This window comes from Myxocyprinus asiaticus, chromosome 29 (assembly GCF_019703515.2).
Source record: "Myxocyprinus asiaticus isolate MX2 ecotype Aquarium Trade chromosome 29, UBuf_Myxa_2, whole genome shotgun sequence".
Classification (NCBI taxonomy): Eukaryota; Metazoa; Chordata; class Actinopteri; order Cypriniformes; family Catostomidae; genus Myxocyprinus; species Myxocyprinus asiaticus.
In genome coordinates, this window is record NC_059372.1 from 42,648,366 (window position 1) to 42,769,708 (window position 121,343).

The 121,343-nt window shown below is 38.8% G+C and overlaps 1 protein-coding gene across 3 annotated transcripts; it reads right to left on the reverse strand.

Moving 5' to 3' along the window:
- Positions 1 to 20,445: 20,445 nt before the first annotated feature.
- On the reverse strand, positions 20,446 to 110,770 carry LOC127419788 (protein kinase C and casein kinase substrate in neurons protein 1-like). Of its 3 annotated transcripts, none has more exons than XM_051661519.1 (10): positions 110,390 to 110,770; positions 64,384 to 64,504; positions 42,804 to 42,960; positions 42,030 to 42,265; positions 41,497 to 41,640; positions 31,623 to 31,798; positions 30,959 to 31,079; positions 29,694 to 29,809; positions 25,269 to 25,465; positions 20,446 to 22,158 (listed from the first exon to the last, which is right to left on the reverse strand). In XM_051661519.1, exons 2-10 carry the CDS (start codon positions 64,441 to 64,443, stop codon positions 22,049 to 22,051), a joined length of 1,317 nt encoding a protein of 438 aa, XP_051517479.1. In that variant the 5' UTR covers positions 64,444 to 64,504; positions 110,390 to 110,770; the 3' UTR covers positions 20,446 to 22,048. The 3 variants fall into 3 exon arrangements, with proteins under 3 accessions (XP_051517479.1, XP_051517480.1, XP_051517481.1); XM_051661520.1 differs by lacking the exon at positions 110,390 to 110,770 and adding an exon at positions 85,149 to 85,304; XM_051661521.1 differs by lacking the exon at positions 64,384 to 64,504.
- Positions 110,771 to 121,343: the final 10,573 nt, after the last annotated feature.

Genomic DNA, 121,343 nt, shown 5'->3' on the forward strand with positions numbered 1-121,343 from the left:
TATTAAATACTATTATTAAATACTGTTTCAATTTTCAATGAGCTGTTGTTTAATCATTTATGTGTCTTCTTTGCCAACCCAAGCATATAAAATGAAATAAATTACAATATAGAGGTGTGTTTTTCATGAAAACTTTGCACAACATGACTCTCAAAATATATGTTGGTAACAGCCATTTACCAACCTCAGGTGACGTCTGTGTAAAATGCAAACATTCAAACAGCACTTTGAATGCTATTTGAAAGGGAAAAGTGGTTGTGGTAAAAAAATATAATTATAGATAGATAGATAGATAGATAGATATACTGTATATACATATATATAGATATATACTGTGCAATATAAGAGTCCTCTTCTGCCTGATAAAGGTATAAAAATATGCCTTTTTCTCAAACATGCTTAATTAAACTAAACATTACTGACCCCATACCATATTACTGACAGTCATTTTTTTTATTTTTTATTTTTTTTATATATATATATCAACATGGTAGAAATGTTTGGTTGGTAAGAGTACAAACAACAGCAACTGACCCGGTCCCACTACTGTATAAGTATAAATAAGCTGACACTTGACAATTTCAAAGGTAGGTTATTTTTTTTATTTGATCAGGCGTGGACAGAGTCAATGTAAATAAATAAAGATACAGACTGAATTTCTTTCTTACCCCATCTTATGGTTTCCGTAGTAGACAAAGTATACACTGTTAAAGATTACCACAACAGTAAGAAGTCTGAAGATCTGTTGAAGGAACCTCGTGTCCATCTGAAACATTGACTTTACAGTAAGGTTGAATACGGGTGATAACAGGTTTTTTATTTCTGCATGGACAACAGGATGAGGATGTTTGAATAAGTCTGAAACAGTGGCAAAGGTAAAATGACAGATGGTGGATACCTGCGTGTTACACCTTAAATAGTGTTTGCAGCACTTTGACTTCATATTGAGTCAGTGGCGTAACTAGGATCTTAAGGGTACCAGTGCTAAAACACATGACGGGCCCCCAGTCTATATGAATAACTTAAAATACATGAAAATATAACATTTACATTTTTGGTTTACAAAATGTTGCTATTAATTGCTTCAGTGAAGTCGATCCTCTCGAAGAATCTTTTCTATATATTTTTAAAAACCATGAAAAGTTAAATGTGTGTGTTGTCTCACCTTAGATTATGAAAATAAAATGAAATTTCACAAAATATCAGGGCTCCAGACTAAAAAAATGACTTAGGAGCCATTGGCTCCTAAACTGAAACATTAAGGAGCCAAATGGCTGTTTTTAGTTGCCAAATCACAGATTTTCTCGATCTAGTTTGCTGTTCAGAAACAAGATAGAAAGCAGAAGAAAAGGAAGACAGCTGATAACCCATTAATCAGAGGTTTAATAAATAATAGTATACAGTATGAAGTTCAGAAGATAAGTTTGCATTCCCTTTTTACTCAAATGTTCACATCCCTTTCATAATTTATACAAATATAATTTATTTAGTACTGCTCTTCAGAATGTACATTTCAGATAATTAAATAAAGTATGCATATAGTAGTTTGTTGTCTTCTTGAACATCAATGAATGTTTGCACCTTGTGTAATAGTTGTGTCAAAAAATAAAAAGTTTCAAAAGCTTGATCTCATATATATATATATATATATATATATATATATATATATATATATATATATATATATATATTGACACAACTATTACACAAGGTGCAGACATTCATATATATATATATATTGACCACTTCTTTCATCTGGTAATTATTGATTGGGATTGGAGCAGCACAATAAACTGCAACTGGGATTTCATTCAATTTGCACTCTTGTAGTCTCTGTGGCTGACCCATCCTTTAACAGTAATGAAAGACTAATTTTGCCTAAGTCTAAGTGCAAATTGAATGAAATCGCAGATGCAGTTTATTGTGCTGCTCCAATCCCAATCAGTAATTACCAGATGAAAAAAGTGGTCCACAATACGGGACTTTTAATTATAAAGAAGCCTGAAATACACATGGGACTCTTATTTTGAAATGTCTGCGCTCCCAGTTGTGAGCTCACTGACGGCTGATTTGCTGAGAAAGTGAATCTGATTCAAACTGCTAACCTGAGCTCCTGAGTTCAAACTGCTCCTCAGTTCTTTTCGGGTGATTCACGAAAAAGATCCGGTTCAAAAGAATCATTTGGTCACGACTCTCTTGCGGTGGGTTTGTTGTTGCGTGCTCGTCCTAAATAGAACGGGTGAAAAGTGACACACTAATGTGCACTCTAAGGATGTATTCATTAACTCACAACATGATATCTGATGAAACCGCATACGAACGCACACAACCCGACTGTCGCCATTGGCGACTAGATTTTAAATCATTGTCGCAATCAATTATTTTTGGTCGCATTTGCAACCATTTTAGTCACAGTCTGGAGCCCTGAGTAGTGTTCATTCTATTTGTTCATTCTGAAAGGCTGCATTTTACTTAATACAGCTTAATGTAAAATAAACAATTTGATTATACCTTTAAATCACACATTAATTTACTATAAGTCTCTTTATATCACTATTATCAGCTTTCTATTTCTCTTAAGTTTATCTAACAAAATGACAGCAAACCATACATTTACCACAAACATGACTGATTTAGCTGAACTGTCATGCTGGAGGTGCCCAATGCGTGAAATAGTTAGGCCCTGTCCCAATACCCACACTAGCAATCTGTGTATTTTCTCCATGAAGACGTCAAGCGAAGCTTTTCAACATAAGTTATTTATTATAATCAGATAGTGAAACCTAAGTGAAGCGTATATTTTAGTATAAATTAAAATATTCAACATTAAATAACGTATTTGGGATGACCTAATAGCAGCATCATAATTACAAAATATTATTTATGTGTATATTTATATACCTCCTTGTTATCCTTCTCGCCCAATAATAATTTTATTTTGTTTATTCTTGCCTAATACTGCTGGTGATTTTGGTCATTTATCAGCCAGTGTGGCATACAATATGCGGTCTAGTAAATGTTGTTTTAAAATTAAAAATGTATCAACTACTACCACTGGTTCTTTCTCATCTTTATGTATATAAAATATACGTTTTAATGCTTTTTATTTGTTGTATGAAACCACATACTGATAAGTTGTGTAAAGCAGTCTTTGGTTGTCTTATATAAATGACAAGCCAAAGCATATCATTTAAATGGTTTGTATAAGTATCTATTAATGAATCACACAGGTTTATAGAATAATGTTTTTTTTTTTTTTTTTTTTTTTTTTTTTTTTTAAATCAAGTTTTATGCAGTGTATTGAGAAACAAAGTAGAAAGAAATCTACGAGTGTCCAACATGCATTCAAAAGTCAAACACGCACTTGCAGTCTTCACGTCTACTTGCATACTAGTGGCCAAACACCGGAAATATGTAAGACAAGTGGGTAAGTAGGCAAGACCAAAACTGCAAGTGGGGGTATTGGGACAGGGCAATAGTGTTGCTGTTGCTTCATGCTCTTTCTCAGCACAATTCTCCGCTTTCAGTTGTAATGTTGTCAGAAACTGGTTCGGGGCTGCATGCTGCAGTTGTACAGGGTTGACACCCTGTCTGAACTGAATATTTATGCCAGATGCATGACACTGGCTCAGTTAGATTTCTAGTGAGTTATAGAGTGTAAGATTTTTAATAATATACTATCATTTAGAAGTTTTTATAATTTAAGGAAGGGTCACCATGAATGAGATGCATGGTGTATGGTAGAGCAGTGTTGGGTGCTATCTAATAACAAAGTCATTAAATACTGTAATCTAATTACTTCTTTAGTGCAAAAAATTGTGTAGTGCATTACCTTTCAAATTTTTGTAATCAAATTATAGTTACTGACTTTCAAATAAGTTTATGAACTTTTAATTATTTTACTTGGGTTACAAATATTTCTAAAATAATATTATAAATGTAGAATATTTAAAACATGAATTACATTATTATGTCTGTCTGTTTGCATTTCTGTGACAGCTTAAGTAATCTATAATCTGATTACAATTTTTAGAGAATTAATCATTTGTATTGAATTACTTTTTTGATGAACTTACCCAACACTGATGGTAGAACTATAAATATGAAGTAGCTCTATTAAAGCAACATATAGTCAATGGCAATCATTATATCTTTTAAAACTGATATCATAGTGTGACTTTTTAGTTTTGATTTTGTAATTGGACAGCTCTAGTTTGTTCACAAGTTAGGAACATGAGCAGTTTACATGCCCCATGCAACCCACAAACTTCAAAAGAAGCAGACATGAAGTGTGTCTGAAGGTGCTGAACCCCCTATAGAAAATAAGGGTACGGTGAACTTGATGGGTGAAAGGCACAGAATTTGTACAGTATATTATAAAGATACACTTCAATGAACATATATATTTCTTTAGAAAAGACCTGCGCTGTTGTGAACATCTTTGCACTATACGTACTGTATGTTTATTTCTATTTATTTCTATTATATTAACACTTGTGCGATCTTCTGGACATTTTTGTCTTTTTCATTTTTGTTTTTTCGATCATTTTGGCTGTGTTAATGCCAACGGCAAATTTTGGTATTTCAACCTCAGTTCCTATAATATATCTATAATTCACAGTGTACACAAAATAGTTACACTCAGGACCTTAAGGACAAAAATGTCCCAACTGAAACCCATTAAAACTGTAATATTTGACCCCAGTGCCATTAAAGCATAAAATCATGAATTCTATGATATTATGATTTCATTCCGGAGCCCTGGCTTCAAAATTGTATTTTTTTATATTTTCCATCAGATGGGTTCATTTTTCTCACGTTTAGTCTATGGAGCAAATACATGCTTTTTTCCTATTTTCTGTTTACTGTATTATAGAGTGCTGGAGGCCAGTTGAATAAATGATGCAGCTAAAATTGTGTGGGTGTGTTGGTATAGATGTCAGAGTGTGTTTTGTATATGTGTATAGGAAATTTGTGTGTGTGTGTGTGTGTGTCCAGGTATTCCCTACGTTGTGGGGACCAAATGTATACATATATATATACACACACACACACAAATATAAATCTGTTATATGCAGATGCAAGGGAATGTATTGCAGAAGAGGTAGGATATGTTGGATGAATATAAATAGATTAAACTGTGTATTGCACATAATTATTGCTCAATGGGGCAGTTTGAAATGTTCGTGAGATGGATAGTCTGAGGGAAAAAACTGTTCCTGTGCCTGATGGTTCTGGTGCTTAGTGCTCTGTAGTGCCATCCAGAAGGCAACAGTTCAAAAAGGAAGTGGGCTGGGTGAGTGGGGTCCAGAGTGATTTTTCCAGCCCTTTTCCTCACTCTGGAATTGTACAGTCATATTTAATTAATGAAAACATGAATATTATGTATGTATATATTATCTTGTACAGTATATAAGAATATCTGTACAAGATATCAAATACAGATAGAATAGCATACGTATACAAACACAAAACTATTTGGATTGGTACTTGGTATCAGCCGATACTTAAAACTAGGTAATTGGTATCGATGCATCTCTACTTCTATGGTCTGCTATATTATATTGCTATTGATTTTCACTAAACTTTGACATTTCTTAAATAGCAGTTTTTACAATGTAAATAAAGCACTTTTAAAGTATATAGCCTTTTAAATTAAAACAACATCATTGTAAAGTTAACAGCAGTCAGAATGTTAGAATCTTACAATGAATAAGGAGACTCTGGGGAATCTAAAAGGGAGAGACTTATTTTACTGTTTAAATTACAATAAAGCAATAAGCCATGAGAGACCGTGGGTTACAGTGAATTTACCAAATGCATACCTTGTGTCTTTAGTGACTCGGACCTCATTTCACCCCCTGTTCCTCATCCATTTTTTGGAGTTATGCCCTGTAACACAAGTTAAAGGTTCAGGTATTGAAGGAGGAGATGGGGGAGCAGTGGCACGCTTCAGGTTGGCTTTTATTTTCTGCCTTTAGTACATTTGAGTGCAGCCTTCCTAGTGCTTTTCTTATTTCAGTCAAATTAATGTAACAAAAACTCTCAGTTAACACACTTTTCGAAATCTTCAGCTTCAGAATAAAACACACAATAAGCTGCACTCTTGTGTCGTTCTCTCTCCACTCTCTGGCGTGTTTTGGGTGCTTTTGAGATCTCTCCCCGCTATCACTGTAACAAGAAACAGCTGTTAGAAATCATATCAACTAGTTCAACAAGCCACACCACTCCCTCTCTCCCGCAAACAGACACACGACCACTCCCCCATCACCACATTCCCACACCTCTTTAGTATTCCTCAAACTTTTCTTCCGAATAGTGTAACAGAACAAATACTTTTTAACTGCTTTATTACCAAAAGTGTATAGGTTCATTAAAGACCCAAGATCTGCAATAGTGTCTTATACTTCCATAAATCATATTAGTATGATTATTTCTCATCTATATAAGTTTACTATCGCATTACATATATTTCTTTGTTTATAACAATACAAATTAGTTCTATATTCATACAAATGACTACTATATCACATTGATTTTCTGTGTGACAATGGTGAATTATCAGTATTTCATATACATGTAAACATACATATTATACATGCTATTTCTTACTCAAGGAGGTGCTGATGTTTCAGTGACTGAATTGATTTATATTTGACATTGCTATTTGATGAAGGAGCAACATGGAAGTAAATTATAGCAAGAGTAACACATGAAAAGTATGAATTGGCTATTGTCATTTAGGTGAACTACTGAAATTATGTAGGTTGTGCGCCTATTTACACTCATAAAGTGGCGGAGATCATGTGCTGTCTAAACCTGCTGGGCACTTTGGCCTGCCGCACCTCCATCAGTGCCTTCTGTCCAACTATGGTGTCATTAGCCGGGAGCTACCCATCAGAGATGTTTCACCCCATTAATCCCAGAACATCTCCTGGTGGTGGGGCAGCGGCTGGACACTGGATCTTTTGGATTGCCTCTCATTCTTGCCTTCCCATAAAGACATTCCACCTTCACAGGTCATAACATGTAGCCAAGGTTCAATGTCCCAATCCATTAGCAGACCTACCCTACATCCAAGGCTTCTGCAATGCAGACATCTGCTGTCCACACCATCTCATACCCATAGTATGACATATTACCTCCCATTCGACCATACACACCAACCCGGTGGCTAGGGCTGTGCTAGCCCCACTGGCACATTAATGTGTACTCAGTTCCCCCGGTTTTGTATGGCATAACCTCACATCCGACTAATGGTGCCAACCTGGTGGCTAAGGCTGTGCTAGCCCCACTTGCACATTAATGCTTACTCAGTGTTCCGGTTCCGTATGGCAGAGCCTGTTATCCGACCATATGCACCAACTCTGTGTCTAAGGCTGTAAAATTCCCAATCCATTTTTCTCACTTCTGTACACCCCACTTTTTGTCTTTCCTTCTTAACAATAGCCAGAAGCTCCCATTCTCAGCTTCCTCTGCCATTTCCTTCAGATACTTTTTCAACACTGATTCACTGATACCAATGTCTTTCAAAAGGTGCTGCATTGATGTTCCCATAAATCCTCGACACCGGACCTCCATAGGGTAAGTGGCAGTAAGTGGCCATCATTTTTTTCCATGCACTTGGCAACCAAATCAGCATATTTTAGCTTCTTCCTCTCATAGGCTTCCTCCAGTCCATCTTCCCATAAGACAGTAAGCTTAATTATTATGATTTTTCTAACTGATGCTGACCATAACACTACATCTGGCCTTAAGGAGGTAATGGTGACCTCAGGCATCAGGATTTATTTGGCTTCCCACCATGCAGTGCTTTGTGCGGCACCTCCCTTTTTAACAAAATTAATGAACTGCCTAAAAGGAGCATGGTGGCCTTTGTTTGCCTTTACACATCTCTAAGGTCTCCTCCAGAATGCGCAGGAGCTGATCATGCCACCACCTGTACTGTCCTTATGCCAAGGTAGTCTTGCACCCAGTCAACATACAGTATGCTGCAGACTTGTTGTTGGGGCCTCACAGAGGAGAAAACTCTCCTCTTTGTCATACCACAGAGACAAATTTCCAGGGCTTGAAGGGTGTCATCAGTGTATCTTAATAGAAAACTTAATATGGCCTGGGGTACCTTCCATAGGTCCACCCACCAAAAAAGCTCTGTAAATTGTAACTTCCACACTGTCCAGCACCATAGGTGCTGACTGCCCTAATCTTATACCCTTCCTCTTCCATCCTAGATACTTCTGTAACTACCATCACTTTTCCTCTGCTGGAGGCTGCTGACCACTGTTTGGGAGCCACCCTGCATCCAAGGCCTGCTCTTTCTGACTGGGTTCTTCCAACAATCTCTTGATGCTTGAAACCGCCCTTTTTACAACCTCCTTTGCCTTCCAAACGTGGCCTTTTTGGATCTGGGCTTGAGCGGCCCTCACAGCCTGGTCTTTTGATTCCCTTAGCTCTAAGACCAGCCTGGTTTTCTCATGCTTGTAACCCAGGGTGGACTTTATTGGCAGGTATAATACATTTATTCCAAAAAAACGCTACATCTGAAAGACAATGCGACAAGCCCAGCCACATCCTGATGTAAATGTTGGCCTTGGTGTCCATCCTTGTCACTGCTGCTTCAGTGATCTTACACATTTTTAGTAGGCACATAAGGTGATGGTACAATGTAAATTGAATTTGCCTGTGAGATCAGAAAATACATATGTCTAGCTTATGTTTAAATTATGTGTAGATTATGTGTTATATGTAGCTGTCACAGTTAGTCACCTTTCTGTTCATAAGGACTCTTATTTTGATATGGTTATGGTCTTCTGTTATTAGTTTGCCCCAAACTACATTTCCCACGTTGCACTGCCCTCATCAAAGCCATCTCTTCCCCATCTTCCTCACCTGTTCCCTATTCCCTCATCAAGCATCAGTATGTATTTATACCCTCTAGTTTCTCACACTCATTGTCAGTTCTTATGTTTCCTAGTATGTTCCAGTTATTGTTGTTAATGTGTTAATGATATTGTTTGGTTCTTTGTGTAACTCCACGTTGTTTTGTATCACCTTCATTAAAAGCCTGTGTGTAGATCCATTGTCTCCCATCTCATCTCTGCTAGATCGTTACAGAAGAACTGACCTCAAATGGATCTAGCAGCTGTTAAGATTCTTCTCTGCACACAAGGGGACCGTCCAGTGGAAGATCATGTCCGTGAGATTCTTGAACTGGCTATGAACTGATTTTCTTCAGAGCCAGTCTAAATAGTGCACTATAGACACAGATGCCTCCGCCGGATCCTCACTGGACAATGTGTGAATATGTGAATGCGGCTCTTGAACATTGTGGCTCACCTTTTACTATGGGGAAAGAGGATGAGGACATTGATTCACCCCCCACAGAGAACGCCCCTTGCTCCAAGACTTCCACGGCCCATGAGCCAATGGCCAAGCCTGCCATGGCCAACGAGCCAGCATTGCAAGCCTCGTCTATCCCAGAGCCAGCACTGCAAGCCACGTCTGTCCCTGAGCTAGCATTGCAAGCCTCGTCCGTCCCAGAGCCAGCTCTCACTGAGCTATTAGATCTGGAGTTGTTTCCTGCCCTTGTACCCACCCCGAGTACCCTTCCTCTTTGGCTGGTTGGCTGGTTCCGTGGGTTCCGTCCAGCATCATGGACTCCCTGGTTCCTTCCAGTACCCTAGCCCTTCCTCCTCTGCTGGTTCCATCCAGCACAATGGCCCTTCCTCCTCCGCTAATTCCGTCCAGCACGATGGCCCTTCCTCCTCCGCTGGTTCCATCCAGCACGATGGCCCTTCCTCCTCCACTGGCTCCACCCAGGACATTAGCTCCTTCTCCTCCTCCTGATCAGCTGGTTCCCCCCAAGTCACCGGCTCGACCATCACCCCCTGTTACATCTCTGACAAGGGAAACTTTTGACCCTCTGATTCCGCCTAGGACCTCCGAGCCCTGGACTCCGCCTTGGCCCTCCAATCCCTCAACATCACCTCAGCTCTACATCCCCTCAGCTCCACCGTGGTCCTCCAGCCTATCGCCTTCACCGGGGTTCCTCGTCCCTCTGGCTCCGCCTTGGTCTGTCGGTCACCTGGCTCCGCCTTGGCTCTCCGATCCTCCGGCTACGCCTTGGCTGTCCGATCCTTCGGCTCCACCAGGGACCTGCATCCCTACAGCTCCACCTTGGTCCTCAGTCTCACTGGCTCCACCTCAGTCTTCCGATCCTCCAGCTCTGCCTTGGTCCTCCGAGCCTCCAGCGCTGCCTTGGTCCTCTGAGCCTCCGGCTCCACCCTGGTCCTTCGAGCCTTCGGCTACTCTCCGGGCTCCAAGTTCTCCAGTTCTGCCCCTCGAGTCTCTCACGACTCCACCTTCCATGGCACCACCCCTCGAGCCTCTCATGGATCCGCCTTCCATGGCTCCACCTCTTGAGGCTCTCATGGCTCCACCCCTAAGTCTCCACCTCCTGTGACCAAATCACCTCCCAGGCCTCCTGACCCTGTACCTGCCCTGTGGCTGCCTCCCAGGCCTCCTGACCCTGTCCCTGCCCTGTGGCCACCTCCCAGGCCTCCTGACCCTGTCCCTGCCCTGTGGCCGCCTCCCAGGCCTCCTGACCCTGTCCCTGCTCTGTGGCCACCTCCCAGGCCTCCTGACCCTGTCCCTGCCCTGTGGCCACCTCCCAGGCCTCCTGACCCTGTCCCTGCCCTGTGGCCACCTCCCAGGCCTCCTGACCCAGTCCCTGCCCTGTGGTATCCTCCCTGGCCTTCTGATTGTCCATAGACTCCTCCCTGGCCACCTGATCGTCCGCCTATTCCTCCTTGGCCTCAATATTGACCCTTGGACCCTTCCTCATCATCTGCCTCATCCTGCCCTCCTCATCCATCTTTGGGTGCCAGGAGTCGCCCTTTGGGGGTGGGGGGTTCTGTCACAGTTAGTCACCTTTCTGTTCATAAGGACTCTTATTTAGATATGGTTATGGTCTTCTGTTATTAGTTTGCCCCAAACTACATTTCCCATGTTGCACTGCCCTCATCACAGCCATCTGTTCCCCATCTTCCTCACCTGTTCCCTATTCCCTCATCAAGCATCAGTATGTATTTATACCCTCTAGTTTCTCACACTCATTGTCAGTTCTTATGTTTCCTAGTATGTTCCAGTTATTGTTGTTAATGTGTTAATTATATTGTTTGGTTCTTTGTGTAACTCCACATTGTTTTGTGTCACCTTCATTAAAAGCCTGCGTGTAGATCCATCATCTCCCATCTCATCTCTGCTAGATCGTTACAGTAACTCAATATGTGTTTGACAGTCAGTTGTGTCTCATGTGTGGAAGTAATGAGTCCTGTTCTATATTTGTTGCATAATCTCTTTGATATATGAAAAATTAAAATATATCAGAATATATTCTATATATTGTCTTGAAAAAAACTTGAAAATCTGACACTATCTGGGCATTTTGTAGATCTATGTGTTCTAGATATATGTGCTGTGTCACTAAAGACCCGAGGTATGTTGATAAGGAAAGCACAGGGCCCAGATGGCATTTCACCTGCATGTCTTAGATCCTGTGCTAACCAGCTGGCCCCCATCTTAACATAGATCTTCAATAGATCACTGGAGCAGTGTGAAGTCCCATGCTGCTTCAAACGTTCCACTATCATCCCCATCCCAAAGAAACCAAAAATCACAGGACTTAATGACTATAGACCTGTCGCCCTGACGTATGTGGTCATGAAGTCATTTGAGAGACTGGTGTTGCCCACCTGAAGGACATCACTGGACCCTTTCTAGATCACCTTCAATTTGCTTATTAAGCAAACAGGTCTGTGGATGATGCAGTCAACATGGGATTGCATCATATCCTGCAACATCTGGAGAGACCAGGGACATATGCAAGGATCCTTTTTGTGGACTTCAGTTCGGCTTTCAACACATCATCCCAGCTATTCTCCGCACTAAATTACACCAACTCTCTGTTCCCACGTCTATCTGTCAGTGGATTACCAGCTTTCTGACAGACAGGCAGCAGCTAGTGAGACAGGGGAAATTCACTTCCAGCACCTGTACAATCAGCACTGGTGCCCCCCAGGGATGTGTGCTCTCCCCACTACTCTTCTCCCTCTACACCAATGGCTGCATCACCATGGACCCCTCTGTCAAGCTCCTGAAGTTTGCAGACGACACCACTGTCATCGGCCTCATCCGAGATGACGATGAGTCTGCATACAGAAGGGAGGTTAAACAGCTGGCTGTCTGGTGCAGTCAAAACAACCTTGAGCTGAACATGCTCAGAATGGTGGAGATGATTGTGGACTTTAGGAGGAACCCCCCAACACTTTCCCCCCTCACCATTCTAAACAGCACTGTGGCAGCAGTGGAGTCATTCAGGTTCCTGGGCACTACCATCTCACAGGACCTGAAGTGGGAGACCCACATTGACTCCATTGTAAAAAAGGCCCAGCAGAGGTTGTACTTCCTTCACCAGTTGAGGAAGTTCAACCTGCCACAGGCGCTGCTGATACAGTTCTACTCAGCAGTCATTGAGTCTGTCCTCTGCACTTCTATAACTGTCTGGTTTGGTTCAGCTACGAAATCGGATATCAGAAGACTACAAAGGACAGTTCGGAATGCTGAGAGGATTATTGGTTGCCCCCTGCCCTCCCTTCAAGAACTATACACTTCCAGAGTGAGGAAAAAGGCTGGACCCCCACTCACCCTGCCCATTACCTTTTTGAACTGTTGCCTTCTGGCTGACGCTTTAGAGCTCTGAGCACCGGAACTGTCAGGCACAGGAACAGTTTTTTTCCCCAGGCTATCCTTCTCATGAACAGTTAAAACTGCCCCTTTGAGCAATAATTAATGTGCAATACACAGCTTAGTCTTTTTCTATCATCCAACACATCCTACCTCTTCTGCCATTACATTCCCTTGCACTGTATATAACCGATTTGTATTTAGATTTGCACTACATATGTGTATGTGTGTGTGTATGTATGTATATGTATGTAAATATATTCATATATATGTTTATGTGTATATATATATATATATATATATATATATATATATATATATATATATATACACACACACACACACACACATACACATACACACATACATATATATGTGTATGTGTATATGTGTGTGTGTGTGTGTGTGTGTGTGTATATATATATATATATATATATATATATATATATATATATATATATATACATATATATATATGTATATATATATATATATTGTCTATTGTGTATTCTATTGTAAGGGGGTTCAGTGGAAAGGAGGAGGCGAGAACCGGCTTAATAATATAAATAATAATTTAATAAACAACTTAAACAAACACACAGTACAGCTGCCTGCAATTCTCTCTCTCTCGAACTGTCGTCCCCAGCCGCCTTTATCCCTCGCGCACCCCATCAGGCTGATTGGGGACCGGGTGTGTTTCATTCCAGCCTGGCCCCGCCCTCCTCGGCTCTACACTCCTCCCGGCGTTGCCTCAGGCCGGGGAGCCCCCGGCATGACGTATATCCCCCACCCTTCCTCTCCGGGGGGGGGGGGGGGCGTGCCTTACGCCCCGACTGCCGGCGGGTCATCCCCGCCTTCCTCGACCTGGGAGGAGACAGGAGGGGAAAAACAACAAAACAAAATGGCTAGGGAAAGGCCAACACGGAGCGACAGAGAGAGAGATAGAGAGGAGAGAGAGAAAAAGAAACTCACCGGTTCTCTGATGCGCCGTCTCGTGGTCCTCAATCACTACTCCACCCTCTCAGGCGGACTGCAGCCACTCCTCCCCGGGCGGACCGGAGTCAGACCTCCAACCCCCAGCGGACAGAACGCCCCTCCATGTTCCCGGCGTCCCATGAGGACACTCCTCCGCCCCTGGCAGCGGCCCTACCACTCCGCGGTCACTCGAGATCTCGACCCCTCTGCGTTCCCGGGGAATGGCAGGGCACTCCTCTGCCCCCGGCAGCGGCTCCCTCGCTCCAGGTGGTCGGGGAGTCCCGTCCCCACTCGCCTCGTGGACGGCGGCCGTTCCCCGCGTCCGGGTGGTCAGGCTACTCCGTCCCCAGTTGGACGGCAGCGGCGCTCCCCTGGGTGGACAGCAGTGTCGAGGACTCTGCGACGGGAATCCCTCCTCCTTTCCGGGTTTCGGCACCAATGTAAGGGGGTTCAGTGGAAAGGAGGAGGCGAGAACCGGCTTAATAATATAAATAATAATTTAATAAACAACTTAAACAAACACACAGTACAGCTGCCTGCAATTCTCTCTCTCTCGAACTGTTGTCCCCGGCCGCCTTTATCCCTCGCACGCCCCATTAGGCTGATTGGGGACCGGGTGTGTCTCATTCCAGCCCAGCCCCGCCCTCCTCGGCTCTACATCTATATATGCTTTTTTCTTTTCCATATTTATCTATTATTTTTTTGTATTCAATTTTAATTATTTTTTAAAAGTCTTGTTGCTGTTTTTGTATTGTTGTGTACTGGAAGCTCCTGTCACCAAGACAAATTCCTTGTATGTGTAAGCATACTTGGTAATAAAGCTCATTCTGATTCTGATTCTGATGTAATAATGTTTGGAGAAAAACACATGCATTTAAAGGGATAGTTCCAGGGATAACACTTTTAGGTTACATCAGTCTACAAATGACTTACCCATAAGATTTTGTCCTGTTTGCTTACACTGTCATATTACAGTAAAGGCAGTGTTTGCATTAATATCATGTCAAAAGGGACAATTTTACCAAGAAGCGCATTTGAATGTTCACATGCACAGCTGCATTCACAGTGAAACACGAGTGCTCTATACAGCACATGCAGAAATAAAGTACGCATGTGAGCATTTGAAAGCAGCATTGTTGTACTTTTTTTTTTATCCTCTTTTCTCCCCAATTTGGAATGCCCAATTCCCACTACTTAGTAGGTCCTTGTTGTGGCGCAGTTACTCACCTCAATCCAGGTGGTGGAGGACAAGTCCCAGTTGCCTCTGCGTCTAAGACCGTCAATCCGCGCATCTTATCACGTGGCTCGTTGTGCATGACATCGCAGAGACTCCCAGCATGTGGAGGCTCATGCTACTCTCCGCGATCCACCCACAACTTACCACGCACCCCATAGAGAGCGAGAACCACTAATCGCGACCACAAGGAGGTTACTCCATGTGACTCTACCCTCCCTAGCAACCAGGCCAATTTGGTTGCTTAGGAGACCTGGCTGGAGTCACTCAGCACACCCTGGATTCAAACTTGTGACTCCAGGGGTGGTAGTCAGTGTCAATACTCGTGAGCTACCCAGGCCCACTATTATCAGTACTTTTAACATCGGTGGATATCAAAATATTGAACTTAACCACCTCTGGAGTCATGACTTCAAATCCAGGATGTGCTGAGTGACTCCAGCCAGGTCTCCTAAGTCAGATGGGGTAACCTCCTTGTGGTTGCTATAATGTGTGGTTCTCGTTCTCGTGGGGTGCATAGCGAGTTGTGCGTGGATGCCGCGGAGAACAGCGTGAAGTCTCCACATGCACTACGACTCTGCGGTAACGTGCTCAACAAGCCACGTGATAAGATGCATGGATTGACATCTCAGACATGGAGGCAACTGAGATTCGTCCTCCGCCACCCGGATTGAGTCACTATGCCACCACGAGGACTTAAGAGCGCATTGGGAATTGGGCATTCCAAACTGCGGAGAAAAGGGGAGAGAGAAAAAAAAAATGAACTTAGCAGATACCGCGTCACCCCTAGCCAGTCGTGGCGACACCCCGGTGTGCTGCGGTACCCACTTTGGGAACCACTGCAATAGTGTTACCTTTGAAAGTCTGAACTTTCTATTAAACTATTAAACTGAATGTGTTATTATTCAGGTAAGTGCTATAAATATATTGACAGCAGTTGACTTACAAGAGATAACTCACTGTATAAGTGAACAGTTCACAATTATGTCCGCTGTAGCGCCCCTTGTGGCAACGTTAAGAATGCAACACGTACTTTTGTTATGAGTTGCGGTCACAGTTTGCAACGCAGCTATGCATGAAATCGAGCTTGCATTGCTAGAAGCTGTGTTCACGTACTTGCGTAGCGTATAATTCGCCTTTATAAGAACGGTGCTTATTAGGAATGTCATAAAATATCGATATATCGATTATTGATCTGCACGTTATTTTATCAGCACATTTTTGAGGGAACAATATATTAACATCAGACAGCATTTAAATGAGATGCCTATTTTGTGTGCCTTCAATTCACTGCCAGTTGCATCCCATTCAATCTAGTCTGATGTAATAGCTTTGGGAGACCACAAGGGAGCGACATAACATTTACTGAAGCTAGTTGCGGCAAGGACAAGAGACAGATCACACACACACTTTACGAGCTAATGGCAGACGGTTTTTGCACTTCTTCAAGAATGAACAAAGTGACATTGATGAGTTTGCAGGTTAGTGTATGAAACTGGTGTAACTGTGCAAACTGAACTATTAGAAATGGCAACGTTTATTATGCAAATTCCCTGTATGTGGCATTGAACAGCTCTTTCATTCAAACTGTCAAACCACAAAAAGACAATCCTTTAACTCAAAATACAGTGTGTAGGCTCTATGAAAGATACTTATACACAATATATAATATAGTAATGACTAGTAAATAATCTGTCCTTTGATAATGATTTTTTGACAAATTTAATGGAAAACTGCGATTTGAGCTCTGTGGCACTGCAGAATTTTTAACATCAAAAGACAGACTATTGTGCAAGGAGTAGCCCTATTTATATCTGGGTAAAAAAATCCAGATAAATATTGATAACATCAAGAAAATCTTTCGATTATCAATACATGAAAACGGCATCGATCCCAAGCCTAGAGTTTATGCGTTTACATGGACACATAAACCCCATTCTCTAGCATAGACCTATGTGTGTTAAACTGCTTTCTCCCTTTTATTACATTAAACGTTATGAGGAAAACAGCGTGCATGTTTACATGACATTTAAAAATAAAAATAAACAGAATAAGCCATTTTCTTAAGTGCATATAAACAGGGTCAAAAGTCTTGATAGAATTAAAGATATATTTGAAATGAAAGATATAGAAGCCATGGCAAAGTCAAAAGACATTGGCACCATAAACTAACAAGAAACTATGCTCCTAACCACAGATAGAGAGCTGTAGTTCCAACCTCACAACATTGTGACAGTGTTTTAATTATGTTGTTAACCATGGAATTTGCGACCATAGTTGTCTAATGATGCTTTTGGGAAACATTTCCCAGAACATTGAGTTTATACTGTATATGTACAAACTTTGGGAGTTTTAAGTAAGACCCTTTGAAGTACAGGGTAAAATTGTGTAAATCGTATCCCCTTTTTTAAAGGAATGTGTATTTGTTGCACATATTTTGCGGTTCTTTCCACATATTTTCAGGTTCTTTGTATCTTGAGAAGTATTAACAGCAGGTTTTGTGGAAGTGTGAAATGTGAACCTTTCCAGATTAAATAGATTTAAGAAAATTCTTCCAATCCTCCATTGGTTGGACAAACAAATAATTCTGTCGCAAACTCACACCATTTGTTGAGTCAATGTTGCTGTGTCGGGATGGACGGGCCACTCAAAAAAACAAAAACTAAAAATAAAAAGAATAGCACTTTTTGTTACACTTTTAGGTTAAATCAATCTACAAATAACTTACAGTTACTTATAGATGAATCTGCATGTTAAGCTTATACATTAAAAATGATACATACAACCTTTAAGCTAAAATCATAGAACAGGTAAGACATTATGGTGAAAGCTGAAACATAAAGTTGAAAAAATAACTGAGCACACATTTTGCAAGTTTTCTCAACGAACATGTTTTTTCCTAATATTGCAACACTGACATCAGCACAAAAATTTAAAATCAGGTTTTCAACATTATTTTGTTCATTGTCATGTTCATTATCATTAACTTAATGCATATATAAATGAACATCATGTCATGGATGAGTAGGCATTACACCAGCAAGGAGGTCAATTTACATCAACAAACTATGAACATACACACATGTCCTCGACACCATAAGAGAAACGTTCACAACAGAGACCTTCATCCCTTCATTTGCATAAAGAACAAATCAATATTAAAAATAGCATTTACATTACATGTTTTTTTACTGTCTCAATGTAGGTGTTTGTCTCTACTCAACACAGTTGTACAGTTACAGTAGAATATAATCTTAATAAATTAAACCATCATATACAAATATGATGGCGTGGACCCACACGCATTTATACAGGTATGGTACATAAGTGGTTTCATTGCAGTCAAAATCAAATGAATACAATATGGTACCTATAGAGCATTACATTATGTAATTTTTTCAAAGCATTTTTCTTTTGTTACCCAACATTTACAATTATAACACTATAGTTTTATTTTCCATACATAAAGACAACTCGTACACACTAAATATATAAAGAGGATAATCCTCAATACGATTAACCCAACATATTATGTGTTTACCCTTCTGCACTTCTTTTTGTGTACATTTTACACAATAATTTAACAATGCAAGTCATTATTCCTAGGCTGGACAATTTTTACTAGACAAATCACAAAGCTGGGCGGTCTTTCCTCTGAAAATATTATCGCACATCCTGTTCACTACATTTTCACTGCCATACTGAAACTCCATGAATGATGCACATTTCCATGTGTACACAGTGTCATATGTTTTCAGTACAGCATGCATTGTCAAATAATGGATGTACCATCATCAGCAGGTCAGTAGTTGGAGGAATAACAATATATTGCCTGCAAATCATATGTTGGCACCAACGTCTGTATAAACTTTTATCTTGGATATTATTTCAAAATTGATCAGCGATTTTTATAAGATATTATGCATTTAAAACCACAGTCTTGCAACAGATGCAGAGCGTGTCTGTAAACAGGCCATGTAACAACAAGAATCTGTTCAACTGCGCTGCAAAAAATCATTTTCTTAATCAGTATTTTTTTGTCATTTTCAGTTAAAATATATAAACATTGTTAATACACAATACATTTAAATAAGACTTATAAGCAGACTTGTTTTCAGAGAAAATATTTTAAATTCAGTTTATCTCAAAAATGTTCTCACCCCAACAGCAATATTTCCTCCTTGATTTTATTTATTTATTTTATTTACGCTTAAAACAAGCAGAAGAAAAAACTATTTGCCAATAGGGTAAGATAATAAATGTAAGATAAACTTAAATCATGATCCATTCTCTGAAACAAGTCTTAATTTCTTGTTTTAAAGTTGTCTAGATAATAAAGGACAAGACAAGAATACTGATTAAGAAAGTAATTTTTTGCCATATAACATCCAAGTGGATCAGTTGTTATTAATCAACTGTTATCAGTAACTTCAGGTGTGATATATACAGCTTTGACTTGCTGTGCATTATTAAAGGGATAGTTCACCCAAAAATGAAAGTTCAGTCATTGTTTACTCACCCCCGTATTGCAATAACCCTATATTACTTTTTCTTTCTTAACACAAATGGAGAAATTGTGAAAAATGTTGTGCTCAGTGATGTCATACAATGGCAGTTTATGGTGACCACCTCTTCACACTTCAAAAGAACACAAAATTATCATTCAGAAGTCTAATAAATTATTCTATTAGACTCATGATTGTTATGAAAACATACGATAAGGTTTGTTGAGAAACAAACTGAAATCGAATGTATTATTTAGTAAAATTTTTCACTGACCGTTGATCTCCTTTGCGCATTCATGATAGGGCATGAGAGCAACAGTTTTGAAGCACCCTCGCGACATTGGGGCGTTCAAGCGAAAACTCTGACAGCAAACTACACATGATAAAAGGTATATTTTCTATCCGTCCACTGTGAACTGGCACTGGTCAAAAATCTTTCCAAAAAAATAAGGCTGGGTTGGTTAGGACAAAAACATAGAAAATATACCTTTATCGCATGTCGTTTTCCGTCAGGTTAGGACATGCTGTGACTGTGGCTGCCTGTAGCCTCCTCTATATTTCTGTTTGATTTCCAAGTACTCCGTTCAAAAAAATAAGTCTGGGCATAGAAATGCATAAATTCTTCGACTACAAACTCTTCAGACATGTTTAGTAAGTTCTGTTCTCTGTTTTGTGTGCAGCTGTGTTGTGTTCTGTTGTCGCTATCACTGTGGAGGACCTGTTTTTAGATAAACAAAACAGGTTTTCGCTTGAACGCCCCAATGCTGCGAGGGTGCTTTGTGAACTGTTGCTCGCGTGCCCTATCATGAACGAGCACAGGATATCAGTGAACATTTTCACTAAAAAAATACATTCGATTTTGGTTTGTTTTCTCACCAAACCTTCTGAATTATACTTTTGTGTCCTTTTGAAGCTTGAAGAGGTAGTCACAATAAACTGCCATTATATGACATCACTGAGCACAACATTTTTCACAATTTCTCCATTTGTGTTAAGAAAAAGAAAGAAAGTCATATACGGTTATAACAACATAGGGGTGAGTAAACAATGACTGAATTTTGATTTTTGGGTAAACTAATACTTTAACTGAACTAGTGTTGTGGACTATTCTCTTTATGATTTATTATGCTCATGGACTTTGTCTTTTGAAATGTGCTGTGCGTTAGTAGCCCAAACTGTGCTCAGAAAACATTCACGTCCATGAAAAGATGCCGAATAAAGATATGATGTTTATTCAAGACCTTCTCTACCTGAAAGACTCCATGAGACAGCACAATAGTATAGTACGATTTACTCATGGAGTAACTTAAAACAGCACAAGACTTCAACAAACATGAGATGACACTACAGTTGTAGTGGAGAGACTGAGAGACTGGGAACAACTGGGGCCATGTTCGGAATAGCATACTAAATTACTACTCTTTCTTTCTTACCATTATAGTATATAATATGTATACTGAGCACAGTATGTTAATTTTCTGTATGCATGGAATACTACTACATTTACCAAAATGTGAACATAATGCGTTGATACTGTATGACATTCCATTTCCAGTCTGATGAATGAACCGGAAGTAACTGCAGCCAAGATTTAATATCATCTTATTGACTCTTAATTGAGTTAAGGCAATTTTACACAAAATTGAATCCGTTTTAAACATGGCACCTGAACACCACTCACATGCAACATGATGAGGTCATGGAACAACAATGTAGCATGCTACTGTTTTGAAATTTTTGTCTACAGTTTCACATGTTATTAGAACAAGACAGTAGGTAGTAAACAGTGTATACTCTGCAATATTCAGTAAGTAGTATTCCATTCTGAACATAGCCTGAGAGTTTCTAGTTTCTCCACTTCCTGGTTTGAGGTTAATGTAATTCTGTTGCCCTCTGAGGTCACTATGGGGATTGCATACAGTACAGATGGCCTGAGGAATCAAGGGCTACATGCTCCATAGCACATGCTTGCTATGCATAAAGACACAGACATCTAGAGGACAATACCTAATATAATAAACAGCGCAACAGGGCCTGAACAGATGTTGAGAGAAATAGCCCGAAAAGCCCCGTTGAGTGTTATTTTCTGTTTAAACACGACGTTGCAAGACATTGGACAAATACCCGGTAATGCACACACTGACTCTTCTACATGAACTTGTCCTAAAATACACATAGTGGCCACATGAAGGTCTGTTCAGTTGGATATTGTGTTAATTACAGTATTCTATACTCATGTCTGTAATATAATATCAAATAACATGTAAGCCGCACAAATAATCCTTTGTATGCATAACTGACAGGTAATTTATTGGTTTATGTGTTTGTTTGTTTGTTTGCGTGTATGTGTGTATATCATTTGTAAATATTTGCAAATATATACTGGTTGCGAGCAAGCTTGTACCCACCTCCCAGACAAGATCAATATATACAGTGTGGTTATCAGTTACTAAGATTTTTTCGATTTTAAACAAGACTGCATTGCACATCTTTAGGGAAAGTCATTCATTTGAAGTCTCTGGCATTTTTGCCATGTTAGGTCAGACAATCAGAGCTGCCTCCAATGGAGCTGTCTCCTCTGGTCAGATAATTAGATTTCCTCAACGTAATTGGCTGGGTATAATCCTGTCTGGCCGTTGTCCAGGCGACCTCTGCACCAGCCCTGGTCATCTTCCTCCTCAGTCTTAGTTAATTCATCACCTGTGTGTCATACATAATATAACTGACATAGTTGTCATGTAATTAACCAGAAATCAAGTGGTATAGAGAAAACATATTTTCAAAAATGTAAAAAAAAAAAAAAAAGAAAAGAAAAAAACATCATACGTGTTTCACCACTCACAGGCTGCAGCACCTAACACATTCCTTATTCTCCCAAAAATTACCTACCCCAATGGGAAATGGGAAAGGGCCTATTGTTACAGATTCCAGGACAACATTCAATAAGCATGCATTTTTGGATAATATTTGTTAAATTCTCTTTAAAATCTACAAACACATAGGACGTCCAAGGGCTCACATTAGAAAAGAGCAAATGCTTGTCTAATACTATGGCAGATGGCAACAGTTTCTAAGATTGGTTAGTAACATTTTTAAAGAAGGGTTTAGCAAAGGGTCCAGCCAGATGTCATAAAAATGTTGTGACTTTGGCAACATTTTTGATAAATAAAAGCGAGTTAAAGAGCACCTATTATGGTTTTTAAACGTGCCTAATTTTGTTTTAAAGGTCTCATACAATAGATTTACATGCATCCAAGGTCAAAAAACACTTTAATTTGCTCATAATTTAAATTGCAGCATTACCTTTTTTTCCCAGTGTCAAAAACGACTCGTTCAATGATCCATTCTAAAGAATTCATTCTAAACTCCTCCTATCAGAGAGCCTACTCTGCTCTGATTGGTCAGATGTCCCAGTCTGTTGTGATTGGTCTACCACTTAGTGTAGTGTTTGAGGGCGGGTCAAAGCTGTTTGCGAGGAGCCAATGAAGACCAGAGGCGGGTTTTTTGTTACCAGATTATGTAGGTTAGTACAGGAAGTAAGTCTGGAATTACTAAAGACTCATTTCAGGTGTTCAGGATCGGTTCTTTCTTTTGAGAGTCAATAACTCCATTTGTCATGCACTTTGATTTTTGAAACTTTGCAGATTTTTTACATTCACAAACAGCTACAGGTGCATCTCAATAAATTAGAATGTCGTGGAAAAGTTCATTTATTTCAGTAATTCAACTCAAATTGTGAAACTCGTGTATTAAATAAATTCAATGCACACAGACTGAAGTAGTTGAAGTCTTTGGTTCTTTTAATTGTGATGATTTTGGCTCACATTTAACAAAAACCCACCAATTCACTATCTCAAAAAATTAGAATATGGTGACATGCCAATCAGCTAATCAACTCAAAACACCTGCAAAGGTTTCCTGAGCCTTCAAAATGGTCTCTCAGTTTGGTTCACTAGGCTACACAATCATGGGGAAGACTGCTGATCTGACAGTTGTCCAGAAGACAATCATTGACACCCTTCACAAGGAGGGTAAGCCACAAACATTCATTACCAAAGAAGCTGGCTGTTCACAGAGTGCTGTATCCAAGCATGTTAACAGAAAGTTGAGTGGAAGGAAAAAGTGTGGAAGAAAAAGATGCACAACCAACCGAGAGAACCGCAGCCTTATGAGGATTGTCAAGCAAAATCGATTCAAGAATTTGGGTGAACTTCACAAGGAATGGACTGAGGCTGGGGTCAAGGCATCAAGAGCCACCACACACAGACATGTCAAGGAATTTGGCTGCAGTTGTTGTATTCCTCTTGTTAAGCCACTCCTGAACCACAGACAACGTCAGAGGCATCTTACCTGGGCTAAGGAGAAGAAGAACTGGACTGTTGCCCAGTGTTCCAAAGTCCTCTTTTCAGATGAGAGCAAGTTTTGTATTTCATTTGGAAACCATGGTCCTAGAGTCTGGAGGAAGGGTGGAGAAGCTCATAGCCCAAGTTGCTTGAAGTCCAGTATTAAGTTTCCACAGTCTGTGATGATTTGGGGTGCAATGTCATCTGCTGGTGTTGGTCCATTGTGTTTTTTGAAAACCAAGTCACTGCACCCGTTTACCAACAAATTTTGGAGCACTTCATGCTTCCTTCTGCTGACCAGCTTTTTAAAGATGCTGATTTCATTTTCCAGCAGGATTTGGCACCTGCCCACACTGCCAAAAGCACCAAAAGTTGGTTAAATGACCATGGTGTTGGTGTGCTTGACTGGCCGGCAAACTCACCAGACCTGAACCCCTTAGAGAATCTATGGGGTATTGTCAAGAGGAAAATGAGAAACAAGAGACCAAAAAATGCAGATGAGCTGAAGGCCACTGTCAAAGAAACCTGGGCTTCCATACCACCTCAGCAGTGCCACAAACTGATCACCTCCATGCCACGCCGAATTGAGGCAGTAATTAAAGCAAAAGGAGCCCCTACCAAGTATTGAGTACATATACAGTAAATGAACATACTTTCCAGAAGGCCAACAATTCACTAAAAATGTTTTTTTTATTGGTCTTATGATGTATTCTAATTTTTTGAGATAGTGAATTGGTGGGTTTTTGTTAAATGTGAGCCAAAATCATCACAATTGAAAGAACCAAAGACTTAAACTACTTCAGTCTGTGCGCATTGAATTTATTTAATACACGAGTTTCACAATTTGAGTTGAATTACTGAAATAAATGAACTTTTCCACGACATTCTAATTTATTGAGATGCACCTGTATATCACACACAGGTAATATTTGAAAAACCATAATAGGTGCTTTTTAAAGGTTCTCCCATACAGATGCGAGTTTTAAGGTCCATCGAGTTTTAAATCAACAAAATCGACCTATCCAACCTAAACCTTCAACTTGAACCTAACCGATAATGTCAGAAAAGCAAATGTAAGATTAAAAACACAATTGCTGAAGCAACCATGTCATTCCGTGGTGCTTCTATGACACTTTCAGCTCACGTGTTGACTCGTGTGCTCTTCAGGTCTTGTACCCTGGTCCTTTGCATTGCATGTGCACGCTCTATCAGTTAAGCTGCCGCGCTGCCACGATACGTACAAATAGCACGTAAGACATTTTGCAAAAATGTAAGTATAGAAACGTGTTTCAATAAGACCAGGTTGAAAAGGTCAGTTGATCTATAATGATTTAGATAAAGTTTTAAGGGTTGACAACCTCTTTGACAGTCACTGTGGTAATTTATTGCAAAACATTAATGCTAGTAAAAAGTAATTTTTGTTCCAGTTTTTCTTAATAATATCGATGATGACATTGTGATTTTTACCTGCTTTGAAGGTGAGCTCATCCTGCTCTTGCCCTTCATAGTCATACAGCGCTCGCACTCGCACGCCTCCTTTGCAGCTTGAGTCATCCTCGAAAGAGTTCCCACCCCCATTGGTCTCGTTCCCCGAACATCCAGTGGGCTGCTCATCATCAGACCATTCTGTGGAGTACACCTGGTTCTTGTCATAGCTGCTCACACTACACAAACACACAGGACACATAGTGTTAGCATGAACATGAAACAACAACCAGTTCCTCCGTCTATTGTAGATTCTTAAAAATAAAGGCTCAAGTTAGATTCAGTTAAATTTCAGTTCAAGTTCAGTTTACAGCCATAGGAGAACCTTTCCTTTAGAAAACCATCGCTTCGCTTTTTTAAAAATTCAATATTTTGTTTTTCAAGCTGTAATGTTTCACTTTTACAAGAGTAGTCAGTTCACAACGATCTTCATGCTAGGTGTGGAAAAAGATTGTGTGTTCCACCAGATTGCGGCATCCGCGCCACGTGGGTAAGCAAAGTTCAGGTTTGCATGCCGATTATATTCCTGCATCGGGCACTTAGATTCAGTATTCATGCACATTGATTTAACCTTAAGTACTTTCAGTGTACATGGTCTGGTTATAATCTCTCAGTTATGTCAATACATTATTTTTGAGGCTTGTGTTTCATTAGTTTTATAAGTTCATATGGCTGTTTTCCTTATGTAGTGTTATCACTGCTGTTTCTCTGCATCTTTGGGATTTAACCAGCTGATCCTTCTTGTTTTCTGATATTCATGCAGATTGCATATTTAAATCACGGACTCTTGCACTGATTGCTTCAGATGTGAACAATCGCTTTTCTCCCTTTCTTAAAGGAGAAGTATCATTTTGTTGCTGTATGTCCACTGATATCTAGAGGTTATTAACAAATAACCGCACAGAATGCAGTATTGCTGCTCAAATATTAAAACAGGGGTGTCTTTTTCTATGTTCCACACTTGAAAATATGTTTTCTATTTATCAACATGTCAGTGTAAGAGTCTGTATCACAGGTTAAAATCTGAACTATTAATACTTGTAATTATATGATTGATTTGTATTTTGTTGTATTCGTCATCTTTTACATACTCACTTCTTTTACATACTTCTTTTGGTGGTATAAGTTTTAAACTAGGTTCTAATTTCCTTTTTGACGTAAGCTTCTCTCCCCTGCCATCTTTGTTTTCTGGAAGGATCTGACGGTTTGAGTGAGAATCTGAGCACTGAACAGTAGGACGAGGCTTACACCAAAGGAAATGATCCTATCACTTTATTCATACTATTTCCATTTATTCCAAGTATTTCTGGTAGAAATGGAAGCTAAACCCTTCTGTTATGTTTAAAAATAATGACACCTGAGATGTTGGGGTAAAAAATGACACATATATGAATGAAAATTGGCATAGGTTTACCTACATGTTTTCACACTGAATAAAGGCTTCTATAGTAGCATTTTAACTGGAAAGAGCGCCACCTATTTGTGGGTTGTGGTACTACACATGTACAATAGATATACAGTAAATCTTTAGCTTTACCGTAAGGATTTACAGTACTTAAAATAAGCTGATACTCATATTATTTACAAATTAAATTAGTCTGAAAGAAAAACAATCATGGTTTATATTCTGCAATATTACAACTAAAGGAATATTGCAAAAAAAGAACATATATTATTGTACAGCAAATACATTGTCAGCACTGTAAAATCAACATTGTGCAGTTGAACAACTACATATAACTAAGTGTGTGTGTGTGTGTGTGTGTGTGTGTGTGTGTGTGTGCGTGCGTGAGAGTGTGTGTGTGTGTGTGCTACACAGTTTTGGCAGTATGTGCAGGTCTGTGTTCAAAATCTGCAAATATTAACCCTATAAAGCTGTGCGTATCATATTTCATACACAATTTTCTAAAGCCTCTACATCATCAACATGATAAATATTTTGCTGAAACCCTGTTGTATGCAATGTATTAGATGTCTGCTGCCTCCCAGTGAAAGTTTCTGTACTTCTGGAAGTAAAAGACCTTGAAAAATGGTCACTTAAAATTATCGCCTTCATATTTTTATTCAAATTTTTTTTTTGGGTGAAATCTTTGCTGATTTTGATAAAGTAAAAGTAAACATAATGTTTATTATCTCTTTAGGAGAGAGAGAGAGAGAGAGAGAGAGATCTTGTGACACTCTTGACTCAAGAGAAACTTCACAGCTGCATTGAAAACCAGCAGTATTTACCTCCGGGTCAGATTTGACCTGAACATAATAGGTGTAGGCAAAAACGTTGACATTCGATAAATATAAACAAATATTATAAAAACCTAAAAACTTTTTTTTAAACATATTCATTTTGTCAATGTTGGGGATAACCCAAAAGCATTTTGACCAAACTTAAGATTAAGTCTAGTTTTTCAATGTTTTGAACTCTTAAACTGGTCAGAAATGACCCGAACATAACAGGAGGGTTACGCGATAATTCTATCATGAAGATTCATAGTAAGCTTATGTCATTCATTCAACTCAGGCATCTTATCAAATCATAATTTAGCTTCAGCTTTGTAAGCTCCACACAGCTGTCTTTCATCACTTTGTTAAACCTCTGTTTTCTCCCCCCTCCACCCCATCACCAAAGGTTTAGGTCCCGTCCTGCTGTAGGGGGTAAGCTTCTCTTCCCTGCAGTCATCATCTTCCGGTAGTATCGGACGGTTCGAGCTAGAATTTGAGCGCTGAATTTTAGGACGGTTCTTATGCCTAAGGAAACTATTCTATCGCTGTATTTATGCTATTTCCATTTATTCTGAGTCTTTCTGGTGGAAAACTCAGGATATAATTACAATGAATTTTGAATCTAAAGCAGGGTTTTGTTGTTGTTGTTGTTGTTGTTTACTTTTCGCTGAGGGACACCTTCCTAAAATATACAGGCAACTTTCATGTTTAAAAACCCAATTTTACTATGTGAGAAAAATTATAAGTGTACTATTATAAAGATAACATGTTAGCAAAATGAACTGCCTTTTATATTGTCATTGTTCCAAGAAAAAAAAAAGCCAAAAGAAATTATGAAAATATTTTCTGAAAAATATTATCCCAAAAAATATTTGTTATATTTATAAATTGTAAAATATATATATTTATGACCTTATAATCTTATTTTTGCTAATGTTTGTAAAAAAACCTGAAGAGAAACATTTTCAATTAAATTCAACTGTATTTGTATTGCCCTTTCACAATAAATATCGTTCAAAAGCAGCTTTACTGAGAATATGGCCTTACAATCTCCGGTAAGCAAACTAAAGGTGACAGCTAAAGGTTCAAGAAATATCTTTTTTTACCACAAACCTACATGCAGATTTATTTTTATTTCTTGTGGTTAAAATGGACTAAGGCTGTCAATACACTAAAATAATTTTCATTATTTCCAACCAGTCTTTAGAAAGCAAAATGAAACATAAATTAAGTAATAAGGTCAAACATTTTATATTTTGAAATTTTCTGCCGTCCCCCTAGCACCCAATTTTGTGCCCCCATGGGGGTCCCCAGACCCCAGTTTGAAAATCCCTGTCCTTAGGAGAGTATCAGTAGACTAGTTCGCAATCCTTCTTTTTTTTTTTTTTTTTTTTTTTTTTTTATGACTTGAGTATGAGATTGTCAAGACAGAGATGTTTCAATAGCATCTCTGATTTAGAGCTGTTAGAGAGGCGTTAGCATTGTTAAGTTCAAATCCTTTCATTGATTCAGTTCCAAATTATAAGTTTCAATTAACACTGATTCTATGATTCATTTGCACTAAACAAATTCACTAAAAATGTTCATGGAAATTTGCGTTTTGTATTTTTTTTGTATTGAAATGTTTAGGTAAAAAATATATGTACTGGTAGGTAAATATTTCTTTTTATTACTATTATAATGGTGCATATAAATGAAAATGATTAAATATAATTGTTCCTTGTATCCACATATTAAATTGCACTGTATAACTACATGCCTTAATTTTTGTTCTTACATTAAACATTTAGATTCTACTTGCTATAATATTTGGTTAAAATGATGGTATGAAAAACTTAAACATAACACCCTTTTAAGCTATTTCAGAGCAAATAAATAAATATCAAGAGTTATATGTCCCAGTCCTAATGATACCTACAGTGGAACCAATATACTGTACACTGTCGCATAGATAACTTGTTTAATCTCCAAAGAACCTTGTAACAAATCAAGGACCCTATTCATCCAAGAAGGATGCTGTTTGCCTGAACTTAAGGTGCTTCAAAGAACCACTGAAAACAATTTAAAGAGTATAGAGAAGGCAGATAAGGACAGAAATCATTCTTCTGCATCTTATATTGAAAATCAATATAGCAGAAAGTACAATAGAGGACATCAGAAACCAGTGTGAAAGCAGAAATGATGTCTGACCTGCCGCGGTCACCCGGTTGACCTCCATGTTCTGTGCTGGGAGTCGCAGGAGCAACTCCATCTGGCTTCTTCTTCTCTCTCTTGGCTACAGCATTGGTGGCTTCTGGATTATATTCCTGACAGAGACACATTCACGAGAAAGAAAAGTGTGTTTTCTGCACCATAACAAATAAGCTTGACTTATAGCTGGTACATTTGAAATTGTCACAATAGGAACTTGATGTTTATTGCAACATGATCACACAGGAAATCGACATGCAGCTTCCAAATATTTATGTACCCAGAAATCTGCCCCATTCTGCTGAATTAATGACAAGTGGCATCCCCCATAAGAAATTCTTGCATTCGTTTAAATGTATTCACCTTTCCCTGTGGTGTTACTGATAACATGTTTCACAAGCAGCCTCAGAGACACTCAGAGGTTCTGGTCCCATGGAAACCAGGAAGTAATCATGTTCACATAAACAAAGATGGGCATGGTTTGGAGGTTGCATTTTCACTCTAAAATAGCATTTTATTCCACTGACAGTTAGGTTTAGGGTTGGGGTTTGGGATAGGGTGTATGGTTAATAACATATGCATTCCTGTTGACTGTACTACATAATTTAAACTAAAAATACAACTCGCTTTTGGCACCCCCATGTGGACATTTCACACAGATACTGTCAACAACACTTCCAGCTTCAGCCACTGGGTGCAGTGGTTCAAATTTCGGTAAGCACAGACTGATTTCAGCAGCAAACTTTCGACCTACTGTTGTCGAATTCACAGTGTGAACAGTCTGTTTTTTTTTTTTAAAGTAAAATCAAAAAGGCATTTTCCACTACATATTTGTATTTAAATTTTATATTTTCAGCAATAATTTTAACAGTAAAACAATTATGTAACACAGTATGTGAAACAACAAAAATTTACTAAATTATCAAACCATTATTTTGATCGACAGAAACTGTTATTCATAAATTATTTACCAAGCAACTATTACAAATGTCTGATAATATTTTAAAGGAGATTTTTCACAAATGTTATATTAAAGATAGGAATTTGAAGCCAAAATACAAAACCACTTAAAGAGAAACACCACTTGTTGTCTCTTTGTGATTCTAATTGAATGATTGTTTTGTGTAATTTCTATGATAGCAAGACTGTAATAAGTAATATGAGGAAAGAATTAGCCTTGATCATCTGAACTAAACCTGGCAACTTAAAGGGCATAAAACTGTTAGAAAATATCTAATGGTAACTGTTAATGAAATGGTGTGTACCTCAAACTGTGGCCAGTTCATGTGCATGTCTGGGCCGTGATTATTACTAAACCACTTCAGATCCTCTTGTGTGTTTGCAGCCAGAATGGTGCGTTCAAACTCACGGTACACTGCAGCATAGCTAGAACATAAAAAACACAAACACAGAAACACTATCAGTTACATACTGTCTACATCTGTACATCATAACCCAGATAAATGCACTGCTCAGAGGTTGCTGGTTCATAGCCCTGGAGACTTAATTGAGATCTCATTTAAGTATCAACTTTGTCTCAGATGTTTCTCCAAAAAGGAGAAATAAAATATAATCAAATGAGACAACTGTCGTGATTTACAGTAAGAATACAGAGATTTAATGTATCTAGTATAGATTTGGTTTTGGATGAATTTGAGTTCATATTGAAATCTCTGACTTTCAGTTGACATTTTCTTTGTATATCTGAGCACAGTTTGAGACATTGTTCTCAAAGATCTCATCTGTGTCTTTCCTATTGGTATGGGTTGGTTCTCAAGTTTAGTTCTAGACCCCCCAATTTTTGTTTTTAATGACCATTTTAATCAAGAATGACCATTTGAAGAACCAAAAACTGAAGTCTTCTTCATTTTATGTAAATGAGTAAGCGCTGAGCAGTAAAGGCAGACCGGCTGTTGTGTTTACACTGACTTTTGGTTCTCGGTAAGGTTGAGGTGTCTTTTGATGTCCAGAAGAACCTCTTTGAGGAACGTCAGACGCTTGACCTCGTGTTGCTGGCACTGATCAAACACCTGCTCCATACTCTCCATGTACTGCGGTGTGCACTTCGACAGCTCATCCAGAGATTTATCATACTTCTCTTTAGCCTATCGTGCACACACATCATGAGATAAAGTAGTATTGTGAACAAACACAACTGCAATATAAATTTTGCAATGCTAAGTTACAAAAAAAAAAAAAAAAAACACCTCTATCCAAATGTTATTGCTGCATTCAAAATGTCACGTTCAATTTGCAACATGTTTGTATATTCAGTATAACCACATTACTAAATCAAGAGCATTAGATCTCTCAGTTCAATCATCCAGGGTCAACATGTAGTAATTCAATTCTGTAATATATCATGAGAGAGAGATTTTATATTGATCTCTAGAAGTAAGAACACTTTACATAAAACATTGATTTCCCATTAGAATGACTCACAGTTGTAAGAGTGCTATAAGAAGGTCTCTACAAAGATATGGTCCAGACCAAGTTATTTTTCCAATTAGAATATCATGTCTTTACTCTGTGTAATGGGTATGATTGTTACATGGCTACTTCAGCTTTGTCTACTTTGTGGTGTAATGTGGTTTATCAATAATAATATAACATACATTGGTAACACTTTACATTAATGTTTCCATTGTTAAGGGTTTATAAAGGGTTTCAATAATAACTCAGATCATTTACAAATGCATTATAAATCACTTATATGCAGTTCAAACAACATGAATACATATTTTAACTTACATGTTATAAATGCTTTATAAATGCAGTTATTAGGGGTCCAAGCACCAAAGGTGCTGGAACCATATTGTATATGTATTTGTTTTCTTCTTCTTCTTTTTCTTCTTCTTCTTCTTTTTCTGCCCTATATGCGTATGGGCAGCAAAAACCGTAAGTCCTAGAGACACCAAACATGGCAGGATGGTCCCTACCCAATAGGGGGACTACAGCTAATACATTCCTTATAACTCCGCAACCGCTTGAGTGAAAAATTTGAAAATGAACATACATCATCTTTGGGACACGTGCTAACATATCCTTACAAAAATGATTCGACAAATCAACAAAAATGGTCGCCAGCAGCCAATCAAATTTCAGCAGCTAATTACTTCGTTGTGAATAGCCGATTGTTACGAAATTTACGGTGCACTTACAGGTTGCCAAAATTAGGCTGCATACCAAATTTGGGGGAAATCATCCACAAGTTGTCGCTATAATAAGATAATTCACATTTTTGCTAATAACTTCTTATCTATAAGGGCTAGAATCAAAATTCGTATTTCCTCTGATACCCTGAGTCAAGTCGAACAAAACATATATCTCCAATTTTATTTCCACCCCTAAAAATGTTTGATTTGCTAAACATTTTGCACGTATCATCTAGGGACCGTCCTGACAAAAGTTTTTTGGATTTTTGATTTGTCAAATTGCTTCGAAGATATAAGCCAATTAAATCTTTGGGTTTGAACTGTAACTACTACTATGCCTATATTTGTGTGCACAAGGTCAAAACTTATATAATATATAATATAGACACCAGGATAGTCTGAGCACATGTGCTAAATTTCATCAATTTCCTCTTGTCAACAGCAAATAAAAATATTATTTATTTCAACTGTAATTGACAGATGAAGGATGTACTACTGATTTTGTACACTAGATGGAGCAGCTAATTAAGAAATTAAATACATTCAATTAAATCAGAGTTCTTGCTCTTGTAACATAATATCAGTGCAGTAAAAATAGCAACAGCTATCCAACAAATGAAGAGCCTCAAGTTCAGTTTTTCCTGATTTAATTGTCCAACAATCCAAAATCTCATTTATGCACGGTAAATCAAGGATGTATAACCAATTTTGTCCACTAGATGGAGCGCCAAGACTAAAAATCCTTGAAAATCCTTTTTGAATTAGCTTTTTGCTCTTTTAATGTGCTGATGTCTAGCAATCCAAAATCTATTCTTCTTCTTTTTCCATCTTCATCATCTTCTTTTGTCATTCTAATAAAATTCTAATTTCGTAACTGTGATAAAAATCTTTTGGAAGACATTTTACACAAATCAGCGGTGTCCACAGCATCCACAGGATCTATTGTGTCCAATTTAGTTATTTTGGCCATGTCCTGGCCATATGTGCTTGGACCCCGATGATTGCCACTTGCGGCTATATTTCATACTAGTATTAGTTAGGTACATCAAATGCCTTAATTCATGATTTATGTCACAATGCAGCAAAAACATTCTATTATAGTGATCTTAAAGGAAGGGATTATGTAATTTTTTGTTTATATTCATTACTGTAATGTCTTGACTCACTTGACTTGTCACGCTGATGTCAAAAGAATGGTGCTACTCAGCGTTCTGTCCCAACTTAACTAGTTCTAGTTATCTAAAGTCCTCTGCAAAAACACTTTTCAGATCTTCATGCTCATTCACAGCATATATTATATAATAAAGCCTGATAACCATTAAACCATACTGAACTTTATGTACAAGTTTCTAATGTTGAAAACTCTTTAATAAATGCTTTATGTGTCCACTTTACATAAAGGTAAATTTTCCTTGGTTCCTAATGTTAAATAAGTGTTATTAAGCAATTATAACATGTGAGGAAAAATGGGACACTATTTGGCAAGTATTGCATGACAGTCTGTCTTTTTATTCATTATGTTATAACTGTATATCAATGATTTATAATGCATTTGTAAATTAATTATTAGTCATTAATGAATCCCTTAATAAACCCTTAAAATAGGGAACATTACTGTAATGTGTTACCCATACACAGGGTTGGGAGGGATACTTTAAAAATGTATCCCACTACAGATTACCTGCTGAAAACTATAATTTGGGTAACACTTTATAATAAGTACACGGTTATTAAGTATTTGTAAAGCATTAGTCAATAATCAATTGATCATTTATAAATTATTTTTCCTACATTATCAATACAGTAATAAGCTATGTACAAATAGTTTGTTATTCATTTATATTCACTTTAGCAAATTATTTATTATTCTTTAATTAGTTCATTTATGGGGCGTTTGATAATGTTTTTTTTTTTGTTGTTGTTTATTTGCTAATCATACCTAACTGATGTATTTTAGTTGACGCAAACCAGTGGTAAAGAAGTGTTTATGAGAACATGAAAAAGGCACAAATTCATAGTTAATAAAGAAATTATATATGTAATTAATTGGATATACATTTAAACATAATGTATTCGTTACTGTTTTAGGAACACTTACTATTAAAGCCATTATTACTTAATAAATGTCATAATAAAGCATTGACTAATTGCTAGCTAAGCATTTTCGTGACCTAATCTAAAGTGAGAACTATTTATGCCTAATTAAACATTTATTAATGATCCATTATCTGAAAACTTGGCCATGAAATAACCGTTTCCACAGCATCTCAATCACAAAGGCTCAAAACAGACACAACACAAAGATACAGGAATAATAGTGACAGAGGAAACATCCAGAGATCCTCAGATTGCTCAAACACAACTTTAGCATGTTCCATCCTATAACGCTTTATAAGCAGACTTGTTCTTATTATTACTCGGAAATTGAATTAAAAATTACTGTTTAATTCAGCTTCATAAGTGGACCTACTATAAATATTTCATTACATTTAATCAGATTTCAGAAAGAAAGTCAAAATTTCATCGCTACAGTCTGCTCGTGTACTCTGGAAACAGCCAGCATGTCACCAAAATCGCAAGACGGTCACATGACAGTGATGAAATAATAATAATAAAAGAACAGAAACAGGAAATAGCATGTAACATTATATTATTGAATTTAAACAATATTTTGCTAATTATGTGCCTATTAAACTTCATTAGTGTAAATTTCCTTAGTATTGTCATGCAGACTGCTGCTGAAGTGAACAAGCGCTGTTGTCACATGTTACTGTTCTCAGCACTGGGCCGCAGTCATTTGTGGTTACTGAATAGGGTATTTCATTTAATAATTTTCCAGATATTACAGGGGCAGATTTGTATCTCAAGTACCAATCCTTGAAGTAAAAAGATACAAGCACAGTATTTAGTATACAAATGTCTGCAGTATGACAAAAACGTCCTAAGATTTGAATACTGGTCAACAAAGAATTCAGCTTTCAGGATTCAGACCAGGAAGCACCCCCTTCAGGAAGACAACAAACACTTGATTATTGCATCATAACAGGCTGCAATTTAATTGAATAAATAGGCTTTAATGTGCTGTGCGCTTCACATTAAATGAGCGTGTTGCTTTCTGTAATCAAATACACAATGTGGTGTTTTTAGCGGGTCAGCCCCCGGGTCTGACCATAGTTACTGTTGAATCATGTTAATGAATGTTTAATTAGGCATATATAACTCTCACTTTAGATTAGGTCCCGCAGAATGCTTAGCTAGCAATTAGTCAGTGCTTTATTACAACCTTTATTAAGCGTTAATTGATTTAATAGTAAGTGTTCCTAAAACATTAATAAACACATTAATTAAGCAGAAATAATGATCTCATAAACACTTCATCACTGGTTTACATAAACTAAAATACATCAGTTAGGTATGATTAACAAGTTGTTTACTAAGGATAAAAAAACATTATCAAACTGCCTACACCAATCAGCCACAACATTAAAACCACCTGCCTAATATCGTGTAGGTCCCCATCATGCCGCCAAAACAGCTCTGACTCCACAAGACCTCTGAAGGTGTCCTGTGTTATCTGGCACTAAGTTGTTAGCAGCAGATCCTTTAAGTCCTGTAAGTTGTGAGGTGGGGCCTAAATGGGCCGGACTTGTTGGTCCAGCACATCCCATAGATGCTCATTCGGATTGAGATCTGGGGAATTTGGAGGTCAAGTCAACATCTTGAACTCTTTGTCATGTTCCTGAAAACAGTGTCTCATAATTTTCCTCACGAGCAAATTTTAATCCTTCGCTGTCATAAGTCATGAAGAGCTAACAAAACTTATCAAAACATCAAAAGCTACAACATGTATGTTAGATCCAATTCCAACTAAACTCTTAAAAGAGGTATTCCCTGTAATCTCAGAAACTCTTAATATTATTAACTCCTCGCTATCCTTAGCGTATGTCCCAAGAAACTTTAAAATTCTAGAAAATGTAGTATCCTCCCAAATATGTTCATTTCTACAGAGAAATAGTATATATGAACAATTTCAGTCAGGATTTAGGCCCCAACACAATACAGAGACTCCACTTATCAGAGTTACAAATGACTTGCTCTTATCATCTGATCGTGGCTGCATTTCTCTTCTAGTGCTTTTAGATCTTAGTACTGCCTTAGACACCTTAGATCATGGCATACTCTTGAATAGGTTGGAGAATTATGTTGGCATTTGTGGACTTGCTTTAGCATGGTTTAGGTCTTATTTAGCAGACTGCTACCAATTTGTCTGTGTAAACGAGGAATTGTCAAATCAAAGAAAATTTAAGTATAGAGTGCCACAGGGATTAGTTTTAGGGCACCTGCTTTTCTCCTTATATATGCTTCCCCTGGGAGATATTATCAGGAATCGTTGAATAAGTTTCCACTGTTATGCCGAAGATACCCAACTTCATATTTCTTTGAAACCCAATGAAATTTCACAGTTCTCCAAATTAGCAGAGTGAATCAGTGAAATCAAAGATTGGATGGCCAGAAATTTCCTTCTACTCAATTCTGACAAAACAGAGGTACTAATTATTGGACCAAAAACCTCTAAAAATAAGCAGCTAAAATATAATTTGACTCTCGATGGATGTACTGTTGCACCATCTTCTACAACAAAGAACATAGGTGTTATATTTGATACCAATCTGTCCTTTGAAAATCAAATTTCCAATGTTTGTAGAACAGCATTCTTTCACCTAAGAAATATTGCTATGTTACGACACATGCTCTCTGTTGCTGAAGCCGAAAAACTAATTAATGCATTCATGACCTCAAGACTAGATTATTGTAATGCATTACTGGGAGGATCTCCTGCAAGTTTAATAAATAAACTTCAATTGGCTCAAAATGCAGCAGCCAGATTGCTGACTAGAACCAAGAAATATGATCATATTAGCCCCATTTTATCATTGTTACATTGGCTACCTGTTAAATTTCGTATTAATTTTAAAATTCTGTTAACTTCGTACAAAGCTTTGAATAGTCTAGCGCCACATTACTTAATTGACCTTCTACCACACTATATTCCATCACATTCATTACAATTGCAAAATTCTGGCTTGTTAATAGTTCCTAGAATATCAAAGTCCACAAAAGGAGGAAGATCCTTTTCATATTTGGTTTCTAAACTATGGAATAGTCTCCCTAACCATGTTCGGGACACAGACACACTCAATTTAAGTCTAGACTAAAGACTCATCTATTTAGCCAGGCATACAAATAATTTATCCATCAACTCACAATTAGGCTGCTTTAGTTAGGTCTGAAGGGACCAGAAACATTTATCATAATCTATAACTCTATAACTGCAATAAATTGAATGGCATCTACGCTGATATTATTCTATTTGCTTCCCTGTCTCAACCTTGAGATTCATAACCTGAGGTTACCAGTGCCGGCCAGATCCAGCTCCATTCCTGCTTGGGGTTGGACTGCACTGCTATGTGTCGCTGAGTGATGATGACTAAATGGAGCCGGTGCCAGCCAGACATCACTTCAGTCTATTACAATTTACTTCAGAGGATGAACTTATGCCATATCCAACCATAAGACATGGGATACTTCATATGCCACTGCCTGAACCTTGGATTTAGGATAGACCTCACTGAAATTACCTACCGGTTGAACTGCGATGCACGACACTGATCTCTACCTGCATCACCTTGGTCTAATGATGGACTGCACTCTTAAAATGGAATACATAGACAATCAATTAATTGCCAACAAAAGCCTTCATCAGCCAACTAAGAAAGGACAAAGCATTTATGTGAACTTCTGCAGTTAATCCAGGATTGACTTCAAAGACATTAGTCATTAATCTTACAGTTCATACAAAATCTTTGTTTAAACACTGGCCCTTAACACTTACTTAGTTTACTAATTTTAAACATGACTTGCACTGCACATAAATAACTAATATTGGCATTATATTCATGCTGGTTAGCCAGAGGGGAACTGGCCCCCACAGTGAGCCTGGTTTCTCCCAAGGTTATTTTTCTCCATTAACCATCATCTTATGGAGTTTTGTGTTCCTTACCACAGACGCCTTCGGCTAACTAACTGGGGTTCTAAATACTATTATGTAGAGCCGAGGAGGGCGGGGCCAGGCTGGAATGAGACACACCCGGTCCCCAATCAGCCTGATGGGGCACGCGAGGGATAAAGGCGGCCGGGGACGACAGTTTGAGAGAGAGAGAGAATTGCAGGCAGCTGTACTGTGTGGTTTTTGGTTGTGTGTTTGTTTAAGTTGTTTATTAAATTATTATTTATATTATTAAGCCGGTTCTTGCCTCCTCCTTTCCACCGAACCCCCTTACATATTATTATTTAATTATTTAATTTTCTACACAATTTACAATCATATTTAATCAAACTACACAATGATGACTCTAAGACTTTATAGATATTACAGTTAAATTTTCTGTTAATGCATGATTTTCTGTAAAGCTGCTTTGAAACAATGTGTGTTGTGAAAAGCGCTATACAAATAAAAATGACTTGACTTTTTTTTGCAGTGTGGCAGGGCGCATTATCCTGATGAAAGAAGCCACTGCCATCAGCGAATACCATTGCCATGAAGGGGTGTGCATAGTCTGCAACAATCTTTAGGTAGGTGGTATGTGTAAAAGTAACATCCACATGAATTCCAGGATCCAAGGTTTCCCAGCAGAACATTACCCAGAGCATCACACTCTATCCACTGGCCTGCCTTCTTCCCATGGTGCATCCTGCTGCCATCTCTTTCCCAGGTAAATTAAGCAAACGCACCCGGCCGGCCACATGATCTAAAAGAACATGTGATTCATCAGACCAGGCCACCGATTGCTCCATTGTCCAGTTCTGACGCTCACAAGCCCATTGTATGTGCTTTCGGCGGTGGATATATGCAGCCCCATATGTAGCAAGCTGTGATGCACTGTGTGTTCTGACACCTTTATATCATGGCCAGCATTACGTTTTTCATCAGTTTGTGCTACAGTAGCTCTTCTGTGGGATCGGACCAGACGGGCTAGCTTTCACTCCCCACGCGCATCAGTGAGCCTTGGGCGCCCATGACCCTGTCGCCGGTTTACCGGTTGTCCTTCCTTGGACAACTTTTGTTAGGTACTAACCACTGCATACCAGAAACACCCCACAAGACCTGTCATTTTGGAGATGCTCTGACCCAGTTGTCTAGCCATCACAATTTGGCCAATTTGGTCAAAGTCACTCAGATCCTTATGCTTGCATATTTTTCCTGCTTCCAATACATGAAATTCAAGAACTGACTGTTCACTTGCTGCCTAATATATCCCACCCCTTGACAGGTGCCATTGTAATGAGATAATCAATGTTATTCTCTTCACCTGTCAGTGGTTTTAATGTTGTGGCTGATCAGTGTATATATGAACTTATTAAACAATAATAAATAATTTCTAAAGTGAATATAAATAAATAACATACTATTTATACGTAGCTGATTAATGTATTAATAATGTAGGAACACTAATTTACAAATGATCAATTAACTATAAACTTATGCTTTACTAATACTTTTTAACCATGTATTTATTATAAAGTGTTACCGTAATTTGTAACGTATTCTGTTACTCAAGGTCAGTAACGTAATCTAAATACTTTGGATTACTTCTTCAGCACTGGCAGATTTTTTTTACTTCTTTTGACTATAAGTAAATAACAAGTAAAAAAATCTGACAGTACAGTAAGAGAAAATACATCTATATTAAAAATATGTTTTTTGAAAAACAAAACGTAAATATCTTATGCAGTGTAGCGTCTAAAACAAGATAAAGAAAATTTGTCTTGTTTTAAGGATTTTCAGATATTTTTACACGAAAACAATACAAAAATTCTCATCAAGAAAAATATTTTTACAGTACATCTTTGCACTAATAACAAATGTCTTACTAGAGAAAATATGATTTAATGTGGATTTTCTTGATAGAAAAATATATAATTGTGCCTGGTAACAGGTGCATTTAAAAGGGCTAGAAATAGCATTTTAGCTTAGCATAAAGCTAAATGTTCACATGACAATTTACACAAGGTTAAACATTTCTGCTGATCCAAACTTATTTCAAAACCCCACAGAGTTTACACAACGACATATTTTTCTGATCACATCATTTATAGTAATACATTTTTTCTTACTAAATAGACTAAATACTACATGAAACAAATAACAATGAGTTGGAAAGTAATCTTCAGTAGTCAAAATCCTTTGTGAATGTAACTATTCTGATTACCAATGATTTAAATTGTAACTGTAGTGGAGTACAGTTACTAATATTTTGTATTTTAAATATGTATTCCCATATGTATTCCGTTACTTCCCAACATAATCCCGTATGTATTCCGTTACTTCCCAACCCTGCCTATAAATCACACTTTCACTCCTCACCTCTCAGTTTTACCAACCACAATTAGAACTAAGTAACTGATAATCTTGAATGGCCTTGAATAATACTTACATTTGTAAGATAGTACTTTTTTATTTACTCAAATGTGTGTGACAAATTAAACTTGATGAAAGGCAATTGTCTCGATAATCAGTAATGAATAAGATTATTACAATGTTTTTCTTTCTAATCATAATTTTTTAATGCTTCTATAGATTTTCTCACCTTCTGTACGTCTTGTTTGCATTTCTCTGTCTTCTCATGCAGTTTCTTCTGCTGGTCAGGGGTGACAGATGCATCTGCTTCTCGAGCTGCGGCCAGTTTCTCCTCCTTACAGGTCATGTGGTAGGTCTTCTTTGCCGAATCCATCTGTGGCAGGCAGACATGTGACATTTAACTAACTGCAATACAACAAACTCTTGCAACTGGATAGTTGAACTTCACTAAATAAGCTATTATATAGAGTAATACATATGTAATATGTCTACCCCACAAGTACATCTATTTAAAACTAAAACAGGACATGTTCATAAATGACTGGATATATATACATGTACGTTGTGGGCGGCAAACCGTTTAACAAACCAGTTAAAAGGTTTGAATCAAGAATTATCTGTGATCAGTCTGACTCCGTCACTGCTGCACTGCAATAAAGATTTCAAGAGCAAGAGCAAGACCTGTGCTGTCTGTGTTTATTTTTTAAAGTAAATCTTTAAGATAAGTATACGGTGAAATGAACCCTACGGGTACCACTGTACCTCTTTGAGTTTCTTAGCCCAGGGTTTCTGTGCTTTCTTGAAACCCTCCTCAGCCTCTTTGGTTTCCTTGAATCCACCAATTATCTGTCTGTGGTAAGAGTCCTTCTGCCAGTTCTTCACCTTCTCAATGTCCTCGTTCATGAGTCCGTTCTTCACCTCCTGATGAAGTTCACTCACCTTATCAGCCTCTGTCATCATGGCTAACCAGGCTCGTTCCACAGAACCGTACTGTGGCCCTGTCATTCACAAAACACACATATATCAATATAACATATACAGTACAGGACCCCGGAAGCTTTTGGACACTTAAGCCACACGTACAAATGTACACTACAAATCATATCGTTTTCAAGTGTTTTTGTGTAGGAACATTTATCATATTTTAAGGATGTTTCGATATTTTTACTGGAAAAAAGACAAGAATACTTGAAAATAATGTGACTATTTTGCAGTGTATGAATCCCATTGCATAATAATACTACTAATAATAATAAGTTTATTTTATTTTTTATTTTTTATTTTTTTTGCAGTTGTAACATTGTAGTAATGCAATAACATTCCCCAAATATTGGGGGCCCACTGTATCTACACACGTCTAACCATATATTATCTGTTATGGACAGAACAATATACAAATAATTTAGACTAAAGATAATTATTATAAAGATATTTTTTTATTTTAGACTCATTCTAAAAGAGTGTAAAATGTCTCTTTAATCATTCTCGAAGGGATGCAGCTTGCACAGAAACTACAGGACTTTCTCTGGACAGAACCTTTCTCAATAAGTTGTCTCCATCTCTTGGACCACTCGGTGAGCTGCTGACTGTAGGACTTCTCAATCTTGGCACGTTCCTGAAGGCAGTTCATGAGATCATTGCAAAGTCGATGCCCGTCGTCAATTCTCTTGACAGCACGCTTATAATTTCCCACCTAGGTGAAGAGGAAGAGATCATCCTACATAATACTCAATCCTTCTTAATCAAAATTATTACCTATTCGTTCAAAAGTGAGACATCATTTACTTAATGCTGTTTTGATGAATTATTCTGCTAACACTTTACATTGATTATAAAACAATTTGTTGAGGGTTTATAAAGGGGATCATAAATGACTAATAAGTAATTTATATATGCATTATAACAGTTATAACAACACAAATAGTGCCTTGTGCAATACTTGCCGAATAGTGATCATTTTAGCTAACATGTTATAAATGCTTAATAAATGCACTTATTCATATCTGTATCAATAAAAAAAAACATAAAATATCCTACTTAATTCTCACTTGTGTTGTCACTTTTCTTGTCACATTGATGTCTAAAGAATGTTGCTATTCCGAGTGCTGTCCAAAATAACCTAGTCCTAGTTACCTAAAGTTACCTAAAGTCCACTTTTCAGATCTTCATTCTCATTCACAGTATATATCATGTAATAAAGCCTGATGACCATTAAACCATACTGAACTTTATGTGCATAGGTTTCTAATGTTGGAAACTCTTAATAAATGTATTACAGTATATGTGTCTACTTTATATTAAGGTACATTTTCATTGGTTACTAATGTTGAATATGTGTTATTAAGTATTTATAACGTGAGGTAAACTGGCTCACTATTTGGCAGGTATTGCATGAAAGTGACCCTGTTGTTGCATGTTGTTATAAATGCATATCAATGATTTATAATGCAATTGTTAATCATTTTAGTCATTAATGAAGACCTTTTCAATTCAAAGGAAACATTAATGTAAAGTGATACTGTTATTCTTTAATAAATTAAATAAATTAAGACATTTTTATTAATAATGAGTGCCTTATTGCATTTAAATATGGTTACTGCTTAATAAAATGTTAAGGACACAAACTTTAATTAAAAGTCATTTTTCTAAAGCTGCACTACGGAAGTTTGTGCTCTATAGCGACATCTGTTTTTGAAACTTAAAACTGCAAGAATTTGCAGAGGAACATTTTACGTGAGTCGTGTTTCGGCACTGCGTGGATGAATCTCATGGTTTGAGGTTAAGCCCAAAGTACACTTCAGTCAGAACAGGACGTGTGATGCAAATCTCGTCATCAGCAGAGTGCTCGAACACTGAATGCGCAAACCCCAATTTTTCTAACAGCGCATCTTGAATGCACCACCTGCACATGCGCCTGGATTTATTTGCACGAATTAGTGGATACACAAGGTGGCAACACTCACATATGAGCCGTTGCTGTCACAAAGAAACACTAGAAGAAGACATAATTGGCAGTAAAAAACAGGAGACGAAGGTAAAACAGTAAATATGCACGTCAAGAGTGTGTGTGCGAGGAGGTCTGGAGATACCTACATTTGTATAACTCAAGTCTGACAAAATATAAAGACATCTTTATGGGTCTAAACTCCTGAAGAGAAATTGTCTGGCATCTCGTAGCGCATGCGCAAAATGCCTGTATATGCACGCACCATCAAATGGAGTATACTTTGACAGGCTCGCATTCGACTGTACGCAGATGCTGAGTGTTCGTGTTAAAATAGAAGTATACTTTGGGCTTTACCTGGACATCGCCTGTGATCATCACCCGCAGAACTGAAGTCATGAAGTGCTATTTTCTTGTTGATATTATGTTATTTGATTAAATATTTATAACTGATATATTAATTACTTTGAAGAAGATACTGTAAACAACACTCTTATTTACATTTTTATATGATTATTCAAAATTGTTATCCACTACACAATGTTTATATTGTACTACACATATCAATTTAAGAGGTGAATCTCGTGATATGACTGATATGAGTTCAATTGAAGATACTTATTTTAATATTACAATCTACAGCCTAAATGGACAATGCAAGTAAACCCTAATACTACAATAATAGGTCTATGCACTGCAAACAATAAGACTGTAATATAAAAATACAAAACAGGATTCAAGAATTATGGGGATGAAATACACTTGCAATATATATTAATGTATATAAATCAATTGCAATATATTTTAATATTATAATGTGCAATATAACAATTAAAATAATAAACAGTTTTTTCTTTATTGTTTCTTTGGAAGTAAAGTAAAAGAGAGATGGTTAGATGCTAAACAAATGAATATATACATTACTGTGCTTGAGATGAGTATACATTCATGAGAAACTGCCTTGTACCTATAGTGGCTTTTAGATGCAAATTTAAATTGTCCACTCTGTTTAAAAACACTATCTGCTAAAAGTGCAATGGACAGTGACAACAACTTGTGCATTTCTGTGACTGGGGTAAAAGAAGTAAGAAAACAGCAACACACACACACTTAGGGAATCTCGAATCTGCAGCAATGTTATAAAATACTTAGAAATCATGAGTATTAGTAAACATGTTACAGTAACTTCAACAGAAGACCGAGCCTATTAAACACATCTTGATCGGTAAACATATGAGTAATGTTCGATTCATTAAAGCATGACAACCAATATTAGCTTCAGCAACCCTACCAGAAAACATATCCAAGCATTATAGCAGGTTAACAACTTTGCCAAACAGTTAACAGTTAAACATCCATTAGGAGACTGATTCCTTGCCACTGCTGTCTTGTACTGCGACCGACTGAACTGCCATAGCTTTCCAAGCCGAAACTCATGCGGACATGACTTAAACACACAAGGACAAATGACGTATGCCTGCGATTTCGGTGTCAAATCAAACACGAAAGCTCCAAATAAAAATCATTATTGTAGGCTTACCAGAGTGAATCAGGGTAAGACAAGGACATGGTTTTGAATACTGATTTTTTTTATGTACTCACTCAATAATGAACTTTTGCTAATTGTAACCCCGAAAAAGTGCAGCTTTTAAGCAAAACTAGAGGTACTTTTTTTTACACAGAGATTGGTAGGTCTTTTACTAAAATAAGTAGACTTTAGCAACACTTGTTGCATAATATGCTTATGGAGTCCAAAAATTGACCAAGGAAAAAAAAACAAAAAACACCAACAGCGTGTTTTTGTGTTGTTTTTTCAAAGTTGGAGTGCTTATAACTGCAGAAGTATTAAAAATATCTAAATATCCTTTTAGATTAAATTTCATTTCTTGTCCAATAAGACGAAGGTCTAAAGAACAAATAATGTTGAAACTAGAAATGTACCTTTATTTAAACATAAAAAATAATGTCAAATTTTCATTTTCGTGAGTCCAAAAATACAATACGTATACACAAATTTTCATTGCAAACAAGCTTTGAATAGGAACAATGGATTCCTACGGCGCTATTCACACCTGGTCTGACAAATCGTCTACCGACAATCCAAAAGTGTTTTTTAAAGACAGCAGACAGCAGCAATTTTTTGACTGCATCTGCACAGTCCAGCACATTGGTGGCACTAATCAACTGGAAAACATCGACATTGGATGTGCAGCTGATACTCGTCTCAGGCACAAAAACACTGAATTCAATGCAAACATGCAGTAAATAATGTAGAATTTGTAAACACATTCTTCCTTTTTAGAATACTTATGTAATGTTCCGATACCTAATATTTTAATCACTGCTTGGCCAAAAAAATTTTGCATAATCTAATATTTAGTTGGACCGCCTTTAGCTTTGATTATGGCACGCATTTGTTGTGGCATTGTTTCGACAACATTATGCAACGTCACAACATTTATTTCCGTCCAGAGTTGCATTAATGTTTGGCCAATATCTTGTATTGATGACGGGAGAGTCTAACCACTCCGTAAAGTCTTTTCCAGCATATCCCAAAGACTTTCAATGGGGTTAAGGTCATGACTCTGTGGTGGCCAATTCATGTGTGAAAATGATTCCTCATGCTCCCTGAACCACTCTTCACAATTTGAGCCCGATGAATCTTGGCATTGTCATCATGGAATATGCCCGTGTCATCAGGGAAGAAAAAATCCATTGATGGGATAACCTGGTCATTCAGTACATTCTGGTAGTCAGTTGACTTCATTTTATTGCCACATAACATTGCTGAGCCTAGACTTGACCAATTGAAGCAACCCCAGATCATACAGTGGGCACTATGCATGACAGGTGCATCGCTTCACACACTTCCTTTCTTACACTGACGCGCCCATCACCTTGGAATAGGCTAAATCTGGACTCATCAGACCACATGACCTTTTTCCATTGCTCCACAGTCCAATCTTTATGCTCCCTAGCAAACTGAAGTTATTTTTTCCGATTAGCTTCACTAACAAGTGGATTTCTTGTGGCCACACAGCTGTCCAGTCCCAATCCTGTAAGTTCTTGTTGCATTGTGCATGTGGAAATGCTCTTACTTTCACTATTAAACATAGCTGTTATTTCTACTGTCGATTTTTTACGATGCGACTTTACCAAGCGTTTTAGTGATCTCCGATCACAATCATTCAAAATTTTTTTCTGACCAAATTTCTTCTGCGAATCTGACGGTTCACTACTATCCTCTCAGGTTTTAATAATGGGTTGGACAGTTCTTAACCCAATTCCAGTTATTTCAGCAATCTCAGATGTTTTCTTTGCTTGACGCAGGCCAGTAATTTGCCCCTTCTGAAACAAAGTAACATCTTTTCCATGATCACAGGATACGTCTTCCGACATGGTTGTTTAAGAAATGAGAAGCTTCACACTGCATCAGTTAGTGTTAAAAGAATTGTTGCCAGCTGAAACATATTAATCACTGCAATAATGAGCCAATCATAGGCTCTTAAGTATCTTCTTATTTAAATCCAAACAGCAACAGCAGTGTAATATACCTAGTGTTTTGTCTTAATGTACATTATTTTATATGTATATCACTGTGCCTGTTATATTCTCATTTGGGCTGCTAGCATCACCGTGACAACCGCCCCACTGCGGTGGTAGAGTGGCACCAGAGGTTATGTATGTGACGTAAATATATATACTTACATAAAAGACCTTGCGAAAACTTGAAATAAATTCCTGAAATAATGTAATATAATGAGTAAAGTATTAGACACTTAGTAATGGTTTTGTGGATTCTTCATTCTAGGGACATATTAATTTTCAATTTTTTAGACACTTCACAACATAAGAAGAAGAATGTGAAAGAAAGGGCTCGTGCCCCTTTATGCACTCTATCTAAAAGTCAAGCTCCGTTATGCATTCTCTCCATTGAATATACTGTTGACAGCGGCTTAATCTTTTATATACGTATGATGCATTTGAAAATAGGTGATTAAAAAGCACTGTCTTTTTACCGGGGATCAGCACTTCCATCCCATGACATACTGCTTAGACGGGAAAAATCCTCACAATACTATGACTGGATAATTTGAATAAACAATATTTTATTCAAAAAAGTTTTTCTTTTAAAAAATGTTTTTTAGTAGAACAAAGGGTTTAATTTGTATTGATGCACTTTTTAAAGTTTGATCCACAATAAACATGTAATTTGCACGCACAACCTCCCCCGCCCTCCAACCACCATTCAACGCCATTGATTGATCCTTTACCAGTGCAGTGGTAAACAATTGCCACCGCAGCAGCCCTTATTCTCATGGCATTCAAAATAGCAGTGAGGATCGTCAAATCGTTTGGACTAAGCTCTTAGTAAAATATCACATAAAAAGAATCTTTAGCCAAACAGATTGCCAAACCTTACTGCTATTTTAACATTTACATTTGGATTAAATGTATGCATTAGCAGACACTTTTAAACAAAGCGACTTACAGTGCATTCAGGGTATACATTTTTAACAGTTTGTGTGTTCCCTGTGAATCAAACCCTTAATCTTGGCATTGCTAAAGCCATGCTCTACCAGCTGAGCTACAGGAACCCTTTTTAATGCTACTAAACAGCAAAATAGTTTTTCATTTTATACATTTCGGTCTCAAATAGAATTCGTCTGCACTTTGTCTCACAAATTCATCTTGGATTTGGTCCGAACTGGCCATTAAAAATTGCCCATTGGAAAAAACGTTTACTGGTTTCCTTATATACCAAAAATGTGCTCTCCCTGGGGCTTGCAGGTGGCATGAGAGAACACTGAGAAATGAGTGCTGGTGGTAGAGAGATGAGATGAGAGGGGGATGGGACTCATTGTTGTGCATGTGGAGTTATGTAATGACCGCCACAGCTTTGTGTCCATTTTCTCCTAGCGCGCTAATCCTGTGCTTCAATGCGCTAACACTGACATCACAACAACAACACACACACATGCACTGGAAAGCTTGGAAAGGCTCTGAACCAGACATGTTTAAATGGATGAAAGACACAATATATCCACAAAGCCTTACTGCAGTTATACACACTTCAGTTCATGAACAAAACGGTCTTTGTATTAAATATTAGTATTTACATGACAACATATCCATGAATACTTTTTTTACACTCATACTCATTCTGTTTTGACTAGTGGATCGCACACATACTGGTCCTTACCATCATAGTGGGACATCGAAGGGCTCACCCTTTTTATAAATATCTAATAGGCTTTAGTTTATGTCACAGCAATAACCCATGATTTGCTACTTGCTATCGTTAGTCTGTACACATTCTGGAGAGCATTTTATTGGACAAATATTGGAATACGCCCCTGAGTGCAAGATGAGTCATCAATATTTTTGGTTTGTTTACGCTAAAAAGAAAGATTGTAAATTTGACATCTCTATATCTGCTTTTTGTCAACATTTAGGAATACACTAGCATAGAGATGGCTTCAAAGCTAAGAGACATGGACTAAAAAAACAAAAAACTCCAAAAAACTCCAATATTGATTTTAATAGGTATATTGTGTTTGTTATATTGTTTGTTTCGCTGTTTTTGTTTAAATATACAGTATTTTCACCTTTCTGTATGCTAAAGTGCCTTGAGTACTATGGCAAGCCAAACTGACTTTTAATCATGGACAGGATATGAATGATTGATATCCATAATTCGATTTTCCCTAGTGAAAAGTCTAATTCTTGATATCATCAATTAAATTAATACTAGTGAAAATGCTCATTTTTGATATCGTAATTATGTTTGCACTAGTAAAAATATTAACTCAGAAATAAAAAATGACGTCATTGCTTGCTGAATTACCCATTCTTGATATCAAAAATGAAATTTCAACTAGTAAAAAACATATTTATTAATATCTAGTAGAATTTCACAGTGTCACTCCCTCCTTTTCAAAACACAATTACAGATATCCTTAATTAATTTCTTACAAGTTACATTTTTTATTTATATCAATAATTACATTGGTACTAGTACAAATATCAGTCCCTGATATCAACAACAGAATTACAACTAGTAAAAATGGCAATAAATTTGAATTGTGTATGGCTGGGTTTCCCAATAACGTTGCAACTTTTAAGATCATCTTAACTAATGTAACGTCACTCATTATTTTACGATTGAGTAACACCTTTTTCCCAAACCAGCACGTCAATCACTTATTATAAAGTAGAACTTAAGTGCTTCTTTACGGGAGCTGTCCGGTTTAAAGTTGTTGAAAGCCAATATGTCCATGAGTTTGTCTTCTCAACAATATGAATAATGCAGAAATACTGACAAGCATGGACATTATATGCAACCTTATCAAGGCCCAAAATTAATGATGGCTTTTGTAAGACGGGGTTTCAGATGTATTGATACTCAACTTCATAGAGATTCATGAAAGTGACGCAAGAAAATCATGTAATGTGAGTGCACATAATGTGAATCATAATAAGGGGCTCTCACGTAGCCTAAGGGCCGAAACATCCCCTACGCAAGTACGTGAATGCAAACGCATCTTGCAATGCAAGCTCTTTTTCATTGTCGATTTCATTGACACATTGGAATGTCTCAGGCCACAATTCATAACACAATGTAGCTACAAATTCTCAACATTGCAGCAAGGGCACTATATTGAGATTAGTGTGAACTGTCTGCTTTTATGGTGAGTTTTCTCTTTCAACTGAACTACTGTCATGACAGAACAACAGTTTGAAGAGAATATTGTTGAGCAAGTCAGTTAAAGTCAATATATTTATACGACCATACCAGAATAATAATAATTACAGACATTTCAAAGTAACTCTATCGCCCCTTTGAGAGGGTTTGTTCCCGCCATGGTAATGCAAGAATGCATGTTAAGCATGTTCAACTGGACCGGTTGGCCAAGCGCTCGCATCTGCAGTCACGTAATTGTGTAGAGTATGTTTCTTGATTTCAAAGCCATTTTTTCAACACTTTTTTATCTTCTGAAATAGTGTACAATAGCTTTCCAATTATCAAAATATATTAATACAATTTATTAAATGTCCCTTTGTCTCTGACGAACTGAAAGATGCAAGAAAAAAACGTTTAAGCTGCACTTGATGGACTTACTTTTGATGGATTCTCGTTAATTTATGAGCGTTTTTAAGTACTACTTAGACTATGATGCTGTAACCATATAAAGGATGGGCAAGGAGGAGGCGGGACCCGGACGAAGCATCAAAGTAATATTTTAATGAAAACTTAAAAAGACACAAAACACAAACACACACACGGCAGCAGCATGTGGCTCTCTCTCTCTCGAACTGCCGCATCCGGCTCTGCTTTATCCCTCTCCTTGGCTGATTAGCCCTTTTGGGGGCCGGCTGTGCGCACACTTCCTCCTCGTCACAGATGCTTTTGGGAAACACACCATAGATTATGTTCTACTTAAGTGCTATTAACTTAGTGCTTTGGGAAACCCAGCCTATATCTATATCTATACCCACCATAATTGGTCCTACTTTATATTAGATATCTTTAAATACTATGTACTAACATTCAAATGCATACAATACAATTTACTTACTGTGTAACTACATGTTTTTTTACAAAATTCTCACAAGATTCACATTTGCTGCTACTGAGGTTGAGGTACAGGTAGATTTAGGGGTAGGGTTAGGGTTGGGTTAGGGTTAGGTTTAGGCAGTGGTCGTGTTGTAAAACAAAAATGCAAGGGGGATGGTGGGGTCGAAGGGACTTAAAGATTGCCGGCGGCCTCGCAATCAGAATTGTTTACATTTCACAGTTATGAAAATTAAATCGTAATAATGACATACATACCCATTCAATAGTGTAAACTCCAAATTATTTTTCTTGCAGGCTTCAGTGAATGACATCCAGTAGAATGTTAAATCCAAAAGTGTGAACATTTAGAGAAATACTGTTGAATTCTCATTTGTTTTCTTAACATTTCTTCAGAAAGAATTGTCATTCATGTCCATTTTGCACCAAATGTATGCATTTTGATGTGCTAACGTGCTATAATACTCTCATATGTATAAGTTACATGCATCCAGAACAGGGAGGTCACTGTTATAATTTGCCAAGCCAAAAATGGACATTAGAAGAATAATTTATTACTTCATGCATGCCTCACATGCCACATGACAGGGATTTCTGCATACCATACAATATTATCCTTATAACTTTTGTAAGCATAAAATATTGTTTTGACTGATATAACGTACTAAACAAATAAATAAATTATTATGGCTATATATGGTTTGCCTATATTTTACAGTCTCTTTTTTGCTTATTATACGCATTATAGAAAAGACAAAGCTGTCACTGTAGCTGTCATTTGCGGCACGCTGCTTATTCTATAAATGCGAAAGCTATACGTGGTCATTATATGCACTTCGCTAGTGAGCAGACCATGGAGTAGGTTGCATTTCAGTGAGCTCTGCTGAAATTCGAGTAATAAAGTGCATATTTCGGTGCTCTGTGTCATGTTATAGTACAATATATTTGTCAAATGTACCGTCTCTCTTTTTTTACTAAATTTTGGGACTTTTTGATGTAAATGGCCAAAAGACTTCGTCAATATTCCTATCAAGCAAAAAGCACATATATGTCTAACCATAGTGACTCGAAGGTGAACAAGCAAGCAGAGATGGCGGATGAACAGGCTGAACTCATCGCCTCGCTGAAAGCGGATATTGTTTCACTCTTGTGGTCTGAGATTAAGCCTACACTTGCAGGAGAATTTGAAGATATAAAATTCAAATTACAAGCTGTCAAAACTGAAGTGGTGGGTGGCATTGATATTCTCTGGTCCAAGTTGGAATCCACAAAAAAGACCATGAGAGAGGTGGGGCAGAACCTCTCAGCATGCTTGGATGAGGTCACAGGCCAACAGAAGACGATACGCAAGATGGAATCGGAGGTTGCTAGCCTACAGGAATAATTAACGGATAAGGAGGGGCGACTGAGGCGATCTAACATCCATATACTGAACATCGCGGAAGAGCCGAGTTCGAGCACTCCAGCGTTTGTTTTAAAACTGCTGAAGGAGGTTTTTGAACATTGATAAAAAATGCTGACTGATAGGTCGCACGGCAGTAAACCTCGAGCAATAGTGGCTAAAGTGCATTACTACCAAGACTGCATGCAGATTCTTCACCAGGCTAGGGAGATCGGACTTCTAATTTTAACGTTATGTCAAGGGGCACAGCAATTCTTATTAGCAAAAATGTTCCTTTTGTTTTCTCAACCTTAGACGCTGACTCTGCAGGCCGTTATGTTATAGCGGTGGGTAGATTGTATAATACACCTGTCATTCTAGCCAATGTTTACATGCCGAATTGGGACGATAACACTTTTTTTGCTACCTTTTTTCTTGTCTCCCAAATATAGATACACATCACCCCATTTTAGGTGGGGACATGAACTGTGTGTTGACTCCTCTGTTAGATCGGAGTTCACCCACCACTGGGGTCACATCTAATTCAGCTATGTCTGACAGGGATGTCTGATGCCTGCCGTTTTTGTGATCCAACTTCTAGATGTTATTCATTTTTTTCACCCGTTCACAAAACGTATTCGCAGATAGATTATTTCTTTATTGATAAAAAATTCCTTTACTTGATTAGTGATTGTGAGTATCATGAAATAGTTATTTCTGATCATGCTCCTTTATTGATGACACTAAATCTCCCAACTCCATATTTCGAGTATCGGCCGTGGCGTCTGAACACTCTTTTGCTTTCGGATGAAAGCTTTGTTAATTTCATATCAAAAGAAATATCTGTTTTTCTAGATCATAATCAGACCCCAGGAATGTCCTCTGCTGTGGTGTGGGAGTCAATGAAAGCCTATTTAAGAGGGCAGAATATATCATTCAGTGCTAAATTGTAGAAAGCTCAAATAGCCCGGCTAGAGAAACTCACTAGTGATATTTTATCTCTGGATGCATCACTGGCCCAGACTCCATAGCCTGAGCTTTTTAGGCAAAGACTCACACTTCAACCAGAATTTAATCTTCTTTCCACCAAACTTATTATGAATCTTATTAATAAAACAGCACAAAACGTCCTGGTTACTTTCGTAACCTCTGTTCCCTGATGGCGGGAACGAGACGTTGTGTCGAAGTAGTGACACTAGGGGTCACTCTTGGGAGCCCCAAACACCTCTGCTTTTTGAAAAAAGGCCAATGGAAATTGGCAAGTGGAATTTGCATGCCACTCCCCCGGACATTCGGGTATAAAAGAAGCTGGTATGCAACCACTCATTCAGGTTTTGTGCTGAGGAGCCGAGACAAGGTCCCGGCCATTTCAGCGGGTAGTTCAGCGTTGTGGCAAGAGGGACACAACATCTCGTTCCCTCCATCAGGGAACGGAGGTTACGAAAGTAACCAGGACATTCCCTATCGGTCACTCACTCAATGTTGTGTCGATGTAGTGACACTAGGGGTCACTATACAAAACGCCACAACTAGCTGAACTGTGTTACATGGACTGGTGGTGCGAGACGGGCAGACCGCTGTGTGCCTCGTAGCCAGCGCACCAGGCCGTCACGTAACCTCCCCCAACACTCTTATGAGCGTTGAACGGTCCTTCGGGAACAAGTCGACTGCCCAGCAGTGACCTCTTTTCCTCTTTTTCTCCCCCAAAAGAGTGGAATTTGTTAACCGCCTGGGGCCATAAATGTCTACATCGGGGGGGTGTCACTCCGAAGGGGAAGACACCACGAAGATCACATCCCGCCCAGAGGGGGGGGGGTATTTTGAGTGGAAATACGTCACATGGTCTTATCGAGTCTCGTCGGAAGTACTATGTCATGTGGAGAAGTCACATGGTAGGTCCTGCCGAGGGGGAGGAGTTTCTACAAACATGGTGACCGGGGGCAGAGGGGCCTCTGCCCATGGAAGACGCAGTTTACCGACAGGGAAACGATTTAGCGGAAGATATCACATGGGGTCACCTACGGGGAACCACCACATGTGAAGCACCTACCTCAGTACAGGGCCTAGTTAGCACACATACTGGGCCAGCAGCGAGTTTCTACGCAAACTCATCTGCCACAGGGCTAAGGAGGAAAGTCATCCAGGGATCACAACTTATGAACACGACTGGGAGTCAAAAGCGCACGTTTTCACCTCATGGGAGGGGAAGGGCACTATGCACAAGCGGTACACCTGGCCAGCTGTCCCTTCACTGAGGTGAAGCGGATGCCGCTGAACCTGGGCGGGCGCCTGGCAAGCTGAATCGTGTTGCCGAGTCGGACGGTCCGGGTCAGCCATAGCGACGGGTTGGAAAGCGCGAGCCACACGTCCAAACTCCGGGCGAGGGGGACCAAGGGGATAATCATGTCGGACGTACGGGCGAGTGGGGACTCGCGGCGGGGTGGAGCCGGAGGCGCCACGTCGAGGGGGCTTGAGCCCCGTGGCCGTGCTGAGTCCAGGGACATCGAAGCACTTACCTGGCTCCTTATTCCCACCATAAGTTTGGCCGGGGATGGGGGAGGAGGAATATCGTCCCCGCTGTCCATCGGAACCAACCCGGTGTGGGCATGTTTGTGCCACAGCTGGGTGCGCAGGGGTGGGGGGTCCACCGCTGGAGCGCCGAACCTGCCAAAATGGGACGGTGGACGGTGGTCGTGACGACGGCTGTGCACACCTGACATGTGACCCAGAGAACAAGGAAACCACTCTTTTGTTGAAGTTTTGGGTACCGCAGCCTCTTGGGCATGCAGCAAAAAATGAAACTAAAGATTCTCCTCCCAGCCCTCCACTGGGGGATGGAGTGGTCTGTCTACCAGCTCCGTGGAAGCGGGTATCCTCACCCCAGGGTCGCCCATCTCAGGGGTGCTTCGAAGCCTTCCTAGGGTTCTTGGCGGCTGGCCGTGAGAGGGGTGGCGTCTGCTTCCTGCAGTGGGCTCCACACCACGGGGGCGGGCTGCGGCGGAGCCGGTGCTGTTGCTGCAGGAGGACGCCCTTGGTGATGAGCAGACGGGGTGCGGGGTCTTGCGCTGGGGCAGGATGTGTTGAATGGCCTCCGTCTGCTGCTTCACCGCCAAGAACTGCTGGGCAAAGTCCTCGATGGTGTCGCTGAACAGGCCAACCTGGGAGCGTGAAGGAACCGTGCCTTGTCAGCCCCTCTCATGTTGACCAGGTTGAGCCAAAGGTGGCGTTCCTGGACCACCAGGGTGGATATCGCCTGCACGAGAGACCTCATCGCGCAGAGAGCGAGGTCAGTCGCTGAGCGCAGTTCCCGCTTCACCCTCGTGCAGCTCTTTTAGCGCCTTGGCTTGGTGTACCTGCAGGAGAGCCATGGCGTGCAGGGTGGAGGCGGCTTGTCTAGCGGCACCGTATGCCTTAGCTGTCAGAGACAATGTAAATCTACTGGCCCTGGACAGGAGCTTCGGACGCCCGCGCCAGGTGGTGGCACTCTGCGGGCACACGTGCACCATGAGCGCCTTATCCAGCTGGGGATCACCGAATACCCCTTGGCCGCCCCACCATCGAGGGTAGTGAGAGTGGGGGAGCTGAAAGATCGGGACCGGGTGGTAAAAGGTGCCCCCCACGATCTTGTCAGTTCCTCATGCACTTCTGGGAAGAAAGGAACCGGGCCAGCGCGCGGCCGTGAATGGCGCTCTGGGCCCAGGAACCAATCATCGAGCCGCAAGGGTTCAGGGGAGAGTGGAGGGTTCCACTCTAGCCCGACGCTCGTGGCTGCCCGGGAAAGCATGTCCGTCATCTCCGCATCGGCCTGAGACTGGGTGACCATGCCTGAAGGGGGAAGCCCAGCCGAAGCCTCCGCATCAGAATGGACGAGCCCGCTCTCCGATGCTGCGCTCGATAACTCATCATCTTCCCGGGCCCCGAATAAGAAGTCAAACTCGCCCTGAGATGAGCCGGCGTTCTCATCCGTGAGCCCGACCGGGGCAAGCGAGTATGCTGAGGAATGGGAGGTCCGTGGGGGGTTACACTGGAGTCCCCAAATCGCTCCAAGTGCTAACCGACACGGCCTCATACCCGTAGGAAGAAGGACCGAGGCGGGGAGCCACTGGCGTGGCTTGCTTTCTTACTAAGGCAAGCCACAACCGCAAAGTTGCCATGGTCATGTTCTCGCAATGAGGACAAGACCCATCCACGAATGAAGTCTCCACGTGGGCAGCCCCAGACACGTAAGACAGAGAGTTAACGACCACAACCAGGAATAACACACAAATGGAAAGGCATCTTTAAAAAGACATTCCGTGTGTGCCGCTCTTTTAGAGTTGAAAATATACTCTTTTAGAATATAATCTCTTTTTGCCCAGGGGCGTTCTCTGCAGTCCACAGGGGCAGAGGGGGAGAAGCTGCTGAAATGCGCCATAAATCCAGCAGACGAGGTGAATGAACTCAGTGAATTCAGCTCAATGAATAGAATCGATCGGCTCCGAAGAGAAAATCTGAATGAGTGGTTACATACCAGCTCCTTTTATACCCGTATGTCCGGGGGAGTGGCATGCAAATTCCACTCGCCAATTTCCATTGGCCTTTTTTCAAAAAGCAGAGGTGTTTGGGGCTCCCAAGAGTGACCCCTTGTTTCACTACATCAACACAATGTCGAGTGAGTGACAGATAGGGAACATATGAACATGGTGACAAAACTGGGAAAATCCTTGCATTTTAGCTTCGGCAGAAAACTTCATGCCATTCCATCCCCGAAATAAATGATAGCTCAGGTGTCAAACAGGTGAGCCATTTGCATGAGGCCAGCATCAAGGGCATATACAGAGGAGGCTTCGAGCACAAGATATCTTTATATGCTGATGATATGCTCATATTTATATCTGATACTCTTGCTAGCCTCTCAAAATTGTTCGAGCCATTAGGGGTTTCTGGTAAAATCTCCAGATTTAAAGTAAATCTACAAAAGAGCAAGCTCATGCCTTTGAATTTTATGTCCCAATTAAGTTTGCTTACCTCGTTCCCTTTTAAAGTAAGTACTAAAAAAATTAGATATTTGCCAATTTTTCCCTATTTCTTATTGATTTGAAGAAAGATTTTGAACTTGCTTCCATTGTCACTGGGTGGCAGAGTTAACATTATTAAAATGAATGTACTGCCCAAGTTTATCTACTTATTCCACTGTCTCCTTATCTTTTTAACTAAATCTTTTTTTCTAAATCTGGACAAATTAATACCTGTCTTTATTTGGAATAATAAAAACCCACATGTGTGGAAAAGTATTTTACAGTGACAGCAATCTCATGGTGGTCTATCTCTGCCTAATTTTCAGTATTATTATTGGGCTTCTAACATAAGAGCCATGCTTTACTGGATGGCTCTTTAAAGTGAACACTCTAGCCCTAAGTGTCTACTCGCTGAGGTTGCGTCTTGTATCACAGTTTCATTAAAGTCACTGATCTGCACCAAAATGCCCATTTTAGAATCAGTGTCCAAATACTCTGTTAATCCGATAGTTATTCAGTCTCTTAAAATTTGGGCACAATTTAGGTGAGCGTTTTCATTAGTAGATTTTTTTGATGTATGCCCCTATAATGAAAAATAACATGTTTATTCCATCCTGTACTGATGACGCATTCAAAACATGGGCTGCCAATGGGCTCAATACACTACAAGACCTGTATGCAGATGATGGCTTTATGTCCTTTGAACAGCTAAGAACTAGCTGCAGATACCACACTACTTTAGGTATCTGCAGCTTTGCAGTTTCCTATCATCATGTTCAAAAAGATTTCCGTCACCATCACTTAAATCCCTTTTAGATATTATCTTGAAACTCAACCCATACACAAAAAAGATTACTGGCAGGGTGTATTCTCTACTTAATTCAGAAGATTTAAAGCCTCTGAATTTATTAAAAAACAACGGGAAGATGAACTTGAATTACAAATATCAGAGGACATATGGCAAGGTGTTTTGGATAGGATGCACTCTTCTTTGATTTGTATGTGTCATACTATAATCCAATTCAAAGGTGTACATCGATTGCATTGGTCTAAAGTGAAACTAGCTAATTTCATATCAGATATTAATCCTATATGTGACAGATGCAAAACAGAACCAGCCAATCTTGCACACATGTTTTGATTTTGCCCAAAGCTTGCAAATTTTTGGCAGTTAATTTTTACCTTCTTTTCCGAGGTAGTGGGAATACCAATTAAACCATCTCCTTTTATAGCAATTTTTGGAGTGCTGGAGCCTGATCTTGTCATTGATAACAGTACTAAGATTATAATGGCATTTTCTACTCTCTTAGCCAGATGCCTCATACTGTTTCATTGGAAAGATACAGTAGACTCCCACCCACCATCAATAATTGGATTACAGATCTTTTGCACCCTCTGACTTTGGAAACATCTGCTATTCAGTGTCAGAGAGCGAGAGCAAGACAAAGACACCAAAGAGCAGAGGAACCATTCAAAGGATTTATTAACAATAAATATCAACTTCCACTGTGCTGGCGAAGACTAAGGATCCTGGCACCAGCTGCAGTTGTGCAGTATTTGGTACCATTGCCTTTAAATTGTTCAACTTGTGTAAAATGTTTGGGTAGCTTTCCACAAGCTTCTCACAATAAGTTGCTGGAATTTTGGCCCATTCCTCCGGACAGAACTGGTGTAACTGAGTCAGGTTTGTAGGCCTCCTTGCTCGCACATGCTTTAAAGTTCTGCCCACAAATTATCTATCGGATTGAAGTCAAGGCTTTGAGATGGCCACTCCAATACCTTGGCTTTGTTGTCCTTAAGCCATTTTGCCACAACTTTGGAGGTATGCTTGGAGTTATTGTCCATTTGAAAGACCCATTTGTGACCGAGCTTTAACTTCCTGGCTGATGTCTTAAGATGTTGCTTCAATATATCCACATAATTTTCATTCCTCATGATACCATCTATTTTGTGAAGTGCACCGGTCCCTCCAGCAGCAAAACACCCTCACAACATGATGCTGCCACCTCCATGCTTTACGGTTGGGATGGTGTTCTTTGGCTTGCAAGCCGCACCCTTTTTCTTCTAAACATAACGATGGTCATTATGGCCAAACAGTTAAATTTTTGTTTAGTTATACCAGAGGACATTTCTCCAGAATGTAAGATCTTTGTCCCCATGTGCACTTGCAAACTGTAGTCTGTCTTTTTTATGGTAGTTTTGGAGCAGTGGATTCTTCCTTGCTGAGCAGCCTTTCAGGTTATGTCGATATAGGACTCATTTTACTGTGGATATAGATACTTGTCTACCTGTTTCCTCCAGCATCTTTACAAGGTCCTTTACTTTGCTGTTATTCTGGGATTGATTTGCACTTTTCGCACCAAACTATGTTCATCCCTAGAATGCGACAGAATGCGTCTCCTTCCTGAGCGGTATGATGGCTGCGTGGTCTCATGGTGTTTGTACTTGCTTAATATTGTTTGTACAGATGAACGTGGTACCTTAAGGCATTTGGAAATTGCTCCCAAGGATGAACCAGACTTGTGGAGGTCCACAATTTTTTTTTTCTGAGGTCTTGGCTGATTTCTTTTGATTTTCCCATGGTGTCAAGCAAAGAGGCACTGAGTTTGAAGGTAGGCCTTAAAATACATCCACAGGTACACCTTCAATTCAGTACACTTCCTATCAGAAGCTAATTGGCTAACTGTCTAAAGGCTTGACATAATGTTCTGGAATTTTCCAAGATGCTTAAAGGCAATTAAATTTAAACAATCTGTCTGTAAATAACTGTTGGAAAAATTACTTTTGTCATGCACAAAGAAGATGTCCTAAACGACTTGCCAAAACTATTGTTTGCTAATTTTAAATCTGTGGAGTGGTTAAAAAATGAGTTTTAATGACTTCAGGTGTATGTAAACTTCTGACTTCAACTGTAAGTTACTTCACATCAAACAGCTTTCTATAATGATTACACACAAACAATCACTACAGACTACATTCATTCACTAAACTACATTCAACAATCCAGCAAAGCACACGACACATGAGTGGATTAAAATAAGCACGAACAAACAAGGGACAGGTTCTGCTCGCCAGCTGAAAGTTGGCATGATCAGTGTTCCCATAGAAACAATCAGGGTTCCCATGGAAACACTATTTCTGCATGCCAGCAGCACCTGAAACACATGAGGGAAAATGTCAACACAATTATACCAAAACAAACACAACATGGAACATGAGTGTCCGGATCCCGACACAGACTGAAACCAAACCAGACAGGACGTCAGGATCCAGACACCATGCTCCGGACATGAACAAGAAGAGCACACAGCAGTAACTCTGACCAGTGCGCTCACACAAAGAATGTACACAAAACACAAGACAGACAGTGAACGATGATGTCACGGTCCCTTCAGACAAAAACCCCAAATTGACAGAGTGACAAGACCGTGACACTACCGAAGAGCACACGGTGGTAACTCACACCCGGACCCGTGCGCTCAACACAAAGACAGGACACGAATCACAAGACAGAACATGGGGTGATGATGTCACGGTCCTGTCAGACAAAAACCCCTGACAATTCGGTGAAAGGTAATAGTCAAAAATTTCATAATATTTGGCAGCATGTCTTGTCATATGTGGGAAAAATGGATCCTAAAGTTGTTTTGTCTTTCTAAATTTTCAACAATAATCACCCTCATTTTTTTGCTCTTTTTTTGCTCTATTTGAATTATAAATATACATTTTATGTGCAACATATATAAAAATGTTGCTTACTGATAATATATAATTTTTATTTTTAACTTAGCATCCCCTCGCGTCCCCCCTCAACTCCAACCCTGGGTTTAGGGTTAGGGGGTAAGGGTAGCAGTGTAACAACAGATGCAAGTACAAAGCAACAACAAATAAGTACATTGTATCAAATGCTTAGTAGTACATAGTAGTTAAAGACAACTAATATAAAGTGGTCCCCTATAGTTCATATCCTTCTTCATTAAATGTCAAAAGGGCTTGCCATACACTGATATAATTGAAGTCTTTATCTCATGTGAATGTACATCATTTTAACCATATTTCTCAAATGTACTGTTCATTTTTTTGTGTAAAACTGAAATACTGCACAAAAGAAAATCTCACCTTTAAGTTCACCTTTAAACCTTCAAATATTTCTGCTTGCTTATTGTATACTGTTTCACATACTATATAAAAAGAAGAAGGTCATATTCAGTAAACAGTATGCTAGTATTCCACTCTGAACAACCTTTTGTGACGGAACGTCACGCCTCTCCCTAGAATCACCTTTGCCCACCTCTTCCAAGGGCCGTTCTTCAGCCAGGTCCACATTAAACGCAGAGCGCGCCTCTCCTCGAGAGACAGGTCTCTTCCCCATGCATTCATGCTGTCGTTCTCGCAGATCCAGGAATGGTAGGGAATCTCAGCAGAGAATTAGATGTGCTACCCAGACTTAAGCACGCATTGAGGCCTTCATGCCAGGATGCTGCGACGCCAAGACCCTAACTCGAGACTCGCCATGGCCTGGGAAGCGAGCTACTCCAGAGGAGCCACCCCCTCTGCACCCCGAACAAAAAAGTGAGCACATGCGCCCCTTTTACCAGGACCCAATACCTTTCTTTACTCCTTGACCTGCACAGAGCCCCAACTCACCACGAGGATGCCAGACTTCCATGTTTATTCTATCACCACTTCAACCATGGATGCTTTATTCCCCTTTTTAATGTTTATGTTAAATTTTATTTAAAATAAACACCTCTCAGAGGCCTGAGGCCACACCCACTGTGTCTGCCTCGTGCTCAGCCTGCCACACTTTATACTACAGTTCTCCTTCTACGGCTCTTTATAATCTTGTATTTAGCTATATTGACCTTCAGACAAGCTCAGATGACTCATGTCATCCTGTAAATAAGACCCACAGTAGCACACACACTGACAGGGCTCTTTATTCACAAACACTACTGCAGACACACAAAACTGGCATATCCACAGCTGTAAGGCTGCAGGTGCTGGTGAATGCAGGTGCAAGGCTCCCTCGCATTTGAATATGTAACTTTTTAAATCTTTATTAGATTTAGCCTGACTCAAAGACACTGTGCTGAAATACCTACTTACTATTGCTCAAAAACAAACTAATAAAAAAATACTTTAAAAATCAGGTCTGCATCCTCATACACCTAAGCACTGGTTGGATTTGTGGTTATTTGACAGAATGCAGATATTATGTTATGAATAGATCACCCAAAAATTGAAATTCTGTCATCATTTACACATCATGTTGGTCCAAAGTCTACTTTCTTTCTTCCGTGGAACACAAAAGGTAAATTTTTGAAGTACATCCTGGACACTCTTTTCTATATAATGAAAGTGAATGGTGACTGGGGTTGTCAAAAATGACAAAAAAGCACCAAAGTACTGTAAAAATAGTCCATATGACTCTTTATTCCAGGTCTTCTGAAGATATACGATAGCTTTGTGTGACAGACTCAAATTTAAGTTCTGAAATCTATTCACTGAAAACCATTCCCTTCACTGTAGCTATCAAATCAAATATGCTGCCATTATGTCATTATGCTATGTCAGGTTTGACGTCAATGCTGTTTGGTCACGAGACATATGATGGCATCAAATGGCATCAACACAACATTTTTGAAGTCCATATGACTTTTGTAGTCTATTTCAGACCTTCGTGTGGACGGATAGTTTATCAGTGAACAATGACTTTTGCTCTGTTCCTCACATAAGGCTGTCGTATAGCTTTAGAAGGCTTGGATTATAGTGCAAAGTCATACAGACCACTTTTATGGTGCTTTTTTTGACATTGCCAAACTCGACAGCCCCAATCATTTTCATTATATGCAAAAGAGTGACCAATACATTCTTCAAGATTTCTTCTTTTGTGTTTCATGGAAGAAAGAAAGTCATAAGGGTGTGGATCAACATGAGCGTAATTAAATAATTCTTAGGTGAACTATCCCTTTAAGATTGTACTGGCTTCCAGATCCTCACACAGAGTGATTTAAAGAGCTCTGGCAACATCACAAGAGCCGTCAGTGTAATGTAAATAGAGCTCATTGTGACCGTTCTGGCAGATTCTGATACTATGAACACAACATCTCTCTGTATTCAAACCAGAGCTGGCAACAACACAACACAACTGTTGATGACAAGCTGAATAAGTTGGCAGTATAGCGTTTAAAGGAAGGAAATAGTTGTGTTTGCACCTCCCAAAAGCTGTCCATGGCCTCATCAGCTGCAGCGGATTCATCGTAAGAGCCAGACATCGTGCTGGGTGATGCAAAGCAAAACTGAACACGTTTGCGGAAAAGCGGACTTCCTCAAGCACTGAAAGAGAGAGAGAGAGAGAGAGAGAGAGAGAGAGACAGTTATTAATATTATGATTTAATATAGCCAACAAATTAACCTGAATGTAAGCAATTCTTCATACAAAATCCAACGATATCTGCAGTATCGTATTGCTAATTTAAGTTTATTGCTAACTTTCTTTCTTCTGTGGAACACAATAGGTGTGATTCAGTGGTTGTAGAGCAGTTCACATGCATTGTGAAGGTAAAGTGCTGCATGTTCAGCCATTCGCACAAATACAAACATTTGAAGCCACTTAAAGTTATTTTACAAATGTAAAAATGCGACACAGTATCACAGAAATTAAGGAGGTGACAGCGTCTCACCAGATTTGTAATGAAGAACATTGTAAACTGTGAAATACACACTGAGACTGCAGTGAGTGAACTACCATTGTTCCGCCAAAATACAGAACAGAATTACCATACTATTGTATAAAACAAGCGTTCAAAATAATAATAATAATAACTCAGCATCATATTATAATAAACCTGACTGGACAATAATAAATTATATTCCACGAGGTTCCAAAATATAAGAAGTTGTAATTTGTGCACACCTTGTGCATTCACAAAAATGTTTTGTAAAAATGTAGGTAAACATTGTATTTGTATTACTGTAGTGTTGTATTGGTGCATACAAATTATATTTATTATATTACAAATTAAATACCATTCTTCCGTGTGTTCATTTAGTGAAAATTTTTATTTTTAGTTAATTAAACATTTTGAATCTACTTGGCTACAATGGCTGTTAGGACTAATACAATTCTGATTTAAAATCCCGTTTATGTAATTTCTTAGAAAATAAATTATCAAGATATGTTTCGAATATCGTAAACAGCCTGAAAAATATTGAGATATAATTTGTTTTGCCATATCACCGATCGGAAATCGTGGACTAGGTGCATCAATGCCATTTGACATCAATGACAGCAAATAGATTCAGTTCTTTCATGTCTTGTGACCAACCGTTATTGACAAGTAACAAGTCTAATTTGAAATTAAGGCTATAGCTGAACCGTGTTACGTGGACTGCCAGTGCAGGTGCAAGCAAGCTGCTGCGTGTGTAGTAGCAGGTGCACCGGTCTGCACGTAGCCTCCCTCAACGCCCCAAAAAACATCGTATAGTTCCCCACATCCCTGGGGGGGGGGTAAGATACGTATCTAGTATGGGAGCAGGCCGCACCAGCCGGTCCAAGATTGTCTGCAACCCACTGCCTTTCTTCGGTACGATGAAGTAAGGGCTGTAAAACCCTTTCTTCATCTCGGCTGGAGGGACAGGCTCTATCGCGCCCTTGCGCAGAAGGGTCGTGATCTCCGCACGCAAGGTGGCGGCATTTTTGCCCTTCACCGAAGTGAAGCGGATGGCACTGAACCGGGGCTGGTGCCTGGCGAACTGAATCATGTAGCCGAGTCGAATGGTCCTGGCCAACCACCGTGACGGGTTGGAAAGCGCTCGCCACGCGTCCAAGCTCTGGGCGAGGGGCACTAAGGGGATGATCGCGTTTAACATACCTGTGAGTGGGGCCTCGCAGCGGGAGGGAGCAGGGGATGCCACGTCGAGGAGCCTCGCTTCGTCTCAAACTCGTGGCTGCACTGAGGGGACCCTCAAAGCACTTACCTTGTTCCATGTACCCAGCGTCGGGGGGGTCAGCGACGGGGGAGGAGGGACTTTTTGACCGTCCTCGTAGTCCGTCACAACCACCTGGCCATGGGTATGAGTGTGGTGCGACCGGACGCGCGAAGGCGGGGGGCCCACATTCGCGGCGTCTAAGTCGCAGGTGCTCAGTGCCCGGTTTGCCGTGATAACGGCGGTCGTATACCCTGGCTATGTTACCCAGGGAGTGAGGAAACTGCTCTTTTATTGAGAATGTGGGTACCGCAGCCTGTTCAGGGTGCGGCGAACATAAAAAAAAGGAAACCAAGGATTTACCTCCCAGCCCTCCACTGGGGGATGGAGTGGTCTGGATACCAGCTCCGGATTTGCAGCAGACATCTCGTCCTGGGTCGTCCGTCTCAGGGGCACTTAGGAGCCTTCCGGGTCCTAGTGCCGGCCCGCAAGGTGGGGGATGTCAGCTTCCTGCTGGGGGCTCTACGCTGGGGCCGAGAACTGGGCTTGGGCTGAGGCGGAGCCGCCTGGGCTTTCACCCCACAGGGGGACGCCCGCGAGCAGACGGGATACGGGATCTTGAGCCGCGCCGGGGCAAGATGTGTTGTATAGCCTCCGTCTGCTTCCTCACCGCCGAGAACTGCTGGGCGAAGTCCTCGACGGTGTCGCCGAATAGGCCGTTCCGGGAGATGAGGGCGTTGAGAAAGCGTACCTTGTCCGCATCCCTCATCTCAACCAGATTCAGCCACAGGTGGCGTTCCTGGACCACGAGGGCGGACATCGCCTGCCCGAGTGCTCGCGCTTTGACCTTCGTCAGTCAGAGGTCGGTCGCCAAGTGCAGCTCCTGCATCACATCGGGATCAGGACTACCCACGTGCAGTTCTTTAGTGCCTTGGCCTGGTGTACTTGCAGAAGGGCCATGGCATGCAGGGCAGAGGCGGCCTGACCAGCGGCACTGTAGGCTTTAGCCGTCAGAGATGACGTCGTCCTACAGACCTTGGAAGGGAGTGCCAGGCGATCCTGCCAGGTGGCTGCGCTTTGCGGGCACAGGTGCACCGCAACCGCCTTATCCACCTGAGGGACCTCCGTATACCCGTGGGCCGCCCCGCCATCGAGGGTAGTGAGAGCAGGCGAGCTGGGAGGTCAGATTCGGGAAGAAAAAGGTGCCCTCCATGACCTCGTCAGCTCATCGTGAACTTCTGGGAAGAAAGGTACCGGGGGGGGGGCTTGGCTGTGAGCAGCGCCCCGAACCCAGGAACCAATCATCTAGCCGCGAGGGCTCAGGGGAGGGTGGAAGGGTTCCACTCCAACCCGACACACGCAGTGGCCCTGGCAAGCATGGCATTCATCTCGCCATCAGCCTCAGACTGTGCAGGCCGACCCGAAGGTGGCAGCCCAGTCGAGTCCTCAGTGTCTGACATCTCCAGTACGCACTCCGATGCAGCGATCGAGCACTCATCCCGCTCCGGAGCTCCGAAAGGAACACTCAGCTGGCCCTGGGGCGAGCTGGTCTCCTCTCGGAACTCCCAAAATTGCCTCCAGCACCAGCCGGGCCGGCCTCGTACCCGGAGGTAGAAGGCACGGCGCGGGGTGCGGCTAGAGTGGCTTTCCCCCGGAAGAAGCAAAGCCGCAACCGCAACATTGCCATGGTCATATTCTCGCAATGAGAACCTGAACCATCCACGAACGCTGCCCCAGTGTGATTACAACCCAGACACGTGAGGCAGTGGCTGTCAGAAGCGGAGAGATAGTGACCGCATCCAGGAATCACACAAAGACGGAAAGGCATCTTGAAAAAATGCATCTTTAAAAAGACGTTCATATCAATGTGTTTGCTCTAATAGAGAAAATATACTCTTTGCAGGAATATAAACTTTCTTAGCGCTGTCGAGGTGAATGGGTAGTGGAAGACAGCTTGCTGACACACGACCGCTCGGCTCTGAAGAAAAAATCTGAATGAGTGGCTGCGAGCCAGCTCCTTTTGCAAATTCCACTCGCCAATTCTCATTGGCCTTTTCTCAAAGATCTGAGGTGTTTGGGGCTCCCAAGGGCGACCCCTAGTGTCACTACATTGGCACAACATCGAGTGAGTGACAGAAAGGGAACCAATATTATCATCTTCATTGTGATACAGCTCTATCACACTTCATTAAAAAAAAAATCATCAGCCCCACCAGCGTTCCGTTTATGATGGCAGTTTAGTTTTATCAGCAAATCACACAGACAAAATAAAATCTGTGGGCACATTTATCAAGACCCCATCATGACATAGAAATAATTTATTTGATGAAGCTTGCTGACTATATGTAGCAAAGACTAAATATACTGAAAGCTAATTAGGCTACCACATAACAGAAACTAGCTAATTATTTGTCATGGGGAACAAATAATTGTGGCATATGTGGTCAACAGAAATTATTTAGAACCTCTGTGACACAACAAAACTAAAACATGGGCCTGGGAAAAAAAAAAAAAATTCTGGAAGAAGAAAAAAAAAACAGCTTAAAAAAAGTGTAGGGTGTTTAGCTGGTTTTAACTGGTTTAGCAGGTCCACTATCTGGTTTCCCAGCTGACAAGTACCCCAATCCCCTCTAAATCCACAAAAACAGACCAACCTTACCAGATTGGCCAGGCTGCCAGAACAGCTAACCACCTTAGGTAGAAACTACATTTGAGGTCAATATACAGCACAAAGATGCATAACCTAGTAAGCCTGTGCCCATGAGCAATGGAAAAATTAATATGGTTTAATGAGTCATCCTTAACCCACTTTCTAAAACCCAGATTCCTTAAGCCCCAAAGTCTGTTGACACACATATTAAACACAGAGTGGAACCAATAATTACACAGACAGCCATCTTGAAGGACCTCAGATCTAATAACTTCTCTGCATAGCATTTCACATTTTGGTCTACACTGATGTCTAGGTCTATCAGCCCCAAGTCCTAGCACAAGATCGCAATTCATAAGCAAGTCCTTCACATTAATTGCTACTATTTAGTCCACATATAAACTCTAAAATATTTTTCTGTTCCTAGCAAAGCTTCATACCATAGCAAAGAACTAATTATTTGGATGTGACATAATTTAGAACAAAATCTGTTTTTTTGAGTTTGTTTTGGTGGCTCATAACAGCTCGCTGGAGCGAACTTTCAGGAAAACTTTGCACCGACTGCTAAACACCTTCTTACCGTCATTGGTCTACATCATCGGTAGGTGTTACCTGGAGTTCCATCAACATGAAGACACCGGTGTGCTGAGTTATTAGCGAGATGGAGCAAACTTACCTACATCTGAATGATTGTTCGTGCAGAGACATTTTCCAAGAACACACCATGAGATTTTGTTTGTTTGTTTGTTTAATTAGTCTTTAAAAGTAATTAAATCTACTCATATTCTTAAGTACCTATTCACTCTGTTGTTTGTTATCCTGCTTCACTCATGTGCCTTCTGCAGCGAAAGGCATTCACACATCTGCCTAAAGTGTGATATACCTCTCTAATCATAATTTTTGGTCTGTATTCTGCCCATTAACACTCTTCTATTCACCCATCTTTGCAGTAGTATCAGTGTCATCATAAAATACAATAACAGAGTGTAACCGGCGCATATTATGGCCGCGTATAGCATGTTAGTGCATTAGCGCCATCAATGAATGCAGAATGTAAACAAGATAAATTACACACTATCTACTGCATATATTAATTTAATCACCATCGAGTGGTTAAAAAAGTATCTTTTACTGATCTCGTGTGAATTCTACTCATAGAATGAGGCATGAAGTTATTGATAACACATTTTAATGACATATTAGTTGATGTTTTACATGTAGTCTTGTGCATTCTCATATTTAAATGCTCCTTTTATCACCTTCCCCAGTGGCGTTGTTCAGCTGTTTTGAACTTCTTTTTGGCTCTAAGGGAAGCACTAATTAGCACTTTGCTGTGAGTATGCCAGGGCCTTAATGCTATTAGCAGGCTGCTGGTTCTTCAAGACTATCATGGAAAGAGAAATAAACTGCATGCAAATGAAAACAGCAATATTTGATATTAAAACGTGCATTTCCACATCAATTTTACAGTATACGTTGCCACAATCAAAGTCCACATACACACAGCTCAGAGTCTCCTTAAAGGGGTCATGAAATGGAGAATCAAATTTCCCTTGATATTTAGACATATAAGAGGTAACTGTACTATAAAAACATACTGTAAATTTCAGAGCTCAAAACTTCCTCCCCAGTCTAAAAAGAGCATTTATAGTTGCCACCCATCTGAAACGTCCCATTTTAAATCTGTCTGTTCTTGACGTCACGAAACATTGCTCATTTGTATTTACACAGGTCAAGAGAGCAGGCCTTCCATGGCTTACTATTCCTATCATAACACCAAAGGGGACCCATCTGGACTATTTTGGATTATTTTTAAATATATTCATGCACTAGACAGACATCTTTGACCGCTTGATACATATAGTATCTCGTGCCGCTTTTAAAAGACGTGGTGTCAAGTTACAACTCTGAAAGAGAGGAGCAATTCTCTTTCATTCAGCTGCTGCCTGTGTTGCTTTGAGCACAAACACCTCATGGACGCGTTCTTTCGCCCATCTGCGCTATTTTTAATTGTTGGTGTATGTATGTATATATAGGACATCTCTGATAATGGACAATGGACGCCTTTGACCGTTTCTGTGTGTTTCTGGCAATGTGCACCTCAGTGCGCCTTCAGTATGTGTGTACATAATTTCACTGTTCTTTGGACTATGTGTGCGCGTTTTTTTCGGCTCATGTCAGTGTCGATTGTTTGTTGTAGAGAGAGTCACCCTGGCAGCAATTGAAATGTACTGGGCCTCACACAAGACACCAAAATATGTGGTGGTTTTTGATCACACTTCACTTAAGGTGTATGTGATTATTAATATCAGTTGGCCCCTCCCTCCATCCTCGGGGCACCAGCTAAGGAGTTTTACCTTAACAGTAAAAGAATGATCCAAATGGACCATTCAGTAAATTAGAAATATGTAAATTGGAGGAAGCTGATTAATCTGAAGGATTCATGAGTTTCGGCCTAACCCTTTAGAGCTCTTCTGTCTCATCAACACAAGGAACACACATTTTTAATAAAATGAGTTTTATTTTCAAAAAGATAAACAAGAATAACAAGCAAAACTACAAAATGGTGCTAATATGCTAAAATATAACAATAGGTAAATAAAAGTGCATAGGTTGGAAAGATGTAAGTGGTTGAATTGGATGTAGCAATGGCTATATCCATACATAAGTATGACTATTATCTTATGAAAGATAAATTGCTGTTTCACTGTTAATTAAACTTATTTCTATTTAAACAAATAACTCAAAGATTATTTGTAAGACATCTGATTCACAGGTTATGCAATCTAAGGAACATTAGATAATAATAAACTGATAGTATACACTAATGCCAAGGTCTCTGGAAAGAGGTTCAGTAGTGATAGTAGTTACATTCACCTTGATCGATTGATGAGTTCAGTTATGGAAATGTCTTCCACTGGGGCTCAGGGCCACTTTACAGTGGGGAAGGAGCTGGATTTCATTTTAACAGCCTTGGACACGAAGGAGCTGAGGAATGCTGATCTCCTGGAAGCACCAAGTGGGTTCTTGCAATCTGGAACACGCAGATATACAGCCCTTATGCTGGTGCAAGATTCATCATCTGGAAAATGCAGATGCACGAAACATGAAGGGAAGGTTTGCTCGCCAGAGCTAAACCTTGTCGCTGTAGTTATCTCCCTGGTATTGGGATTTTAGAGGATACTTGATCGATCTTCTTCTGTCTCTCGGATGGAGACTAAGAAAGTTGGATGATCTGTTATCCTCTCTCTCATGGAGTGAGACTTAGCATGTTGGATGGTTTGTAATCTGTTACATCTCCTATCACTCAGGACATAGATACAGAATGTTCATTATTATTCTGTTACTGCCTCTCCCTCGTAGCGTGAGACCAGAACAAACATGTTTTAGAAGTGTATCCTGTTAATGACCCTCTGGACAGGGACTCAGGACAAAGGTGTGGTCATCCGGAGGATAGTTTTATACCTTCCTGATGAGGAGGGGATTTCAGTTTGGTGCTTCTTGTTTCAGGGTTATGATTGGCTGCTGGGATCTGAGGGGGCCCACACAGTGTGTCTCACCTTCCTTTCTGTGTGGAACATTTGCATATTTTAAAGTACATAGTTAGAACAATGTCTTTAAAGTTTTATCTATGTATTGTTTCCTTTCCAAACCTCTTCAAAAGTACTCTTGGCATTTTTATGAAGATATACAGCCCTTATGCTGGTGCAAGATTCATCATCTGGAACATGCAGATGCACGAAACTTGAAGGGAAGGTTTGCTCGCCAGAGCTAAACCTTGTTGCTGTAGTTATCTCCCTGGTATAGGGATTTTAGAGGATACTTGATCGATCTTCTTCTGTCTCTCGGATGGAGACTAAGAACATTGGATGATCTGTTATCCTCTCTCTCATGGAGTGAGACTTAGCATGTTGGATGGTTTGTAATCTGTTACATCTCCTATCACTCAGGACATAGATACAGAATGTTCATTAGTTTTATCTATGTATTGTTTCCTTTCCAAACCTCTTCAAAAGTACTCTTGGCATTTTTATGAAGATATAGAGACCAAACATGATATTGAAAGATTACATATTATGCATGCATTAATTTGTACCAACATAGTTCAGTTTGTGTGAACTATTGTGCTAATTGAACAATTGCAATTTACATAAACAGTTCAGTGAACAAACATGGAGTAGATGTGTTGCAGTTGGTGTCCATTTTAGGACTAATAGTTTGTGTGTAAAGACTTGTCTTTGTGGCTTCTTTGTTTCAGCTTTTGCCACATGGTAAGTTAATGCTGCTTCGAGAGGCCTTGAAGAATGTTATGGTCCTTCTCACCTCTGGCCTTAGGTCAAACCTTAGGATCATGGACCAATGAGAAGTCTTTTCAATGAGAAGGACATGTTGGAAGGTCAGGGGCCTTACTTTCTGAAGTATCTGGCAGTTGTCAGAGCAGCTTATCTGATGGCTCTGCTTGGCATTTTTATTTGTCTTGGTCCTGCCACGATCCAATCAAAATGGCACTCTTCTTTGCCTTGACAGTTAGAGAGGGCCTCTGCCATAAACTGTCTCATGGAATGTCATCAGGTCCGATTGTTCACCACATTGTGAACGATCATAATACGATTCAAGCTTTGCAAAGGAACTGTTATTGAAGAATGGGGCAGTTAAAAACACTTCAAAAACGTAAGTAAAGCATTTCATTCACGAATATTTCAAAATGTCATGACTGTTTGATAGTTTATGGTGCTGAGTGTTAACAGTTGTGCTTAAGATGAACAGTTTAATATATTCAGATGCAATATGTTGGATGTGCATTATATGTAAATTTTGTTTTATAATATTCTTACGATTGAGTTTGCTGAATTTGAGGGGCTGAATGATGTTAGCCAATCAGAACAGTGGGCGTTTACATTGAAGTTTTAAGGAGGCTCTTAAAGGTGCAATATTTAATATTCAGAAACCCTTGCTATTAATGACACCTGTGGCCATTAAGTGAACTGCAGCCTGTTGCTCATGATCGCGTGCACACACTCCACAGGGACGCGAGCATCAACCAAAACAGAGACTGAACGTGATTCACCGGTATCATGCTGACAGATGAGGTAGCATAATTAAAAGTACACAGTTATGATTGTTTTACTACAAACTTTGAGACTGTATATTATATTTGACTCTGTTATATTGAAGTGTGGATATAGGTCTGACTATGCAAGACTGAAGTTTGAAGTTATCACTTTTCTTTGAATGATACATTGACTGCATTTATACAATAGCCTAAGTCAGTGTTAGCTAGCTAGCCAGCTTTATCAATAGCTGTTAGCTAAATCTGGTGAATGATGACAGTAGCTGTTTATAAAATAGACTGTACATTATAAATATGTTGACACAAATCAGTACTGATGTGATTCTTCACAACTGTCATTTTGATATATCGATGCGCTATTGTTTTATAATAATATATTGTATATATTTTCTGTATAACCAAGTTATGTTACACTAAAGAATGGAGCTTTTTGCATTATCTTGAACATTGTCTAGTATTCACTTCATGTGTTATTATAGTTTACCTTGCTGAATAATTACAGATTAACATTATGTTAGTTACTGTGAATCAGCATACCTGACTTTTAGTATAAAGAGAAGATCGTTGAAATTATTTGAAAGTTATGAAGCAAAGTAGCTTGCAATTCGTCAGCGTTAGCAGGCAAGATCAAGTTAGCTAAAATGACACAGATCAATCCTTATGGCACTATATTTCACATGCTTTACAGTTATGTAAGCTTCCCTGTCTAATAAGAAGAACAACAATTCAGGGATGGTTTTGATCCCCAAAACTGAACGAAGGTCCCTCCAGGAATCAAGTGTCCTGCCAGTGTTCACTCTAGTTTTCGCTTGACCACGATCACATTCCCGCTTAGCCAGACGGGATTCAGTAAATTTATTTTATTATTTTTTTGGCTTACTCTGAGATTGTGTAGGAGTCGGTGTTGTGCTGGGAGCCGGACGTTTGCTGGATTCCATCTCAAGATAACGTTACCTTGTGTTGCAGTTTGTTGTCACTGTTGAATGGCGGAAGAGAAGCGATTACTGTCTGAGGCAAGGCTCTCGGGAGCGCGCATAAACGTCACATCCTTTGGATTTTCCCGGCAAAAGCGACCCGCTCCCTTCGCATGAAAATCAGTCTACAGGCTTTAATAGGCAACCTAGGAAGTCCGGGAAGGGCTCATTTTTTAAGTTGCGTTACAAGCCGTTTACACATTTGCAAAAAAAAAGGTAAATATTACATGAACAATTTTACATATTGCACCTTTAAGCCAAAACCGATCGTTTGAGACAGAGGGCCAGAGACAGGGTGGAAAATGATCATGTATTACTAAATTGTGACTGTTTTGGTGCAAAAAAACTTTCATAACATTATCTTTGTACCTCAGGGAAGATAATAAAATTATAAAAAATAGCACTTCATGACCCCTTTAATTGTTTCAGGTTCAGTACAAGTTATGCTCAAATAACATTCAAAAGTATAGCCACAAGACGTAAACATGATATATGTTAACATGATTTTAGTGTGATAAAATTGCTTACTAACCTTACCTGTATATGCAAACACAAACACCAAATATTAGTTATATCCAGTATTACAACTTCATTGTCATGACAACAAAACCCTGTAATCCTGGTCTTGGATATAACTTTCCACAGGAAAGACAAGCAATTTTATCACACTAAAATCATGTTAACACATATAATCACTACGTTTACATGGACACCAGAAAGCGGGTTATTGCAAGAAAGCAGCTTTCAGTTTACTGTATAAGCGGTGTACTCTTTACTCCCGTATACATGCAGCTCAGTCAGTAAGCAGCTTTCTCCATAGCAACGTAATTTCCCCATGACGCTTATGTAAATAACAAACATGGTATCCGAGGAAGACTTCACTATTTTATTCTCTGTTGCTTCGCTTCATTTCCAGATATTCCAGAGTTGTTGCTGTGTTTGTTTCCTTAACTTTCTATCGCGTCCTGCAGCAGAATTGCGCTTAATTAGTGGGGTTTCCCTTTACATAAAACTCCGGGATTCCCACAATGTACCAGCGCATATACACGAACGTGAGGGACCGTCAATATTTTACAGTGGTGTTTATAAATGGGTATAGTTAATTGTGTACTGTATATGCTTTTCCCACTGTACTCCCAGAAATATTTTGTTGACTTGTTGTTGGGCTCCATCCTATGACATTTGTTATTCAGTCTGTTCCACACACATGTGCACCCTTACAAAAAATCTAAACTAGCCGCAAACCTGCCGGAAATCTGCAGCAAATTTTCTGCTAATTATTTTCACATGCAAATGAGCTTTTGATTCACCGCAAATGTTTGCCAGAAGTTTGCAGCTCTTCTCCAGTAGTGGTGAATCTCCGGCAAACCTTTGGCAACAATGAACAATTTGCAGCAACTTTACCGCAAAGCTCATTTGCATGTGAAAATGATCAGTGGTGAATTTGCGGCAAGTTTGTGGCAAATTTGCAATGTACTCTCAATTTTCGTAATGGCACTCCCCAAAAACCTGTAAGAACATGGCTTATGTGTTTACATGACCATATCATAAGCCTCATTCTCGAGGAGAAACCTAGGTCTGCTATACCGCTTTCTCTTAATCCCTTAAATGGTGTAAGGAAATTAGCGTTTCAGAACACCACTTACTGCAAAAACCCTGGAATAAACCGTTTTCTTCAGTGCATGTAAACGTGGTCATTGTTTACGTATTGTTGCTACACCTTTAAGACAGCGTGTATTCTAATGTTTACAGATTGTCCCCATTCACTTCCATTGTAGCTTTACTCTCAGTGAATTTTTTTATATACAGTACTGTGAAAAACTTTTAGGCACTTGTGAAAAATGTTGCATAGTGAGGATATCTTGAAAAATAATGACATAATTAGTTTTCATTTATCACTTAATGTCATGCAAAGTCCAGTAAATATAAAAAAGCTAAATCAATATTCGGTGTGACCACCTTTGCTTTTAAAACAGCCCCAATTCTCCTAGGTACACCTGGACACAGTTTTTCTTGGTTGTTGGCAGATAGGATGTTCCAAGCCTCTTGGAGAATTCATCACAGTTCTTCTGTCTATTTAGGCTGTCTCAATTGCTTCTGTCTCTTTATGTAATCTCAGACTGACACGATGTTCAGTGGGGGGCTTTGTGGGGGCCATGACATCTGTTGCAGGGCTCCCTGTTCTTCTATTCTAATCTTTTCTATTTGCAAAAGTAATGTTTGGGAGTCTAACATTTATATTTCCTATTGACACACTAAAGTAGCAGATATAAATAACCATCTTAAGACAAATGCTTTTGTGAAACATCTTATGTGCCTAAGACTTTTGCACAGTACTGATATATATATATATATATATATATATATATATATATATATATATATATATATATATATATATATTTATATATGAGGGGCAACACAAATGCTGTTTTAATTGACCCTAACTTGTATTGAATGTGAAACATTCCTTTAAATCCACATAGTGTGTACAGAACCGAACTGAACTAATTGTTAATACAGTGACGTCACTTTCTTTTGGACACAGACAGCTCATTCGAGGTGCAAAAAAAATCACAGAAACAATGGTACACTGACTCTCTCTCAAATTTTCATTCCAGTCTGTCTCTCTCCACCACAGTTCCCACCAGCCCTGCAGTCCAGGGGTCCAGAGAGAGTACGCTTTTTAAATGTTCACATGCGATGAGGAGTCCAGTCATATCAGTAGCCTATAAAAGCAGTTTTTACTCACAGAATAAATTAATCATGACTGGGTGTGAACAGCTCAGAATTTCTTCTAGTTAACTAAAAATTGCCCGATGCTAATGTCTCCGGTTGCTAATATTTCTTCCATCAAAAATAACGAACACCAAACGGGTTAAACTGTCTTTACGCATGTTTCTTGTTTACAGCAATGAGATACCAAAACAGTAATAGTTAACTGTTGTAAATGCAATATATTTTGCTGTTATGAGCAATTTTGCTCTTTTGTAATGTTGGAAAATCAATATGCATGCTTAAAACAAGGTCTTGCTAATTCGAGTGAAAATTGCCCATGAATCATATCATGAAAGCTTTACTGCTTCATAACTATTATTTGCCTAATGTGTCATAATTGTAGGCACATTCAAAACATTTGCTACCTGACAAATACATTTGGATGAAGCCACATGCTAGATGACACTTATGATGATGGCAGAGGACTGATTCATATTTCAATTACATATCTCATTTGTGGTTGCCCAGTTGCCATTTAAATCATAACATAGAAAGATAGGTAAAGGAATGCATACATCATAGAGACGACGGTGATCTCAGTAACATTATGTTCAGTAATGGGTTGTAGCAGCTGGGTTTCAATTTCAGGGTATGCGAGCTCGCAGCCATTAAAGACAACATTTAATGGACAGTGGTTTCCCAACTGAGGCTTTGTGATAGAAATGCCAAAGTTGAATTAAACAATAAAAATTTGTAAAATAATAATAATAATAATAATAATAATAATAATAATATATATATATATATATATATATATATATATATATATATATATATATATATATATATATATATATATAAATTAATTTAGTTTAATCAAAACAAAATGAAGTTATGATACATGATTAAATGAGATTTAGGCTTGCTCCATCTTTAAAACCTCAAGGAATGCTTCAAGTAATTTGTCAATGCGGGTTCAGCTGACAAAAACGTTTGAAACCCCTGATAATGATGATGAGCTCCAAAGAGAGACAAAATGGTGTTTGTGTTTTAGAACTAAAAAATAATGACTGCTTCAGTTACTCTGACATTTGAACAGAAATTGTTCATTCACACTCAAAACATTTGTCATTACCCTTACTTACCTGCAACCTGATCTCATGAACATTACATGACCGTGGCAAAATCTTTGTGAAAACGAAATTACATGCTTAATTACACGTTTTGCTGCAGTTTCCTAATGAAATGTACAGTGGAAGGCGCCAAAAGCGAGTGGAATTGTGTCATAATCAGACAAGGTTTTCAAGGTGAAGATTAGATGAAGGTTTTAATGAGTAAAACGTACCTTAATAACCTAAAACTTTAACCTAAACCTAACCAATAGTGTCCTAAAAGCAAATGAAAGGTGAACAAAACAGACATCCTTATCCTAAACCAACACCTAAATCTCACCGATAGTGTCATAAATGCAAATAAGAGGTAAACAAAACAGACATCCTTATCCTAAACCTAACCGATAGTGTGAAAAAGGCAAATGCAGCATGAAAAGCAAATTTTCTGAAGCGACTACGTCATTAAGTGTCGCTTCTATGACACTTTCGGCTCACGTGTCAGCTTGTGTGCTTGGCTGGGCTTGAGCCTTGGTCTTCCGAGTCCAAAGTCCAACACTCTATCAGGTAAGCTACTGCAGAAGCTAATAACATTGGAATAAGTGTGTAAATGTAGATGGGTCTATAATACAAGCGTTAAAATGTATAGTTTTTCAAATGATGCATTAGAGTAAAAGTGTTTCGATGTCCTAACATAACAGTGTGTGAGTAATAGTGTGAAAAATAAGTGTTTACTATGTCTAAATAAGCAGGTGTACTGGTGATTTGTGTGAAAGTGAATAAAACGCACAGTTGTTGTAGCTCCTCTAGTGTTAATTTTCACCAAGAACCTGCATAGAAATGTGAAACGTGGCACGTAAAAGTCAGGTTGCTAAAATGTTGTTAAAGTGACATTTATATGAGACTAGGTTGCTTAATTGTAGAAATATTTTCCAAGTAATTTAATATCATTCATTTAGATTAAGTCTTAATTAAGCTGAATTAGATCAAATTAATGTACTATATCAGTTTTACCTCAACTTCATTAGGTTCGTCAAATTCAATTTACTAAGGTTTATTCAATACTTTTTTTTTGTTGGTCCAACTTAAATTATTTTATCAATCTTTAATTTATAAGCGAGGTGAACAAGTGTAAGGACACTGAAACTGTTGCACTTTCAATTTGATAGCAACTGCTTATAGAAGTAAGCAGCACTCGAATCAAACATCACTTGAAAGTGAAAGTTCATCAACCTAAGCACAAGTGCCATTTTTCACCACAAAATGGTAACCACCAAAACTCCAGCCTAACAGACACTCTTTTTAAATACCAATATAACACAACATTAAACACTGACAAATCTACTCCTATTCCAACACACTCTCATGGCGAAATCATCAGGATTTGTAGGACTTTTCTAAATTTGGCCAATTCATATGATATCGTACGACTGCACTTGTATGAATTCGTATGACTTTCACTAAAGCCAGTGACGTCGCTGGTCATCGTTTCCATCTAATATGCGACAATTATTTGCTTCTGTCACACACAGCAGCTTCCTGTCATGTTTACACTCTCTACTGATTGATTAAGTTTAGATAAGGGGTTTGGGTAAGGGCATAATATTAATAAACATGTCCTTGACACCTCGCGCACGGAACTCACGCTTCCGCATTACACACCCGGCCATTTGCACATGATGAAATCATACGAATTCATACAAACAAAATCATATGAAATCATACGAAATATGTACAAATTTTCATGAGATCGGGTTGCCTATTCTTATCTTGTAAAAAAATTCATAAAATAATACTTAATTTCAAAACAGCATGCTGGGAAATGGAAATCCCCTTGCCAGGTTCATCAATGCTACATTAACGCCACAAAAAGTGTTGAGTATTCACTAAACTTGACCATTTTACATATTTAAATGGATAGAACACAATAAAATCAAGTTGTTGACAAAATGTTCTAGAATGGAGTTGCTTTAGTTTATTTTAATTAAGTAAATCAAACAAGCAGCAAAAATCCTTTTTTAAAACTGACTAACAAAATACTAATTACAGTGACAAACATCTGGTGCGACCAGTGAGGGAATCAGGAAAACAGCGACACAGAACATGTCAGCATGTGAAAAACCAATAATCGTAATTATATATGCTGCATAATTATTAGACACCCTGTTTTATAACCATAATCACCCACTGCAAAACATGCTGAATCCACTTCAGTATCGGGTATTGTTTTTGTAAATCAATACAAATTTGCTAATGGATTAAGCTCTATATATGAGTTTTTGAATTGTATTAAACATACCATAAGAGGTTATTGATTTATATTTAGACACTGATATACAGGTGCATCTCAATAAATTAGAATGTCGTGGAAAAGTTCATTTATTTCAGTAATTCAACTCAAATTGTGAAACTCGTGTATTAAATAAATTCAATGCACACAGACTGAAGTAGTTTAAGTCTTTGGTTCTTTTAATTGTGATGATTTTGGCTCACATTTAACAAAAACCCACCAATTCACTATCTCAAAAAATTAGAATATGGTGACATGCCAATCAGCTAATCAACTCAAAACACCTGCAAAGTTTCCTGAGCCTTCAAAATGGTCTCTCAGTTTGGTTCACTAGGCTACACAATCATGGGGAAGACTGCTGATCTGACAGTTGTCCAGAAGACAATCATTGACACCCTTCACAAGGAGGGTAAGCCACAAACATTCATTGCTAAAGAAGCTGGCTGTTCACAGAGTGCTGTATCCAAGCATGTTAACAGAAAGTTGAGTGGAAGGAAAAAGTGTGGAAGAAAAAGATGCACAACCAACCGAGAGAACCGCAGCCTTATGATTGTCAAGCAAAATTGATTCAAGAATTTGGGTGAACTTCACAAGGAATGGACTGAGGCTGGGGTCAAGGCATCAAGAGCCACCACACACAGACATGTCAAGGAATTTGGCTACAGTTGTCGTATTCCTCTTGTAAAGCCACTCCTGAACCACAGACAACGTCAGAGGCGTCTTACCTGGGCTAAGGAGAAGAAGAACTGGACTGTTGCCCAGTGTTCCAAAGTCCTCTTTTCAGATGAGAGCAAGTTTTGTATTTCATTTGGAAACCAAGGTCCTAGAGTCTGGAGGAAGGGTGGAGAAGCTCATAGCCCAAGTTGCTTGAAGTCCAGTGTTAAGTTTCCACAGTCTGTGATGATTTGGGGTGCAATGTCATCTGCTGGTGTTGGTCCATTGTGTTTTTTGAAAACCAAAGTCACTGCACCCGTTTACCAAGAAATTTTGGAGCACTTCAGGCTTCCTTCTGCTGACCAGCTTTTTAAAGATGCTGATTTCATTTTCCAGCAGGATTTGGCACCTGCCCACACTGCCAAAAGCACCAAAAGTTGGTTAAATGACCATGGTGTTGGTGTGCTTGACTGGCCAGCAAACTCACCAGACCTGAACCCCATAGAGAATCTATGGGGTATTGTCAAGAGGAAAATGAGAAACAAGAGACCAAAAAATGCAGATGAGCTGAAGGCCACTGTCAAAGAAACCTGGGCTTCCATACCACCTCAGCAGTGCCACAAACTGATCACCTCCATGCCACGCCGAATTGAGGCAGTGATTAAAGCAAAAGGAGCCCCTACCAAGTATTGAGTACATATAGAGTAAATGAACATACTTTCCAGAAGGCCAACAATTCACTAAAAATGTTTTTTTTATTGGTCTTATGATATATTCTAATTTTTTGAGATAGTGAATTGGTGGGTTTTTGTTAAATGTGAGCCAAAATCATCACAATTAAAAGAACCAAAGACTTAAACTACTTCAGTCTGTGTGCATTGAATTTATTTAATACACGAATTTCACAATTTGAGTTGAATTACTGAAATAAATGAACTTTTCCACGACATTCTAATTTATTGAGATGCACCTGTATACTTAGATTACCATAGTATATAGACAAGGGAGAATAAGGTAAAAAACCACAAATTATTGCTCAGAGGTTGCTGTTTAATAGCTCATGAGACTAGAAGTTTTATTTCATCAACATTGTCTCAGATGTCTCTCCTAAAATGCCTTAACCATTCTTTGGACTTGTGGGTCAGTTTGATCCTTTTGAATTTTTAACACTGATATACATTAACTTTAAGTTTTTGGCCTGAAACTTCATGAGATCCTCCACATTGGTGATCTGAACACAAAGATACAAAAAAAATCCCTACGTTGTCCTTAAGGGTTAATTGTCCCTGTTTTATGTTCAATTTCAAAAGCTTATAATACAGGCTCTGTTTGCTCTATCTCTCTACTTTTGGTCTGAAATCGTTTGTCTAGGTGCCAGCTAACACTAGAATGTTTTTTTTTTTTTTTTTTTTATTATATTTTATTATCTAATCTATTCCAATTACAGTTCTGAAAGGCAGGGGACGCCTCAACACAGCTTCAAAAATCTTGTAATAAATGCTCTGTTATACTTTTAGACTTAGATCAGTCCACTAGATGGCAGCAAACACTAAAAAAAATTTGTTTTTTCTATCGCTTTCTTTCGTAACATACAGATCTGAAAAGCAGGGGGTGCCCTAAAGTAGTTTGTGACTCCGCCCATAGACATCCAGTCTTTTTTGGAAGCCCCGCCCTTTCCCCATACTTTGTGGAATATCTCGGCTTCTGAATGGACTACATCTTGGTGTCATTTGAAAGGCTAAGAACCTCAGGTTTGAAATGATGTAAAACATTTTATCATCAATATTCAGGAACATATTCAAACAACAATTTGCTTATACTACTTTTTTTTGCAGAACTGTATTTTTGTGTTTGCATTTGTGTCTGTTGTCAATGGGAGTTTGTGGGTGTCTGCATGTATGTACTTACTATGTGTTTGATAGTTAAGACCATGGAAGGGTTAAGAGAAATAAATCTAGAAACAAATCAGAAAATTGTTAACATAAAGTAAGAGAACAGAGCTATAAAATGAATGTGGATAGCATAGCTGTGATCATTTGTTCTTGGAAGAATTTGAAGAGAAATGTTTGAGTTGATTTTGAGATCTCTGAATTTTGATTGCAGACTTTGGTGTCTTGGCCAGTCTGAAACTCTAGAAGATAGACACAAGTGAGATTGATTGCTGGGGTCTTTTTCTCAGGAGAAACATCTGAGAAGGAGGAAACCTCAGAAAAAGTCTCCATTTGTTCCTTTTGGTCTCAATCAAAATAATTGAGATAATAAAGAGATCTCATTTGGGATTTTTCTTTTCTATGGGATTTTCCACACAATTGCTGGTACATGTGTTATTTGTGGGATAACACTTGCAGAACTTCCATAAAGAACTTCATGAAGCTGCTTAGGGTTTAATTGCTGCATTACAGATTTGATAAACTGAATAAAATTGTCTGAGAATCCAGCAACAATATAGCCTAATATTAAATCAAAACTCTTTAAACCAAAAGACTGTTTCGCCAGTCATTCACACATTAATCACACTGATGGTCCAAGTTTATACCAAAAACATTAGCAGAGGAGCCAAAAATTCACTTGAACAGGTGGCAAGAATAACACTTATATACCGATGTAAAATGATACAGTCATCTGAACATTTTGCAATACATCCAATACTTATCACTTGGTTAATTTGTATCTTGGCTCTGATATACAGTGGGGTCCAAAAGTGTGAGATCACATTGAAAATATGACATTTTCTTTATATAAACCTACAACAGGATTCACAGACTTTTTGACTAATTAAATGACCTTTCCAGGCATTTATGTTTCTGGATACAGACTTTTACAAATCAATTGAATTCAGATTTAATTTGCTGATTCACCAATTAATCATTCAGACTGATTTGTAAATCATTTTGACCTGACTCAAAAGAACGATTCGCTTACAAATCATATAACAATGGCTTGCAAGCATGTGTTACTCTACACAAGAGCATTATCTAGCTGATGAAATGTTTTAAGAAAAAAAATTATATTCACTATAGAAATTGTCATAAGATTTTATCAGTTTCAATTACTTTTTTAAAGATCTCTGATCTTCCAGGTTTTTCTTGACCAGTGGGATCCTGTTGGAAAAGTTTAAGGATTTTGAAATATTTTTCACAATAAAAGGTAATAATGTAAAATCTTTCTGGGATTACAAGATCATCTGGTTTTAAACAAGTTTTTTGGAGTTCATGCCAGCAAATGGAGCCCAACAAAGCAAAAGAGGGACATACCAAATACAAAGAAATTCTGAAATTCATGTCAATTTTTCAATGCAACTTTTCACTCAAACTGTTATGCTGATAACATAATATATCATGAAAATCTGTATTCAAATAAAAGGATGTATCAAAATATAAGAATTTTCTCTTCTGGACCCCAATGTCCATTGCTAGCAGCATATTCTGCAGTCTTTCAGTGGTTTTGCACAACACATAAATCAAAAATCTATTACAAATGGCAAAAGACCCCAAGCAATAACGATCACAAGGACACATTCGTCCGCTCATAAAGACAAGGAACAAATCTTGCACTTAGTTTTGAGAAAACACACTATGAACTTACCGACGGCGGACCCATTCACAAACAAATGATCTGACTTTTTATGAATAAAATGATCCAAATATCCCAGCACAGCTCCAACTGGTGATTTCTCACTATTATTTTCTTTATTTGATCATGCTCTGTACTGGATTCTTGTGCAGTCTTGGTGTTGGAGAGTGTCTGAAGCTCATGTAGGATTATCCTGCAGTGTTCTACATGAGTGGCTTAGACAGCATGAGGTAAAGGGTTATGGGGAGGAGCAAGAGACAAAGAGATCAACAGAGGCAGAGAAATACACTGTGTTCAGAATGGAATACTAGCTTATTACTCACTAGTAAGTGAAACAGTACGCATTATTCCATTAAAAAACATTTTAAACAGATGATCTCTTCTTGTTAAGCAAATGGTGTCCAGTTATCATGTACACTGAAAAAAATTATTCTTGCTCAGTATTTTACTTTTATTACAGAGAAAAACATTCATAAAACAAGATATAATAATTGAAAAGTAAAATTACATAAGATGTTAAGTCTTGATTTCAGAGAAATCTAACAAAACAAAAATGAGAGAAGTTCAGGCTTAAAAACCCCTGAAAACAAGATGTAATATATATATATATATATATACAGTGCTCTGGAAAAAATTAAGATACCACTGCAAAATTATCAGTTTTTCTGGATTTACTATTTATAGGTATGTGTTTGAGTAAAATGAAAATTTTAGTTTTATTCTGTAAAGTACTGACAAAATTTCTCCCAAATTCCAAATAAAAAAATTGTCATTTAGAGCATTTATTTGCAGAAAATGACAGCTGGTCAAAATAACAAAAAAGATGCTGTGTTTCCAGACCTCGAATAATTACCGCTTCCTTCTGCTCTGACAATGTTCCCCAACTCTGAGGATTGGTTTTTCCAGCAGGACAATGCTCCATGCCACACAGCCAGGTCAATCAAGGTGTGGATGGAGGAGCATCAGATTAAGACCCTGTCATGTCCAGCCCAATCTCCAGACCTGAACCCCATTGAAAACCTCTGGAATGTGATCAAGAGGAAGATGGATTGCCACAAGCCATCAAACAAAGTCGAGCTGCTTGAATTTTTGTGCCAGGAGTGGCATAGTCACCCAACAGCAATGTGAAAGACTGGTAGAGAGCATGCCAAGACGCATGGAAGCTGTGACTGAAAATCAGGGTTATTCCACCAAATATTGATTTCTGAACTCTTCCTAAGTTAAAACATTAGTATTGTGTTGTTTAAAAATGAATATGAACTTGATTTCTTTGCATTATTCGAGGTCTGAAAACACGGCATCTTTTTTTTAATTTTGAACATTTGTCATTTTCTGCAAATAAATGCTCTAAATGACAATTTTTTTATTTGGAATTTGGGAGAAATGTTGTCAGTACTTTATAGAATAAAACAAAAATGTTCATTTTACTCAAACACATAACTATAAATAGTATATCCAGAGAAACTGATCATATATATATATATATATATATATATATATATATATATATATATATATATATATATATATGGCTTTTAAAAATACAATTTTAAATTATATTTTAAAAATGATTAGTATTTTTCACCACTTCACACACTATTCATGTTTACAAATTAATTACAAATATTCATTAACGTCCAGCTAATTAGCAGCCAAGGTCTTAAAAGGCCACACGTTGGCTGTTTGTTAGTTGTTGTATGTACAGGTATGCATGCTATATTTTACTATTTACACATCTTCACAAATCAATTATTAATTATTTGTTAATTTGTTTTCCACCCAATCTAAAGTTGAAACTATTCATCCACTGTAAATGTTTATAAAGGTTTTCAAATAACTGTTTTGAGCTACTCTAACAAAGTTTGTGTAAGGGGTGGTTTGTTAAATTTAGTCGTATGCTTGATTTGTATGGCAATTCCACGAAAATGTCAACCATACCATGGAAAAATGGCGATTTCAATCTTATTTCAATTCATCATGCAGCCTTGATGGGTATTATTACGTAATATAATATAGGCCCTTTCCAGCTAGCTAAAGCCCATTTTAGGTACTTTTCCACAGGACTAGCACTTTTCGTCGCTTTCACACCTGAAGAACTATAGCTCTTAGGAACTGTTTTAGGGGTTATTTTGTAGCTCCTACTCGGGAGTAGGTACTTTGGGGGCGTACAGGGACTGTGGGAGACTGTGGGAGGTGCTGCAGCCTGTTCTTGGTCAAAAACCTATGACACACAAATAGCTTTGAGAAACTCAAGGAGTCTGCAGCCGCCATTAGTAAACTAAGCTTTAGCTGCTAGCCTGCTACTCAGAGGATTGTGCTAATTTTACTATTCCCTTAACAGAAATAACATAACAAAGTATCCAAAGAGGATCACCCGTTTTACATATGTGTGTTTGTGTAACTTCATCGGGAGACACGCTTTGAGTTTTCATCGCATCTGTACTCTGTGACTATACTGAAATTAAGTGATTTCTGGATTACTACATAAAATTTTGTGTTTATCGAGAGTGGGTAATTGAAATCTATTATACACTAAACCGTCATGAAATCTAGTTTACATGAGGGAAGTATTGAGTGCCTGTTACTGTGTGATTAACTTTAAGTCAATGAGTAAGTATTTCTGTACAGTAATTTATGTTGAGTCATAAAAGCCTTTATTGTTAAAGATTGTGTTGATAAATAGGTTTATAGTGCATTTTCAAAATGTTGTCAGCTGAGTGAAGCATGTGCTGCGTGGGTGAAGAGCGCTTTCACCGCCTCGTCTCATCTCTCACCCTGGCTGCAGAGACACCGCACATGCCTAGTTTAAACTGTAACATGAAGACACAGACTGTGTCAGAAAACTGGAAACTGCCTTCGGAGGCTGTATGAGAATGGATGAAGGTAGGATAAAATAAAGTGCTTTTTAAACTGTTCAGAGAGTTCCATTCATCCAAAAACGCTGTTGTTTAAACCAGAAATTGATTAGGCAGCTGCCTGCATTTTCGGATGCAGCCAAAACAGCCCTAAACAAAGAAAAGTGTAGCTCCGATCCCGCCGTCCTCCGGTGGTGTTGTTGATTTTGTTTAACATTGCTGCTATTGAATCGCACATGCAAATAACGTCACAAGAAAAACGGTTGATAGATGGCGTCACTATGAGGGTACTTCTGTGAGTAAGTGCTGCTTTCTCAACTGTCACGTCCACAATGAAGAGATGTCACATCCGTAATACCGGGTTTTCCCCATTTATGTGAAAACAACAATGAATAAAAAATAAATATTACATGTTCTTAGGAGTGCCAACCCTTCTACATTCTGTGGTTATTATTATTTCTGGATTGTGAATTTCAATTCACAGAGTTTTTACAAAGTGTGTGGTCTCCCAAAAACTTGAATCAATTTTTTGTCTCATCCGTAACGCAAGTTCATTTCCCGCTCGAAACTGGAAAAAACTTGTCTAGACTGAAACTTTTCTGATGAATGGACTCTATCTGCAGGTGTCTATTATTATACATATAAATTGTTTGATATACTGGCAATGAGTACTTTATTTATGAAGTTAAATTTCACATTTTCACCGCAAATGTCAGATCCATAATGCTGGAATTGCCCTTTATTAGACTCTAACTTGTGTAAAAGCAAATAACAAGCCTTTCACTCTTGTAAAAGTTACCAAAATATCAATATTAATTGCACTTTTCAACACCCCCAAAAAAGTGAGCGGTCTATTGCAGGACCTGCTCGAAAATAGAAGATCCGGAAAACCTTTCAGGAAAAAATATTGAAAGATTAATATTTGGGATTTCTTATTTTATTTTGTATTACAGTTGTGATATATGGCACAATGGAGTCCTGTTTATGTATTTATTTATTTTTTTCATAAATACGTTATTGAGGAAATTAACAGTTTTTCTCTTAATGTAGGCTGTTCTCGTTATTATGTGTTGTAATAACGAGAACAAACTTCGTTACAGTCACCTAAATAATCATCTGTAAACCTTTATAAACTTTTACAATGCAATGGATGAATAGTTTCAACTTTAGATTGGGTACTGCACAAATATGAACAAATGATTAATAAATGATTTGTAAAGACGTGTAATTTGGAAAAGCATGCATACATACTGTACACCAACAAACAAACAGCAAATGTGTGGCCTTTAAAGACCTTGGTTACTAATTAACTGGACATGAATGAATAATTTGTAACATGACTAGTGTTTGAAGTGGTGAAAAATACTAATAATTTCTGAAAACATTTGTAAATGTAAAAAAGTGCATGAGCTCATTTATAAATTCATAAATTAAATGTATAAAATAATTTATAAAATGAATAAGTAATAAAGGTTAATAAATTTTTTAACCATTCAAGTGTGCATTAATCATTACATAACATTTGATAAATTGTTTGTAGATCTTAAAGAGTTCATATATGAATGAAAGTTTAATAACATTTGTTAGTATCTGAATTTACTTTTCATAATGCTTAACAGATCATGTTAGTTAAATTCATTAGTAAACATAACCAATCGCTTTATCAAATATTTCTAACAATTTAAATATACATTAACTAATGATCTGTTAAGCATTAAATAATGTTTGTTATTGATTTATTAATTAAAGTTATTATAAAGTGTTACCAACATTTTGGAACTGTTGGCAGTCAAAACTGAGATGTTAAGAACACGGCTGACATTACGTCCATTTCATTTGTCACACTGGCAATGGAACATTAAGTTAGCGGGCGAGAGATAGAGCCGCAGCCAAGTTGACCTGTGTATTCCATGTTGGGCTGAAAAGCTATCAGTGAGAGAGACACACGGAGCTGTGTGTGTATGGATTGAGGATTATGGGTTGAAAAGCAACTTTATTTTGTGTCACATTGAAAAGTATTTTTAATAAAAGTCTTACGTTTTGGATTGTTTACCCGGCTCCCGCTTCCTCCTTCATAAGAAAGGCAGAGGTCTGCCACAATGTTGTACACAAAACCTGAAAGATTTTAGGGCTTTATTCAGAAAACACAACATTGCTTTTACTGACACTAGAGTGACAGCAGAATCAATTCAATTTAGTTCAATTGACCAAAACACTAAACTTTTTGTTAAGTGTTATTTCCTATACCACAAAATATTTGGTACCATTAATGGTTCCTTTGTTAAGGGTTTATAAAGGGGTTCGTTAATGACTAAGCCACTTACAAATGCAATAAAAATCACTGATATGCCATTATACTGTAACAACCTGCATGAAAAATTTGATTTTCATGCAATACTTTCCAAATAGTGAGCCATTTTAGCTTACATGTTAGAAATGCTTAATGAATGCATTTATTCATACGGTTAATCAAAAACAGAAAATGCCCTAATTCATATTTTGTCACAATGCAGCAAAAATCGACTATTATAGTGATCTTAAATGGAGGGATTATGTCATTTTGTGTTTATATTCATTACTGTAATGTCTTGATTCACATGCGTTGTCACTTTCCTTGTCGTGTTGATGTCAAAGAATGGTTTTACCTCTGCAAAAACCTCTGCAAAACCTCTGCAAAAACACTTTTTCCACTCTTCATGCTCATTCACAGTATATATCATAAAATAAAGCCTAATGACTATTAAACCATACTGAACTTTATGTACATAGGATTTTAATGTCCTTTACAAATGCTTCTTATGTGTTCATTTCTCATTAAGGTACATTTTCATAGTCTACTAATGTTGAATATGTGTTATTATAATGTGAGGTAAAATGGCTCATTATTTGGCAGGTATTGCATGAAAGTCACCCTTTTTATGCAGGTTGTTATAACCACATATTAATGATTTATAATGCAGTTGTGAATGACTTAGAACCCCTCTATGAGCCCTTAACAAAGGGAGCATTAATGCAAAGTGTTACTAAATACTGAAATGTCTGACAATTTTTTATCTAGGTTAAAGGAACAGTTCACCCAAAAATGGCAATTCTCTAATTTTCATTTTAACAGGATAGTACTAGTAACTAGATTTTCATTTCCTAAAGGAAATATCAGTGTTTGCAAGGCAGCAAAAACATAGTGTTATAGTTTTAGATAAGTTGAAGGGAGAGTTTTAACTAATATAAATTAAAAGTTTAAAGAAACTAAAAATAGACAGTTGGGTACAATGGAGCTAATGGCCCTGTGTGGTAAAAGCCACGTTTGATTTTGATTTGATTTGTCTAAAGTTTGATTTTGAGGCAGTTTGATCTAATATTGAATAATCTTTTTAAATGTTGCAAATTTATGTAGCTTATGAGAATCCCTGAAATTGTCACATTCATTTGAAACAAAATACTTATTTATCCTTTTCAGTTTTAAGGTCATTAAATGAAAAGTTTTTTAATAGATGTCCAATAAGTGAAAGGATAGTATTTGGGGTAAAAGTCCCCCCTGTTGCAGGGGCTTAAGACCCCTATAAAACACATAGTTTTTCTTAAGTGGGGTGAATAGATTTGTTCTGAAAAATGTTCAAAGTGGGCTCACACTGACTGATCCAATCACAATGGAGATTCATTTGTTTATAGAATACTTGAGATGTTATAAAATGCCAAATGTGACTAAAATGAACAGAAAAGCCTTTTCTGAAGTGGTTATTTTGAATTATCTATTATCTATACTATTCTCTTAATTTGTTACTCAAAAAGTATCTTACCCCAAGTGTGGGGTAAAAGGCTCCCTCGCCGCCTTTTCAAAAAAAGAAAAGAATTTATCAAAACAACCTTCCGTAGGGGCCTGGGTAGCTCAGCGAGTATTGACGCTGACTACCACCCCTGGAGTCGCGAGTTCGAATCCAGGGTGTGCTAAGTGACTCCAGCCAGGTCTCCAAAGCAACCAAATTGGCCCGGTTGCTAGGGAGGGTAGAGCCACATAGGGTAACCTCCTCGTGGTCGTGATTAGTGGTTCTCGCTCTCAGTGGGGCGTGTGGTAAGTTGTGCGTGGATTGCAGAGAGTAGCAATCCACACACATGCTGTGAGTCTCCACGGTGTCATGCACAACGAGCCACATGATAAGATGTCTCAGAAGCGGAGGCAACTGAGACTTGTCTTCCGGCATCCGGATTGTGGTGAGTAACTGCGCCACAACGAGGACCTACTAAGTAGTGGGAATTGGGCATTCCAAATTGGGAGAAAAGGGGATACAATTTTTTTTTTTTAAATAAAAAAACTTCCGTTATTATTTCTTTTGACACAAATGATGTAGCTCCAACCATTTTCTATAAAAATACATTTATTTTTTTAATCTTTATACACTTTGTGACAAGAAAAAAAGCACATTTTCCTTAAGGTGTTCCTTAAGGCTAACCCACATGAGAGCCATAATTCAACATTCCTTGAGAGCATATACGTTAACTGCTGCGCCACTTTGTGACAAGAAATAGTGAGTAAAGAAACTATTAATTGTAGTGAGATTACAAGGATAGATTTCCTTTGAACGCACTTGGTGAAGGGTAAACAAATGCCTGGTAAATGAGAAGTGCCGCAAATACATTGTAAACCAATTATAGTAAGTAGATTTAACAGACTGCTTCTAAAATGATCACAACCATCTACCTGCAGAAACTGTGTTTGGAGAGTTTTCTTTGTCTTATAAAGATGTATACACTACAGAGATGGACTGTCTTCATAAGAAATGTTGCTATTGTTATGTCTCTTTGTTAAGAAAACATTGGCTCAGAATACTAGTGTAAATGCAAAGTGTAAATGTACAGAGGGTATTTGAAGATGGACAGGTGCAACCATAATGCATGTGTACACTAATTGCATGCAAAATGCATTTTATTACAAACTGTATGCAGCACACAGTCATTTCAATGAATACTGTAATGCACAAAGTATTGCAAACAGTTTAACCCTGAAATGCACAGGGGTGGGTTTATGATTTCTGAGGCCCCAAGCAACCGACCAAGCCAGGGCACCATTTCGAAAATGTTTGCTTCAAAAATGACAGAAAATGTATTTTAAATCATATTTTTAAATTCATCCTATCAAACAATGAAATAAAAATCTAGTTAAAGTTAATTAATGCATGTTTTCCAGTTTTTCCACAATACAGTGATAAAAAAACTATATATATATTTACAAAACAATGTTTTGTTTTTTTGTGAACAGGGTGTGATAAACCTATTACTTCTCCCAGTAACATTTTGGAATTCAGTTGTTATTTATTATTATTATAAGCCAACAATTATTTATTTTTGTTCAGTTTGTCATTATAATTTGATACAGTATTATTATTACTTTGATGATTTGTTGTATAAAATAGTAATATATTCCTGTCTTATTTACTTTCACCTGGAGTTTATATTCTGATGCTGAGGCTGTATTTTATGTAAGCACTGTAGGCAACATATGGAACTGTAACAATAAACATACAAGGCACGCCAGCCCCTCAGCACACTACAGCAGAAGGGAAAAAAAACCATTGCCATTTATCAAGCGCTGAAACTTTGCTTGGTGCAGAATAATGTGGAATAATGTTAAACATTGTAACAGTCACCTCTATGCAACCTGAACTTGTTAAATCTTTGTGACACCTGTGCTAAAAAAAACTATCTAGACAGTGCAATGACTGAAACAGAACGCAGGTGTCTCGGCAGCGAGACGCGGTGCAGCAGGTATGGACGTTTGTCCAGCGCATGTTTACACAGGAAAACAATGGAAAAACAGAGCAGACGCAGACAAAAACACGTTCGGTGTGAACGGCCCCTAACTCATCCGTTTGCGCGTATCTGTGAGTGAGAGTGTGTGCGCGAAACAAGTTCGGAAAGCCTATATATTTTTTCATAAATTACAAACCCGAACCCTATTTAAAAAACTCACCTGTCCCGACCCTGGCGGGTTCTAACATGAACCGCTCTAAGAGCGCTGACAACAGCGTATGTGCGTGTGTACCCAGAACAACATGTCACCCCTCAAGGGTTTTTTGCGGAGCTTTCCTACTGGGGCGGGGGCCCCCCCGACGTCCGGGGCCCCATGCAATTGTGTGGTTTGCGTGGTGGTTAAAACCGCTACTGGAAATGCATACATTGTATCTTTAGTGGCCCGGGACCTCATTCCACCATTCATCCATTTTTTGGAGTTACGCCCACACCTCTTTTGTATTCCTCAACCTTTCTCTTCTGAATAGTGAAACAAAATATGTTAAACTGCAAAAGTTGCAAATTTTTATAATTGCTTAATTACCAAAAGTGTAAAAGGTCATTTAAGACCCAAGATCTGTTTTTGCGTTTCCATAAATCATATTTTTACGATTATTTCTTATCTATATAAGTTTACTATCGCAGGATATCTATTTCCTGTTCAGCCCCTTTTCGAGGCCAGCCCACCGGGAAAAGTCCCGGTTCTCGCTATGGTCATACCGCCCTTGCATATGTGTATCTTATGTGTTATGTGCAGCTCAATATGTGTCTCATGAAATTTCAGTGTGGAAGTAATGAATCCTGTTCTAGATTTGACCTGATTTGTTGCATTATCTCTTTGATATATGAAAAATAAAACACAAAAATACTGTTTCTCAGAATATATTCTATTCTATTATTTTCTAATTGTCTTGAAAATGCTTTGACATTCTGACACTATCTGGGCCTTTTGTAGATCCATTTGTGAAAAGACCCGAGATATGTAATAATGTTTGGTGAAACACCCATGCATGTAAGGGTTTAAGGTGATGTGTGTGTAATTTTTATGGTGTTAAATGCAGAGACAACTATAAGTAAGCCATTTGTTTATATTGTTTAGCTCAACCAATGGCTTGAATTTGGGGTGGAACAATCTGTTTGTTCAACTAACGGCAAATTGGGGGAGTATTTGAGAAATCTGTTTGAAACAGTCATTATTTTTGAATGATTTTTGGATAGTTATAGAGTTTAGTTGACTTTACTGTCCGTGTCCAATCACGCACTGCAATGCATTGCAAAAAAGAGCTTTAGAAAGCAAAGTGCATGTCATTGCATGCATAAAGATTTTCAATGCACACTGTCATTTCTATGAAGAACTGTCATTATCAACACAGCAATGCATGCACAATGTATTTAAACAGCCTGAAATGCAGTTAAAACTGACTTCAAGCACAAAGATGGAGAAAGGGAGGGACTTAAAACAGACAAAATGGGAAATGACAGAGAGAAAGAAAAGAAAATGTGATGATACACTAGTGAGGTGTAGCAAGTGTTTGCGCTGTTGGAAGTGCTGTGGAGAGAGAGAGAGAGAGAAACAGATCGCACAGGTGAGTTCTGGCTTCAGTCCATTATCTAAGCAGATCAGAGACACCACAACTCATATATGAGCTTACAGCATGCAAGGAGTTGCCAGGAGAAAGCGCTGCAGCACATGCAGCCTCATAGGCTGTGACATAAGTCATGTGATTGGAAGTGCAAGGGATTAGACATAATGTGGTAGAGGAAGAACGGCCATTAACAGATTAATCACTCTAACAACAACAACAACAGAGAGAGAGAGAGAGAGAGAGAGAATGTGTGTGGTGTCCAGTTATCAACATCACATCTATTTGCCAGAACACAAGTTGATTAAAACAGCATTAAGTAATGCTGTTTTGCTAAGCTCGGGCAGGAACAATTGGGTGGCAAATGCTGTCGGCTTATAACCGCTAAGTTTCCTATAAGAAACTAAAGTGTCTTCCTCAAGGAGGTGCAAAGGACTTAAAAGCTTAAAGGAATAGTTCACCCAAAAATGAAAATTCTCTCATCATTTACTCACCCTCAAGCCATCCCAGATGTGTATGACTTTCTTTCTTCTGCTCAACACAATGAAGATTTTTAGAAGAATATTTAATCTCTGTAGATCTATACAATGCAAAAGAATGGTGACCAATTTTTTTAAGCTCCAGAAAGCATATAAAGGCAGCATAAAAATAATCCATACAACCCCAGTGGTTTAATCAATGTCTTCTGAAGCAATCCAAAGAGTTTTGGATGAGAACAGACCAAAATATAAATTATTTTCTCACTGTACATCTTAACATCAGCAGTCTCCTTGGCAATCATGATTTCAAGCTCGATTACACTTCCTATAGTGCCATCTAGTGCATGCGTCAAGCACTAGGAATTCATTACCGTGCCTAGAGACTGCAATGACAAGATGTAAAGTGAAAAAGGATTTATATTTTGGTCTGTTCTAACCCACAATCACTTCAGAAGACACTGATTAAACTACTGGAGTCTTATGGATTACTTTTATGCTGACTTTATGTGCTTTTTGGAGCTTCAAAGTTTTGGTCACCATTCATTTGCATTGTATGGATCTACAGAGCTGAGATATTCTTCTAAAAATCCTAATTTGTCTTCTGCATTAGAAAGAAAGACACAAATCTGTGATGGTATGAGGGTGAGTGAATGAGGAGAGAATTTTAATTTTTGGGTGAACTATCCCTTTAATCCTCCACTGGGACACATTAGAATCCCTAACAATTTTTAGCATTTCGAGATATTTTAAGAATCTGAAGTGTTTGTTTCCACTAAGTAATAACAACAATTAAGTTAATAATTATTATAAATGTAAAAAAAAACTTTTATTAGAACTTTTAATTATGTACAGTTAATATTGACACCCTTGGTAAATATGAGCAAAGAAGGCTGTGAAAAATATGTCTTTATTGTTTATGCTTTTGATCTTTCATTCAAAATATTCACAAAAATCTAACCTTTAATTGAAGTAAACTAATTGACAGGGGAGGGGGGAATCTCATAATTAAATAAATATGTTTCAAATTATTAGCACCCCTAGAGATTCTTACGAGTAAAATATATCTGAAGTATATTCCCATTCATATTTTACATTTATAGTACACCTGGGTAACTAGGACCATGAAATTGTTCAGCCATGACATTCTGTTTCACAGGGGTATAAATATGAGGTAACACACAAGCCAAATTCTCTTAGTCATCTATCACAATGGGTAAGACCAAAGAATATAGTTCTGATGTGCAGCAAAATGTTGTCGAACTTCACAAAATGGGAAGTGGCTATAACAAAATAGCTAAAGCATTGAAAGTACCCATTTCCACCATCAGGGCAATAATTAAGAAGTTCCAATCAACTAGAGATGTTATAAATCGGCCTGGAAAAGGATGTGTGTCTATATTGTCTCGACACACAGTGAGGAGGATGGTTCAAGTGGCCAAAGAATCTCCAAGGATCACAGCTGGAGAATTGTAGGAATTAGTTGGGTCTTGGGGTCAGAAAGTCTCCAAAACTACAATCAGATGTCACCAACATCACAACAAGTTTTTTGGGAGGGTTTCAAGAAAAAAAAAAGTCTCTGCTCTCATCCAACAACACACTCAAGCATCTTCAGTTCGCCAGACACTACTGGAACTTCACATGGGACTGGGTTCTATGGTCAGATAAGACAAAAATAGAGCTTTTTGGCAGCAAACACCAGAGATGGGTTTGGCACACACAGAGAGGTAGCCATATGGATAAGTACCCCATGCCCATGGTTAAATATGGTGGTGGACATCTTGTTCAGATACATGGCATCATGGACTCTATCAAATACCATCAGATAAAAAATCAATACCTGACTGCCTCTGCCAGAAAGCTTAAAATGAGCCGTGGATGGATCTTCCAGCAGGACAATTATCCAAAAAAGACATCAAAATCAACAAAAAAAAAATGGTTCACTGACCACAAAATCAAGGTTCTGCAATGGCCATCCCAGTCCCCTGACCTGAACTCCATAGAAAACCTGTGGGGTGAACTGAAGAGGAGAGTCCACCAGTGTGGATCTCGGAATTTGAAGGATCTGGAGAGATTCTGTATGGGTTCTCCAACCTCATTAGGCATTATAGAAGAAGACTCAGAGCTGTTATCTTGACAAAGGGAGGTTGCACAAACTATTGAAAAAATAATTGTGCCACACATATATTTCACAAAATTATTTATTTTTTGATAAAACTTGTGTTGTGTTTGCAATTGTTTGATATGCATTAGAGGGTAGATTTTTATGAATATTTTGAATAAAGATCAAAAGGATAAACAAAGAAATATTTTTCACATCCTTTTTTTTTTTTTGCTCATATTTACTAAGGGTGGCAATATTTTTGGCCACAACTGTATGTCCTTGTGACTCTAAATACTTAATACTAAATAGAAAGTCTATTACTTTAAATGTGTTCTCCCCCGTCACGCATAAAACTCACGCTATTGGTTGAGTCAGAACTTAACATGTTGAGCCTGAGGGGTCAATGTTCGACTGGTCAGCATGGGATAGTTAGCTCTCATACTAACTAGAACAATGTTTTAAAATCTGCACAGATTCACAGTGTTTACACTCTTCAGGAAATCAATTTATAAATGGCTTATGTGTAGCTGTCTCCAGATATAAACTTAGATAGTAGAAAGTATTTTAACATCGAAAAAATGACACGCATTACCTTAATTTAAACAAATTATTAATTAATATTTGGTACCTGTCACCTAAAAATAAGTCTACCTCACAGCAATGCAAATAAAGAACAAGCAGAAATTTGTTGAACAGATGTTCACATTATTCCTTAAGCAGATGCCTTTATTAAATCCAGCAAACTCATCACTTCAGTTTGGGCATGATTCCAAAAACCTGTCAAGCGGCAGTATTTAAAGACCTCATGTCAAATATGATTGTGACTAATATCAAGCTACTGTCCTATGTCACAACTTCTGTTTATATCCTAATTCTTGGAGAAAGTTGTCATTAAAGTTGTCATTAAAACAAGCAAGCTAACTCGCTGTCTAGTGCCTGTATAGGCAGCTGTCTTCATCAATGTTTCTCAACTGGAGGGTTGGGACCCAAAAATGGGTTGCAGTTGGACAGCAGTGAAAGAACAATGCCACGGTTCTTCCACCATTGCAATTTTTTTGGCAGCTGGCCAATGAAATTTTGGGCTGCCAAGGCAAATGTAATGATATTCATCTAGCATTCAGCCTATTGAAGTCTAGTTTTCGCGTGAGTACTTAAAACGAATAAGAGGGGTACATCCTTTCAACAAAACAGATGTTTGAAACCATCATGCTCAACTCAACTCAATTGTCTTTGATTTAGAGGCAGAAGCTGAGGAGATGGTGGGAGAGAGATGGTGTATCGGGCCACAAAGGGCGATTTATTTTCCCAGGTGAGGGTTTGAGCTGGAGTATGAATTTGGTTTCCTGTCATTTAGCAGACTATTTTTTCGAAAGTGATTTATACTTCACTTACTATATGGACAGTCACCCTTGAGCAACCGCAACCTGGTCTCACAGAATCACATTACTATAACTACATTTTTGCTAAATTATTTTTGACATCGCTTGTTGTACGTCACGGCAGTTTCCTGGAGAAATTAACACTAGAGGCGCTACAGCAACAATTACTTTGATTGACTTTCACACAAATTACAAGTAAAATGGCAGAATATCAGTTTTTACTTTTCGTTCTGTTCCTTACAAAATTCTATTTTATGACATCTCAACACTTTTAATCTAGCACATGACTTGTAAGGCGATGCATTGTAACATTTGCATCAAATAATTAACCATATTTAAAGAGATTATTAAGGTGTGATCAAATTTGACATTAGATCAACTGATAGAGAGTTGCACTTGCAATGCAAAGAACCAGGGTACGAGTCCTGAAGAGCACGAGTTGACACGTTAGCTGGAGGTGTCACAGAAACACCACAAAATGACATTGTTGTTACAGCAATTGTGTTTTTCATCTCACATTTCCTTTTCTTGACACTATCGGTTAGGTTTAGGTTTAAGATTTAGGGATTTCTAACTCCCAAATGTATCTTCCCTCATAAATCAAATACTTTTAAAAGATATTTTAAAAGTTAGTTAGTTATTTTTGCATTAAAAGCGCCTTTTTTAGCTCTCATATGGCTGCGAGCGCTGTCCTCTCCCTCCCTCTCATTCTGTCATGCGCATGCAGAGACCGAGGGAGAGATATACCACATGAAGATGGTTTAAGTAGAGTTTCTTACTTGTTTTTAACGTGTCAAAATTACGGACAGCGTTTTGAATAATGACGGATTAATCTCGTGCAAGATTCTGAGAAAATATAGCAAGTCAAATTCAAATGTGCAAATCCATAAAAAGTGATAACAGTAAACAGCATGTCAGCGTCCTCGTATAACTCAACGTGATAAGCAAAATCTCAAACATAAAAAAAAAAAAAAAATTTCAAAAACCATGTAATGTTATTCTACCAATAACAGCCTCTTTGCACAACTGCGTGAGGATGACGTGCACCAAATTTACAGTATTCTGCTTCTAACGCAGGTGCGCTGGCTGTCACGTGGACAAGTGTATGTGGGTTACTTTTTCTTGGATCTTCAATGGTATAAAAATTCTATAACATCATAACCATGCACTGCAAGACTGTAAAAACCTTTTAAAACGGCATACCTTGTTGATGCTTTATAATGAGACCATCAAGCAGCTGCATGGCTCTGTGTCAATGTGTAATAGACCAGTAGAAATGTCATCCGCTAGAAATGTAACAAGTATCATGTCTATAGCGGTTATGCAAAATCCATGGCAATGCATGTTACCAAAAATCATTGTATTATAATCATAATTTTGCATTTCTCACGGACATTGATGATAGTGTTCTCTCTCGCGAGCAAACACATAGAGCGTGAGGAGAAAGAGCGCGCATCCATGGCAGTGATATACTGTATGTGTAGACTTATATACAGTATATATAGAGGGGGCTTCAGGGTAAAAAAATTTATAACCACTGGTCTGGCGCATATTTTCATAGAAAAACAATTTTAAAAAACTGCATATACAGATGCAGAATTGCATCTTTGTGGTAGTTTATGTCATATAACTTTCATGAATAACCCATTAAGCATTACTGCATTATACAACACTTAATAGACAGTTAAAACTGTAAATACATTAATGTAGTTATGAATGTCATGGAAGTTTGATTTGATATATTTAAATGTTGATGAACTAGCTACTAATCTGTTAAGAATTAGGCCTTCCTACAGTATATGTTTGTTAATGGCAAATGGACGTATAAAGTGTCATCAATATATTATTAGTTTATTAATAGCTTAAGGAGATCTGTCAGGACTGATGTAGTTTGGTGCTGCCTGTAAGGTTCATTTAAGAAATAATAATTTGAAATAGGTTTATCAGAGAAGACGTCCTTTGTCATGTATGAAGAATCTTTTGTTAATGAATTCTGTAGTCATTTTTAATGCATGCATACTCTGTTGTGATACATTTCCAGTTGTATCAACCTCAACACTGACTGTGCCCCTAAATAGCGCTAAGCGCAACACTCCCCAATCAACACTCTACCCGAATGTCAAGTAGATCCGATCCGATCCCAAACTCTCCTAGACAGATAGACAGATGGAAGTAGGATGTAAAAAAACAGGCAAAGCACATTTGGATGAAGTCTTGGGTAGGAAGAGCTAGCTAATGTGGCATCTAGAGATTGCAATGTGAGGTGAGTGGTGTTAGAACATAAATTCCACTTGAATGCTTGTTCGCCATCTTCATTTCTGTAGCTTCTTGGTGCAGTACACTCAATTTCCATTGGATGCTCATTGTATCACTTCAGATTTGAGTAGTGGAGCCTCATCCACTACAGGAATGCCTCTGTAGTTGTGTATAGTTTTTTTTTTTCTTGTTTTTTTTTTTTTTTTTTCGGATTTTCTCCCTTTTTCTCCCCAATTTGGCATGCCCAATTCTCAATGCTCACTAGGTCCTCGTGGTGGCGCAGTTGCTCACCTCAATCCGGGTGGCAGAGGACAAATCTCAGTTGCCTCCGCTTCTGAGATATTCTTATCACTTGGCTTGCTGGGCGCATTACCACAGAGATTAAGCATGTGTGGAGGCTCATGTTATTTCCTGCGATCTCCGCACACAACTTGACAAGCGCCCCATCAAGAACGAGAACCAATATATTGCGATCACGAGGAGGGTAACCCATGTAACTCTACCCTTCATAGAAACCAGGCCGATTTGGTTGCTTAGGAGGCCAGGCTGGAGTTTTGTACTCAGCACACCCTGGATTTGAACTAGCGACTCCAGGGGTCGTAGTCAGAGCCATTGCTTGCTGAGCTACTCAGGCCCTTCTATCAAACATGTTTGATATTCCTCAGAATAGATGGAAGCATTGTTGAAGGTTAATATATTGGAGTCGGTACCCATCATAAACTACACAATTTTCTCTGACTTTCCCAAAATCTGCAGACTAGCTCCGACTAGCAAAAATTCTCCCCAACTCTGCTAAAATGAAAGTTGCTGTTTAAGTCGTACAGTGGTCCCCTATAGCTGCTTCTTGAATTCCTTCAATGTCCTCACCATGTCATTCACAGAATGTGTCCCAGTCTCCTTTAGGCCATATTTAAAATCCTCCTTGACACCCCCCCCACTCCCCCCAATTTTCAGGAGGTACACGCACAACATGACTGCACATCCTAGCATAGAAACTGATTGTGTGGAGCAGTGCGTGCTTATTCTTTAAGCATGACGCATGTCCCGGGCATAATAAACGGAAGCGGATTTACTGTACGGATAATGGAGACTTCTTGTGAACCAGGTGTGGGAGAGATACAGGCAAACTGCTGTATCTCTTCGCAATGCCTGTAAATGCGTAACTACTGTCATCTGAACCAGTGTGTGTGCGATAATGACTGAGAAGGACCTGGCCGTTCAGCAAGCTGCAGCCACGTATACTTGTAGAGACTGAACAGCAGCCAGAGAAAATAACAGTTTTTAGATTTTAAACTTCAGCATATTAAACATTAGCATTCAATTGTTTTATCTTTATGTATAGTGTCTAATAATGCATTGGCACTTAAGTTGATCTTGCCAAACAAGTTTGCTATGAATTGAATTTGCCCATTTGATCCTATTCTTTATTTATTTTTTCCTCCCCTTTTCTCCCCAGTTTGGAATGGCCAATTCCCAATGCGCTCCTTGTGGTGGTGTAGTGACTCGTCTCAATCTGGGTGGCGGAGGACGGATCTCAGTTGCCTCCGCGTCTGAGACCATCAATCCGCACATCTTATCACGAGGCTTGTTGAGCGTGTTACCACGGAGATGTAGCACGTATGGGAACCCACGCCATTCTCCGTGGCATCCATGCACAACTCACCACAAACCCCACCGAGAGCGAGAACCACATTATAGCAACCACGAGGAGGTTAACCCACGTGACTCTACTCTCCCTAGCAACTGGGCCAATTTGGTTGCTTAGGAGACCTGGCTGGAGTCACTCAGCACGCCCTGGATTCGAACTCACAACTCCAGGGGTGGTAGTCATCGTCAATACTCGCTGAGCTACCCAGGCCCCCTATTTGATCCTATTATTATAAACAGTCTAGTGTAAAATGGCAGAAGATTATGCCCAACTTTTAATTACAATGGTGTAAACAAATTGTAAAGGTGCAAACACACTCACAAAATATGTGCTGAATGCAGTGATGGGAAGATCGATCATTTTACTGACATGGATCTTTGAGTCTCATTCAGCAAAATGAACAAAATGTAAATTTTTCAATAGCCAAATCCCCCCCAACACGTCTACTTATGCAAACTTTGATTATAGTCCCAATAAGGAAAAAATTATAATGCAGCCTAGGACAAAGTATAAGAAACAGAAAGATTAGTTCAGCTCTGGAATCTTCTTGTCTGAGTCGTTCGTTCTTTTGTCACGTGACAGCCGTACACACTATGCATTGCTCACACAGGAAACAGAAATGATTAGTTCAAATCTCAAGTCATCTGGTCCAAGTCGTTCATTCTTTTTACTCGTGACAGCCATATACACTATAACACACACACAGGAAACAGAAATTATTAGTTCACCTCTGGACTGAATCTTCTTCTCTGAGTCATTCGTTCTTTTGTCATGTGACAGCCGTACATGCTATGCACTGCTCACACAGGAAACAGAAATGATTAGCTAGAAATGATACACTACAGCATATGCGGCTGTCATGTGACAAAAGAACGAACGACTCGGATCAAAATAGTTGAAAGGTGAACTAATCATTTCTGTTTCCTGTACAGCGCCTATGCTGTTTTCACGTAAGAAAGGAACGGAGGTTGCACAATGCGCATGTGTGGCCAACACAAAATGAATGAATCACTCTCTGAGACCACTCATTCTTCTGAGTCACATAAAAGATTAGTTCAAAATGAACGAATCATTCATGAACGACCCATCACTAATTTGCACAGTGCAATTACTGTCCGATTCTAAGTGCGATATAACGGAAAAGGCAGCAGACCACCACACTCATGGCACACTCTTTCGGTACTGAACAGCATCACTCCACTACTGTGATCCAGATACCTGAATCATCTCTTTAACATGCCGAAAGTGCGCTTAACTACACCGCACATTTTGATATATACCGGTTATAATGCTCTTCTCCATCATTTGATCATAATTTAATGAATTTTTAATGCCACGATCGATAGAAAATGTACATAAGCATCTCTTTTCATAAAATTCTGTTCACCGCCTGCTTTCCTCGGGCAGTAATAGTGCAATGTTATTGCAGCAGGCAAATAGCTCAGAGTTTTGTGAACGAAGCACATTCTATAATGAGCCTAATTTACATAGAAAGGGGGCGTGTTTGTGTGGAATGATAATTAATTAAATTGAATACTAAAGACGCAGCAATATTTCAGCTCTGATTGCACCTGCTTAAATTATATTGTGGGTGGCAAGAGAATAAGATTTAGGTTTTTGCGCTGAAATACCACTCAAAAAAGTGTCGCAACTGTTTAGTGAATTTGCCCCTGTGTGTTTGACATACAATGCTGACTGTATAATTTTTAACAACATTTCAAAAATGATGTATAAAGCAATTCACTTGCATAAATGAAAACAACTGAAGACTAACACAACACAGGAGCTCCTGTAGTGAACAGCTGCTTACAGTACCAGCGGTACATTACCATTCAAACATAGCCATTTCAGCCTGAAAACTTAAGAGACCAGTTTTCTTCATAAAGATCCGAAAACCAGCACTGCCTTTGCACCTACAAAATACAAGATTAAGTCTTGGATGATTAACTGGCTTAGTTAACTAGTGTCTGTATCCAATTAAGTCAAGTCATTAAATACGCATTTACAAGTCATTAATATATTGTTGCAGTTAAAGCCATTCCTATTTAAGTAAATGATCTTAGTCCAATGTTGGAAAATTGGTCAGACATTTATTCAGGCTTTACTTTGTTAGCTGTAAATTATTCTTGTGCAAGCTACGTCTTTATTAAAAAAAGTGAATTTGTGCAACAATGACACACTCATATGGCAAGCCAATTTTGCTTTTAATGCATTTTAATGTTTTTAATTGAATTGTTACTAGTAAGACTTCCAATTAGAGAGCTCTGTAATTGGAATTTTTACTAGCAAAAATGCAATTATAGAGCTTTCTAATAGGAATTCTTACTAGTAAAAATTTAATTATGGAGCTCTGTAACTGGAATTTTTACTAATAAAAATTCAATTATAGAGCTCTCTAATTGGAATTCTTACTACTAACAATTCAATTAGAGAGCTCTGTAATTAAAAATGAATGGGAGTCAATGGAAACATATGACAAATAAATATTAATTTAAAGAGCTCTCTAAATGGAATTTTATCTAGTAACATTTCAAATGTAGAGTTCTCTAATTAGAATTCTTTCTAGTAAAAATGTAAATAGAGAGCTCTGTAACTGGAATTCTTACATGAATATTAAATTATAGAGCTCTGTAATTGGAATTCTTACTAGTAAAAATTTAATTATAGAGCTCTGTAATTTGAATTCTTACTATTAAAAATGCAATTATGATGAGTAACGCTGGGAACATTAAAAGATAATTTGGCCTTCCATACACTCATGTATTGTAAATTGTCTTTGAGTGTATTTTTTGTTTGGCTAACCAGTAATTTTATGCAAAGAATAATCATTTATGACAATTTATTGAAGCATCCTACTTGAGATCAGATTTGGGAGGGCAGCTAGACTTGGAGCAGTTCAAAGGCTAAACGGCTTATCTGTATTTGTGTCAGTGTTGGCTAACAGAGGTTACATGCTACAACCGCATTTTATGCAACAGTTAGTTCTGGTCCTCTGGTCTAATTGAACAAGCAGTGTTCTGATACTGCCAGCCTGATCTCATGAAAATATGTGACTGTGGTGACATTTTTGCTAAATGAAATTATGTGGTTCATTACACATTTCGTGGCAGTTTCAAGGTGAAATGTCCACTCTGTGGCACTAAAAGCAAGTTAAATGTTCTCCCAAAAAGATAATGTTTTTAAGGTTAATGCTCAATCAAGTTTTAAATCAACAAAACCGACCTCCCTACCCTAAACTTTAAAACTAAACCTAACCGATAGTGTCATAAAAGCTAATGTGGGATAAAAAACACAATTACTAAAGCAACCACGTCATTTTGTGGTGCTTCTATGACACTTTAGGCTAACATGTCGACTTGTGTGCTCTTCAGGACACTTATCCCGGTCCATTATCCCGCAAATGCAGCGCTATATCAGTTGAGCTACCACACAATTTGATCACACTTGTAAATGTAAATCATGCTTGTAAATGTAGTTGGTTATGTAATGAAATTGTTAAAATGCACTGCCTTACAAGTCATATGCTATAGTAAAAGTGTTTAGATGTTCAACAGGTTGAAGAGTAAGTGTTTATGAACTTGCAATCTGTCGTTTTACTCATGATTTTTGTTAAAGTGAATAAAAGTCATTGTTGTAGCGCCTCTAGTGTTTGTTCCCGGAAACTGCCCCGATACAGTAGGTATCCAACCAGAATGAGCCTTACTATCGCGTGGATTAACGCAATTAATTTAAAACTTTAAATTCTCAAAAGTGAGACTCATTCATAACATAACCGCCAGGAGGCGCAATGTGGCACTTTTGACACCATCGTGTAGTGTGAAGAAAGTGAGCTATTATGATTAACATTGTTAATATTATTATTTGTATTGTATTTTTACATTTTTATGTGTAGAAGGCGATTTAACAATGCAAAATTAATGACAGCATTAAAGTTATAGCTTAGTTAGCTCATAAATTGGTATACTGAAAATGCTAGAATGTCAGCCTTTTATAATAAATGAAAGTACATTTTATTGAACTTTTAAAAGCTGGTGTTTCCAGCATGCACCAGGCTTGAATAATTAATAAAATTGCATGATTTCACTGTTTTCCAGTTTTACTTACTCTGTTGTTATTGTTGATTTTGTTGTCACATTTGGTAACTGGTTGTTTTGTGCAAGGTGATGTCGAAACTCCATTATGTGAAACGTTCATATATAAAGTTACAATATATTAAGTACCATCACATCAGATATGTAAGTAAAAGTTACTGTATAAACGTAACATTTTAAGTTAGATTTACTCACTTAATTAAATATGTCATAAAGTATATTTTGCTCAATTTTATAACATTAAAAATGTAGTTTGCTAGAAAAACTATGTGCGAAAGACTTTCTGTTGAAATTCACTTTACATTCTTTACATTAGGGTCCCAGAGATCCCAGTGCTGTATATGTAAAAATAATAATAGTAATTTCAAATTTAATCTATAATTTCCCATTTAAATTCATGTATGTTCCTCTGATATAAGCAAATAGGCAGATATTATTGGAGATTTAACCCTCTGTTTAACCACAATGTAGGCATAGACGTTTCATAAAGGTGATTGTTTGTCAGTATAATAACGCTTTTTATGTTAGGAGTCAGTTTTACCTCAGTAAGAACACAAAAATACAGTACAATAAAACCAATCAAAGTACACTCACTAAGCACTTCATGAGCAACTCTTTGGTCCTAATAAAGTGCCCAACGTGGGAGATGAGACATTGTGCCCTTAGCAAGACACTTAACCTTGGGTTACTCCAAAGGTACTGAAGCTCAAATAAGTTCATGTAGCCACTCTATGGCATCACAGAAGTAACAGAAACAAATTACACAGGCCCTGCAGATATTTCCCCCACCCCACTTCGTTGTCTTTTTTTTGTTTTGTTTTTTTTGGCTTTTGCTATGAGCGGACATACTGTAAGCCAAAAAATGTCTTATATTCTGAAAGCTTTGCACCCTTCATTAACTTCTTGCTTCTCTATACATTCATTCAATAGTCCATCTTTCAAAGAATGATTAAAGAAATGAGTGAGGAAAGATCAAATATCAGACCTATTCAGTCATTGTTTGCTTTTATGATCTCGCTATCTCTGCCCACATGGCTGCCAGAGTTGACATCAACTCTATTCACAAAACATAATTAAATGCTAAATGAAAAATGCTTATTTCCCCTGTGTTGTGTTGTTTTGTGTTATTGCCATTTTAATACAAAGCAAATGCAAGAGCGCTAACTTGTTTCACAAATCAGTTCAGACAGACAGACAGACAGATAGATAGATAGATAGGAGCAATTACCATTAAAGATCATACAAAGAGATCACATCTGGTTTCAGCACCCTGGACAGTTCCCAGCACTACAGCAAACTGAATAACACAAATATACTAGAACAGCCATCCAACAGATCCAGCAAAGCAAATGAACATTTATCTAGGCAACCAAAAAAGATCTCATACTGCCAGATAACTCCAAATATGTAGTAAATAAGGCTGTAGTAAATAATAAAGAGCTCCCTCTTTCCACATAAGTACAAATATACTCAGTACAACTACAAGATTCACTATTCTAGTTTGGAAGTGAATGGGGCCAATCCGTAACTGTTAAAATACTCACATACAAATACTCAAAAATGACAGTAAAAACGACGATATTAACAAATTTACAGCTAAAAAAAATACACAAGTTTTAACAGAAGTATTAATGTAAGTGATTTGATATAATCATAAGCTTCACATTTCTGCCTTAATAACTCCAAAAATTGGCCCCATTCACTTCCATTCTAAGTGCCTCACTGTAACCCAGATTTTTGCTTCTTTTAAATAAGATTAGTTGAAATAATTGTTTGTGGTAATCAACATTATGTCACAAATGCTGTCAATTGTGCTTGTAGTAACCCCAGAATTTTCCATGATAATATGGTTGAAAACATCAGTGACTAAGTAAGTTCATATTTCTTCTATATGTAAATCATTCATGATTTATTATGTTTCAGATGTATAAAAAGAAGCAGTGTTTGTATGGCATGGGTCAGTTTGCAGATCTACATTCTTGCTTGCATCACACTATGAATATGATGTTTCCTCCCTTTCTTTCTTTCTAGTTTACCAAACAGCATAAAGAGCACAGTCTTTAACATGAACAAAGAGGAACTGCCTGAAAGACCTCGTGTGACCATTTGAAAGAATGAAATAAAATGACTGGCTACAATAAGATGATCTGTATAAACATGCACTGGATGACGCAAGGGGGCGCGTCAAATCCTCAAGTCAATCAAAGTCTTATGCAGATATCTGCTCTCTCTAGCGACTAAACGTTTTACACAAGAAGCGTTGTCACGGTCTTGGATGAATGAACTATATGTCATTTTATTGATAAGGGTCACGTGTAAAAACAAGGCTTTTCATTTATTATGAATCAAGTCAAGGATGCCGAAGAAAATAAATACAAAATGAAAACATAAAGAAATTGATATCATATAGCTATGTAGTGAATATCTCAACTGGAGCTGTGTTTCTGTCACGAAAGGTTCATATTTTCGCAGAAGGAGAATGCTTTTCTTTATCGATGACTGTCAAGTGTTTTGTTGCTGTCTGTTACGTAACGACCAGTCGGGATGCCTTCATTGGATCTCACCAGTTATATTTTCCATCAACGTCCTCGATGCTTTTTAACCAAGCCTTCGGTAAAATCCTCACGTACGCACAATACTATTTCTATCGATATTTCTAGACGTACGCTAATGTTTTGTTTTCCTCTTGGCGATGCTTTTTGGTTTGTTTATCACTCCTCGAGATCTACGCCAACCAGTAACCCTTGAGTGATCTTGAATAAAAAGTGTTACTCATATCAAACAAAACCCAGACAGCATTGCGGATATCATGTTTCTAGTGTTTAAACTAACAGATATTCGCCAATCAGGATCCCACTGCATGGCCTTGCTCTGGTCTTTCGCTTAAAATGATTCATTTAAGCTGTTTAATCTGATATTTCTATTTCATTTCAAACATATCTGCTGTATACTCGGTGGATAAATAACCTCACGATAAAAAGAGAAAGAGATGGTAGCACTTTTGTCTAGAGCAATGAAACGCGATTAAAATCTGCACGACAAAATAAATATTCATGAAAGTGTTATTGTTTTCTTACCGAAAATGACGTATCACCGCTGTGCGGTTTCCTCTTTCGCAGTGATAGAAGGTGACCCCGCGCCCGTGTCCCTCCGCATCCACCGGATCACGATGTACGCAGCGATGTGCTCAAGCATTCTCCGCCGGTGGGGGATGGTTCAGCCCGGAGCTGTCATTCACATGCTGATGCCCAACGACAAGAAACCACCGTGAACGATGACGCCTTTTTCCAAGGATGTGAGAAAAATAGGCAACCGATCGCTAATGCGTTGTAATTTCTGCAATCATATCATTCCTTGAGAGAGAAAATGTTTTACGTTCTCTTCCAAACAGCTTGCTGCATAGGAAAACATTCTACTTTTACATTTGAAAGTTTTCAACCAAATTAGTATATTAGTATATATTTAGTTATTATAGTATGGAGTGTTTAGATTTTGCATTTCTAGTGCGCGTCCAGAAAAGAGCATCTTGCATCTTCCACCTCTGTCTTTAGGTTTCAGTCTTATTATACTGACAGATTCAAGTGCACAGAGGCCTGTGTGGCTTTATTTAAAGGAATAGTTGACCCAAAAATGAAAATTCTCTCATCACTTACTCACCCTCATGCCATCCCAGATGTGTAAGACTTTCTTCTGCTGAACGCAAACGAAGATTTTTAGAAGAATATTTCAGCTCTGTAGATACAATGCAAGTGAATGGTGGACAGAACTTTGAAGTTTGAAAAAGCACATAAAGGCAGCATAAAAGTAATCCATACGATTCCAGTGGTGAAATTCATGTCTTCAGCAGCGATATGATAAGCGTGGGTGAGAAACAGATCAATATTTAAAGGTGCACTCCGTAATTTTTTCCTCATTTAAAAAGATTAACTTCAACATAAATGAATTGTTATTATGAAACATACATATAAAATCATGACTACATGAGATGAAGTCTCCAGTCATTTCAGTAACCTTATAAATCAGTTTTATTCTACATTGAGAGGGTCCCCTCATGGGGGCTGCCATGTTAGGATCACATGAACGGCTGAATACTACTGGCTTAATCTCAGTAACTGCCCTGTTATTGGACACTTTCATTTAGGGATTTAATTAATCATGGCTGGCTGTGAACAGTTCATTTCTAAAATGACATCAGTAACTGAAATCTATTGCGTTTGAATAATGCTGCATCCACACCACTAGATGTCAGTGTAAGTGCAAGACAAGATTAACAAAAACTTACTGAGTGCACTTTTAAATACTTTTTTGCTATAAATTCTCCTTTCTGACAATAGGTGGCGATATGCACAAAGAATGTGAATTGCCAAAAACAAGTGAAGAAGAATGTGGAAGTGAAAGTGGAGATTTATAGTAAAGAAGGACTTATATATTGATCTGTTTCTCACCCATATGAGAAGAAAGTGATACATATCTGGGATGGCATGACGATGAGTAAAAAAAAGATTTTCTTTGGGTGAACGATTCCTTTAATAAATAGAGGGGTGATTCTCACCAAAACCGTAAAGAAAATGTCCTGGCCGGGAGTCACGTGACGCTATGTGAGGTTTGGACGTGTGAACGGCGAGCTCTGCGCACTTTGCTAGTTTTGATATTTTTTGTGTCATAAACCGGTGAGATTCAATGCACCTTGATCCATAACTGTTCTAGGAAGACAAAATGTCAAAGAATTCAAAATCCTCGGGCTCTGGTGACATTAAAAACACTTACATGCTCAAGCTGACGTCCCCCGGAGGCCTCGAGCCAGGGAGTCAATTTGCCCGGAGAGGTGTAAGAGATTCAGCGAGAATTGCTGAACATGTTGGCAATGCTGACGAAGGTCGTTGCTGACTTGGAGGATCTTGCTGCAATACGTCGATCGATCACGGCCATGGAGACAAAATTCACTGAGTTGGTTACATGAGTGGGGGATGTTGTGAAACTGATCGATTATCTGGAGTCATCGGAGAGGGAATTAGCTGCTAATCCGCTAGTGACCAAGGTGGATTTGGAGCGTGTCTGGGAGAAGCTGGAGGATATGGAGAATCGTAACCGGCTGAATAACGTCCGAATTGTTGGAATTCCTGAGGGTCAGAATATGGTTGAATTCCTGGACGAGCTCTTTCTGAATCTGCTTGTCATAACAGGCCATAAGCTGGAAATCGAGCGAGCTCACAGGGTCCCGGCTCGGCGATCCACTGAGGGAGACAGCCCTCAATCAATTCTGGCCAAATTTCTGAGATCATCCGATAAAGATCTCATGTTATGCGAGGCGTGGAATAAAGGAAGGCTTTCTTGGAAGAACCACAGCATTTTCTTGTTCCCAGACTTTGCGAATTCGACAAGAGAGAAACGTGATCGATTCAAGGAATGCAAGAAATTCTTACATCAACGGAAGATCGCTTTTGCACTGATGTTCCCGGCAAAATTGAGAATAGATACTAAGGATGGCCGTAAAGTATTTACATGTCCCCAGCAAGCAATGTCCTTCATAAAGTCAATGACTGAGTAAGTTATTTTGTAGTTCTCATGTTGTAGCCAAGTGAGCCTGACTAATTGAATATTCACTTGACCGTCCGAGGAATCTGAGCGGCTGGAGTTTATTTTGTGTTGCAGCACTCCTTCGGGACAGTGTTGTGGATGAATCTGCACGTTCTTTGTTCTTACACCTCTTATTGGTTGGAGTTTGTTTTGTGGAGTATTTCTTGCAGGACAATGGAGTGATTGGGTCATCTGTTGCATTCATGTAGCAGTTGAATGGGCCGGCTCACTGAACATTCGTTTGACTGTCCAAGGAAACTGAACGGCCCTTTTTTAATTAGTATTTATATATATATATATATATATATATATATATATATATATATATATATATATATATAATTATTATTTTTTATTTATTTATTTATTATTATTATATTTTTTGTTGTTGTTGTTGTGTGCTGTTTCTGCTTGAGGCTGGAGTTTGTTTTGTGGAGGAACACACCCTCTGGACAGTTATGTGGATGAATCTATAAATTCTTTGTGTTTATCCCGCCTATTGGCTGGAGTTTGTTTTATAGATTATCTTCTGTTGTGTAATTCTGTTTTACAAAATTTGTATAGAACCACCGGACTTGAACAATCCGATGGCAAAGTTGTCCCGGGGGCTCTCATAGGTGTACATGGACTGTTTGAGTTTAGATGGATGGACGCCAGTTGGCGCTTTCGTGTGCGGGGTTAATGCGCACGTTTTCTTTTTTCCGTTTTTTTGGTTTGGGGGGAGGTTCGGGGTTTGATTGTTGCACTAATGTGGAATGTGGTCTTTATAATTTTATTTTTGACACACAATCTATTTTTTCTAATATATCAAAATGTCAAATGTTAATATGAGTGGATTATCTCTCTCCACGTGGAATGTGAATGGGTTGGGGCACCCCATAAAAAGAAGGAAAGTTATTTCTCTTCTTAAATGTAAGAAATCTAATATAGTGTTTCTTCAAGAAATGCATCTTTTCCCACAGGAAGCTGAAAAATTTGGGAAGATATGGGGTGGACATGTTTTCTTTAGTGCTGGCTCAAGTAAGAGCAGGGGAGTCATTACATTGATATGTAAACATCTACAATTCAAATGTCTCAAACAGATTAAAGATAAATTAGGAAGATTCATTATTGTTTTGGGAGAAATTCAGGGGCAAAGTCTGATTTTGGCTATTATTTATGCACCTAACGCTGATGATCAGGGCTTTTTTATTGATCTTGAAGGGATGTTGCAAGCCGCTGGCACCCCTCATGATATAATATTGGGAGGAAACTTTAATCTTTTGATGGACTCAGTCCTTGATCATAGTGAAGCAAAATTGTGTAAGCCCCCAAGAGTAACATTGACAGGATGCGTAAATATCAAGTCCCTCATTTCACCTGTTGTTGATTGCTCAGTTGGAAACATCTTAGTCTCAGATCACGCCCTGGTGAGTTTAGAGGTGTTGCCACATATGGAGAAAAGAAATCATATAGTTGGTGCTTTAATGTATTCCTTTTGCAAAATCCTGAATTTTTTTATATATATATATATATATATATTTAGTTATTTTTTGGATTTTTCCCCTTTTTCTCCCAATTTGGAATGGCCAATTCCCAATGTGCTTTTAAGTCCTCATGGTCACGTAGTGATTTGCCTCAGTCCGGGTGGTGGAGGACGAATCCCAGTTGCCTCCGCGTCTGAGATCATCAACCCGTGCATCTTATCATGTGGCTTGTTGAGCGCGTTGCCACCCACCGTGGCATCCACACTCAACTCACCACGCGCCCCACCGAGAATGAACCACATAGCGATCACGAGGAGGTTACCCCATGTGACTAGCAACCGGGCCAATTTGGTTGCTTAGGAGACCTTGCTGGAGTCACTCAGCACACCCTGGGATTTGAACAAGTGAAACTAGTGAACTCCAGGGGTGGTAGCCAGCGTCTTTACCACTGAGCTACACAGGCCCCCCCAAAATTCTGAATTTCAACAAATGTTAAAGGCTGAAATCAGTGTTTATATGAAGACCAACTGGTCCTCAGTATCCTCTGTGGGCGTGGCTTGGGAGGCACTTAAGGCGGTTCTTAGGGGTCGGATCATACAGTATGCTGCACTCATCAAAAAATCCAAAGCACGAGAACTCGTGGAGTTGGAAGGGAATATTAAAAGCGCAGAGGCAGAGCTGAAGCGCTCAATGTCATCTGATGGCCTCAGAGATTTGACCCAATTGAAATACAGATATAATACTATTTCGTCTTGGAAGGTGGAGTTTTGGCTATTCTGGGCAAGACAGTCATACTTTGAGTCGGGGGACAAAGCAGGGAAGCTTTTGGCTAGATATGCAAAGCAGAGAGAGTCTTTTTCTACCATTCCCTCTGTGAAATCTGCAGGTGGTGAAATTTTTACCTCGGCCATTGATATTAATAATGCTTTTAAAGAATTCTATCTTGATCTCTATAGCTCCACGTCTTTGTCTACTGATGAAGAAATTATAAATTTTGTGGAACCATTAGAACTCCCTAAACTGACAAGTGAGCAAAAAAATTCTCTTGATTCTGAGATAAACTTGGAGGAGCTTGGCGAAGTAATTAAGGCCTTGCCTACAGGCAAGGCTCTGGGGCCGGATGGCTTTGCCGCTGAATGATTTAGATCTTATGCTACAGAACTGGCTCCACTTTTGTTAGAAGTTTATACAGAATCTTTAAAAAATGGAAAGCTACCGCCAACCATGACACAAGCCCGGATCTGTCTGATTCTTAAAAAGGACAAAGATCCAAGATAGTGTAAGAGTTACCGTCCAATTTCCCTGATCCAGCTAGACGTAAAAATATTGTCAAAACTTTTGGCTAACCGATTAAGTAAAGTTATGACATTTCTTATACATATAGATCAGGTGGGGTTTATTCGGGGCCATAGCTCTTCTGATAGCATTAGGCGTTACATTCAAACAGTTATCAGAGCCCTGGATGGAAAGTTTAAAGTTAAAAACATTTTAATTATCGACTTGTTTCTTACATAAACCTATTGATTTGCTTCAGAAGACATTCATTGATCGACTGGAGTCGCATGGATTACTTTTATGCTGCCTAAATATGACTTTTGGACCGTTTCCATTATAAGGACCTGACAGAGCTCTATCTTCTTCTAAAAATCTTCATTTGTGTTCTGCAGAAGAAAGACAGTCATACATTTCTGGGATGGCTTCAGGGTAAGTGAATAATGAGAGAATTTTCATTTTTGGTTAAACGACAGTATTCCTTTAAGGTGTTAATGCATGTGATTAATTTAAAATGTTTAACGCTAATTTTTTTCTTAACCACGTTTAACGCATTTACCAATTTTCACATTAGATTCTGAAATTTGTTTCAGCTCTGTGTGAGTGCTGAACACTAGTTGGAATAAGGCGGAACCTTTTTGCTGTGTCCGGGGTCATTATCATGATGGCGCCACTGATGGCTACCTTGGTGTGGAGCTCCTGAGTTCTTTTGTTGTTTTTGTTTGTTTGTCCTGTGTTTAGTAATCTTTTTCCAGTCAGTTTTAACAGAGACGAACTGCTGAACATTCGACAGCATGTACCAGACAATCTTTTCCCAGTTTTCGAATATTCAGCTGTTTTGCTAGACATTTTAGTTGGAGGCGCAGCTCTGCTGTTCAAGAGATGCAGGCGAGGGAGACGAGCCGGTGCGCTGGTCAAATTCCGTCAGCACGGATTTCGAACAGCGCTGCCGAGTATTCACTTAGCGAATCTCCGCTCTCTTCCTAACAAAACGGACGAACTACATCTCCTCACCCGCACAAACAAGGACTTTTCAACCTCTGCTGCCTTGTGCTTCACAGAAACCTGGCTAAGTGAAGCCATTCCGGACAGCGCGTTACATCTGCCAGGCTTCCAGCTGTTCAGAGCGGATCACATCGTGGAGTTAACGGGGAAAACGAGAGGTGGTGGAACATGCTTTTATATCATTGAAAGTTGGTTTACAGATGTAACAACGTTAAAGAGGATGTGCTGTCCTCATTTGGAAGCGCTCTTTATTAACTGTAAGCCTTTCTACTCGCAGCAGGAGTTTTCCTAGTTTATTCTGGTGAGTGTGTATATCACACCAAACGCGTGTTTGAACACAGCGCTGCAACAGCTGGCTGATCAAATCACAGACATGGAACAACAATACCCAGACTCAATTATTATTATTCTTGGGGATTTTAACAAAGCAAATCTCACACGTGAACTGCCCAAATACAAACAGCACATCACATGCCCCACCAGAGACAGGAACATACTGGATCATTGTTACACAACAATAAAGGATGCATATCGCTCTGTCCCTAGATCAGCTTTGGGACTCTCTGATCACTGTTTGGTTCATCTTCTTCCAACCTACAGGCAGAAATTAAATTCAGCCAAGCCAGTAGTAAGGACTGTAAAGAGATGGACCAATGAAGCTGAGTGGGAACTACAAGCCTGCTTTGATTGCACGGATTGGAGTGTTTTTGAGGCTGCAGCCACAGACCTGGATGAGCTCACAGATACTGTTACATAATATATCAGTTTCTGTGAGGATATGTGCATTCCTACTAGGACATATTTAAAGTTCAACAATGACAAACCGTGGTTTACAGCAGAGCTCAGGCAACTTCGTCAGGCCAAAGAGGATGCTTACAGGGGTGAGGATAAAGTCTTGTACAATCAGGCCAGGAACACACTGAACAGGGAAATCAGAGTGGCTAAAAGAAGACATTCTGAGAAGCTGAAAAACAAGTTTTCAGCTAACGACACTGCATCAGTGTGGAGTGGCATGAAACAACTCACAAATTACAGGACTCCTACCCCCAACCCTGTAGGGAACCAACAATTGGCTGATGACCTGAATGTGTTCTACTGCAGATTTGAAAGGCCCAATCTCACACCCCACACCCACTCTGAACTTCACTTCACACAAACACCAACACCTCCTGCAACCCCCCTCCTCCCCCCTCCTGCTACTCAACCTGCACTTAAGATTTGTGATGATGATGTGAGCTGTGTCTTTTGGAAACAATAGACGAGGAAGTCTTCAGGCCCAGATGGCGTCTCACCAGCATGTCTTCGATCCTGTGCTAACCAGCTGGCCCCCATCTTCACACAGATCTTCAATAGATCATTGGAGCAGTGTGAAGTCCCATGCTGCTTCACACGCTCAATCACTATTCCTGTCCCAAAGAAACAAAAAATCACAGGACTTAATGACTACAGACCTGTCACCCTGACGTCTGTGGTCATGAAATCATTTGAGAGACTGGTGTTGGCCCACCTGAAGAACATCACTGGACCCTTTCTAGATCCCTTTCAATTTGCTTATCGAGCAAACAGGTCTGTGGATGATGCAGTCAACATAGGATTGCATCATATCCTGCAACATCTGGACAGACCAGGGACATATGCAAGGATTATTTTTGTGGCGTTCAGTTCATCTTTCAACACCATTATCCCAGCTATACTCCAGAATAAATTACACCAACTCTCTGTTCCCATGTCTATCTGTCAGTGTCACCAGCTTTCTGACGGACAGGCAGCAACTTGTGAGACAGGGGAAACTCACTTCCAGTGCCTGTACAATTAGCACTGGTGCCCCCCAGGGATGTGTGCTCTCCCCACTACTCTTCTCCCTCTACACCAATGACTGCATCGCCAAGGACCCCTCTGTCAAGCTCCTGAAGTTTGCAGATGACACCACTGTCATCGGCCTCATCCGAGATTACGATGAGTCTGCATACAGAAGGGAGGTTGAACAGCTGGCTGTCTGGTGCAGTCAAAACAACCTTGAGCTGAACACACTCAAAATGGTGGAGATCATTGTGGACTAGGAGAAACACCCCAACACTGACCCCCCTCACCATTCTAAACAGCACTGTGGAAGCAGTGGAGTCATTCAGGTTCCTGGGCACTACCATCTCATAGGACCTGAAGTACCATCTCACAGGACCTGAAGACCCACAATGACTCCATTGTGAAAAAGGCCCAGCAGAGACTGTTCTTCCTTCGCCAGCTGAGGAAATTCAACTTCCCAAATGCTCTGCTGATACAGTTTTACTCAGCAGTCACTGAGTCTGTCCTCTGCACTTCAATAACTGTCTGGTTTGGTTCAGCTAAGACATCAGAAGACTGAAAAAGAACAGTTCGGACTGCTGAGAGGATTATTGGTTGCCCCCTGCCCTCCCTTCAAGAACTATGCACTTCCAGAGTGAGGAAAAAGGCTGGAAAAATCACTCTGGACCCCACTCACCCTGCCCACTACCTTTTTGAACTGTTGCCTTCTGGCCGATGCTTCAGAGCTCTGAGCATCAGAACCGTCAGGCACAGGAACAGTTTTTTCCCTCAGGCTATCCATCTCATGAACAGTTAAATTGCCCCATTGAGCAATAACTATGTGCAATACACAGTTTAGTCTTTCTTATATTTATCCAACACATCCAAACTCTTCTGCCATTTCATTCCTCTGAAAAAAAAAACAAAAAAAAACATTTGCACTGTACATAACAGATTTGTATTTGCACTGTACAAAACAGATTGTATTAGATTTGCACTACCCATGTGTATGTGTATGTATGTGTGTGTGTGTGTGTGTGTGTGTGTGTGTGTGTGTCTGTACGTATGTGTATAATTAGTTTTATTTTTTATTATTATCTATGTCTTGCTGCTGTTTTTGTATTGTTTTTGTATTGTTGTACACTGGAAGCTCCTGTCACCAAGACAAATTCCTTGTATGTGCAAGCATACTTGGCAATAAAGCTGATTCTGATTCTGATTACACCTCAAACACACAAATGCCCAATTCGAACCTAAATATTATCTGAAATTAGAATTAGTGTGTCCCAAATAATATAGTATGTTAAAATGAGTGTTTTAAAGTTGCCTGGATGGTCTACCATTTCCAGTAAATTTTTGAAGTGTGGATCCGTGAACAATTTTTTGGCTAATTTTGCCCACAACCCCTTGCGCAATGATGGAGGAGGAATTTTGTAGTTGCACAAACATGGCAGACAGCTGTAACATTGGTGCTGTATCTTCTGTTTTAAAGTTTAAGAACTTAAACACTAAGTACTAGCCAAAGTCTTTTATTGTCACATAGGGTAATGATTGGATGCTGTGTGTAAAAAGATTAACTTGTTTACCTTGTAGGGTCAGATGAAGATACCGATTGACTCAACCGATGGTGCATTGCCAAGAATTCCCTTTTAAAAGGGAAGAGAAATGCTGCTAAAAAGAGGATTTGAGTGTGTAGCAATCATTGCCAAATAATTACTGTTTTAAGTGTGGTATTTTAGCAACTAATTATTCCACTAAAATACGGAACAAAAGGCATGCCATGTGGGATGTCTAAATTTCAGCCAAAATACGGCTCCAGCTAACTATCCCCGGCTAACCTTAGTTTTTGTTTTTTACACCTCTTACAGGATCTTAAGTGTCCTCAGTCAGGGGTCAGCACAAAGGAAGCAGCATCCTGGAAGTTGTATGGGGTGATGGATTTTGCCATCCATCACTCCACCACTGCTTATACAATCTGGCAGCCAGAATGTTGCTTTTGATTTCTCTCCCTCTGATGCCGGCCCATCTGACATCATGCACTTAAAGAGAAAGAGAGGGTTTGGCAACAGTGAACTTGTGCAGAACCTGAGAGAGCTGGAGAAAAGGGAGGCAAAGAAAGAGGAAGGCCCAACAGAGGGAGGAGAGAAGAGCAAGAGAGTTTGAAGAAAGAGCAAAAAGAGGAAGAGAGAAAAGAGAGAGGAAGAAGCCAGGAGAGAAGAAGAGTTTAGGGTGAGAATGGAGAGGAGAGAGGACATGAGGGATGAGGAAATGAGATGGAGGGATGCAGAGATGAGAAGAGAAGAGAAGCTGCAGCATGAGAGGAGAGGTTGCTCACTAAATAACTCATAAAATAATTACAATTAAATTGATTATAAAAGTAATTTAATACAGTTTACTTCAATACAATTAGATATGTTCAATATCAATGTTTCTTGTGTGATTTGTTTCATTCCTTTGAAGTGGCTATGGCATTAACCCAAAACATCACTTCATATGCATTCAAATTATGCCATATTTGTCTATTCTGGCCACCACAGTTAATTTCAACTGAAGATTTTACTGGTCAAAAAACAGTTTTGGAAAAAATCTAGTAATCTTTTGCAATTTGAACAATTGTGGAACATTAACACATGGACGTCTTTTACTGTTGTGCACCGTCTCCTTGTTTATGTCACCATTTCCCGCTCAGTGCGTTTACATGGGTGTCCTCCTGCGAACGTTGATGGGGGCAAATAGGATTGTGGATTTCATGACTGGGCCTCCCCCCTGGGAGATGGGGTCCCTCTGCAGTTACGGGCCCCGAGGCTTAAGCCCTGGTAAGCCCGTACATTAATGCGGCCCTGCAGAGGAGAGTTGAGATGGATCACAAGAACTCATGGTAGTTTTACTGTTAACATAGTCATGTTCCATGAGAGCAGGAACGTGGAAA

What these genes read in the sequence shown, in the direction of transcription:
- LOC127419788 (XM_051661519.1), bottom strand. Translation starts at nt 64,443, where the DNA reads ATGTCTGGCTCTTACGATGAATCCGCTGCAGCTGATGAGGCCATGGAC. An exon ending in GAGACAACTTATTGAGAAAG is followed by an intron (nt 42,266 to 42,803) that starts GTTCTGTCCAGA and finishes TGTGAATGACAG; the next exon opens with GGCCACAGTACGGTTCTGTG. An exon ending in TGAGCTCACCTTCAAAGCAG is followed by an intron (nt 22,159 to 25,268) that starts GTAAAAATCACA and finishes TATGACACACAG; the next exon opens with GTGATGAATTAACTAAGACT.